This window comes from Mytilus galloprovincialis, chromosome 5 (genome assembly GCF_965363235.1).
Source record: "Mytilus galloprovincialis chromosome 5, xbMytGall1.hap1.1, whole genome shotgun sequence".
Taxonomy (NCBI): Eukaryota; Metazoa; Mollusca; class Bivalvia; order Mytilida; family Mytilidae; genus Mytilus; species Mytilus galloprovincialis.
In genome coordinates this window covers 33,692,480-33,820,232 of record NC_134842.1, presented here as the reverse complement: position 1 = coordinate 33,820,232, position 127,753 = coordinate 33,692,480, and the positions used below count along the sequence as shown (strand labels likewise).

The 127,753-nt window shown below is 31.5% G+C and overlaps 2 protein-coding genes and 1 long non-coding RNA gene across 4 annotated transcripts; 1 reads left to right on the top strand and 2 right to left on the bottom strand.

The window, feature by feature from the left end:
• Positions 1–9,194: 9,194 nt before the first annotated feature.
• Positions 9,195–97,078, bottom strand: LOC143075661 (Na(+)/citrate cotransporter-like). 2 transcript variants are annotated; one of them, XM_076251173.1, is made up of 15 exons: positions 96,738–97,078; positions 32,361–32,510; positions 31,719–31,834; positions 30,594–30,721; positions 29,738–29,764; positions 26,011–26,158; positions 25,226–25,375; positions 23,728–23,856; positions 20,542–20,634; positions 19,690–19,794; positions 19,086–19,207; positions 15,989–16,149; positions 13,983–14,144; positions 13,566–13,703; positions 9,195–13,097 (listed from the first exon to the last, which is right to left on the bottom strand). In XM_076251173.1, the coding sequence occupies exons 1-15, from the start codon at positions 96,846–96,848 to the stop codon at positions 12,897–12,899; spliced, it is 1,941 nt and encodes a 646-aa protein (XP_076107288.1). In that variant the 5' UTR covers positions 96,849–97,078; the 3' UTR covers positions 9,195–12,896. The 2 variants fall into 2 exon arrangements, with proteins under 2 accessions (XP_076107288.1, XP_076107289.1); XM_076251174.1 differs by lacking the exon at positions 29,738–29,764.
• Positions 97,079–109,337: 12,259 nt separating this feature from the next.
• Positions 109,338–110,496, bottom strand: LOC143075664 (uncharacterized). Its single transcript, XR_012978382.1, has 2 exons — positions 110,139–110,496; positions 109,338–109,901 (listed from the first exon to the last, which is right to left on the bottom strand). It is a non-coding gene; the product is annotated as an uncharacterized LOC143075664 (long non-coding RNA).
• Positions 110,497–111,120: 624 nt separating this feature from the next.
• LOC143075663 (uncharacterized) lies at positions 111,121–120,904 on the top strand. The gene is made up of 11 exons (XM_076251181.1): positions 111,121–111,277; positions 112,021–112,036; positions 112,834–112,869; positions 113,144–113,218; positions 113,942–113,962; positions 114,651–114,686; positions 115,061–115,093; positions 115,663–115,727; positions 117,086–117,139; positions 118,918–118,977; positions 120,040–120,904. The coding sequence occupies exons 1-11, from the start codon at positions 111,245–111,247 to the stop codon at positions 120,136–120,138; spliced, it is 528 nt and encodes a 175-aa protein (XP_076107296.1). The 5' UTR covers positions 111,121–111,244; the 3' UTR covers positions 120,139–120,904.
• The last annotated feature ends 6,849 nt before the right edge of the window (positions 120,905–127,753 follow it).

The following is a 127,753-nucleotide window of genomic DNA, read 5'->3' as shown; positions in this document are numbered from 1 at the left end:
ATTCTTTCTCTGCGCTTTCTTGTAAAACTTTATTACAAATAATCAATGTCACTCATATGGAATTTTTACTGTAAGAAAGAGATTCCCTGTATATTTTCTATAAAAAGTTAATTCTATACAGTATATTGTTATTCTTTGTTAAAAAAGAGGGGCAACAGATACCAGAGAGACATTCAAACTCATAGATAAAAAAATAAACTGACAACGTCATGTCTAAAAAAGAAAAGCCAAACTGAAAAACAGAAAAAAAAACCAACAATAGAACACAAGATACAACATAGAAAACTAAAGACTAAGCAACACGAACCCCACCAAAAACTTAGGATGATCTAAGGTGCTCCGGAAGGGTAAGAAGGTCCTACCCACATGTGGCACCCGTCGTGTTGCTCATGTTATCACTTACTCTATAAATAGTTCAATTCGGTAGGTCACAATTGTGGCAAGGAACCGGGATTGTAGTTACGACATTAGAATTCAATGTTAATTAATCATATTATCTACGAATGTTTACCGTTTACAAAGCGTATCCCTAACAATTACTGTTAACCGGCGTATTCTCGAATAATACTGATGTTTACAAATCTTACAAAACGTATCACTAGATTTTGTTTATCCTGTAACAGATGAATGTCTTTGCAATATTTGGACACGAATTCATGTATATTTCTGTGAAAGTGGATATTATATTGATTACTGTTTTTTTATCCGTCTGTGTGGATGGAATAGAATGTTCCCGTGCTGGTGTAGTATGCCAGCATATGTTTAGAGTTTTTTTTTTTGCTATTGTTTATTCTAGATGTCTCACTGTGATTTACTTTTTGTATGTATGTTTTATTGTCTCATTGGCAAACAAAACCACGTCTCGTTATGTTTACCCTTATTCAGTATTTTAAAGTCATAGCGTTTACCAAAGCTGATAGGATTCACTCTGATTTATTGCAAATGTACCAGTACGTCCCCTATCACACTCTCATTTAGTCCTTGGGATACCATATTTCAGTGGTCAGTGATTCATTATATACAAACAAATTCTTAATATATATAGTCTGGGATCGATTTTTTAAAAATTTCTGATAATGTTTGCCTCGACACATTGGATGGTTAAATTGGGTTCATATATTTGTGGTTAAAGTTATTCTACATGTATTTTTTTATTACCAGTCCGATGCATCATCATAATGATATGACTTGATCATTACAATAAGTAAATTAATAAATCAATCTTATTAGGTAAATCAAACCAAGACATTTCAAATAACATCTTAACCAAATCTTAGGTAGGAAGCCTTTCACGAAAATCCTGTCACGTCAAAAGAGAGAAATAATTATGAAATAGCCCGTTTTTTTTATATTTTCCATCGAGAAACCTCTATACCAATACAATCTTCACACAGATAGAAGACTAATGGGAAGGAACTCTAGCTTATGTACAGTTTTCAATGATGAATCTCGCATTCTTGACATCAATACAAAACAGATCTCAAGGGAGGAATTAAGTTAAAGGAGATAAAAAAAATAAATAAATCAAATGACACCGACAAATTCTGACAACAAAGTATTTTGTTTTTACACCTTGTTAGTCTATCATGAGTTGTCATTTTTCTGATTTTGGTATACATATCTAACAATTCAGCCAGAGGTCAATACTGTACTGATTTTGTCTTGAGATTAAAACATTTGTCTTTTTATGGTCAGTTGAATACGTTTGTACTAGTTCTTGTCTAGTTATAATTAATATGTTATACGACTTTAAACTGCTAAATATCAATTAACAATTTTTATTTGTTGCTATTCTTAAACGTTCAGTAATTTATTAATATATTTATTTTTAAGTGCAAATATTAAACCTCAATATCGCAACAAAAGAGATAACAACAACAATTTCAAAGTTCGAACTGAAATACCCCTAATACAAATGTAACATGACTAATTGTGTAAGAAAAGATCTGGGATTATCTGAAATAAATCTAATAGTGTCACGGCTATTTGAATCTAATTTGAAATATATAGAAATATTGGTTGACTTTGTCTGGGTCATACATCTCTAGGCTAAGGCTTTCCGCCTTTTTATTATGAAAATCATGCATTTAAAATACTTAAGAAATCGTTAAATTAATAATAAATTTGAGTTACAACCAATTGAATCATATTTATTGAAGTTTTTATTCTGACAAGATCTAGGTGGTTCATATCCTGAAGCCCGTTCAATGACTAGAATAATCTCAAGTACGCGTACCCTGTGTACAATGTACTTTTTATTCCTGTAAAAGGACCAGTTAAACTGCACCCTGTGTATAATGACGTTACGCACGGTATTGGTGCCACTCGGCGTTACACGACGTTCCTAATAAAACGACGATTTTGACGTTGTTCCACGGAAAGTTTCAAACGTTGACCTTATATTCTACTCATGTGAAAATGCCGCTTAAAGTTAAGAGATGTCCGAAGTTGCTTCTTTATATAGTTTTATTTTTTCAAGCCGGTGCAAATGCAAAATTCCATTGAATTAAAACAAAATTTGATGTCTTGTAAAATGAAAAGAAGATGTGGTATGATTGCCAATAAGACAACTCTCCACAAGAGATCAAAATGACACAGAAACTAACAACTATAGGTCACTGTATGGCCTTCAACAATCAGTTTCTTCTATTTCTTAAAATTAAGCAATGCTCTCTCTGCCAGAAGACGTCTCCTATCTTTGCTACTGAAATTGTAAATATTTCGTTTCTTGTTTCTGTCTCTTTTCCCCAATTACACGTTTGCATATATTTGTTGTAATTTGGTAATTTCGCTCCCTCAATTAATATTCAAATGCTTCTTGATTTGTCTTTGATTATGTGAAAGATGTAGGTAGTATATCGCAAGCTATTTTTCTTTTCATAATCTTATTTTATCAACACTTTAATCCTGAGACTATTATACTAAGTTAACGTTTATATAAAATTCCAAGAATTTGGTTTTATTTAATTTTTCTTAAACAGCGACTTATAATTACATTATAATTCATATTATTTATTTTAACGTATAAGTAAGTCAACAATCTTAACATCAATCCCGATTTTATGAAAAATGTTAACTATATCATTATTTCAAAAATCTCTAACAAAAAAAATTTACAAAATGTGCATCATGTTTGAAAAAGAAATACGTGCTCTTATGTTGCCGTTGCCAACTTTCAATGATTTAAAGTTGGCCGGGGTCTAAATTAATTTTTTTTTAAATAAACTGTTTTCATTGATTAAATTTAAAAAAAAAAGGATTGTTTTACCAGGCAAATAATTAAGAAAATTCATGTTATGTAGGAATTTACACATTTTGCACATAAATCAGGCCGTTAGTTTTCTCGTTTGAATTGTTTTACATTTGTCATTTCGGGGATTTTCATAGCTGAAGGGTTTTGCTCATTGTTGTTTGCATATAGAAATTATTAATTGGTCTTACACGGCCGCATCTTCTACCTAATTGTGAAAATGAGAACCGAGATTCTCTATTGTTTTGTTTTTGCTTTCGGAAACATATTTAGCAAGCTATCCTTTCATCTGATATTTTTTCACAAACTCAAGCTTCAAAAAAGGATCGTCAATCAATACTTTTTTTTTAATATTTAAAATTATATAATTTGGCAAAGTATGGAAAACTTTTACACAGACCAATACCTACATCACAGATTATCAGCAGGTCGAAATCCGATTTTGAATAATACAATTTTTTTTTTACTAGATGTGATTTTTTAAGTAACTGCTATACGTGCATGTTTACATAGCTGAGTGTTTTCTCAAGCGAACAACTATGGACCGTCAGGAATGCATTTCATGCATTTTTTATACTCAACAATATTTTTGGTTCGGCGCTTCCATTTTCAACATATAACTGAGTATCGGTTTACACAAAATCTTCTTTGACATTCATCTGATTATTTTTATGTTTTCGGTTTCAATCTTTTTGGTTTCGTTTTTACATTGTTTTAAAAGTATAATAAAAGAACTGAAGTACTGAACGTCGGATGACCGCAAGTTCTTGTGGATGGTCACAATCACTTGTCTCAGAAAAAAAATCACATTTCTATACCGGAAAACGGAGGCTTATGTACAGAGATATATTTTTTCTGAGACAAGTTCGTGCGTGGATGATGAATAAATGACAAGGAATTCAACTTCACTGCTTTAATATCTATTATATTGTGGCGATACAAATACGTATACTCTGGTTTGTTATCAAATATTCTATTCTACGATTCTAATAAAAGTGCAGTACAGGTGCATGGTGGACACTTTTCTATAACAATTCGATTTTTCCAATAGATTGGATTTGAGTAGACATTCATATTTACACAAAAAAGCTTTCTTGTGATATTCTTCCGCATGCGTTAACACAATTTTTCTGTACGTGTGCATTTTTTAATGCATATAAATATTTGTAACGACATAATATTTTCGTATTATAAATTTCTGTTCTTATGAGTATTCATTGAAGAAGTGAATTTATAACAAGCGATAAGAAATGTTATTTTGCACTCGATGATATCCGCGTATTTATACGATCGGTTACCAGTCAAAAACGAAAGTCAAATCTCTATGGCAACAATACATCGGAGTGCCCTCACGGTCATCGCTATGTAAAAATTAAAATTCAAGCTATGTTTTGTGGCGTTCTGCGAAGATAAAAAAAAGATCTACTTTACACCGCAGATAGGTTGATTGGTTGATTTTTTTTCTAGAATGAGTTGGGAGTGTCTGTAAATTAATACCTTGGAGCTAGCTGCTACATGTTTGTGTGCCATCCATCATATATGTCGGACAACTACTCTCTCACTCTCTCACTTTCGTTCTTTCTCAAATTATGGTAAAAGAAAAGTTTCAATTTCAATATACTAGTTTCATCACATGCCTATGTACCAGGCAATTCTGTTGGAGATTCGAGAAAATAATCTTCATTCTGCCACACTACTCCTAAGCGTAATAACCGTATTTTTCAAATACATATTGCTAGGTAGATGACCAGTCTATGGAAGAAGCGATTCGATAAAAACTTTTCTTATATCAACGAGCGATATTGTCTTATATCAACGAGTTGCATTGTGGGAAATTTCAGACGAATGTTATCATTTGTACGAAGAAAGGCAGATTTCTCGGTATAAAGTAATGACTCGTTTCTTAAAACAGGGTGACATTTAACACAATATACGTCTGGTGTGTAATTTCCATGAATTATTTTATGTAATAACAAGCAAAATGTATTTAAACGAGAAAATTGAATTGTTGAATAAATGAAACAAAAATGCATGATATATCATTTGTAGATGTACACACTATATAAATATCATGAACAAAACAGACATAATAGGTAAAATTGTCAAAATATGGGTACAACAGTCTAATATTAATACTAATCGGTACTAATATTGATATAACAAAAACACCGATATGATATTTTAAAAGTATCGCATTGATATTTTAAAAGTATCGCATTGATATTTTAAAAGTATCGCATTGTTAATTTATGTATATAAGAAAAACACAGCACTTCAAATTTGACACGGACATAAACTTTAGCTTCTAACTAAATTCTGAATGTATATTTAGACTCAATTGTTGTTTATATTTGAACAATAAGTTTTAAAGTAAGTATTTTCTTATTTTTTCGTTGCCGAAAACAACATTTTCCGCATGGAATGTCTGCATATTTACAATTGATATTAGACAATATCGCTATGTGATATAAGAAAAGTTTTTATCGATACGCTTCTTCCATAGACTGATGACTAGGAATTGTTCTACTCACAGTAGATAAAAAATTATCGTTAGCTATACTGAAATGTTTATGACATACAAGTATTTCTCTGAGTCGATAAGACAAAAAAAAATGATTGCACGTTTTACTGAAATGTTCACGACTATGGTGTACTTTTTCTCATAAAATTTTTGTGAGAATTTTTATTCATGTGTATAGCTTCGAATTACAGATTATATCTGGCTTAGGAGGATAATTAAGAAGATTTCACTTTTGATTGCATTTTCTTTTTCAATGTATCTTGCTTTTATAAAGTGGGAGTGTGGTCATTAGTAAGTTATCTCTTTGTTATAGCTCCGGTTCCTTGTCTTTATGAAGTATCCGAGTTAAATATTTCGACATCTTATATCCTTGAAACAATGCAGATCTATATTGTAATGCATATTAAACGAGAACTTTATTCTATATAGATCATACCATATCATGAAATTATGTTATGCCAAATATGCAAGAAGATTCGTATACAGTTTAACGTTATTATAACTCGAACGTCAAATTACGGTTACGGGGACATTTCATTGGACATCTTAGATCGTTTCGGATTTTCTAACTGCAACTCAAACAAAAGTACATATCATATCATTTTAAAGGAAATTAAATGTATTTTCCATTCATATCAGTAAACAGGTGTTAAAAATTGAGATATAGTAGAATTTCGTTTGATAAAAAGCCTCTGAATTATTCTTTGTGTTATTTTGTCCATCGGGACATTTTATTGGACACGGGAAAAATAACGATGTGTTTAAAATAAGACCGCAGTTACTTAATGATGACTTCAGATAGCTTCTTCTGGACATGTATAATTTTTCTGATATTATTAAAATCCATTTTCGTCCGTAATATCTTATGAAAGTGAAGACAGAAAAAAAATTTACGGGTTGAGCAGCTAATTGGGACATTTTTTCTCTTTTTTATTTAAACTCTTTTGACGACCTTCCTTCTCTTAAAGTTAAAAACGTCTGTTACTTCATTTTAGGTTAAATGTATACAAAACAATTGCCAAATTTTTAACCATTCTACTTACTAATGAATCCGCACTGGGATTTTAAAGACTCACATAAAACAAAATTGTAACAGCGGGACACCCTTGAAATGACGTTAAAGGCATCGAAATGAGCAAAGTTTTTCATTAAAAAATAGACAAAGCACAAAATCATCTATGTTATTGATTTCTGTGGTTTATTTCCTTTCGAATGATATGCATAACATGGATATTTATTGTATAGGATAAGAGCTTGAATTTGAATAACCCGCCTTCTAACCCATATTTCCAATGTGACACCAATATCGTGCGCAACGTCCTTGTACTTTCTGTTTCTGTGACAGGACCACGTGCGAATGGAATTATTGAATAGCAACATTTTTACTAGTGATTTTGCATACATTGATATGAACAATGCAAGTACAATTATAACAAACGTTCAGTTCATTTTGATAACAAGTTTTATTATAATAATCTGACTACTTGTTTAATTATGACGTCCAATTTCACTTTTACTGTGTGGTCTTTGCAATTACCAAATAAGGGCTTTTAGGGACAAATTTGACACCCGTTATAGCTTGTTTCAGACCTCTCACATTTGTTTTTGTTTGGAAGTGCAAGTATCCGGCCACGTTCACTCTGTGTTTTTGTATTTGTAACCATCTGATGAGTTAAAAGCCTTTTCAACTGATTTTTATAGTTCAATCTTATGTTGTTCAGGTTATGATAATGTTTGGATTCCGCTAACAAGTATAACACCGCCTCATTCTGTATGTATGTCCCTGTCCCAAGTCAGGAGCCTGTAATTTAGTGATTGTCGTTTGTTGCTGTGTTACATACTTGTTTTTCGTTGATTTTTTGTACATAAATTTTAAAATAGTTAGTTTTCTTGTTTGAATTGTTTTACATTTATCTTTTCGGGACCTTTTAAAAGATTGACTATTTTGTACCATATGTATAAAAATGCTAAACATACTATTTTGTATGGGTTCGTGTTGGTTTTTCTTTAGTTTTCTATGTTGTGTCATGTGCACTACTGTTTTTCTGTTTGTCTTTTTAATTTTTAGCCATGACGTTGTCAGTTTATTTTCGATTAATGAGTTTGACTGTCCCTCTGGTATCTTTTGTCCGTCTTTTGTACCGCACGGGGAAAAATGCTGTATCATTTTGTACATGTACCATATTTTAAAAAATAGAACTCTACCATATCATACTTGTTACATAGAGAATAATACATGGCAAAATCCGTATCATATGTCGTATCATCCCGAGACACCAATATCAGCCCAAATATTCAGTTTAAAAATGGGAGTATTAGTATCGAATTCATCTTAATATGACAATTTTCTCTAACAGGCAATTTCACAAAGTATGCACAAACCTTGACACATTTGCCTCAGATTTTTAATATAGGGTCGAACTTTTTTGTTTTGTCGAAAATGACAACTTTTGTTAAATTCGTTTTATTCTTCAGAACGAAGATAGAAAGCTGATATAAAGGTGTTTTATATGTACAACATTTCGTTTTATTCGTTTATAGAAAATCTTATACCAACAAAACAATCATGGCTTCGACTACATTTTATATTTATCGCCGAATAAATATTAACTTTCTGACATTGGGCACATAATCTGATTATACAACTTAAAAGGTGGCACATAATACTACCGGGAGATGACTCTGTAAAAATCAGTTGAACGTTTTAATCACGTTATATTGTTAAGTGAAATGTTAAGCTTCTCAATGATTAAAATTAGTGTTTGTCAAACTTCTCTATCTTTCCAATGAAATTTTCTGATAAAATGTGCGGTTCAATTTTTTTGAAATTTTTATATTTTTGTCAAAGGGTCAAAGTCAATATTTTAGTTTAAACATATTTATTTATAGTGGACTGGGAAATAAGTTTTGCAACTTATATTAATCACATTCCACTTTGCAGGTGCGAGTGCTGCCTAGAAGCGGCATTAGCCTACTCCGTTTCGAAATCTACAAGGGTGTCTTTAACGTGTAAGAGATATGGGTCTTTCTTAACACGGGTCAGCTATTTATCGTCCCCTTCCGAAGGAAGTTATCATCGTTTCCCCAAGACCATACTCGCAAATGGTGTCAAGGGAGAGCCGAAAATACAGTTCCTGAAATATTCATCCCGGAACGGGAACCGTACCAGGAACCTTCGTGTTAGTAGTCCGATGCACTAACATCTACATTTTTGTACACCACAGCTCTCAATATTTTGTTAAGATTATATGAAAATTAAACGAACCAAATTTAATTAAGTCCATGTGTTTGCTACCACCTGAATGGGCACTTGTAACCTGTTTGCACTCATGAAATTTGTCATCAATTAGGTTGAAAACATAATTTAAAGCATCTTAATGTATCAAGTCCAGGCAGTTGTGATGTGAAGCAAAAACAGCAGACTTCAAAAATTATAATTTATTTAGGCTGTAACAACATGGAAAAATTATTTTGTACAAGAAGCGAATAACCATAATAAATTTTTAAATTCAAAAATTTCTACACCAGACATATATATTATATTCTACAGTACAAAACAAGCTTAAACAAAAGTGGAATGCAGAACTTTATAAATATATAGTCGAGCCTACAAATGAAAATATAAAAAGGAAACATGCAATGTCAATAAAGATGAATGAAACATACTTTGAAATGTCCCGGATTTAGACGTTTATCAAGCATAACATGAATGATGCAATTACAATCTTCTGTAAGATTTCCTTAAAAAAATCTATATTATGAAAAGTTAAAACAAAGTAATCCGGAACCATAATTATTTATGAACAGCTGTGGTCTACTGTTATCTTTCTCGATGTTCCATTGATCACGTGATCGCTACAAAGACCAGGATGTAAGAATAAAAGCATCGTAAAACTTTGCAGCACAAATAACTTATATATTTTGATTTAAAATGAACACACACTCCTATTTTATAGGAACACTTAAAGCAATGAAACGATACTAGTTCCCTCCGACCCAATAAAACACCTTCCAAACACATCAAGATGTCTGATACTGATTTTCCAGTGCAATATGCAGCATAGTATCAGAGACTATGATACGATATAGCATAGTTTATTATCATTGTTTCGTATTAAAGTAATTATAAAAACTAGTTTACCAGAGAAAGGTGTCATAGACTAGGAACTATTTAAAAATTGATATAAGTGTAAAGCCAGCTTTTTTATTATGATTCTTTGTGTCATTGATGTGTCGTCCGGGTGACATTTAGCCCATACCTCTTTTTATTCATTATAAATGTATGATAATTATGCTGTTCCTTAATTGACATTTAACTATCTATTAGAAGTCTAGGTACGTGGGAGGTTATATCATGGTTTTTTCAACCATCATGTGACCAATTTGGTAGGGATACATAGTAGAATATCTGCTTCATTATATAAAACAGAGGCAATTTTATGGCATCTCTACATGTTAAACTAACAGGTGATCACAAATCAGTAAACATCTAAAAACAAATATATTACATATCATTTGTTCGTTCTAACAAATACATATATAATATTAGGTCAATGTCAGAAAAATGTAAACTTTTTTGTATGAGGCCGAGAAACTGGGGAAGGGCGAGGTTCTAACGAGCCCTTCCTCAGTTTTGCGACGAATACATAAAAGTTTATATTTTTCTGACATTGACCTAATATTGTTTTTATACTGCAACTTAAATTAATACATTGATAGCTATTTAAATTGTAAAACTAATTTCAAACTTATTTTCATCCTTTAAGGAACCCTTGATTGTGGAAAAAGTGTTCCATGATGAAATTGACATTGCACAAAATATAGCTGTGTTACTATATTTAGGAAATAAACACAACTAGTTGCAGTATAAAACTATCAATTAAAAGCAAACAACACAAAATCCAAAACATCGGCGTAAAACATTATGATTATTGTTTCAAACTAAAAAAAGTCATACATGTATGTTACATTAACTGATCTTCATTAATCTATGGTAGTTTCAATAAAGTTTCAGAAACATCACTACTGCACACCAGACAGACATTATAGTTAAATGCAAAGCCAAAAAGCTACCTAACCCAGATTAATTAACCTACAACATTATGCATTGTTTATGCTAAGATAGAAGATCGCATGTATGAAACTCAGAAGTGGTGGATCCAGAACTGACTGACCTACGTGGGGCCCGCTCCACACTTGTTTCAGTGATTCCCTATATAATCAAACAAATTTTCCCCACGAAAGGGGGCCCGGGACCACCGCCCCCTGGATCCGCCTATGGAAAGTAAAGATATCGGAGTACGACAGTGATCGTAGTGGTCTGCTTGGAAAGTTGAAATCATTTGCACATTATTAAAGCAAACAACACTTTTATATTTTGATATATCCACGTGATTATATTTAATTTGTTCTTACCAAACTATCGATGGAAGTTAAGCTAGCAAACACTTATTAATCGTACCAAAATGTAAATATTTTGAAGCTAAAAATATTGTAAAAATTACCAAAACATATTTATACAACATGATGTCGTTGCAGTGATTTTTCTTCGACTGCCATGAGGTCGATCAACCAATAAGTCAAATCGCCGTTTTAGAATCTGACAGACTATGGGTAATCTCATTGTTCGTACAACAAAATAAAAACATCGACATTTTATTGGTTAAATTTCCATTGTTTAGGACGTTTTAACCAATCATGACATTTAAGCGCACAATTTTGAAAATATTATAAAGAATGCATTATATTGTGAAACGGCAAATTGAAATCGTTTAAAAACAATTTTTGATCTTAAACAATTCTAAGTAAATATTGTTTTCCGTTTAAAATCAATACTGAAAATGTAATACAAAATTTCAAACGTATCAGCAGATGCAATGCGTTGTTTAATTTTTCAGTGAGGTATGTTTTAAATGTTGGCCTTACATTATAATTGACCGATACATTTACATATATCAAATTCAACATTTCAGTCATATATTAGCATTAACTTTTGACATTCAATGGCAAAATGTAATAACAATAACCAAAAACAAAACAAAAGTCTTAGAAGAAGACAGAGAAAAAAGAAACATTAAAAATTAGAAAATATTGTTTTATAATCTTAAATAAAAATGGCTGTATTTATTTTTTACGTATCCTCAAACTAAAAGTCGACATGTATATTTTGAATGACACAGCCATGTCAATGTTGAATGGTTACTAATATCATTCGAGATAATATTAATTATTATTACTTCAAAACGCGAAGACCGTTTCGTAGGAGAGAATTGTGGGTACAATTTCAGACCAACAGTATGAAATGTATCAAAATAAACATTACTCATTATCCGCCCAAAATTACATTGGTCATGAAATGTTTTCACAGCTAGCATACTAGTACAACAAACCCAAAACACTTCATATTTTACAAATGAAAACGAATTGCACTTGGATGACACATGTTTGTATAAATCTAATATGTTTGTTATATATAAATGAGACTTTTTCTATTTGGTCTATATAATAATGTTACACCAACAACCATAGTCCTATACATTAAATGTTGATATGTTCATTTGTATGTATACATGTACCAATTCACCAGATATCACAGTCACCTCTTCATACAATATATATCACATATATATCAAACATAACATTTTTAACCGGTTACAGTCTTTGTATACCCTATATATATATATATATATATATATATATATATATATATATATATATATATATATATATATACTTGTAACATATATATTATAAACCATCGCATGTATACACTATTAAACAAATATATAGTCTGTATGTGCAAGCACCATATGCACGTATATAAGCTTACGCACATACGTACATGTATACACATCATACACGTGTAAACACCATTACACCGTAACAGTTTCTTTTTATACCATATTACATTGTAACATTTAAATTATGATATTAATCATAGCATTTGTTACCGATAAACCGTAAACGATCATTTTTGTTCCATATATATTCAAAAACGATATCAACAATATCATGTTTCCGCCAATGAACTATAAAACTAGTTATATACAGCAATCAGTAGCAAGATCAATGCATCAATATTTCTATATCACATTCTATATATAAAACACAAGCATACTAATAGTATCATGGTGTAATCGTATAGCCAGCATTAAGTGTATTGTTGACTAATAACAATGTTCCATTCTTTAACAGTGTCCCATTGACAATTGGTGTGCGTAAAGCTTCAGGAAAAACCGAAAGCCCTAAGAATGGACTTATGTATGCATTGAAGCATAGGTTCATGATTAAAACAGTCACAATATTCACAACAGCACCTCCAAATACCTGAAAATATAAGAAGATGCATTAATCAATCAGATTTGGTACACAAAGAAATATTGAAACGACTTAAGTTTTTATTCAAGATAGAGCTAAGCTTTCATGAATGTGTATTCCTGCGCTGTTATGCCATAACCTGATATTTTATGAAAACAAACAGCAGTCACCGCTCATCTTTATGATATTCAGAATTTCCAAACTATAGGAATAATAATCTGTTTTAAAAACAGAAAGACTAAATGAAAATGTTCTGCAAGGTTTTTAATAAATGCATATGTGCTTTAATATCCATGTCAATGTGTTATTTGTGCAAACCATGTGCTTGTCCATATCTGTTGCGTGTGAAATCGTGATCAGGGTCCACGATACAGAGAGTGTTGTGCTTTTCAATATCAAGTATAACATTTACTCCCAAACATTAGTTTCAGTAAAGAATGCGTATCTTTTGCTAGCTACCAAATTTCGTATACATACCATATCTTTTATAGTCAAATATCCAGTTGAAAATACTATGGCATTTGGTGGTGTTCCAACCGGAAGTAAAAACGCAAAGGAAGCACTCAGAGTTATGGGAATCATAAAAAATAGTGGATGAACTCCTAATTGAATGGCCTGAATAAAAATAGAAGTATACATGTAAATATAAAAAAAAATATGAAATGATAAAAATACAGTCATAGATTGTGAAACCAAGATAAGGTTTAAAACATTATAAAAATAAAATAAACAAAATATGCCATCTCTTCTTTTTAAACAGTTTAACTGGTCAAGTTTTTCTGCAAGGAGAACATACCTCATATAGGTGAAGTTTATATCTAAAAATTATTATCTTTTACTAGTGAACGGAAAGCATTTCTAAATTATTGTTCTGATCTACACATCATAACTTACTAAGTGGAACACAATAGGAACAAAAATGGTTGTAGTTGCTGCATTACTGGTGATATTAGTGATGGCGGCCACTATAAATGTCAGCATGAGTACACTGACCCATGGAGGTATACCTGCTAAGAACGACAGAGATTCAGCTATGGTATTTGACAACCCTGATGCCTGTGAAAAGAAAAATAATGTATTGATGTTAAAATAGAAAGAGACGAGGAGTATGGGACCCAATACGAAATTCAAAATGTAATACGTGTTTCCAAAAACAAATCTCAACTTAATTTTATTAATTGTACTATATATATTGATGGATTGATTGATTGATTTGTGTATCTTTCACGTTTTATCTATTTCGTGGAGATCGATTTTTTAGTGGAGGAATCCAGAGTGTTTTGAGAGAAGCACTGACATTCGATAGGAAGACAGACTATCCTATAAAAAAGAAGATGTGGTATGATTGCCAATGAGACAACTGTCCACAAGAGACCAAAATGACACAGACATTAACAACTATAGGTCACCGTATGGCCTTCAACAATGAGCAAAGCCCATACCGCATAGTCAGCTATAAAAGGCCCCGATAAGACAATGTAAAACAATTCAAACGAGAAAACTAAAGGCCTTTTTTATATAAAAAAAAAAAAATGAACGAAAAACAAATATGTAACACATAAACAAACGACAACCACCAATTACAGGCTCCTGACTTGGGACAGACACATACTTAAAAAATGTGGCGGGGTTAAACATGTTAGCGGGATCCCAACCCTCCCCCTAACCTGGGACAGTGGTATAACAGTACAACATAAGAACGAACTATAAGTTGAAAAAGGCTTAACTCATCAGATGTACACCCCGACAACAAAAAGACACTAGGAACAGATCTGAGAGTACTCGCAGTTATCTGACAGCTAGTTCAAATCCACTAACAACTAATAAAAAAAAATCCTAGTCAATTAATATTACATTTGAACGTGACAGGTTCAAACTCACATCTTCAGTGTTGTCAGACTAATGATACAGGGTTTCGACTACTAGGCTACCGAGACTCCCTTTTGCATTGTGCATAGCTCGCTTCTTAATGTCAAAATAACTCGAAAAAAACATCCTCTGTACCGGATAGGTTTTGTTTAGTTTATTTAAAACCTGTTGATATATTGTGCATTGTCCTTTACTTTCGAATCCTTAGAAGGAATATTTATTTTAATTTTTTTACGGGTGATGTGAGACTGTAAGACCATTTATATGTTGCCCAATTCGAAAATGTATGAATATTATGAACCTCAAGTCGTTCTATGTTACAAGTGAGAATTTAAACCGATAACAGACATTACCGAAAGTATTGGAAACCAAAGTAGACCTCATCAACAAGAACAAACAAAATATAATGATCATTAAGACGAAATGATACAGATGCAATTGCAGAATTAGTTATACATAAATTGTGATTGAGCAAAAATCTCAACAACATTAGACACACCTCACAGAAATTAAACCATTCCAGTATTGTTTTTCTTTATCATTATTCATTTACACTATCATTTCGAGTTAATCAGATATATTTTGTTGATGATTCTGTATTTTTGGGAGATAACATCAGCTACAGGTCATAAACTTAACAAATCATATTTACTACCAGAAGAAATTCTAGACAAATAATTGAAAGGTTTTCAACCAAGATCTTCATTTTGTTGTTTTCTTTCATAACCAGGTACTGTCTTTTTGTCTACTACACTTTTATAGAGTCATGTATGAACATTTCCAAATATGGTGGTAGTTCCAGCCGATACTTATATTTTGGGATTGCAAGAGGTCAGCATGCTAATGACGTCTTTTGAGATGATCGATATGTTAAACATAGACGAACGATCTAAAATATCGCAAGTGTAATTACATTCTGTGACTAAACCTAAAGTTTTTGTCACATATTGTTAAATGCTACCACAATCCTTTCTTGCATTGCCGTGTATTTTTGTTTTATATACATTGAATTAACCCATTGATGTACATACCTTACATGCATCGGCTAATGCAAATCCACCTCCCATGAGCAGTATAACACCCCATGCCAGTTTCTCATTGACTACTCCCCAATTCAGTAAAGGTACGTACTCATCCTTTTTAGCTTTATCTAACTGAACTACAACTTCATCGTTACCAATTACTTCGTCATCTGTAATTCATAATTTGAATTGTAAGAAAACCTTATATGACGTAAGGTAAGACGTACTTTACAATGTAGATTTGTGTTATGTTGTTATATAAATACGAAAATAGTAGTAAAATACACAAATAAAAGGTTGTTGTTTTGAACAAAATTATTAATCTTGACATAGCCATTAATATTAACTTTAAACAGCGTTACAACTTCTATGTTAATGATTGTTATGAATATGTCAGGACAGTCAACTTTTTTCCTCCCTTAAAGTGTATTTAAATAATACATATTTCAAACATATCATATTAAGAAATTAAAAGTTGTGACCCGCAGCCTTGTGCTAAATATCCATTATAATTCATGTATATATATTCTGAACCAGCCATGCAACATTTGTGGATGATTATCTACCTAAAGACTCAAACATTGTGACTTTTATAAATATGATACAGCAGAAATTAATCTATGTTTCTCTAATGGTTTTTCACTACTTTAAGATTTCCAAGCAAATTGTAAATAAAAAATGATAAAATAACTAGTTAAACGAGCGTTCTCGACAAATGATTGGTAAAACAAATAATTATGACGTCACCTATTCTTGGTTTCGACTGAGTTTTCTATTGTTATGTCATGGAAAAAAAGCAATCATGTCTGAAAACGTCACACTTGAAGAGCACCACGTTCTGCAAGTCTTTGACTAAGGGATGAACATCACTAGAGAAACAGATTCCTCCATTTTAACTCGTGAATTACGATATTTCTCCACTCTCAACAATTAAATTTTAATCATTTGAAAAGCTCAACAAGCCTCGCGCTTTAAATATTTTAATCTAACTGTTTCGATATTTTTATACACGATAAAAAAAATTTAAGCTATTGAAAGTCCCTTAACAGATCTCCATAAGCTAAACAAGCTTTAAACATTTTTAGAGGTACTGGACGGTTTCAATTGTTACAGCATCGTGCGGCTCTCACCGTTAATGTTCTTATTATAACGGACAAATGGTGATTTAGTAAATGAGAATCAAAACTTTAAAAACATGTTTGTTTGCAGAGTGCTTTCTGCGTTGAAACATTAGAAACATGCAAACCCAAATAATATATATAACCAAACACATAATCTTGATTACAATTGCACTTAGTAAGTAACAGATGATGATCCCAAATTTTAATGAAGAATGCAATGATATCTACCAGGTTTATAAACATTGTCATTGAACAAACATCACACATTTTGATATTGCATCCTTATTATACTTAGTCAAATTTCATATGCTTTATTACGGATTCATTTATTTTCTGGGGTAAAATTTTCGTGGATTTAGGAAAACTTGTATTTTCGTGGATATTTCAAGTTGTGGTTTTTACAATCTCTCAATTCAAAGCCTATAGAAAATGTGTTATTCCTGAAAATTTGTGGTTCACCTGTGAACACGAAATCCACAAAAAATGGTATCCCACGAATAATAATGAATCCACAGTAGTAGACATTATATTGACGAAAACGACGAATTATTCGAAGTATAATTATACATTTTATACAAAAATTAAGAACAAATTATGCAATAAATAAATATGATCATGTTTTGTTCAAACAACGATAACCATCAGTATGTTCTACAGTTCCCCAACTTAGTAGATGCATAGTTATATGTTATCTTAATATCATTTAGTTTACAGTGCTCTCCCCTTGTATGCATTTAAACAGTCATAATGTTATTAACTTTTTTAATTGAAGAATAAATTATTTTACCATGTAATTTACCATTTGGTGTACACACAGAGAGATAAACTGTATTTTTTTGTGATATATATACTTTTTATAATCAAGAAAAAGGTATCACTGGATCCGTTACAGAGAAAGCACTGCAAACAAGTACAATTGCTTTAAGAAAATTACTTTAAATATATAATGCCTTTATGTAACGTGATAAAGTACCTATGGTTCTGCGGCCACAGCTACAACCTGAGAGGTATAATAATATTTTGTGGACACTTGTTATGTAAAACTATCCTAATAATTTCAATAGCCTTCATCTTGGTCGTTACATGTCCTCTCTCTAACAGAATAGAAGCACTACCGCTTGGTCTATTACAAATCTTACAACCCATGTGTGTATTAATCTTAATCAATCTTTTCAATAAAAATTGCCATAAAACGTACCATTATTCAACAAAACCATGAACCGTATTCTTCCATACCATAACGGATTGCATTAGTCAGTAATAGATATGAAAACGAACTTTTAATAGTATATTATATATTTTAGATAATTTTCTGAAAACATATATCTTCAAAAGGAACAATATTGTTCTAGAATATTATTTAACTAAACATTACAAAGAAATCCCACCCATATGCTATCATGAATGATTTAGGACTGCATACACGTTTGTATACAGTATAGATTTTCTCTTCAGTTTTATTACGTTAAATCCTGATACAAAATATGTATTTATTTACAACTTAAAAACCTAACAAAACATCTGAGTATTTTCGAAATAAGCATTGTGTATAAGTTTCATAACATTTGGTTGAAGTAGAGAAGAAAAACGAAAAATTCAACCATTTTATCCATAGTAAAGAGCAAAACTCTAGAAGAAGATGAAAGTGACGCCAATCAAACTCAAAATTTTTCTGTGTTTTTTTATATTAAGCATTTTGTATGAGATTAAAAACATTTGATAGTTAATGGAATTTTATTTCGGGAAGTACGGACTTACGGACAAAGTTACCAATAAATGCCCCGTGCGCTAGGGTGGGGGCATAAAAAATTTGAACAAAAGTAGAACTAAATCAGTTCCTAACGAAACTTTAAATTGAAAATCAGTTGTTGAAACTTCTTACGCGTAATATTTTCTAGTATAATGAATTTGAATGTGGATTTGTAATGTTTTAATATTAATTGACATTATATCTTTAGTTTATCCTTATACTATCACTGACTTACCTTGTGATTCTGCAGCTTTCGTACAATTCAGCTGTTGTTTTTTCAGGAATCCTGGAGGTTGTGACGGAAGAATAAAAAGTAGTACAGCCATCAGAATAGCAGGAACCGAATCAGTGATATACCTTTAAAAGCAGTATAGTCAATGTTATTCAAGTTTAAACAAGTCTAGAAATAATAGTCTCGTTTAAATCATACTTTTGTAGAGTTGTTTTCCATTCGTTTAATGTGTTTGAGCTTTTAATTTTGTCATTTGATAAGGGACTTTCTGTTTTGAAATTTCCTAGAATTTTGGTTTTTTTCTTTATTTCCTTTTTCAAAAATCATAGTGAATCATATGTTTAGTTAATCCTTCCTCATAAAAAATGTCACTAAAAAGTTCTGACTATATTTTTGTAAAGAAAGAAATAATTGAAATGTACTGTTTTCTATAAAAGTAAAGATAAAGATGTTCAATGATCTCCGTCATATTTGTTCATAACTATTCAAAACTAGGCAATTCTGTCTTTGTTTTTGTTTTTGTTGTATTATGCCTGTTTCTCATCAATGTATTTGCGGTTGTCTTTTTTTTTTTCTTTTTTTTTATCATAAAATAAAATTTAATTACTTTTTGGGGAATAATGCTCCCCATCCAGGGACGAACTGTGGGTTTCTTGTTATCCAAAGAACTGCCAAAAGAACAAAATCACCAAGTACCAACTTTTCTGCAAATCTAAAAAAGGAAAAAATAATTAGATTAAGGTGACACTAAGCCGACTAAGGTACAGGTACTTTTTCTGAATAGATTTTCCCTACTGATGGTGGTTTTGTTCCTAGGAATATAAGAAGCACAATGGTCAGGACTTTTGAGTTGACATTTGATAAAATTGAGATATTAATTTTCTGTTAGACATTTGTATTTAATAAATGTTAAATTTGTCGAAAACTAAGACTTTCTATCTACATTGGCCTAGACGAGTTTGCTAAAATTTTGCGGATGTTTGTGATTAATATAAAAGAGAATCAAAATATGGAGAAAACTACCCGAAGAAAGGGCAGAAAACAACCGAAGTCTAAAAATGGCTTTCATAACAGCGGGAAATGCCGCTCCTGAGGGTAGGATTCAGTTGGCCCCTCACCGAATATTTACTAGTTTAGTGAAAATGGATAAGTACGAAATACTGGATCATTTATTTAAACAAAATGCAGATCTTGAAAATATATTGCATAAACGAGAATATTTGTTTTTCCATTGAAAAAAGTTTGAATTATTCTAAAAACTACAAAATCAATTGCAACCAATACAAGAAAATAAAGAAAGAAATTAACAATTATAAGTTTTATATCATAGAAATTGATATCTAAAGCTTCTTTGCATATTATAAAGAATTGTGCATTTGTATTTCTCGTATTCAATCATCGTTAAATTGTTTGTGTGCAGCTATTGTGATAACAGACGAGTAAGTAGAAACCAACATACGTCATGCTTCCTAAACTTAGGTACTCCGTGTGCAGAAATTTCTTTACGTTGTCGTATGATCCTTCCTCTCCCCTCGCCACACAGGGAAAACATCTACAACATCAGCGAAATAGTATATTCATATATCATATTATACCTAAATACAGAGTCAACTCTCGCGATTTAAGAGAGAGATCATCATCTTATACCGTAATACCCCAGTCCCACTAGGCCTCGATCGCACTACGATCTGTGAAAAAAATGCAAATTTTGATGATCGTGGTACGATCGTGTAGGTCGCAGTAAGGTCGTACCACGGTCGTGGTGAGGTCTTCAAGATCGTGAAGAGCGTGGCCAACTTTGAACATGTTCAAAACAATCGTGGTGCGGTCGTGACGAACGAAATTAGGTCGTAGTAGAAGCGTAGTGAGAGCGCACTAAGATCGTAGTAAGATCGCAAAGGTCGCTGTACAATCGTAGCGAGAGCGTAGCAAAAGCGTGATTCTATTCGGAGAGGTTGCGCTACGATCTCACAGCGACGTTATCACGACCTTACTACGACCATCACGTTCTCACCGCGACCCAACTACGCTTCCACTACGACTTTACCACGCTGTTCACGACCATAGTACGATTCTAGCATGCCCTTGCCGTCCTCATCACGCTCTTCTCACGACCTTACTACGTTCACACTACGACCATCATTTTTATTGTCATTTTCACATAAAATATATAAAAAAACTCCCTAGATTTTGTTTGTCTGAATGTATTTATCCATTTGCCCTAACGGCTCAACCATGCTTCTCGTTTTTATATAGATTAGACCGTTGGTTTTTCCGGTTTAAATGGTTTAACATTAGTATTTTTTGGGTCCTTTATAGCGTGCTGTTCGGTGTGAGCCAAGGCTCCGTATTGAAGGCCGTACCTTGGCCTATAATGGTTTACTTTTATAGATTTTTACGTTGATGGAGAGTTGTCTCATTGGCACTCATACCACATCTTCCTATATATATTGACACATCTGTGTCATCTCTGCTATCGTTCACTAAAATATCGTCATTTGAGCTTTATGGACCAGCAATAGGTTGTAATTTATGTTTGATTGGTCGTTCCGACATCTCTTGATGACAAGTATTATACTACTTATGTGTATAGTATCAGTTTAATTGAAGTCTGGAGCTGGCATGTCAGTTAACTGTTAGTAGTCTGTTGTTATTTATGTATTATTTTCATTTTGTTTATTTTCTTTAGTCACATCTTCTGACATCAGACTCGGACTTCTCTTGAACTGAATTTTAATGTGTGTATTGTTATGCGTTTACTTTTCTTCATTGGCTAGTGGTATAGTGGGAGGGTTGAGATCTCACAAACATGTTTAACCCCACTATTTTTGCGCCTGTCCCAAGTCAGGAGCCTCTGGCCTTTGTTAGTCTTGTACCATTTTTAATTTTAGTTTCTTGTGTACTATTTGGAGTTTAGTTTGGCGTTTATACTTTGCTCCCTCTGCCTCTTCATCAATCCCTACCACCACGCCCACGTGTTCTAGTAGATTTTGGTGGCATGACTGTATTGTTTCCGAGAAATCTCCGTTTTAATCAGAATTAGAAGGAATGGAACTATATTGATATGAAAAACGATATTGACGGTATTGCTGAGAACGTAGTAAGATCGCGGTATGAACGTAGTATAATCGTTGTAAGAACGTGCTATAATCGCAGTAAGATCGTGTTGCAATCGGATAACTCGTGGTATGGTCGTAGTGAGAACGTGAAGAGCGTAGAAAGATCTTTATAAGCGTAGTGAGGTCGCAGAATAAGCGCGGTGAGAACGTGGTTTAATCGTAGCGGGATCGTTGTAGAAATATAGATTCCTACACTGCAACAAGTGTATTACGATATTTCTCCACTCGAGACAGTTAAATTTTATTATTTAAAGCGCGAGGCTTGCCGAGCACTTTAAATAACTAAAATTTAACTGTCGAGAGTGGAGAAATATCGTAATACTCGAGTTATAGTGTCGGAATCTCTTTCTCTAATGATTTTTATCCTTCTTTTTCAAAGATTTTCAGAAACTTGTGTTCTTTATACTCGACGTCATCAGGCATTGCCGTCTATTTTGATGGCGTCACAATAGGAAAATTCAGAAGAAAACAAAACATTTAGACGTCATAATTAAATTTCGACTAATCATTTGCCGAGAACAGATTTTTCACTAGTGAGGAGAAATATTTTTCTCACACCGGTCAGGAAATGTGAAAATAGCACAAAAATTAGAGAAGCGTAATTAGGACGTAGTAGCATCGTGAAAGCAACGAAAATTAACATTTTCATGCCGCTCATACCGCGACCTCACCACGATCTAAATTTATTTTAGATCGCGGTGAGCGTGGTGCGATCGTGGTCTAGTGGGACTGGGGCATAACGGAAATATTGTAATTTTTCAATTCCTTGCTTCTAAGAACAATAGTTATCATTTGATTTGCATAGTTGTCATAGAATGCCACCAGTTTCTAAGCAATTTGACCATGTGCCATCAGGCCACCGTTGGAGGATTACGAATATCTGCTCAAAATTCAGAAACAAGTGGAGCGAACATCTTTAAATACTTTGATAACTAGTGTGTCTACCGGAGTTGTCGCACATTTACCATTTAATAATTTTACATAATATCGATCTTAATCATGTTAATGTACCAAGCGAAATGTATGAAGAGTCTTATTACAAATTAGAGGTTTAGCTATAATGTAACGATATAACAAAAAATAATTTCACAGTCTTCTACGTTAGCAGAACTTGCTTTGGAGTGCTTAGAAAATAAACCTAATAATATATGCATATTTTTCTGTAATCCATGAAAAGCGTATACATAGACTTTATAGATCTAAGAAGGTATTTTGAACATATTAATTAAATTTGTAGTATTTTATTCATGAAATACTTTGTCATATATCTATGGTGATTATTTTTCACATTAAAGTACCTTGGTTGCAATAATTGTTGGAAATCCATGTGATATACATTATCTAATAACCATGGAAAATACCGGTAATTTAGAAGATAAATAAAATAAAATCCATTACGATGCAATGATAAAAGCTGTAAATATAATTTATCAAACTCATATATCAAATCATTTACGAACACAGCTGTAAGATGTAATAGCGTTGACTATTTCATATAACAATTAAAATTATATTCATGCACCTACTTTTTGCCATCAAAGTAGAACTGCATCCAGCCCCATAGGAAGATAAAACAGACAATAGATAATGGTAGTCCAATCACCAGCCAATTGGCAAAGGTAATCCCGGAGTCCATGTCATAGATCTTAAATTCACTAAAATATAAAATAAAATGGAATTTTCAAAAAATAGTTACATGATAAAACCTAATTTATATTTTTGGTACTTTTTTCAACAAATAATTTTCTCATCTCTAGTAATCCAGTGGTGTGTCAAACTTAGATATGCTACACAAATGAAGACGAACAAGATTCACAATTGATATAATGGATATACAAAAATAATATGCGCATTCGAAACTATACATAATTTCTAACTATGTATGATTTGTTTCTTTTTCTGAAAAATATATAAAAGAAGAATACTTATTAGTAAGAAATCATGCACAATAATAAAAAGTAAGATACATATCGAAAAAATCAACCCCAAGATCGACAACTGACAATTTTAGCAATTGCGTTAGTATACTACGTAAACAATTCATGCAAGTAGTATGAAAACGCGTATACCTCAGTAACATTGTCATAGATATCATAAATGGGGCAATTACTACAATGTAACAAATTCTAAACACATGATTTCCCCAAATGGTAAGAATGTGTCCCCAGTACACGGATGCCCTATCCTCACCATCATATTCCATGTTCAATGCACCGTGAAAATGGGGGAAAATCTCTAATTTGGCATTAAAATAAGAAAGATCATATCATAGAGAACATGTGTACTAAGTTTCAAGTTGATTGGAATTCAACTTCATCAAAAACTACCACAACCATAAACTTTAAACTGAAGCGGGACAGACGGACGAACAGTCGAAAGCACGAACAGACGAACGAACGAACAGACGGACGGACGCACAGACCATAAAAAATAATGCCCATAAATGGGGCATAGAAAACGGGTCTGAATTGCTGGAAAGTTTATTGTTATGTGTTTTTTAACATATAAGTTTGTCTATTTCTCTTGGTCATGCATTTTTCATTCGTTTTTCTTCTTGACTTTCTTGACAAAGTTTTGCAGCTTAAAATTCAATATTGACCAAGAAATTCCTATTGGTAAAGATGTGGTAATCTTATTGAATGTTATATAGATGATTTCATGAGTTGAGAGACTTTTATTGAATATTTGGTCATATATCAACACATATATGTTACACTTGTCGTGGCTACAGTCACGTCCTCTTTTTCCCGATTGTTGTCCAATGCAAAATATCACCGAATTCTTACACTTTCAATGAGTAAATTAACTTCCACATGTGTAAACAGGACAACTGCCAGAACACATGCGTTCACTTCCTGATTTTGGTTTCGTTCATACTGTTTTTGTCCCCGTTATTTGTAATCTTTTTTTTATTTCTTCTTGTACTCATTGTGTTGTTCATTTTAGTAGACATAATTTTCCATCGCCTTTTCCCTATCCCCTTATATTGCGACATTTGTAAATTCAAAGTACACAGTAACTTACTCTTCAGCTATTCCTTTAAATACAATATTTGGTGGAGTCCCTGTTAACGTTGCCACACCACCAATATTAGCAGAAAATGCAACACACAGGGAAAATGTTTTAGCTAATTGAATAAACTCTTTGTCTTCTGACCTGATTGGTCCAACTTCTCTAAAAGTTAAATAAAAATTATAATTAATCACAACTTAATATCACAATCTAACGTTCATTATCAACTTGGGCTGCGTTCTCACGGCCAATGTGAAATTATTTTTTGTATCTATATCTATGTAATTGAAAGTTTTTTTACTGAAATTTATATATTAGTGAACCGATTCTAGTTTGAAGTCCTCCATCTGTGTCAGTAAATAGGAAACGATCTAGATATGAAACAGGCCTTCCAGTGTTGGGGGTATCTTTAATCTCACTGGGGTATACATAAGACACAAAAACTTACTGGAGATAATTGAGTAAGGGTTCGTCATCAATATATCTAAGAGTGAAATTACAGAACCTTGCATGATGTTTTTTTTTTCTTTCTTTTTGTCTTTAAGAAAGTTTTGTATGAATTCTGCTTAAACCTAATATGAGTACAAACATAAGTCGTCCATTAGGGATGCACGATTAAAACCAATGTGATTACCGACTGCCTGTTCAAATATCTATCCACTAATTAATATAAACCTTATACATCTAAAATTTTGAGATTATCATCCTCGGTCTTTTTGTAAACTAAGATTTTTCCATCCCTATTCTTTATCTTGACCTGAGTTTCAATTGAAACATGTATAGATATGTCAACATACTCCTCTATTTCTATTGGTTCCTTCTTCATTAGTTTTTGCATTTCTATCGTATTGGTATCACCATTTGCACCTTTATCCTGAATGGCATCATCTTCATTTTTCCCATTAGTAAAAGATGTTTCTACCATATTTTTTTCAGCACTCAATCCTTTTAAAACAAAAGCAAAACAATTAGAATAGTATTTATAGCATTTGATTTATTTATTGTACTTTTTAAATATCTAATATTCATACACATGTTGTTTTGTTTACTTTATGGTTCCATGTATGATCATCATGGTTCATCTTATAACTGGGGAATATATCAAATTTACATAAAAAAATATAACTTTTTACGACACTTCACAGTAAGAGTGGCACAGATTAAGCCCAAACGGGAAAAAAAGTATTGTCTGTATTAACAGAATTGCATCCTTATAATGACAATTGATAACTAGAGGCTCTTAAGAGCCTGTGTCGCTCACCTTGGTCTATGTGCATTTTAAACAAAGGACACAGATGGATTCATGACAAAATTGTGTTTTGGTGATGGTGATGTGTTTGTAGATCTTACTTTACTGAATATTCTTGCTTCTTACAATTATCTCATTATCTCAATTTATAATGAACTTGTCCCATTAGTTACAGAGGAAAATATTTTGTTAAAATTTACAAAAATTTACAAAATTTACAAAATTATTAAAAATTGACTATATAGGACAATTACTCCTTAAGGGGTCAACTGACCTTTTTCGGTCATGTTGACTTATTTGTGGATCTTACTTTGCTGAACATTATTGCTGTTTACAGTTTATCTCTATCTATAATAATATTCAAGATAATACCCAAAAAAACAGCAAAATTTCCTTAAAAATTTCCAATTCAGGGGCAGCAACCCAACAACCAGATGTCGGATTCATCTGACAATTTCAGGGCAGATATATCTTGACTTGCAAAACAATTTAACCCCGTGTCTGAATTGCTCTTAATGCTTTGGTTTCAGAGTTATAAGCCAAAATCTACATTTTACCCCTATGTTCTATTTTTAGCCATGGCAACCATCGTGGTTGGTTGGCAGGGTCACTGCACACATTTTATAAACTATATACCTCAATTATGATTATGGCTAAGTATGGTTAAATTTGGACCAGTAGTTTTAGAGGAGAAGATTTTTGTAAAAGATAAGAAAAAATTGCGAAAAATTGGTAAAAAATGATTATAAAGGGCAATAACTCCTTATGAGGTCAACTGACCATTTTAGCCATATAAACTTATTTGTAGATCTTACTTTGCTGAACATTATTGCTGTTTACAGTTTATCTCTATCTATAATAATATTCAAGATAATAGCCAAAAAACAGTATAATTTCCTTAAAATTGCCAATTCAGGGGCAGCAACCCAACAACCGGATGTCCGATTCATCTGAACATTTCAGGGCAGATAGATCTTTACCTAATAAACAATTTTACTCCAGTCAGATTTGCTCTAAATGCTTTGGTTTCAAAGTTATAAGCCAAAATCTACATTTTACCCCTATGTTCTATTTTTACCCATGGCGGCCATCTTGGTTGGTTGGCCGGGTCACGCCACACATGTTTTAAACTAGATACCCCAATGAGGATTGTGGCCAAGTTTGGTTTAATTTGGCTCAGTAGTTTCAGAGGAGAAGATTTTTGTAAAAGCTAACGACGGACGACGAGGACGACGGACGACGACGACGACGGACGCCGGACGCAAAGTGTTGAGAAAAGCTCACTTGGCCCTTCGGGCCAGGTGAGCTAATAACGTACTTCATGGAAACATATACTAACATCTAGCAAAATGATAATTATAATTAACCAAAAAAGATGGTGCTAGGAGATTATAAATGTTTTACTGATAATAAATAATCAGACACATTAATGTTCAGTATACCTGATGGGACTAATGTGAACATTCATTGTTTTTTGTTGTAGAACCAAGTCTTATAGTAACAGAATAATCTCATGCATTTTTATAACTCATACACAAGCAATTTAGTTATAGAATATCTTTAGAATCTCTCTCCAAGATCAGTTCAAACGAACCAAACGAATTCGAACACATAGGAGTACGCTTTTTAAAGACATGTTTTGCTTACAGACGTTTTTCATATGATTTTGGAAAGTCATGCTACATGTATGTACTAGTATTAGCTCTATTAATTAAGACAAATTAAATTAGAAATTTACAGTAGAAAGTTGTAGATGTCCAAAAATTCAGAGAGACAGAGCTAGACGAATATATAAACAGTGTGACTTTGAAGATAATTGGAGATGAATTTTAGTATTTTATGTCCTGTACAAGTATGGTGTAGAAGGCAAATGCATATTGATGGAAATTATATTGCTTATCCAAATACAGTCAGTAGCATCCGCGCGAACAGTTTTAGATAGCAACACCATATTTGTGTGATTGCTAACTTACCTTCCAATGCGCGAAAGATTTTGAAATTATGAACATTATAATCCACGAAAACATTCACGTTTACAAAACGTAATACAATATTGAATACACAACCACACTATGACCATGCTTACTCTTCTACATATAGTATACTTGTATAATTACATCTATAATACTAAAATAACGAGGTCCAATTTGTCAGCCGTCATGGGGGGTAAAAACGAAAAATCAAAGAAATTGCCTTTAAATATAGCTTATATTGCACAATGGTGTTGATTAAAAAATACACCACTCCAGACCCTTTTGTTTTCCACATAATTAATTTTGCCATTAATTAACAAGTTCAGAGCCGAATCCGATACCGATACCAATAGTATATTTACCTGTTACCTATTGCCTTATCTGTACATTCCGCATCTGACCGGCGCACCACTGAACGGTGTATTTAGGATTTTGCTATATACACGGGTCATAATCACAGGGTTGACACTACTTAATTCAATCATTGTCACATTATTCCCTATTGTAGTATTTTAATCAGTATGAATTTAAAAGATGACAATACGAATACTAAAAATCTGGACTTAAAAAAAGGCATATAGGTACAGTTTTCAATTTGTCAGCCAGCATTACGTATAACAGTGAATCTAAGATTTCAACTTTATTTATAACTAATATAGGACAATGCTGTTGATTAAAACATACTCCATTCCAGGCCCTTTTATTTCCCAAATAAATAATATTACCAATAATTGATCAGTTCCAGGTAGACGTGTTCAAAGAGAAAGATTTTGAAAGCAGAGAAAACTGTTCATTTTATAATCGGCATGACTTTATCAGATAAAATACCAATATTACAATAAGGCTTACGCACAGTTATATACTTGAATTCAATCACGGACCCGCGATATCACGGGTGTGTTCTAGTACATTATTATATCAAATGACTTGTTAACACTGAATAATTGGTAAGTAACAGACTTACAAAACACTTGATTGTCTGATTTTCCGATTATATTATGTAAGTGCAATGAGTCAGTTAGAGCAAGCAAACGATCACATATGTATGTTAACATATGTTTTGTTTCATTCATGCTACTATTGGCATATCTCATTCTAGAATATATGAAAAAGAAAACATTAACTGAGTGCCTAAAAGTGATATAAAAATTGATCGAGTTTAAGCATTCTGCTCAAAATACTGAATATAAAGGTACTCTGGCAATCCACATGATAAATTGGTACCAGAAGCTGTCCAATCTATTTTCAATTTGTAAACGCTGCATACAAATAGAGTTCATGCATTTAACTGCCTAGACTTACTGAAAGAGTTTTTTTTCGTATTTGGCCCTGTATGAAATGATACTAAATACATTATACAAATACTACAAGATTGATGCCTCTCAGAGAGCTTTGAATATTTGATAACCATACTCGTTAATCGAAATATACATGAACATGTTTAATTCAATAACTACTGGACTACGTATATTATATCAAGTCACTTTTAGAATCTACGCACGTTTTTAACGGTGTTCTTTTTGCTATATTTTGAATTACTATGTTGTGTTTTGTATACTATTGATGGTCTTTTTAGTCTTTTTGATTTGTAATGGAGACAGTGTGTTTTCAATTTATGAGTTAAAATATACTTTTTACATATCTCGCTATACTTTTGAAAAACGTAGAGTTACCGAGTAATGAACCTGTAAAAACGGTATATATGTGAAAAAGTTTTACGACATGTGCAATGATGGCAAATCTTGTATGATTAAGCTAATCAGTGTTAATGTAATCTATGATAGCCTCATCAGAACATGATTCTGCATTACACGTTATGTATATAACTTATTGATATTAATATTTTTGTTGTAAGACTTTTCTAACTTCTACCTGCTTAGGAGTATCAGGATAATTTATGAAATAAGATCTTGGGCTTGGTCAATCAGTCAGTCCTGAAGGACGCACACTCTTATGAGGCATCAACATTATTATATCATATCAATAATCAATTATGCGTGGGGTTTTCTTAGGAACAAAGAGTTTAGGTGTTTCTTCCATATTCTTATTTATATTTTACTATATCTCAAATGTATTGGTTGAGATTTAATGTAAACTATTTTCAATTGTTTAAATGTAATTTAAATAATATTAAAATATGTGACAATAGCCAAATTACCAATTTCTCTTGCTTCTTTGATCTGTTTCAATATCGCATTTAATATTGGCACCATCATAGCTGTTGTAGCAGTGTTACTCATCCACATAGATAGAAACCAGCATGGAAACATTATTCCCAACATCAACCTACGTTTAAACAGTATTAGATATATATAAAAACAGTAAATCTTCAGTTTTTAATTTCCATCTATAGGAAATGCACACAAAACTCTTTACTTAAAAGTAAAATAACAAAAATACCGAAATCCAAGGCGTGTCATATACAATAAAATGGATGGTATCATGATGCTTGTGCAATATAAAGTGTTCTAAATAAACATTACTTCGCCGCCGGATTAAAAGCATTTGTTGCAGGAATGACAGAAACAAGTGACTTCTAATATAAAGCATGTGCTACCTGATGAGCTACAGAAGATAATTCATTTCACAGGTGAAATGTTCATATTTGATTTCATTGTCAACTCATTTTTCGGTAATCAACATTACAAATTTGTGAAAAATTCATATGCTCTTTTTTGGGGTGATGAAATGCAAAAAAATATTAATGAAGGTTTGTCAGTGCCATTGTTCACATACCCAAATCCATCTTTCTACCAATTATCCATGTTATATTAATCTGCTTGTATGTATTATCACGTTAATAAATCATATGGTATATAATGTATATTTGAATATTCGTAAGTAGTTTAAACAATTGTTCGATATCATTTGACGTAATGGATATGCACTTAATCACCTTGCTTATCAAAAAGCTAAGAATAAATTGCGCTGAATATATACAGCTTAAATGTAAAAACATTTTGAAACCTGCCCTTGCACACAACTTTTGTATTTTGTTTTATGTTATTTGAAAAGGAAGTATAACATGTAGAATAATGTATTTCTTTTTTTTAATTTATATTCAATAAAGTTTACATACATGTATCAGTACACTTCCTGGTGTTTTAATATTTTTTGGGGTTTTAAAAACAATTATGTTTGTCTTCTAACAACAATAGTCCCAAGTTAGACACAATCTGATAAATTAGAATGTTTAAAACTTTTTACTAGGTAGTATAGAGCACTGCCATATGTTTCATTACCAGTTTTGAGGAATGTTATATGATACAACATCGGTACCTACCATCTAGGCTGAGGGCCCACAAGTGTTAATGCTCGTAGTGCTATACGTCGATGTAAATCCCATCTCTCTACAGCCACAGCGACTACTAAACTCCCCAAAAATAACATCAAGGTATCCTGCATAGTTAAATAAATGCATTAAAGAATCTGAAAGTCTTAATAATATTAAACATTGCAAACAGATAACATACAGTTATATAAATATTTATTATGTTTTGTAGTTTTAATTGCTTTTTTGATAAACGATATCTGGTATCGATTGATCTGGCATCTGGAACAAGCACAGATGCACTTTAAAGCAACAACAAAAACTGGTTCTTACATAATATTCAATAAATATTTCCATTTACCTTGTACAGATATGATTTCTCTTTCATATTAGTCTATAGTGATTGTTTTGAAGTATTTGTAAAGGGTTAAATGTTTTAACGAAGTTATTTTATTCTTTTTGCTCAAAAAATTGTTTTCTCTCAGATTTAAAATTAATCAATTGATGTTTATAGTTCGTTTCTTGGTATTTACTTGGAATAAATAAACACACAAAAAACAGTACAAAGATTTCATCTCCTAATAAATCATGGATGTTTTGAATCAAAACACATTCTTGCTGTAAAAACTATATTTTGTGCTATTTAAAATTTACCTTGAAATAGCTTTGACAAATTTTCTGCACCGGCATAACTCCAAGCATAGGAAACAAGACCACTGGCAGTAACGAGGTAGCAGCCAGTGGCATTACTTCTAACACCCAGTATGTTCCAATCACAAGTACCCCGTATGCACATCTTGCAGGCTGAAATTAAAAACACAACTTGAATAGGACTAAGAATCAGAAGATTGAAATAATAAACAAAATATTAACTTTAAAATAGACCTTTGCAATGGCCCATGCAGGCAAGGTACCTGTAAAGAAATATATATTATACATCGCGATTTAGTAGATTCATGGCATACCGCCATCTTGGATTGTACAATCCCAGTACAAATTCGGTCTGGTTATTTGCCAAACTCTGCAAATTTGGAGACAGATTTGCAATTTAATGGTAAGACTGTTTATTTTGATTAAGAAAATTGGTGATTTATTGTATTATTCAAAATATTTAAACAAATATCATTTTTTGGGGGGTTAGAATCATTTTTTCAAATGAGCCATTTAAGGGGAGATAACTCTTTCGGTAAACATTTATACTGGACTAATAGAGATTTTTTTTATTTTCACTTGTAGCAAGAAAACAAGTTCGGTGACATCATTTTTTCTTTTTCTTTTCTTAAAACATATAAAATAAACGTTTTCTCAGAATTTATTTCTAAATTCTATCTAATAGAATTTTTTTTTATGCACACAAATGTGTTTTGTCATGAACAATCTAACCAAATTTAGGCAATTTCAACGACTCATAGCTTGAAAAATAGCACGGGGACCCATACTTTTTATTATATTTTTGAAAAAAGCTTACTAAAATTTTCATTTAGGCAAATTATAGGAAAATTCTGTCTCAAAAAGTATATACTTATGATCTACCTTAATGTCATGTTTCTTAATTTTGGGAAACAAAAAACCAAAATAAGAAAAAAGCAAACGAGAGTAAGAGTGAGAGGGGTGTGAGAGCTCGCCTACGAATACAACTTTGAGCGAACTGATCTATAGGTAAACTCTGAAGAGTTATCGTATAGGAAAACGATAACGTTAACAAAAGCAAACTTGTTGTATAGCTAATGAAACAATAAAGATTTAAAAGCAAAATTATGGACCCTTTAATTGTAAAAGATAAAGTGATTGTAGAAATACCATTATATAGTTTTGTCACTGTGCATACATGGCATAGGCATAATTCTATATAAGAAAATGCATGTACCAAGTCTGGACTATGACATTTGTTATCCATTCGTTTGATGTGTTTGAGCTTTTGATTTTGCCATTTGATTAGGGACTTTCCTTTGTGAATTTTCCTCTGAGTTCAGAATTTTGTGATTTTACTTTTCCCTTAAATACTTTTAATTCACCTCAGCGTCTTTATTAAGACAATTTGAAACAAATATGTTTCTATGCATGACTGAGGAATCCTGGATTCTTAAAGCTGAAACTCATGGTAGTTATATGGCCTTTTTAACTTTTTAGATGCGATAGTTTTTTTTTAATTGCATTCCGGATATCTATGATGATTTTAAATCCTTATATCTTTTGTTTCTTTTTAATAAAATTAAATCTTCAATCTACAGCTGACATCTTTTGCAGTTTTTGTGAAAAACAAAATATTTCATGACTTCAGCAAATTTCATTTGACATTAAATTGAGTTTTTGACTTTCGATATCTAGTGACCAAAATATTTGTCTAATAATCCCTTTCTTTCAAAGAACATAAATGTTTTTTTCAAAAATCAAGATTGTTATCTCTTGGAACAAATACTTGTACTTGTGCTTGCAAACAGGTTCACTGTTGACAGACATATTAAAACCTAATACGTTTTTATAACAATATTCCTAATTGCATTTTGAAATTAAATGTCTGTTTAGCTATAAGGTTGTAAAGCTTCATTTTTTTATATCAACTTTTATATGTCATTGAATTCCTGATTTATGTATTGATGTTAATATAAAGACCAATGCAGTTTTAATGCATTCATGTTATGCAAACATATTTCATTGGTCTAATTTTATCTTTGTTTACGCGCTCGAACTAAAAATGATTACAATGTAAAATTATATATTGTTCTTTCATTATGTTTTTCTTTGGATCAAACTAATTGATTTATACCACTAAATAATATGTAAAAGAAGTAATGATCTCATCTGCTTCATTAAACAACTTTTGAACAAAACTATTCTTTTGGCTATATAATTTTTACGAAGTTTACATAATGGTATAAAATATATGCATTTCATTTTTGTTCAGACGTAAGGTAATACATCAAATGTAATAAAGACTAAATGATTGAAAACTGTAAGATTTTAAGTTTAAACCCCTTTTGAATTTGATTTATTTTGTATATAAAAGGTATATTTTAGTCTGCAACCAAAAACAATGCATGAATTTTTAATCGAGGGATGTGTCTCGCTCATGCTTTGCCTTTATCAAATGTACGGGTTTGACTATACGTTTGGTCATATTTACAGGTATTCAAAGTTTGTAATACGTTTTAAAATTTTCAAATATTTGGGTGTGTAAAATTGATCACAAAAGAGCTTTAAATAACAATATTCGCATCTGATGCAGTAAAATTTAAACTTTTTTTTAATTTCACCAATTATTTAAGCACTTTTGAAAAATCGCTTGGTTTTTTTTTTTTTTTTAATTATTAAGTCTGAAAAATACAAAGGAGACAATAACGATCTCACGAGAATATAAATCTCCTTTATCAATTTTCGAAACATGGTTAATTTGTTATGATTTAATTATCTATATTATACAGAAATCTAGAAATCTCAGCAAATAAACCTTGTCAAATCGATACAAACAAGCTAAAAGTGTAGCAGAAATTTAAGCAGTTTTCATTTATGCCAAATGCGACATGTCAAGTTGGAATCATTTGATTAATAGCATATCGGTGAAGGTATAAAGCTGAGTAAACACATAAGTTTATGGCAATATTTTAGAGTACAAAGCAATGAAAAGTTATGTAAGACGGTCAAATACAGTTTATTATTGTTTCGTAATACAGAATCATCTTCAAATAATTACGCCACCCAAACAAATGGTGGAGATAACCATTGGGTATAAGTTTCATACCATCTGGTTGAGGCAAACTAGAGAACAGAAAAAACATTCAGCATTTTTGCAATGATAAAGGAGCATAACTTATGAACGATAAGAGTGGCACCTCCCAAAGTCAAACTTGATATGGTGTTATGGTAATAAGCTTTGTGTATAAGATTTATAACATTTGGTCAAGAGACACTACAGTTAGAGAACCGTATTTCGAGACGTACATGTACGTACAGACGCAGAGACGTCCTGACAGACACAAGTTAAACCTAAACTTAAACTCCGATTTTGCGGGGGCACTAAACTCGCATGGTGAATTTCCACTATTTAAAACTAAACAACATTTGTCGTCATTTAAAAGAAATTTAGATTTTTAGTATATCTAATCTTAAGAATCTTGTCTTATTTTGGATTTCACCATAATGTATAATAACATCCTTGCTTCAAAATTGACAATAGAACCATGTAATGAAAAACAGCAATTATTATTAGATGTTGTAACTACGTAATACAATAATCTGATACAATTACCTGCGATGATACGTAAGCTGTACATTGTCTTGGAAGACAAGGGATGTAATTTCCGCTTCAATTATGAAAGGGAATTCCTCGAGTAACAATAATATCGTTACGAGAAAAGTCAGTATGCAACTATAAACATCTGATTATCATCAAATTCTAAATGTCAAATTTAGGATGGTGAGCAATAATCAAATAATGTTTGCATAATGTTAGAGCAGCTTCGTAAAAGGTCTTAAATAAAGTTAAGGGAAAATCTATCTTGAATGAAATCAAAATCATCTTAGCGTTATTGCACTTTGGCAACATATATTTTACATTTGTCTTATAAAATTGTCCAATTAACGATGTTATTGCTATGGTGAGTTTTTTCACATGGTATTGTCATTATATTCCAAAATTCAATAAAGTTTTTGAAATAAGCTGACTGCAAAATGATATCACAGTGAAATACCTGTTCCATGTAAGAAGCCTGTAATTCAGTGGTTGTCTTAGTTCATGACTTTCATATATCGTCTTCGTGAATGGTTTTTTTTATAAGTCAGGCCGTGAGTTTTCTATATTAAATTGTCAGAGCCTTTTAAATCCGACTATACTGTATTGAGCTGTCTCATTGTTGAATGTCGTTTGTTTTGTTATATTTGCTTACATCCACCTCATTTCAAATTAAGAAGAAAGTTGTTATATTGGCAATCATATCACATCTATTTATTTTTAAAATAAAAATCTTGATACACATGTAATATGTAAAAGTCTGAATCGCCCGAGTTTGAAAACAATTTTGAATGATAATGAAGGATATTCTATCATTACGAAATATCCTAATATACAAATAACAAAAAAAATAATCAGACAGACTTTCTACGTAAAAGACCAACGCAACATATTGTCAACAAACTGACCAACATTTTGACTAAAAATGAATAAAAGAAAATATAGGTAACATAATACAAAAATGCGCATGAGATTTAAAGTGTGTTGTTTTATTATTTTTTTGCTCTTACTATCATTTTGTTGCTTGCAAACTACGCAAAATTCTTCAATATTTCGGAAAACTATCTACGAGATATCAAAAATAGTCATCTACATTCGTTTAGAAATATAAGTTAAAGTTCAAAGAAAACGACCATTATATCAAAATCTACTGTACAAAAGGTGTTCCTCAATTCATATAGGTGTTTGCTATCGTCAGTTCAAAATTCATCTAAGTTACCAGCTGACTTTAAACTATGAACGCTAGACGGACTTTTTTTTAATTGGCTCGCCAATTGTTCCATAATCAAATCAGTAAGGAGACATATCAATTACAACGTTGAAGTTGTTGCCGATTCAGGCTAAATATGTCTGGGACTTTGGATTTGAAATTAGAGATCCTAGTTTTCCGAATGACATCACTTAAATAAATGACAGGTTCAATTATATTTGATTGTTAACTACTTAGGTTACGAAAGTTCTAACATCTAGAAAAATGTCCACCAATAGTACTATATACTGAGCAGTTGTTTTTCAAAAATGTAAGATGATATCAAATATAGTGAAACATACGGGTTTTTTTTTCAACATAAGACTTATTATTGTTTCTCAAATTAAAACAGTTGATAAGTCTAATACATTAAGAATTTTTGGAGCAGTAATAATCAAACAATCAAAATCTTTGTTTCAAATCTGGTTAAGACTGTGATTTTTTATAAGGATCTGTAATATATAACCTGCCTTATCTTACTAGATTTAAAAACCTAATTGTTTTTAAAATATGGAAAACATTAACGGACATATCCCAGTATTTACTGCGATGCAAAACAGTAAAATATCAACTACATGTATACCAAAGAAAATTCAAAATGGAAAGGCCGTTACCAAATTCATTGCTTCCATGTCTTAATATTTCTGCAACTGTCGAACCGTGCATTGATGGACTTATCTATTGTACGGATTTACACTGTGGTGATATCACGCATTGACTTTTCCTAAATAAATAATCGACGCTCATAAGTTATCGCACATGAATGTCAATTGATGTCTTATCGATTTTCAGTATGATCGTCAATGACACAAATATCAAAAAACCAAATGACGTGAATGTAATTGACATTGAGTCTCTGTACGGTCTTAAACATTGAGCTTCATGTTTAAAGCGATTTTAACTTACATCATATATTAAAAAAATGATTTTTTAATCTCAATCTTTTATCTGATTTGAAAGTATGCTTACAGTTAAACTTTTATATTTAAGATGACCATATTGTTCCAAATGTATGTGTTTAAAGATGAACAAAGTCGCAAAACAGGCCTTAGTATACGTTGTGTTAAAAATGTACAAAGTCAAAAAAAAAATTAAAAAAATTAAAAAAAAAAAAAAAAAAAAAAAAGAAACATTTAAAATATTATTAAGAGGATAAACAATGTCAGTACCTAGAATTTTATAATAATAAGTATTATTATTAAGATAACCATGTTATATTTGTAAAATTGATACTGAATATCTTGGTATCCTCAGGTGTGTATTTCTATTTAGAAAAAATACAGAACTCTGGTTCGTAATATGTCTGCTTAGACACTGTTATATGATTTCCATAGGAAAAATATACAATTTCATATGTAATAAGGTAGATTAAAGTAGATACATTCCAATTAGGAATTTACTGCACGACAGACAAGGAATAGAAATAGACAACAGCACATCAACATTGTCAAAATGGATGTACGCAAAATTCAATAAAGATTTTTTTTTAATTTAATATGCAGATATATCAGAATATCTCTGTTGCTTCCTATGTTATGTAAGACAGTGTTAAATGTTCATTAAATCAAACGCAGCTTTTATATTTCTCAATCAAGTTTAATGAACTGCAAAAAAACGCAAACTGTTTGAGGTCCTGTTTACCAGGTTTGTAATTACACGAGCAAAACGACGGGTGCATCTGAGATCACCCCCAGTTTTTGGTGGGGTTCGTATTGCTTAGTCTTCAGTTTTCTATGTTGTGTTTTTTCTATCATTATTTGTCTGTATGTCTTTTTTTTAGCCTGCCATGTTCAGTTTTTTTTTTCGAATTATGAGTTTGACTGTCCCTCTGGTATCCTTCGCCCCTTTTTTCAATATATTGTTTTTTTCTCATTCATATAATTTAACAATTAAAACTAGGAAATCATACGGTACAAAGTAACATTGCCGTTAAACAATGCATAACTTCTACTAGACGCTTTACACAAAAAAAGTTGTAAATATGTGACTTATATTTCAACCAATTTATTTGCATCTATATGGAAATATTCGTCTTCAATTGTTTTTTTTTTGTGGTGTCTCATTGGCGTACAAGTGTACTACAAATCTGTGTTTATTAATGTGCAGTAGACATTAAGCAATTACTGTTATGCAATCAATCTAGCTATAACATCTTTTGTCGGAATTTAGCTTTCAACTCTCCTTGTACGTTAGACATATAAAAAAACTGTATACTAGTATGACATAAAATGGCATAGACATACAACCCAAGATAACAATATGCACTAACATCCATCAACTATTTAACTTTTGAAAACAGGCATCTTTTTACAGGATAATTAAAACTAACGTCACATTGCACATACTCATACATAAAGTTTGCCTTTGTTTTTTGTAAGAGCTAATAAAGTGTACAACGTCTACGTAAATAAACGTATAAAACTAATTAGATAAGCAGTTACATAATGTTAATATAATTACATAAATGATGTTGTAATAAGTCATACTATTATATCAATTTGTATTATTATGTAAGTAACAAATTTGTGTCTCGCTGATATTACGAGTGTGTACCTAACATATTAAGAACGATAAACAATGAAGAAAAGTTTAACATATATGTTTAAGTAAAAAATAAGGAGATGTTGTATGAATGCAAATTAAACAAGTATCCACATGATGTTCATATGATTTAGATATAAGCAATTACTTGCCATCTTACGGCCTTAAGAATGAGCAATGAAAGGTTTGATATGACAAATTTGAAACACTTCAAACGAGAAATATAAAAGCCTAGACATACGTAGACTAGTGGAGTAATTCATTTTAGACTCTTACTAATTGAAGTGATCATTACGACGTTACCGTATCAATCATACAAAGTCATTATTAAGCTCTCTGTACAACAAGAGGTACTTAATAAGATGATTTTCCTCTCTTTATTTAACAGTGAGAAAAAAGCAATTCCTTTAATAGCAATAATCAAGACGGCGATTTAGATTACTATGTACGTACTATATGGACTCGTTCTTAAATGCCAGAAAAAGAAAAGTGCATAGTATTTGCTAAACCTATTACGTAAATATTATTTAATTGTTTAAAATTTGAGAGCGAGTGATAAAGATCTTGTTAATATTTTAACGAAGTGATATTGCCGACGCGTAGATCTTTACAAAGGCTTTTCAAGATTCATTTCAGTATAGGTATATACGTTGCTTTATTATCCACTCGGTATTCTAACCAACCTTAGAAAAGATTTTACCGCATAAAATACATTTTTCTAGCAATATCTGCTCCTTCTAATCATGGGAATCGTGGAAGTCGGTTGAAAGTTTTATTCTATTTTTTTCTCATTCTGTAAACTGATATCTTCTTCCCATCATTGGAAATATATATTCAACCTGATTTGTCAAGGGACGATAGAATTACTATAAACAAATTATTTTAAAAAATAAATGTGTTATGATATTGCGTATATCATAGTCAGTTTGTTTAAAGAGGCATTCATATTTAACAATAACATTAATTTGATACTGTTATTATAAAGCTTTCCATTTACAAACTATCACAATTATATCACTCCAACTTTGTTTAAATGAAATAATTTATTTTTCAGTGTGTTTATAGATATGTTGTAGACATATATGTTGGTAAAGAAGTTCACTTTCATATTTAAATGTGTGTGTATGTACGTCTATGTAATATGTTGACGATTCACACATGTCTGTATCCTAGACAAAATTTCACTGGAATCATCATTTCATTCTAGAACCCAGAAAGAGGGTCTGGTTTGGTTTTATAGAGTAGGGAATAATGGTCAAAAATACAGAATATCCACCCCTTACAAAACAAAAATAATACTGCATGGAGAATAATCGTGCAGATCATCAAGACTAGATATTAATGTAAGGTCATAAAATCTAAATCTAGAGAATAGAGAGTTATTGGCAACGAAATAAAGAAAACAGAAAAACGACCCTAAAATAAAAAAAATACGGAAATGAACAAAACCCATACAGATGGTGTTGAAAGAGTATGAGAATTCTGAATGGAATATAAGTAACATCAATACAAGCAATTACAATCCAAGAAACCTGTACACAACGTAGCAGACTAATGGTGTCCTTTGACATGCGTGTTCTTAAAGAATATTAAGAGTGTACATTAAATCAAATTCAATCAATCAAATATCAAACGATCAAAGAAAAACCAAACGTTAGATAGCAGCATTGTAAAATAGTCTAACTCTTAATTCATGTTGAAATCCAATTCAAACAGATGATTTTCATTAAATCTTAAATGTCAAAATTACAATTAGCGAACGTGTGATGAATGTTGATCGTCATGCCGTCAAGTTATGTAACATTTGAGAAATCAGACTGGAAGAATATATCCAATTTGAAAATATTGATGCCATTACGCAGACGTATCGTTTCTGATTGAAACATGCCATCGAATACAAGACATTTGAATGTCAAATCTGCACAATCAGTTTAAATACTTTGACAAAAAAAGTTTTATATTTTTTTTAAATATATGAATTGGCATGAGTGTCTTTCAAGTTTGAATGATAATGTTGAAATGATCTTATATATAATTTTACGATTTAGCAAATGATTGTTGGCTGTCAATTGCTTTACGTGCATTAGCAAATGTTTCAAGCATACATGTATACAAGACGGGACCAAATTAACGAAGATGTCAATAAAATTGAGAATCAAATGAAAAATTTGTCGAAGAGACAACAACTCGACTAAAATGCAGAACACAGTTCAGAGCCACCAATGGGTTTTCGATAGGTCTTCAATAGATAATTTCTGTAAAATGAGAACCTTATGTAGGCAGATCAGAATGACAGAAAAAAAACACTGTCAAATTACGATTTATCAAAAAAAAAATAGATGTTTGCCTTGCAACAGACCAACAAACTAATCCATCAAACAGTTTTTAATGGTTTTTATACGTGCATACGATATGGCACTCAACCGATAGAGAACAGATAGTATATATACTGTTTTGTTGCAACATTATTCGACGTTATTTATTTGGAATCAAAATAAAATATCAAATGTCGAAGCCACAAAAATCAAGTATTCATTGGTAATACGCCGCAATATCAACACAAAAAGTATGAAACTCCTTAAGGAATACAAATGCAACGTATACTCAGATTAACATATATCGCACATTACCGTGAAAGATATCTAATTTACATGATGTAATATAAAACAAGGAAGTCAACCTAAATAAATAGATTTTGCACCAACGCACAATGAAATAATTCAGTTTACATAGCAACTCGTCTCCGCGTTTATCTAAATCTACTGAAGATCCGGGAATAAATTTAATTCAGTTAGTGGGCTATTGTTTCTGTTATTTCGTATACATAGGATACGATATGCTTATATTACTGTTATAACAAATAAATGAATATATAAAAAGCTACAATTTTATTTAGAGTTGGCATAGTTTAAATAACAACGACACACGGAGCTTTTAACTGACATCCAAGGCATAATAAACAAACATGTAATAGATTTCATAAATATGTGTGTAGTACTTAATTTCAGTATGCAGAATTATCTAAGAATAATATAAGCAAAACACTTTGTAAAACAGTTCACTGTGCCGCAAATAAGAATTAGCTTTTGATTCCTTTACTTCCAAAATTGAAATTGTCACTTTTTAAATTTTTTCATTAAAATAATATGAAAATCAATACAGGAAACAAAATTAAAGATAAAGAAATCGCTATATTTCGAAATATATGTAATAAAAACAATACTTTATAAGATGGTAAAATAGATACATATTTCATTTAGTGATCTAATCCAAAAACAAAAATCAGTGAATTACATAAGGTATCACAAACCAAATTGTAATATAGGAGACATATTTTGATATATTTAGTGATTAAACATGCCAAATTTAATTGAATGCCCTATACGCACATGTCAAAAACGTATTTGTATTCATTTGTGCTGAAATCCGAAAATCCGAAGTGCTGAGAGGTGCCACAAAACCATTAGAAAAAACAAAACAGCTTATAACAGATTTCTTTTTAACATGCTATTTATTTAGAGACTTTGAATTAACTGCAACTTATCAAATGGGTACTTGACGATGACAAGAAATACATATTGATGATTTCGACAAATTATAGATGGTGTCATAAGCATGCAGATAAAAGAAAGCACTTCAAGAAATTATGGTAAAATTCATATCACAGTAATAGGGAAAATATGAAAAAGTCGCAAATCTAATAACGAAATAGGTGTAATTGGCTTTGCTTTAATTTATTGGAATACCAATCTAGAACAGACGAATATTGCAAGATTGCGAGTTCGTTTGAAAAGTGTTATTTAAAATTTAACTAAATGATTTGTTATCAAATGAACAAATTAACCAAATGTATGTTAAGATGATTAAAAGTTTTATTTAAATTTGTAAGACAGAATACCTTGACAGGGCCGATAGATTTGGATTTAAAAAATAATCAACTTTATTACTTCTGAAACAAAAAGGAAAAAAGGCACTCTCTCTGGTAATTGTTTATTTAATCACTCTTTGGAAGATGCTTGCGTTGTTCGACTGTTACCATATTATCACCATTGAGACCGTTGGCAAATAGTATAACTACCCTTGAAGAAACTTGTCCAAAAAGTTAATACAATTATCACGTTGAAGGTCTATTATTGTTATAAAAATTTACTCCTGATGTGTATACTAGAAGTCCTCAAATAATTATGGATTCCTGATGACTTTATGTACACCATACCACTCATCAGTGGTTGCTAAGTCAAAACAGTTAAAAGGTCTAACCAATTAAGACTTTGAGAAGCAATATTAAGCAAAATTTCAAAACCCTTGTTTTAAATCTCGCTAGAGTCTCTTTTGTAACAGACAAAAGCAAAAAACAAACCATACGCAAAACAACTGAATCGTGTTTGCAACAGCTATACAATATTGATTATGATGGAGCCATCTGCTACAGACAACAGCTACTTACCAATATCAAACGGTTGTTGAAACCTGAGGTTGAAACATGGGAAAATGAACAGATAAACCTCAGTATTTTAAAAAATATAATGCCTAGCAATGGGTATAATAGAACTTTTCTCACAACTATTTCTTCGAAATTTATAATAAAAACTGATGAACTTTGAAATGTTGTATGAGTTTTTCTATGCATTTTTGTTTATATCGGTTGTACTTCAACTTATAGTGATATAGATTTGACAATAAAAGGTTAGTTCACATGAAATGTCAATTGACATACTATGAAAAAAGATTTAGTATGATCGCCAATCAGACAACTATCTAGTAGAGACCAAATGACATAGATTTAATTACCTATGGGTCAGCGTAATGCTTTAAACAATGAGCTACATCATTAAAGCAATGATATCTGCTTTGAAAATAAAGCTCATTGTACAAGATTTACATTTTATATATATTGGAGTCTATCAAGGTTTACGATACGATCATTTAAATTTGAACAATGGTCAAGTTCTTACATTAATCAAATTTAAATGATCGTCAAATACAATTCAAACAAAGTAGATTAAAGTCATGCAGGAATAGCATATATTACAATTAGGATGTTCATGTAAGACATAAACGGATACAAAGTAGACAACAGTCCATCAATATTGTCAAAATCAGTCCATACAGAATTAAATAACAAGTACTTTTCATATAATATTCAGACTAATAACAATTATTTCTATTGTTACATTCATTCATTAATTACATCCAAGTAATTTTGTCTCTTCTTATTACATAAATTGAACTGTTAGTTTTCTCGTTTAAATAGTTTTACATTTGTTATTTGATGTAAAACGCCCCTAGAATAGGTCCAGTAACCTTAAAGCTTAGATTTTATTACCAATACTCTCGATTCATCATTATTCGTTGGATACAAATTTTCGTGGGTCTCGTGGGTACAGGTGAATCACGAATTCCAATGATCAACGAACATCATATTTTCAATAGGCTTTGTTTACTACAGATATTCAAAAACCACGAAATCAAATATTCACGAACATGCAAGTGTTCAGCAATCCACGAAAATGGATACCTTCGAAAATAAATGAAGACACAGTACAAAAACATACGAAACATATAACCGTGAAACATTTGATGGAGTAAGCTTTTATCCCTTTTTAGGGACATTTTAAATTTTTGAATGTAATATAGCATTGAAATATCAAAGTTTTCATTTTTAAGGTGGTACCCAACACTTGCACTAAAATTAATTTGGCTCGTTTAATTTTCATAAAATTTTGTCAAAGTACTTACTTTGACCCTTTAACAAAAATATAAAAATTTTAAAAATTTTGAACCAACTGTTTTGTCAGAAAAAATACACTGGTTATATAGCAGTTTGACAAACACCAATTTTGATCATTGAGAAGCTTAATATTCCTTTTACAACACAGCGTAATTAAAACGTTTAGCTTACTTTACAGAGTTATCTCCCTGTAGTGTTAGGTACCACCTTAAAACAATTTCCAAAAGGAAATGCAAATACATATTTAGGTGGTGTAATGCTTCGCAACCGAAGCATATGTTAGGGTACTTCAGTTTGTTTTATGTATTGTATATAAAACTTCAACTGCTATGTCATATGGTTTAAATACGTGACATTATTTCGGACCATACGTTTTGATGTGTTAGGAAATTGGAAGCAAGTTTCTTTTTAAAGAAATAAAACCTTGCAAAAATAAGACCATTGTTCACAAACATGTATTGGCATCTACATGCAGAAATCTTTGAAGGTTTTCTATCTTGTTGAATTGCTTTTATTTATATGCAGAATAATTTTGCTCTGAAAGGGAGACTATCAATCTACCGTCATCTTATTTTGTCGGGATTTGGCTTACCAATAAGTTAGGCATATCAATATATTACTAAACCAGACATACGCTGTTGGAGTTGGATTTGATTTCCTTTTGATGATAATCATTCAACAAAAGTAATCTTTTACAAGGTATACCTAAATCCGTCAACAATATTAATCCATGTAAACAATCTTCTCATTTACATACAGAAAAACAAATATAAGTTATACCTATATTTTTTGTAAGAGCTAATTACATGTTTAACAACAAACTGTATAAAACTAATTATATAAGCAATTAGATAATGTATAATAGAATGATGTTGTATTGCGTGAGATACCTGTGTTAATTGTTTTTATTATGCAAGTTTCTAATTAGTGCTTCGTCTTGTGTGCACTGAACAAACTAAGAACATTTAAGATGTATCAAAGTAAATAATAAGCCATGGTAAATAGGTTAGGGCTGTTACTTGTACTTATATAGGGTGAAGAAAGGGAACATTCAGAATTTAACCAAATTTGCTTTATTTCACAGATTTTAAAGAAATTAACTCAAATAAGAAGTTTTATAAATATTTAATGAAGATTGATAGAATCCTGGGCCTTAAATATGATGACTCAGCGTAAATTCACAGTTTACATTATGCATAGTTTACTTAAAGTCCTGGATACAAAATTAAATCATAATATTTGCATATTTGTAAGTTAAATTGTTAAGAAGTGCTTATATTTACTCTTCGCAGTCATTGAAACTCATAGATCCTTCCTGAATATTATTTATGGGGTATTTGTGTCCTTTCGATAACCCAAAAGTAAGCCGCAACACCTAAATCTGCTTTTTTGTCACCACGGCATAATAAATACAAGCTAGAAAAACAAAAATATCTCAAGAAAACTTACAATAGTGTGTTCTATCCTGAATATGTACTAAATATTCCAAATTGCTAGAAACAGCAGAATTATTTAGGAAATTTGAGGCCCCAGGGGCAAGAAACATAGAAAATTGCCTACCCCCTGGGTCATAAAACAAATAATTTAACTTGTAAATGCTATGATTTTATGATTTTAAAGTTCTTGATATAGAAAACAATAACTATGCTTGGAAGTTATGCAAAAATCAAATGTTAGCAGTCATCTCTACAACATTTTAAGTGAATTTATATCTCAGACTGGTATCTGCATACATACAACTATTGCAAATATGGCTTTGTTTGAACACTTCTAGTATATATAGTAGCTAAATTGTGTCAGATATATGGTTAAAGATGATACTGTTGTGACAAGAATTCTAAATTGACCATTTGAGGCAGAAAATGTGTTCTTTAATTGACAAATAGGCATACAGTAAGATGTGGACTGGAGATAGAGTCTGGATTGGATACTTTATATAATCTTGAATGTTGTAATGATTGACTGCTAAACATTACATTTATGATATTCTGATATGCTTTCAATATGTTATCAAAACAGTTTTTAACAGGTTCTAGGCATTTTTTATCAGAAAATATGCAAATAGGGTAAGCTGGCAATAATTAAAGTCTTGTTTTCAAATTCTTTAAAAAATTGAAACAGGGGAGGGGGTATAAAATGTATAGTAAAGAAAAACTTAGAGTATACACAGTGATTTCTTTAAGACTTTAATTCTGATAAATGAGTATTAATGTGAGAAAAACTGATTTTAGAGAGTTTTCTATTTGAATAAATGTCTGTATAGGTTGCACTTTGTAAATACAGCTGTTTCTCAAAACACGCCTCTTTTGGGGAGTAATTGAATATTCATAGAAAATTCATTTTGTTTACATACTGGTTCCCAGTTATGCTCTCTGTGTTCCATATCGCAGAGACAGAACTTGGGAATGTTACCAGTAAATAAACACGTGCATATTGTTTACATTGAAATCTGTGGTAACCTTTCATTCGAGGTAGGGGTAGTTAAGAAAATTAGTGTAATTTTAAACTCTGAGAAGTTCAGGGCATATAAACGTTGAAAATATGCCGCACAGCCCTATATTTTGACCTTTGAAAAAAATTGTGGTGCATATGAACTTTCAATTCTAGGATAAGATTTTTTTTCAAAACTTCATAGTAAAAGTGGTACAGTTTTAGCCGTACCATGGAAAAATGGGAAATTGCATTGTCAATATTTACAGAAATGCAACCTATAAAAATTCAACTGATCATTTAGATGGAAAAGCGTTAATCAAATATCGTCACTTTTATGCACTTTAATAGGAGGTACGATAGATGAGGCCTTATCTCTCAATATGTAGTGTTGAGATACAATCAATCCGTTCTGTCATTAAGCATGATATTATGATCATCATGTATTATATTGAAACATTCATGGATGTCATGAGTAAAGGAAAACGTGTAAGTTTCAAATTCTATTATCTTTATTTATATAAGAGTTATGAGTAAATAAAATTTCATTATTTTTCAAGTCAGAGCAATTATAATCAATGTTGTTAATACTTAAACAAAGAGATATTACCGACGCGGAGTTATATAGTACGTACCACTAACCAAGATTCATTTAAGTGTATGCAATAAGTTGGTATATTATCCTCAGGGTATTTATTCTCACAAAAAAAGTAAAATAACAACAATAAAAAAATGATGAATATTCAAAACGAAAAGTCCGTAATCAAATGGATAACAACTGTCTTAATTCTGACTTGGTACAGGCATTTTCTTATGTAAAATATGGTGGATTAAAACTAGTTTTATACCTAGCTAAACCACTCACTTGTATGACAGTGTGATACAATTCCATCATATTAATAACGATGTGTGAACAAAACAAACAGACATTAAATGTAAACATTTAAAAAAAAAGTGAAACAATAGTCATTATTCGATAAACGTTTAGCACGATTGTTGGTCATAGATCTTTTTGTATTGTTTTCCGTATACTGTTAACTGATATTTTCTTCCTTTATTGGAAAAACATATTCAACCAGATTTGTCAAGGGACGATAGTATAACTGCAAACAAATCAACTTCATAAATGAGTGTGTTACAATATGTCTAGCAGGTATAACATATATATGACTTTATGAGATTTTTTTGGTAAAAATGAGAAAAAAATATCATGTTCATTTTAAAAGTCTAACATATTTGTAAATATCTGCATTTGCGTCTATCATTGACGGCTGATTCATGGAGGCATTAGTGTTTAACACATGCAATGTATGTCATTTTGCGAAAATAATTATACAACATTATTTAATAAAACAACAAATATGAATTAAGCCAACTCCTTTTTAATGAAGTAACGTATTTGTTTATACAACAATTGTAAAATAAAATAACTTTCAAGCTATCAAATATCAAAATCTGTGTCTAAAAAGTAAAATAACAAATTTTAAATAACTCTGAGGAATATTTAAGACGAAAAGTCCCTAATCAAATGACAAAATCAAAAGCCCAAACACATCAAACGACGGGATAATAACTGTCATATTCCTGACATGGTATAGACACTTTCTTATGTTGAAAATGGTGGATTAAATCTGGTTTTATAGCTAGCTAAACCTCTCATTTGTATGGCAGTCGAATCATATTCTATTAAATTGACAACGATGTGTGAGCAGAACAAACAGACATAATAGTTAAAAATATCAGAAATAGGGCAATGCAGTCAACATTGTGTTGTATTTTTAATCATTATAAAAACAATTATTTATGTGACAAAGAAGCACAAAAAGACATATAGACAAAGCAAATTAGCAGAAATAAAAAAGACAAGAATTCAACAATTTACAGTACCACAAGAACAACGTAATGACGGGAGGTATTATTACAGAGTCACGTCATATGTATCAAAGAAACACAACAAGTCAAATAGACAGAGCACCCTATCAACAATGAAAGACAAGAATACAAAAATTAACAAAGAACAATAACACAATGACGGACGGGATGTATAAACACAGAGTCACAAAGCACATTAAAAAAAACGTAATACAAGAATACAAAAATTATCAAAGAAAAGTAACACATTTGCGGGATAAATAAGCATCTTAAGAAACATGTTTTTGATTCAGGCAGGTCTAAATCTTATACAAAATATCAGATGGAACACTCATATTACTCCGGACCTTGAAAGAATATATGGATTGGAGTTGACAGAAAAGAGGATCAATATGGAAAAATAAATAAAATACGCCTTCGTATATTTTTTTTTTAAAGAGAAGCAAATAATCTTCCAAATAAAAAAAAAAAAATGGAAAATAGCTTAAAAATAAAGCAATAAGGAAATGAAAGACAACCAGAACCTCCAAAGTGATTACCCTGAAAGAGTATAAAAAACATGAACAGGTATGCTCGCTGAAGAATAAATGCAAGCAAATACAATCTGAGAACAGGGTAACGAATTTCTCAGGCCACAGATGCTTGTTGGCATGCATGTTCTCCAAAAAGAGTACACATTTAAATCAAATTATATAACATACAATCAATCAAATATCAAACGATCAAAGAAAAACCAAAGGTTAGATAGCAGCATTGTAAAGTAATCTAACACTTGATTCATGTTGAAATCCAATTCAAACAGATGATTTTCATTAAATCTTAAATGTCAAAATTACAATTAGCGAACGTGTGATGAATGATGATTATCGTGCCGTCAAGTTATGTAACATTTGAGGAATCAGACTGGAAGAATACATCCAATTTGAGAATTAATCTTTCTATGCAATTACGCAAATTTAGCGTTTCTGATTGAAACTTGCAATCAAATACGATAGTACACATTTTTGTTAAGGGGACAGCTGAAGAACGCCTCCGCGTGCGGGATTTTCTCGTTGTGTTGAAGACCCATTTGTTGCTTTCGGCTGTTTTCTGCTCTTTAGTCGTGTTATTGTCTCTTTCACACATTCTCAATTTTATCAATAGGTGTGCCTAACTTCAAGTAATTCATATTGACCAAGAGACTATCCTTACGAATTAAAATAGTAACAATTTGAAAATTTCGTGCTTCTCGAATGCATTTTAAAATTTACATCCACCGGGAACGCTCAAATCTAAAAATTTGGTTAAGTATCAGAGTAACATTTTGTCAACGCTAAATATGTTTTAATCGAAGATTTATGATATTCTCAAGAAATAACTGGCATCGATTTGATGTAATATAAAACCAGGAAGTTAAACAAAGTTTATAGATTTCATATTAATGTACAACGAAGTCATTCAGTTGACATATCATCATTCTGATCTTCGTATAATTAAATCTAATGGGGATCAGAAATAACGAAATTTGGTTATAGAGCTTTTGAAATTTAATTTGGTAGACATAGGATATACATTGTGATGTATGAGAAGCTTTTACTACCATCAATATAGCTTTGATTTATGAAAACAAATTAACATAAAACAATCATTGTAACTCATATATAAAGCAAATGTAATCTTACTATTACATGTCTTAGACTCCCTTTCAACAGGAAATGTTGCCATTTAAAAGCAGAGCGGAGTACACATGGTAACGCTGTTGAATTAAATCTTTTGTTAGTATTAAAATGAACATCTCGGTACTTTTTCAAAATCTTAAATATTAGACACAAAATTGATGTAAAAAATATTTTCCGACGCTTTTCCGTCTGTCATTATATGGGACCCTTTTGTGCAAATATTAGGGATTTTTTAATTTTTTTTAAATATAGTAAGTGATACAATATTCAATTCGATATAGAATTTATTCATGGACATCGAACTAGTCTTTTTGGTAGAAAATTGTACATTGTAGGTTAGGAAATCCCATGAATGATAATGAAAGATTTAACAAACAAAGTTAGATTAAATCCACCATACGCAAATGCATGTAAATAAACTATTTGCCATCGAATACGAAAATATAAAATGTTGAAGTGCAAGAAAAAAAAAAACATCAGGAAAAAAACACAAAGAACGCCCAACGTAACTAAATATTTGTTTACCTTATTGAACGACCTTGCAATGAATGCACCTTATCGCCTTATCAGAGGGTACATGACGATGATACGAAATGCATGTTGATGATGTTTGCAAATTATAAGTTATATCATAAACATGCAGATGAAAGAGTGTACTTCAACTTATTTGCAATGATACAATTTATATCATAGTAAAAGTGGGAAACAATTCAAAAGTCGCGTAACGAAATAGGTGCAATCGGTATTTCCATTTACTTTAATGTACTTTTAGGAAAACTAATCAATAGCAGACGAATATTTATTATAAGTGCAAGCTTGGTGCCAGAAGACAGTCTCGTCTGAGAGTTGCCGTTTTAAAATATTATTAGCTGTCCTATTTTTTCATCATTAGAAGGCTCGAGTTTGACTTTATTTTTCTTTTGTGGCGTTGATCATTCGTGTGATGCACAGTCCGTAATTCTATTATACTGTGTTTGTGTAATGTCCTAAATTAATGTCGACATGTCCTATAATAAAGGAATTACAGTACAGTACAGTAGTTAAAGAATTGCCACCGTCAATTGGCGATTTGACGGTCGCAAATGCAGTTTTACTGGCGGCGCGTAGGGCGACAGTAAAACGGAAAGTTGCGACCGTCAAATCAAAATTGACGGTCACTTAATATTCACTAGAACTACACATATTACAGTAGTACATACATACTGAAATGTCCAAATATGAACAGAGAAAAAAAACCATATCAGTTTGTTGCTGCATACTGATTGTTGCATGACCGATATATCTATGTTATTTAGTCTTTTTGTTGCTGAACATTTGTTTTTCTTTTATTCATATATACACTGTAAATATACCTGACGCCTGACGCGTCCGGACGCGTTCAAAATTTGTACACCGAATGTTCAATATTTTAACGTCATAGACAATAGACAATAGACAATATTTTATTCGCACAAACACATTTACATTAAATGGATATGGCATACAAAATTAAAACAATAAACTGACAATAGTTAAATTGATTATAACTATATTAGAATGACAGTGGTATTCACAGCGAAGAAGAAAAAGGCTATAAATATGTTAATGCTTAGAGACGTGTTCAAAGTTTTAACGTTTGTGTTAAAACTACTAACATGTGTGTTCAGACACAGTGAACACCAGTGTTCAAATTCTGATCTAAAAAAAAAAGACAGTCGTTTGTCCGATTTTCTATCCTTCTAATTGGCTAATTCAAAAAGAAATTCTTTAAAATATATGAATGTATAAGCAGGATGATGATCTTGTGAATTTTTTACTAATATTTTAGTAATTGGGAAATATTAAACTTTCAAGCTGGCATATACATGATATATGTATAGTTTATGAACTTATTTTATTATTATTACTAGTTTTACTTATAAGTGACAAAATAATGCATATCAATGAGGCCTGTTATGATAATATCGTAATAAAAATATGTCGATGTTTATCTTATTTCATGGTCCGTTCAGTTTATTTACATTACATGTTCAATCAGTGTTCAAATCGCTCGAAATTTTGAACACCTCGCGTTAAAAAAAATATACCAGGGTACCAAATACCGGAAACAGATATCGGCTGGTGATTTAGGCGGTTTAACGAAGAATGCATACTCATAAGGAAGAGAACTGGAGAAGGGACTTCTATCCCACATGAACATGAATGAAGTGAGTAACAAGTTAGGATAATCTCCATAGGTAGTTCGATGGCTTCATTGTTATTTTCTCATGTCAGATATATATTTTTCAAATATTCATAACTGTTATATCCAAATATTCAACAAAATAAAAGACGAATTAAAGAACAGGATTTAGATAAAACGTTCATAACAAATGATTTCCTAAACTGATGAATAACCAGTCTGTGATCGTCTGTCTGTTATACAGAATAAATGATGATTGTTGCCAAGTTATCCACGTATATTAGCTGAAGATCTAGATCGCTGAACACTAAGTGTTAAGAACTCTAACATCAAGTGTTCAAAAATGAAACACAAAGGCATTAAAAACGGAACACCACACATTCAATTGATGAACACTAAGTGTTTAGAACTCTAACATGAAGTGTTCAAAAATAAAACACAAAGGCACTAAAAACTGAACACCACATATTCAAATGATGAACACTAAGTGTTAAATAACTCTAACATCAAGTGTTCAAAAATGAAACACAAAGGCATTAAAAACTGAACACCTCACATTCAATTGATGAACACTAAGTGTTAAATAAATCTAACATCAAGTGTTCAAAAGTGAAACACAAAGGCATTAAAAACTGAACACCACACATTCAATTGATGAACACTAGTGTAAACATTTGGAACACCATTTCAGTTGACTTAGAAAATGCATTCGTTTTTTTTTATTTGCAGGAATCGTTAGATTGAAATGTTTGAATTAGGAACCGGTAGCCAATAATCAAACGAAGGTCATTTCTGCATGCTATAAAGTGTTGAAAAAAAGAGATATCAAAAAAGGTATGACAATATATGTATATTAATAGCTTATGTGGGTGTATCATTTCTATATCTATATACCTTAGGTCAAGAAATCGACTTTTGTAATTTATAATGTCAAAACTTGCATTTCAGTGCCATAGAATATCAATTTGTACTCTAGTATATATCGAAATTAAAGCATAACAATCATTGCATAATTTGATGTTTTATAAAAAAACTCTCTTCTATTAATTTTAAATTTTATTTTCCAGGATATATAGGCTCATAGACATTACTTGTTGTGGAGGACTTTGACATTTGGAAGTTGATAACAACACATAAAATGCCACTTAGTTGATAGCTTTAAGTGAAGATGCACTGAAAAGTGGAGCGTACATTGTATGTGATCGTACAAGAACTCTTGGAATTTGCAAACTTTTAAACTTTCATTGTGACAAATATCTATATCATAAACTATCTACTTATCACATTGACATGCTTTTTTGGTTAGGATACACATGATGTAGCAACTATCTTTTCATGTAGGGGTAAATACTTATTTGTGATATGAAGTCAATTTAAAAACATTATGTATGTGATTTCACTGAATGTTACTTGTAATATCATAAGGTATTCTTGTGTACTTTTCTTACATGTCTTACATATATGCTCATTTGATTATATAAAGAATTACTTGTTAAAATATGTTTTATTGTTATATTTTGCCTGATTCAATATAGTTTTTATAACAGTTTAATTAAGTTTAGTATTTATGGAACATTATGTACGCTTGAAAATAGAACATGTTCTACATTTGAACACCATCACTTTGAACACCTATGTCAACTGTTCTGAATGTTAACATCTGGTGTTCTGGATCTTAACATTTCTGGTTTTGAACATGTTCAGTGTGTTCAAAAAGTGTTACATGGCTGTTGAACGCGTCGACGTATTAAGATTTTGAACATTCGGACACGTTAAATCGTTGAACACTAATGTTAAGGTCTCTAACATCAAGTGTTCAAAAATGAAACACAAAGGCATTAAAAACTGAACACCACACATTCAATTGATGAACACTAGTGTAAACATTTGGAACACCATTACACGTTCAAAAAGTGTTACAAAAAAGCGTTCAAGCAGTGTTCTATTTATTAACACTTAGATTTACAGTGTACATACGAGGAAACCAGTTGAAATTGTATGATATTCAAGGAAAGGGACCAAGTTGATCGAAAGAGTTAATATATATTGCAATGCTATGCTCACATATCATGAGGTCCAGAGTAAATAACAGATTTATAGGAAGTTTAGAGCTATCAATGTACTTGCGAATTATATTTCTCTACTTCTTTTATGCTGAAATCTTCAAAATGTAACGTTGACGTGGAAAAAGATTTGACATCTGACCAAAAACCAAATTGTATTGCTTACGTAAATGTTTTGTGTGAGCCAAGGCTTCGTGTTGAAACCATGTTTTGACCTATAAAGGTTTACTTTTACAAATTGTGACTTTGATGGAGAGTTGTCTCATACCACATATTCTTATACATAGTTGAAGGCTGATTGTTGTAGTAATAGATCATAACGGTTGCATACTTGCATGTAACGCATTTTTGTCAAAGTATTGTATTAGTCTATATAATTTAATTGCTTACGTAAATACATAGGTAAAGGGCATTATGGAATAAAATTTGATCATACTCAAAGTAAACTCTTTTGTCTGAAAAACACTGTCAAACATTCAAACAACTATTTACACTCATCTGTGTCCACACTTTTATGCTTACGAAATAAATGTATGTTCGTACATCCTGATCATACGTCATACGTCATTCAAAGCTGAATTCAGAATTACTTATGGTATCTTGTTTTAATTTCTCAAGACTCCGTAAATAGTTTAAATTTATTTTGTATGTATTACAGAGTAAAGGGTTATAATAAATTCTAAACAATAACAAAAGCCATTATTATATGGCCTCTAGTGTAACGTTACGTAATGCTGATACCTAATTTGCATAGATAAGTACAACTTTCAATTTATCAATGTATCTTGTACATTTGAAAGAAATGTATAATTCTCTTGTGCAAAATCAGACTTAAAGATTTATTTTCTTAACAAATTGGACGCAGCGATCAGACGATTGTATGGGATAGACGTAAACAATAGGCAAACATGTGATCATTCATGTACATTCAATTTGCTGCATATTCAGCAATTATGAAATTCAATAAATAAATGAGAGAACAAAATACCCTGTACTTCAAGTAAATAAACACAAAAGGCTAGCAGGTAACGCGGAAACATTTTTTTTACTGACGGGACTTAAATTGTCATATTCTTATTAAAATATTACGACAACTACACAAAATAGTATGGAACGTCAATTGAATTGGACCATTCCAGTTAATTTCTGACAGGTGGGGATGGATGGTGAGATTTTGTTTTATACCTATCAGAAAAAAACATCACGAAAAATTACCTATCAGATCAAAAAATTAAGACCTATCAGATGTAGAGTTTCTGTTCATATTGAGTGGATGGGCTTTTATTGGGAAAAATGACCTATCAGAATTTTTTACTGCAAGGATTGTACCCATCAGAAATTTAAATACAATACTAGATAATGCATGATACGAAACTGTCTACATTCCAAAGCACCTTTTAGATCTGACAAAGGCATTTTTGTAACCCTTAAGATTTTATAATTATTAATTATTTACTTCAGATTTTTTTTGCGTATAAGTGTACGTGTCAGATGAAAAAAAAACCAAAACTTCACCCCTAAGATGTATAAATTTTACACCCCTCAGAAAGGATCATCCATCCCCCTTTAGCAGATATTAACTGGAATGGCCCATTGCACTTGTCCTATGTAAACATGTGCATGCACCTTTTTCTTAAAATATTAAACTTGTTAAGCAGTAACATTGTTTAAATACGTAAAATCTTTCTACAGACAAGGGATCAAGAACAGTTCAATGTTACACGGCGAAGATAATATAATGCATTTTAATTCCACTTATATATACCGTACTTTTTTCCAAATTTACATTCAGAGATTTACACCTCTACCTTATGTCTTTGTATCTTCAATTAGTCAACTTTTGGTTATCTTTGTAACGTAAATCGACAAGCATACCAGAGTGTCGCGGCAAACTGAATGCGCATGACCTATAGATTTTTGTTATTTTTGTCCTTATTTAAATTAATGTAGCATTCTCTAAATACTTATGTCATGCATAGATACGAGATAAACCAGTTGCAAACTCCAAGGTAACGAACGAGTAAGCATATATACTGCTACGTCATATTAAATCTATATACTGCTACGTCATAGTCAATATCTTTACTGCTACGTCATAGTCAATATCTTTACTGCTACGTCATAGTCAATATCTTTACTGCTACGTCATAGTCAATATCTATACTGCTACTTCATAGTCCATCTATACTGCAATGTCATTATCAATATCTATTAATTATTCTATTTTTTAGAAGAAAAAGGTCAACTAAATTTGAAGAAGTTTTGTCTAACAGAATAAACCCTAGCATTATGCTACATTGTATAACAAAATTGTATGCTATAATATAAATATGTAAATCATGATATTTGACACTTTTACTTATTGTTAAGCTCACGCACTGTTGTCAATATAATGGAATTCTATGGAGCTGTCATACGGTTGAGGGGCTTAGATAGCTTTATATACCTATTTGGAGTAACTTCTTTCAAAGAATCCATCATTCATTTTCTACATAGAGAAATATCTGTTCTAAATCAGGAATGTGACAGTTGATTTCTATTCGTTTGATGTGTTTGAGCTTTCGATATTTTGATATTTGATATAAGACTTTTCGTTTGAATTTTCTCTTGAATTAGATTTTTTAGGTATTGTTTTTCTTTTTGGAATGTTAATTGCATAAAATAAATGCAGTAGTCAGGGGAAGTAAGGAATAACTGTCAAATGTACTCCCGAGCCTTCTTCGTGTATTTCTGAATTTAAAACTTATTCATATCCTAGAGACGTCGTAAATAGTTTTAATTTATTTTCCGGTTGTTATAGTATAAATTGATGGTCATTAAATCTAAACGACACGCAAACATTACCATGTAGCCTCGACTTTAATGTTATGTAATGATGATACCTAATTTAAGTAAATGGCTGTAAAGTGCAATTTATTAATTCATCTTGTGCATCTAAAAGGTATGTATTTTCCTTGTGCAACATAACACAAAAAAGATATTTGAGACAAAATTAGCAGTTATTAAACAATTGTCTTCTGAATAATAAAACATTGTCAAAGAAGGACAGTCTATGATGTAACCACTAGAAATTTAATAAAAAGAAAGCATATTGATCATTTGTTCAATTTCCGAAATATTAAGTGATTACAAAAAAAAACCAAAATAATATTGTCCCTGTCCTTCCTGTACATTTACTTTTTGAACGGTGGGGGTTATTGGAACAGTAACATTGTTATGTAACCAGTTCTTTTAGACAAACAGTTCTTGACAGTGTACAGTGTCTCAGTGTTACATAGAAAACACAATATCACAATTCGCTTGACACAGCATGCTTTCTTCAAATTTCAAATTTAGAGATTTACATCTTAAGTTGATGTCTTTGAAAACGTAACAGTTACTAATTTACCGAAACGATTTTCATGTCGGAAGGACAATTCTATATGGCTCCAGAATAACAGAGAGAGGCAAAAGATATCATAAGAACATTCAAGTAGAAAACAAACTGACAAAGGATAGACAATTACATGTAAACAATAGTACACAAAAATCATCAAGGGAAACTACATACTGAGTAGCACGAACCCCAACAAAAACTGGATGTGATATCAGATGCTCCATAAGTAAGCGGATCCTGTTCCATATGTGGCACCTTTCGAGTAACAAGTTACTGTTTGACACGTAGTTTAATCCATATGGAGATATGAACTAAATAAACTTTTCTTTATGTCTTTGATATTTGAATATGTTTAACAATAATAAAATTAACGGTACCAATTTTCTTGCACCAGATGCGCATTTCGACAATACATGTCTCTTCAGTGATGCTCGTGGCCAAAATATTTGAAATCCAAAGCTTATATAAAAGATGAAGAGCTATAATCCAAAAGGTCCAAAAAGTATAGCCAAATCCGTGAAAGGAATCAGAGCTTTGCATGAGGGAGATACATTCCTTAATTTATAATAATTTCTATCATTTTGTAACAGTAAATTTTAATAACACAAAAAATCCGTATTTTCATGCCAGTACCGAAGTACTGGCTACTGGGGTGGTGATACCCTCGGGGACTAATAGTCCACCAGCAGAGGCATCGACCCAGTGGTAGTAATAAAATTAACGGTACCAATTTTCTTGCACCAGATGCGCATTTCGACAATACATGTCTCTTCAGTGATGCTCGTGGCCAAAATATTTGAAAACCAAAGCTTATATAAAAGATGAAGAGCTATAATCCAAAAGGTCCAAAAAGTATAGCCAAATCCGTGAAAGGAATCAGAGCTTTGCATGAGGGAGATACATTCCTTAATTTATAATAATTTCTATCATTTTGTAACAGTAAATTTTAATAACACAAAAAATCCGTATTTTCATGCCAGTACCGAAGTACTGGCTACTGGGGTGGTGATACCCTCGGGGACTAATAGTCCACCAGCAGAGGCATCGACAACTTACGTAATTGAACGTTAAATGAATTAACAAAGAAACACATACGACATTAAATAAAACATCGTTGCCATATTTTTGGATGCTTAGATCCATTGGCAATAAAACAAACTGGATAATGCATCAATAACGAGGAAAACATGAATGTACTTTTGTCGAAAACAGTTAAAAAAGGAAGAACAGTACAGTTTTTCTAGTCATGTCGTGTTATTTTTGTTTGACTATTTATTTCTGATGTAAATTATTCTTCCCATAATAATGGGTCAGTGAAATGTAAAACTGTTTAAAGTGTTTAAATGGTACAAAGAAACTGTTTACAAAACATTGAAGTGTATTAAACACTAAGGGGTTTTTATCCAATGAAAAGATTACCTTAGCTGTATTGGACAAAGCCTATCAATATTTTCGGTCCTCAAGGCTCTTCAGCTTCGTACTTTATTTGGCTTTTAAAAATTTTGATACGAGTATCACTGATGAGTCTTTTGTAGACGAAACGCACGTCATGCGAACAAAATAACAAGCCTGTATATTTGATGATTTGTTCAAATGTGTATAGGAATATAAATTAATCATTGGAACTCTGAAAACTGACATCATCAATATGCTTGGATTTATGATTGACAATACATGTATTACTGTAAGAGGCATTCCTTTAGAAATCAACTTTTTTTTATTCCAACGAGACTGAATTCATGTCCTGTATAAAGTTAGGAATATGACAGTTGGTATCCATTTGTTTGATGTGTTTGAGCTTTTGATTTTGCCATTTGATTAGGGACTTTCCGTTTTTCAATTTTCCTCGGAGTTAAGTATTTTTGTGATTTTCCTTTTTCTTTTAATGATTTCTTAGATATAGTTCCTGCTTATTAATGAAGCTATTAAATCAAGGATCAAAATATAAAAAAAAAAACAGTTACGTAACTAATCTTTCAACGAACAGATATTTTCTATATTGATATAAAATGTTCAAAGAGACGGGAAATTCGCTGCTGCGATTGTGTTGATATTTTCTAATATAAACTGGCTTAAAATCAAAACCCCTTATTTAATCAAAAGCAGTTGTTATTTCTTCCGCAACTACATAAGATATTTAAATGTCAAATATCTTGGTTGGCTGTCACTAGCTTGGTACACACTATTACATAATTACTAAACAGTTGAGCAGGTACAAAATGTAACAAGGTGTTAACAGTCATACATTTATCTTATAACGTGAAATGTTAACCAGTACGTTTACTAACTAAAAAGAAAATACTAGAATGAAAATAAGAAGATGCGACATGACTGCGAATGGGATAATTTTCATGTACACAAATGTAAGTGATCGTACGACATTCAACAATGAGCAAAATCCATCCCTTTTGTCAGGTATTGACGGCCACAACACAACGACATGTGTCTTATGACAAATCAATGAATGAAAAACAAATATGACAGACATGACCATCTATTAGTTGTTTGTATTAGCTAATGCATGTGACCAAACAATTTGCGTCGAATGCAATTTATAGTTTTGAACAATGCTGATACAAAAACTTTGTTATTTTACCACAGACATGCCATAATAATTGTGATCGATTTATCACAAAGGTCCATTCTGTAACTGTAGATTTTTTTCTTCCACTTTATCTTAGTAAAACGACGCAATGCCCGAATATTCAGTTTTTTATCAAGATGTGCTAAAAAAAATAACTTAATGACCGGGGAACGGGATTTTATCTGAAAAACGAAGGTAAAAACACAACATGTCACGGTGTATCAATTGAAAGGTTAAGGTACAATACGTTTACATTTCTCCAGTATGTCAGGCTGAGATGTCAGGTAAAATACAACTTTCGATACTGGCTAAGAGAAGAAAGTTAAAAGTGTTGAACAATTATAAAGTGCTCAGCTCTTAATGTCTAGAACCATATTGGTAAAATATATAATTAAATACGTTTATAAAATCATGCATATGACAGCTAAGCGATCAGCACCCTTAGTGTTATGAAACATATCCTATATCCACGATACAACTTGTGACAGAATCAGCAAATAAGTTCTCACGAGAAAGAGCGAGAACTTGCCACTTCCTCTAATTTCTCATATTAATCCGAATGGTTTTAAAATGTCAAAGAGAACACCCTTGACTCCTATGATTCTTAATCAATGCAGTCTTTTCGATTTTCCTTACTTTCATTGTCAATTTATTTTACGCCATACTGATTAAATAAAGCATGTGAGAAAACTGACATGAATGAATGAATCTTTATTGCAGAAGCATAGACATGCTATGGCAAAATTAACAACATATATTTCATAATATAAAAAATAGATTTTGGCACGAATAGGTCGGGTTGACATTTCTGTCATCGGAGATAATGTTGAGATAAATGGGATTAAACTGACCGTCAAAAATGTATAGAGAAGCACATCTCGAGAACATTATAATTAATAAGTCATACTTACCAAAATTACTCTATATTAATAAACCCTATGTAAGTGAAATTTCACAATGATAACGATAAATAATTTTGATGATGGCGATGAAGCTGGTTAAATTGGCGCTAAAAATATTCTTACTCCTATTGCTTTACGTAATAAAATTTGTATAGAATTAAATTTGATTAAAGTTCAGCATAAAAAATGTGAATATGCAGAAGCATGACAATATATTACTGATAAAGTGTGTATATATTTCTGTAAACGAAGTTGCCTCACGCCCTGTACATACTTCACTAAGGATTACATTTGAGCGCAAGGAGATCTCTATCTGTAAATCTGTTTATTAACCCCTTTGAACCCAGGGTCGAAGTTCAAGATGTTAACATATTAACGGAAATTTTTAGCGTTGCTTTTACCATTGAGGCCATTTATTTTTATTGCGGGGTTTCACATATATATTTAAATCGGAATTATAGAAAAAATGGAATGTTGTTAGCAGAAACAAAACAGAAAATAATGAACATTTGATTATTTTCAGCAATACATAAATTGGATTGAGGGGATATGTATTCACGTTATTTGTAAAACTCTCCTTATTCCTGTGAAGCGTGTGCTTTACATCGAGGCTTGCTATGCTTTACATCGACACCACAGTACTTCAACCAATCAGGGAATGTTTATTTGGGGCATTCGACCTATTTTAACTCAGATTTTGGCACATTTTAATCGAAATTATAGAAAAATGGAATATTGTTAGTACATATAAAATAGAAAAGATGAATACTTTTAGCTAAAGAAAATTTGGATGGGGGTTCTGTGTATTCACATTATTTGTACAACTCTCCTTACTGATGCCATATTTTGGAATTTCCGTGACCTAAATGGTTCGCGAAAATTAATATTTTTATATATAGTATAGTAAACATGAATAGACAGCAGAGAACAATAGTATAATACAATGACATGACATATAAAGTTATGAGACTATATTTGATCGAATATTCCATGCAGCTTTTACATAATTACATAATTTAATCGTAAGAGACTTACTAGAAGCTTGTAGTATATTTAATAGTTACATTCAACTAATGCTCTTCAATTTGTACTTGTTTGATTATATACCTATTTTGATATATGAGCGTCACTTATGAGTCTTGTGTAGACTAAACGCGCGTCTTGCGATTTAAATTATAATCCTTGTACCTTTGACAACTAATTAAAGAAGTCGAGAACTTACTTGGACGTTGATTACCAATCAAATTATTTGCCTCTAAGATGTGGATATTTGAAAAAATAATAGTGATAGTCATTCGTTGTTTAGACCAATCTTCTAAGGGGTGATACATTGAGACAAAATTTTCCCAAAAGATAGTTTTCCAATTGATATGGGACAAATTGATTATGTTACCAAGTGAAATAAAAAAAAACATACACAACCGACTTCTGAATAGATCTGGTTCTCATTGACATTCAATTCAGATTCAAATGGACGACTGTGTTGAACAAAGTAACCAGTGAAGGACCATTTAAAAAAAATCCATTCCGCCCTCGTTAAAAGCTTTGCACAGTCTCAGTGAATATGTTATTAGCATAGAGATAAAAACTCAAACTAAAACAACAAAATCAGTTGTCTCAAAAAGCAATAGAAATTCTATACATGTCTTCAACATATAAAAATTCAATTTGTTTTTGTAAGTACATTTTTTTTCTTCGCCACAGTAATTGTGCAACTAGAGATGAAAATAAGAAGACGCGACAACGTTCATGTGATATCAAGAAAACAAAATGACTTACATGTATGTAGAACATCAACTCATGACACAAATCACTACATGCAATTCACTATAAAGGAACAGCTCAAAACTCTGATTCAAGCTCAACAATGATATTTTTTTTTTTTTTTTGGGGGGGGGGGGGGGGGGGTATTTAAAACCAATGGGATATTGTGTGAGCCGTGTTCGTAAATTACACATAGTTGAGAAAGGTGGCCGACCGAGTAGTTTTGTTTTTCAATGTTTCCAAAAGCAAACATTTTTTTGTTTCACTTCTTTTTTGAAACAGTGTTCCCCGGATTCAAACAATGTATTTCTGAAGAACCCAACAACATACACAGTGATATGGTCATTGCCCTAGCTTGAACCAGGTCCCCTAAGTCAATAAGCCAGTTTTCCCCAATTATCTATTTGTATGTTTGCCACACATTCATATGCATATATTGAAACGTTAATTGATAGCTACTGATGGTTAAACCTTTCAAGAAGATGAGTTCACGAATACTATAACTATGTTAAGAGATAATAATGTCCAATGATAAGTATAACGACTAGAAACCTGACAAATCAATAGATAATGGTTATAATATCACAAATTATAAGATTATAAATCAACTGGAAAATTATCGGAGATGGTTTTATAGCAATTGCAACACTAATGGAGTTCTTTGATTTATGCTTCCGATATGTATTCTTGATGTTTTGCGTACGCAGGGTGATAACTTTTGTCAATGCAACAGACTTATTTGGATAATGAGACCGTATATTATAGGTATGTTACCGAAACCCGTAACATCTACTACAAGTATTTCACATCTGTTAAATTAATCGGTTTAAAAAAGATATTAGTACTCATTTTCTGCTTGCGAATGATAGTAGAAGTGCATTATGTTTTCCAATCTGTGCATCCGTCCGCCCGTCCGTCCGTCCCGTATTGGTTAAATAATTAGTAAATTTACAATGGATTGTCATTTTTTCAACCATTTGTAGTTGTTCTTTTCGGGCACTCCAGCGTCCTCAACACATGAAACTGTCCATAAGTGATGAAAGTGGCATTTAACTCCAACCAATCCATAAATTTACAAGTAGGTAGGGTTTTCATTAATTCACATTTTTTTGTTTTGTTTTATTTCTTTCGAATCCTCAATAAATCAAGGCCAAACATGTTACAAAACGTAACACGTCCCGTTAGTGTAAATGTATCGGGTTTATTTCTACATATCTTATAAATGATATTAAATGCCTAACTATTTCTCGGGTTATATGGGGACAGAAATATTAACAATGTTATGTAACTGAATATATAGATCGCATATGAAACCATGTAGTTTAAGTTATCACAACAACAAGTACATGGTATTAAGTGCAAATTTATAAATGGGTCATACACGTGAAGTTTAGCAGATTATTTCCAAGAACTTTTGATTTCTATTAAATCTACTTTGAAGCAAGATATAATCCGGTTCATTATATATCTAACAATGATACTTGGTTCTTGAACGATATATATATCCTCACTTTGAGATCGCGTTTATATACTCAAATATGTGGCAAATAAAGGCAACAGTAGTATACCGCTATTCAAAACTCATAAATCCATGGACAAAAAACAAAATCGGGGTAACAAACTAAACCTGAGGGAAACGCATTAAATGTCAAGGTCTAAATCAAAAAGATATTACGCTATTCAAGACGAAACTATGGGATTTTCTGCAGGCTACCGTCATCTGTATTTAAGTGCATATCCTATGACTTTTTATCAATAAAATATTTCGTTATCAAATTTTGAATAGGTTTCGTCAATAGTCAATTTATAAAAATAAAATAGCATTGAGATATACAACTGTGACATCAGGATATACTTACAATCTGTTACATAACTTACTCTGTACAAACTTGATCTGTAAACATTCGTTTGATATTTCAGTCTGATTTATTTATTGTACTTGCTTTGAACTATCGCGTTCAGTAAGTGCATTGGTACACGGTATCTTTGGTTATTCTATTATGTTTTTTGGTCTTTGTTCCTCGTGTATATCTGATTAGTCAAGCACTTTGCAATTGATTACAGTTTGTTCTATAAGGTATATTGTTACACCACTGATCCAAGTAGGGGAGAGGATTGAGCGCTCACGAAGACTCTTAACATCACCACATTTTCTATGAGCCTGAGAATCTGTTGTGTCTGTCCTGTCATATTTGTTTTTTCGCCTATTGTTTTAGCGTTAAACAGATCGTTTTGTCTATTGATTTATTAACAGTCTGTCACATAAGGGACTTTTATATTTTATATTTTTATATTTACATATGTAAATGCTGTTTGATTCTATGTAAAAAAAAAAATTGGCGCTGATTTACCATTGTCTATTGCATAACTCTTACATTGTTATTATCAAACATCTTGTAATTAAAAATAGCAGTGTTTTATTTTGTTTTGATGCCAAAGTTTTATATCTGTAAACAATTGACATTTATCCTTTGTTACGTAAGGTATTTGCAATGAAAAAGCTGTAATACAAAAACATTTTTATGAGGAGGTACAGTTTTTCCCAATTAACTTGTTTAATCTCTAAGATTTTTTGAGAAAGCTGTATCTCATGTTTAAATAATTTATATAACAAACACTCTGTTAAACATATGTTGCGGAAGCAAATGCCAATTAGCTTTAATTAATTTAAAATATAACTTTCATTGCTTGAATCTAGATCTCGTTTTACATTTACACTACTTAAGAAGAGACCGATTTCATTTAGCCGCAACATATGACTGTGCAAGGGCTGAATAGTCAGTCAAGGTAGTTAAAAACTTCCATATGTATAGCCGCAACTCCTCTGAAACCATACGAAGTTGGAAATATTTGTGGTATGACGTATAAATGTGGTGTTTAGTACTCCCTAAAGTCTTTGAAACAGTTTTTTTCTTTCCACAGAAAACGCCAATTTTTGAAAAAATATTTAAATTTGGAGACCGTTATCGATCTGTGTCTTATATGCTTTTACGCATGATCAATAGACGTACAAAAATGTATTGCCCGCAAAATTTTTAAAAACTTATAGTGAACATAAAATTAAGGAGATGTGGTATGATTGCAAATGACAAATATCGACCAAAGTTCAATTATGTGGAAGGAAGTAATTATAGGCATTCAACAATGAGAAAAACCCATACTGTTTAGTCGGCTATAAAATAAAAAATATGTGTGATGATATTTTGCCAATTATGATATACTGAAGCTTGAAGTCTTTCATTTGGTGTGCATTCGCAAGTCCAAGATCCAAAAAAAATCCAAACCCAGCTTCTTGCATCGATACGATAGTAAAGGATTTACAAGTTATACGACTCTTATATTTTAAATCGTGGTCTACTATTTCGACAATTGGATGTTGTAATTTTACCATTTTTTATATTTGTTTTTCTCTTCAGGCTTTATTTATTAACACTGTGATTTTTTTATATAAAATTTTTGCGACGCATAAACCAATTGCATACATCCCGCATACGTTTTCATATAACTACATGTGAAAATACTACTATTTTATTTAAAATTTTTAATAGTTAATATTTCCGGTACACCGAGGTCAAAACTAAAGGTTAAGCAATACATGATTTTATCTAACGACATTGCATAAGAGATAACCGACATAATAGTGGTGACTATTCTTACTAACAAGAGTTCAACCAAATTGTTTAACTTCTGACCAGATATTATAACGAAAGACCATTGACTGATATATCTAAATATTGGTTCATAAAGACGGGGTGGTAATATTTTTATTCTGAGTCCCAAAATTTAAGGTATGGGGAAAATCTGGATTCAGAATATTATGTTTTCTCTTCTGCTTCACAAGATTTTTTTCATCAAATTGATGATCAGAATATTTTTATACAATATAGAAAAAACCATACCTCCTTTTTGAGGTTAAATGGTCGTTCGACAAACAAAGGGTGGGGGTACATAAATTAAAAAAAAAAGTGTTTTGCCATGCATGCCAAATATTTGGCAAACAATCTTAATGCACGTGTTAAATTTGATATTATATTACCGATCAAAATAAACTGCTTGTATGAACTATATATGTTGGTGGACAATTACATTGAAGTAATAGTTATTTAGGTCTTTTGTATTTTATTTATTTTTCATAGTTTAATAAGCCTTATATATTACTGCTTCTTAATCTGATAATTTTTCATATTAAGTTAATCATGTTAATGGATATCGTGAAAAGTAACCTTGCTATGAACTTCTTCATACTAAATAATTTTAAAGGAATATTAATAACATTTCTTTTTTCATCCTTCAAATGAAATATTAGAGATGTTATCTTACAAATGTAAAATTTGTTTGGCTGTCGTTTTTACACGTATAGTAAACATGGTAAAGTGATTTGTTATTTACCGTAAAATGTTCTTTTCAGTTTAAAAGATACTTGTTTACTAAATAGTGTATAACTTTGTGAAATAGGATTTAAATAGTTATTTGTGGTGAAGGTCATTAACTTATATTGCGCACATTCGTATTTGTTTGATGTGAGAATTAATTGATCACAGACTTTGATAAAGATTTCAACAATTCCGTAAAACTACATTTGTCCTTGAATATATTGTGTTTGGTACAAACGTATCAGTTTCAAATGAAGCACACAATTGGTGTTACAAGTACTATTTAAATTGCAATCAATATTCATCCAAGCATACAAACATTAACACACGTCCTGTTTTAATATCAATAAATACGTAACATATTCCATCATGTCAAAACGCCCGTCCTAAATTGTGAGGTACGCGCATTTCTTTATATAGAGATTAATACATGGCCTTTTCCATATCGGCCCGGGTATCATCCCGAGACCCCCATATCAGCCCGAGACGAAGTCGAGGTGCTGATATGGGTCGAGGGATGATACCCGGGCCGATATGGAAAATGCCATGTATTAATCTGTTTATCATATACTTCCGACAATTGTTTTATGTATGGCAAATTAACAAATAAAATAACTAAAACAGTCCAAAAGTTAAATTATGAATCCAACAAATACACTATAATTGCCCAACAATAACATCACTTCCATATTTATTTTATGTTACTATTTCCTATAGAGGCATTTTGAAACATTGAAAATTTGGAAGAGTTTTATGATCACTATCACTCCATGTTTGCTGTACTATAAAATGATTCATAATTGTCAATGACTTCGTCTCGGGTTGATCTGGGGGGTCTCGGGATGATACCCGGGCCGATATGGAAAAGGCCATGTATTAATCTCTATTTATCTTTTTTTATTTTTTTTACCTTGTTTTAGTTTGTAATGTGAACAGTCGACTGAAGACTGTTGGGCGAACGTCAATAAAACAGCAACCCAATATACAAAACGATATTAAAAAGTCACACATGTTAACAGACGGTCACAAGCAAATTCCGTCGGTTTTCCACTGATTTGGAATGTTGTATTAATCTAATGGTAGATTTATTGAAATACGTTAAGTTTATTTCCTTTTCGTGTCAATATTCCGATACAATCAGGAGCAAAACAGAATCAGCTATGAGTGGACAGAAAAAAAAAACTCAGGGAGAAGAAGATCTAATTTATTTTTGCCACTTAATGCATGTTTTTGGGCGTTGCTAATGCGTACACAGGTATGAGAAACAGAAAAGAAAGCAAAGAACAAAAAAGGAAAGACACAATACAGATGTATTTTAAATAAAAAATCAAAGCTTACTAGATCAATTGTTACTAATATAACACGAGGTTAAACGTCGAACACCAAAACATTGCATACTACTTGTAGTTAGCATTGTTTAATGACAGACAATATTAATGTTCAAACATACAGACTAATGTTTCATCACAGCATGAGATAGCAAACAGTTAGACTAAGTATAAAAATGTGAATGACGGTATAAAACAATCATGATTTCCTTCTATGCCCCTGTCTGTCTTTACGTCCAACCGTCCGTATGTCCCAAAATTAGTGTCAACTATCTAGCTTTAGATTTTCTCAACCAAAATCGTGAAACGTTTACACAATGCGTGTTACCACAAAACACAGTTCAAGTTTGAATTTGATTGGCGTCACTTTTACTGTTCTAGAGTTCAGTGCATCTTTACAAATGGAAAAAAAATATTTCCGTTCTCAAACTTAGGATTGCCGCAATCGTATGTTATAAAACCTGTCCACAATGCTTATTGAATTGTACCAAAAACACTGATCAAGTTAGTTTTTTAACCTATATTTTATAAACTTTCTGAGTCAGTTGTCTTAAATATCGGTAGTCAACTCATCTTGATATCCTAATTTTGTTTAATTCTTACATTATAGTTATGGAAACCTTTTAAATTCAACTTAAAACAAACCAAGAAAATAGCTACATAACTATCGATTAAATCAATTACATTATATCAATAGATATAAGAAGATGTGATCCGAGTGCCAATGTGAAAACTCTCCATCCATGTTACTATTTGTAAAAATAAACCATTATAGATCAAAGTACGGCCCTCAACATGGATCTTTGGCTCACACCGGATAACAATCTATATTAAAGGGCCTCAAAAATGACTACCGTAAAACCATTCTAACAGGAACAAACGGTCTATAGGTATAGGAAGATGTGGTATGAGTGCCAATGAGACAACTCTCCATCTAAATAACAATTTATAAAAGTAAACTATTATAGGTCAAGGTACGGCCTTCAACGCGGAGCCTTGGCTCACACCGAACAACAAGCTACAAAGGGCCCAAAGTTACAAGTGTAAAACAATTCAAACGGGAAAACCAACGATCTCATCGGTATAAAAAGCGATAAAATAGAAACTCTTATAAAACACATCTTCAAACGACAACCAATAAACCTCAGTTCCTGACTAAGGACAGGTTCGATTTATTAGCTTCTTATAGATTTAGTATAATAGTTTGTAGAATTGTGAATAGTAAACAGGTAATATTGATTTATCAAATAGTTTGTCTGTAGAGTAAAAGTGCGGATGTCTTGAATGCCTAGTAGATACAATTGTCCCAGAACAACGATCAGAAACTCATTTTTGCCTAATTACATTGGGAATAACAGTACAATAAAACAATAGAGGAGAACAAAATCTACATTATAGTTGCATTATGAGGTAATCAAGGAAGTCATAATCTCAAAGATTGTGCCAGATTTATCTCAAATTACATTCCACAGACTAAACGTTTATTTTCCTTTTGCATAACATAAAACACATAATTCAACGAGAATAACATCCAATATGTGAATAAAACATAATTAAACCAATACAACGTCCAATATGCACACAAGATGATCGGATTCACTTGTAATCATTATGGCAACATCAATTATTGTCCTGATCTCATATTACATTCATTCATGTCGTGTATTACTGCCGTTTGTCAACTTGAAACTGTCATCAATGTAAATGTCTTTAAATACACGTTAATAACGGGTATCAAATAACGACTAATCACCACTGAATATCATACACAATGCAAAAGGGAATTGTGCAGTATATGTCAATGGATATTATTGTATTTTGAAGATGCATGTTATCCTTCCAAAACCCAACTTAAAACATTTTATTTATCAAAGGAAGTTAAAAATACAACCTTTTTTGTTTAACCGAAATAAAAGAAATTTAGGTCCTGAAACACTTTTAATTTTACATTTTTAATGTATACCGTCTTTCGATATACTAATTATTACAATCCTTTGAGTATGCTTTGCAAGAAAAGAAGCGAGTTCGTCGGATCTTTGTGCGTTTTTTAAAATCATTTGTCAGCTTCTTACTTTCAGATGTTATAAGTTAAAGATCCAATCCCATGTCATAATTTAACAATCCAAGTTAATTCATAAGAATGTGTGGTACAATTGTATATAAAAAAAACGTTGTTTGAATTGTTTAACATTTGTGATTTCGGAGCCTATTAAAGCTTACTATGCGGTATGGGTTTTGCTTATTGTTGAAGGCCGTATGATGACCTATACAATGTAGTTGTACATTTCTGTGTCATTTGGTCTCTTGTGGAGAGTTGTATCTTTGGCAATCATACCCTATCTTCTTATTTTTATCATTTAAAGAAGAAAAGATAAGAATCGTCACCGGGAAACCTGAAGCAGCAAGATTGATCTGATACTAAATGTATTTACTCCAGAGAGTTCATGATAAAGGAATATATCTGAACATCTAAATTATATTTAGATATAATAGTCAAAATAAAACTGATCGTTAATGATTTGTTTATACGATCTCGTCATTCTTTTCACTAATTTATTTTTTAATATTTTTAAACTTTGTTCCAATCATCTATTCAATTTGAAAATATGTGCCATGAAAAATAACGTAACAAACTTTAATATAGCATGTTTATAATTTGAGTTAAAGATGTCATTGACAATATAACAAACAAAAATTTGTCGGAAACTTATTGGTCAGGAAATATATGAAGGAAAAGGAAGTGTGTAGGTGAAAGTTATACTTGTAATTAAGAAAAAAAAATAAGACAATAATATAGAAAAATATAAAATCAGTTCATGTTGAGGTAACCTTTCGGTTGAAAAAATCTGATAAGAACGCCGTAAACGACTCCTATTACAGCTGCTTTTTAAATTACAACATTTATAAAGGAAATGTTCTCCGTTACCTTTACAAAAAATACCATTCACTTTCTTTACTAATTGAAACAGGGAATCCAATGATAGACGTCGATGAAGCAGTAGTATACCGTTTTACAGACTTTCTCTAGGGATAATACAATCAATGTTTCAACTATTAGTCTTTGTTAAAAAAAATAAGAAAATATATCTTTGTTTCAAATAAAAGAAGTACTTTGCATGAGTAAAGTTTTATCCTGTCCAGTACTACAATGAAAATTTAAATATAAAACATTCCATTGCGTATAAGATAATAACTAGCACCGGAAGTACACCAAAAATGTTCACTATTTTTTCTGTTTACAAGTTTTAGTAACCATGTCATCAAAAATTTCCAAAACATTTATTAGAAACACCATGGTGCTTTGAAAAAAACCTAGATATATGTTTCTCGATTACTATTTTTCTGCAATGAAATGCAGGAATAATTTCCGACAACTCTCAAATTCAAAGATGGTTTCTACCCTTTTTCGTATGAAACCGGATGTGAATCTTAATCTGGACGAATACTGTTTTGTTGAAGGGACAACATTTTCTTTTGGTGCTAGAAAGCACTAAGGCCTCGGTCCGATATGAGAGTCTCTTTGTGATACCAGGGACAATAATACCCTGAAATAATCTTGAAATGATATAGAAACTTGTGTCTTATTTTTCTTTCAGTTAATTTTGCTGTGGTCGCAAATAGAATATGTTGAAACTAATTTCTTTAATTAGCATTCAAACGTGTACACCTACAAGTAAACATATTTTTGGAAGTTTATTATACGAACAATCTCAAAGTTATTGTTATATAAAAATAAGCAGATATGGTATAATTAGACAACACTGCGCAAGCAGAGAGCAAATGGCATACATGTTAAGTTAACAATTTAAGGTCACCGTACGGCCATCGACAATGAGCAAAACTAATACTGCATAGTCAGCTTAAACAGGCCCCAAAATGGCAAATGTAAACGACAAAACTAAAGGCCAAATCTAGTCCATCATTTCAAAAGTGTTTCATCTCATTTTAAGATGTATTCACGGATAAAAACAAATCTTAATCATCTTCTAACCAAGGACTTCAAATATACATGCTAAATCGACCTTATAATGCATTAGTACAAGGTTGCCGATAATATGTTTCTCGCTGAGATATATAGTATAACACAAGTACACACACGTGATATCGCGGGTCCGTGACTGAATTAAAGTATATAACTATGCCTAAGCCTTATTTTAGTAATTGGTATTGTCATCTGATAAAGTCATGTCGATTATAAGATACACAGTTTTCTCTGCTTTCAACCCGTCGACCTGGAACTTATCAATTATTGGAAATATTTATTATTTGGAAAACAAAAGGTCCAGGCTATCCAGGAATGGGGTATTTTTTAATCAACAGCATTGTCCTATATTGGTTATCTTAGAAAGTCTTGCTGATTGCTGAATAAAGCTACAATAGGGAACATTTTGACAATGATTGAATTTAGTAGCGTCAGCCCTTTGATTATGACCCGTGTATATAGCAAAATCCTAAATACACCGTTTGGTGGTGCGCCTGTCAAATGCGGAACGTACAGATAAGGTGAACAGGTGAATATACTATTGGTATCGGTATCGGATTAGACCCGGAACTTGTTAATTATTGGCAATATTAATTATGTGGAAAACAAAAGGGTCTGGAGTGGTGTAATTTTTAATCTACACCATTGTCCTATATTAGTTATATATAGAGTTGAATTGTTTGATTTATCGTTTTTACCCGATGACGGCTGACAAATTGGACCTCGTAATTTTAGTATTATAGATAATGTGAAATGGTCTTGTCTGGTCCATCAGTAAAATGTGTTTCATCTGACTTTGAAATGTATTCATGGGCGAAAAACAAATCTAAATCATGTACATTGTACTAACCAAGGACTTCAACACTACTTGCAATTTATAAATCTATAAAAAGCTAATGACATACATACTGCATTAAAGGTTACTTAAAGTTATTTTCTTTGATAATGATAGTTAGGTGAATAAACTTTTTTAAAATTGAGAAAATTGATGCTGTTTTAACAGGCAGAAAAATAACAAACAAAACAAACTATTAAAATAATGAAAATAAGTGAAATGAAATGATTAATAAAAAATGCATGTATAAAAAAGCTGAAACAAAATCAGTGACAGAAAATTACAAAATACACTCATAACAGTTGAACATTATTGAGCTAGTACTGTAACAATTAAGTTCCTGCAAAGATTAAACTATTTGAAACAAAAAATAAAGGTTATGATTTGCTATAATTGCATTCAATCTTTTATAAATATGGATTGCCATATGTCATATTTTTAAAAGATATTTAGTATTGTGATGTTTGTTTTAGGACAAAGAGGCGAAAGATAAACTAGGGGCCCGGAATCAACAATATTTATCCGTAGATAGACAGACACAATTACGGTAAAAAAAAAACGTAAAACGACAGCAAAGTTCTACAAAACACTAAGACTACATTTGGGATTTCTCTTGTTTAAAAATAATCATCCTTTATTTGAGTGATAATGAACCAAGGTTCTTGCCTTATATGACCCCGTTCAGTTAATGTAGTATGGTTTTCAATCCATTAACATGATTAATAAATAGTTATCAAACGTAATGTGTTTCTATCCCAGCTATTAAAGTTCTGATTTTATCACTTTTAACTACTAAAAAGACTAAAGTTTAAAAGCATTGGAAACATCTTAACAGGTTTAGTAGAATTTTTATTCCCGCCCCTTTGCTTTAAATGTTTTTTTAGACCTGTATTCGTTATTTTCGAATTTCCAGAATTGATAATTTAGTCAATCATCGTACACAAGCTTAAATTTTATTAATTTAACCTTCGGAAAGTAAATGAAAAGAAAATATTCTATGAAACGTTTTATCCTTATTTGTTGTTCGTGGCTTATCATAAATGTCGATGGTGACATTTTATTTAGAACATTATAAAATGCATCGGAACTAACCACTTGCTTACCGAATGCATTATATGTATGATATGCATAGATAGATGCAGTTTGTGTGAAAGAAGAAGGAAAAGACAGCTTCCTACCACACAAAATTTCGTCCTAGGGGGATCAACAATCATGGTCTCTTTGGCAATCACACCACATGATTCTATGTATTTAGTACACTATTGCATGTTGGGACCCTTTATAGGTTGCTGTTCAATGTGGGTCGATGCATTGTGTTGGAGTCCGTACTTCAGGCCCGTAGCCAGGAATTTCCAAGGGGGGGTTCGTTGGACTCATGAACTCGACTTTAACAGTCACAATTTGAACAAAACGTTGACTTTAACAGTGCTTATTTGATTTCAAGGGGGGGGGGGGGGTTCGTCCGAACCCCCCGAACCCCCCCCTGGCTACGGGTATGTACTTTGTCCTATAATTGTAAAATTTGTTTATACATTGTGACTTGGATGGAGAGCTGTCTCATTGGCACTCGTACAGCATCTTCTTATTTATATGAAACTATAATCCAACAAAAAACAACCACCTAGAAATCCCTCTACAACATCGACGTGGGAAAAGTATCCCGACTAACCGAAAATAAATATATTGTAATGGTTGGGAGCTATGAACCTCAATTTGAACATCCTTATATTTAACACTTTGATCCTTCATTCATTAATTTTGTTACATCGTTCATGTGAATAAATTTAATTGAAAAAAAATTCATTTGTTTTAAATGTCGGCCATATTGCATAACATGAAGGATGCATTTGAACTTGATGTTCTCATCACTATCACTACACGAAAAGGCAGATTTACAACAATTTGGACAGTCATGTAAATGTTTGACAAATGTAACTACTTTTCTGCAAGATATATTTGCGGACCTGCTAATGTATATGTAAATGAATTATTGCTTTGACATTATTTAGGAGGTCGTCAAAGATATGCTAAAGATAATTATTTTATTTCCATAGCTTTAGACATTCTCCAAAGATATGTAAAGAAATGCCATAGATTTGCATGCACTTTCCAAGATAGGAGATATATGCAAAGTTTAAAATTTGCATAACTGATTTACAGAGGTGTGGGCAGTTTTGAGAGACCGCGGTTTAAAAAACATTTACGACCAATGTAAATGCTGACAAATGTTTGTGTTATATTTGCAAACGTTTGTCGATATCGTTCATGTATGTTAAGAAATGTATTTTATTTACTAATACTTTACAGTATTATAGCTATTTTGATAAATATTGATATTTGCAACATATCTTTACAGACGTACGCAAAGTTTTGAGAGACCGCGGTTTATAAAACATTTACAACCAATGTAAATGCTGTCAAATGTTTGTGTAATATTTGCAAACGTTTGTCGATATCGTTCACGTATGTAAAGAAATGTATTTTATTTACTAATACTTTCCAGTATTGTAGTTATTTTGATAAATATTGATATTTGCAACACATCTTTACAGACGTATGCAAAGTTTTGAGAGACCACGGTTTATAAAACATTTACAACCAATGTAAATGCTGTCAAATGTTTGTGTAATATTTGCCAACGTTTGTCGATATCGTTCATGTATGTAAAGAAATGTATTTTATTTACTAATACTTTCCAGTATTATAGTTATTTTGATAAATATTGATATTTGCAACATATCTTTACAGACGTATGCAAAGTTTTGAGAGACCGCGGTTTATAAAACATTTACAACCAATGTAAATGCTGTCAAATGTTTGTGTAATATTTGCAAACGTTTGTTGATATCGTTCATATATGTATAAAGAAATGTATTTTATCAACTCCCAAAAAATTAGAAAGTGTCTTATATATTATAAGAAATTTTACGTATTGATGGTTTCAGAGACCGTGAAAATATTTGAATTGATTATTATAAGTAGATATTGTTCTTCCCGAATCCAAACCAGAACTTTTTGAAGTTATGATATTAAAAATGACAGGTTGCTTTTTAAATGTCGGACCGATGATATTTTTTTCTATTTGAATGGTTAAAAAAATCTTCAAAGCTTTTATCCAAAACCAAGGAAACTATTTAAAACTTGAGTGAGGATTTTTTAAGATCTTGCTGGTATAAAAAAAAACCACAAATGCTGTAAAATGTATTAATCTTTCCTTACAGCAGGGTTTACAATTCGATATGCTTGTTTGTATCAGAACGGAAACTTTAACTTATACGACGAATTGTAATAGTAAATTGATACTTTTTTATAATTTAAAGACACATAATGAATGGGTTGATGGATTGATTTGTGTAAACGTCCAACTGCAAATGCTACACGAATCTTAGGTGTAGAGAGAACTGCACTAATATAAAAACACTGCACTAAATTGTAAGCAGCATTACTTTATTACTTTTTGTACTTCAAAAATGAAAAAAAGACGACGTAATTCAATGACATTATAATTATTAGAATAAACTCTAAACCAGAATAAATAATGATCAAATCGATAAAAGCGGTACGTTTTCTCAACCCTAGGTTTAGAAGAGCAGCGAGTTCAATAGTTCAATTGCGTCATTGTTACTATTTTTAGCACATACCCTTGTGGTTCACATGGAACCCGGGTAACTCGAGATCGATCTCGAGTCCCATCCGAACTCGCCCCAAGGTAAAGTACCAATATTGGTGTGGAAAAAGTTAGTTTAGTTTCTGCTTATTTGTGATCTTTTCTCATTTTAATCAAGAGAATAATTGAATTTTTTTTCTTCAATATAACTTAAGCCAAGGCGTGTGTTTTCAATGTTTTGCATGATCGTATAATTTGAAAATACACGAGTATGCACATACATGTACAAGTATTTTATCAGAATGGTTATGATAACAATTGAAAATGCCTAATAATACAATAAAGAAAGAGCATTAATCAAGTATCCCTCAATAGGTGGTAAATATGTCACTTGTATGTAAATGAATGGATTTTCCAGACTGTGAAATGGTTCATCTTTTAGCACTACAGGGTTCTTTAAAAGGAAAACCGTATGTGTTAATTACCAAATTTGATCTAATAACGCTAATTGGGTATAATAAAATCCAGACGTTCTGAAGAGATTAATAATATAAACATGTACAAATCATGCCAATTATACGCAAGCCAAGAATATGGCAGATAAAGACATAGGGATTATTTTTTTTATAATTAAACATGCAGTTTGTATTCATGAAAATGTGTTAATACTTTGAAAAAGGCAAATAATTTAAAAGTTTACGTGCTAAAAAATTAAAGAAGAAATTAGAACAGTAGCATAATTTGTAACTGAATTATGTTGAGGATAAACACCATTTCATATTTAAAAGTAGAATGTACACGTTTACAAGCTTATTATATAGAAATATGTTTAAATTACAAAAAAAAGTATTTTAAAACAATTATCTTTTGTATATAAAAACAAGCATTCTCGTTTCTCCGCTTCTCATATATAGCAGATTTAATAAATTCGATGCAAAGCAAATAATTAAACCTTTAAATTGAATTTTATCTCTGTATTTCGTGTTTCAACAAGAACAAACATGACCAACATTAATGGAAAAAATACATCAATTTCCATAAACTTCCTTCTATTATATTAATCTGATTATACAGTTATATATGAAAATATTTATTCAATTCAGAATAGATATAGAAAATCTTTGTCCTTTTTGTTTTCCAATCTTGACTTTATCCTATTTAAAGATATAATGATCTCAAGAAATATTCCCATGCAGTACATGTATTTGTTCCAATCGAAGGCTCCAAATTTTTAAAACATTTTCTTATCAAGATTGACATTTAATATTTCAAACTTATATAATGTTGTTGCTGAATGATGTAAATGTTAATCGCCAATATCGAAATCCACCTCCATTTTGTCATAAGTAACAACATATTAAAATTTGAAAACCTTTGGATGAAAGGTTCGTAGATTACCGAACGGAAACGATTGGATCAGCCCGCCCGCTCGTCAGCAGTACAACAATAAATCAATAACGGGACTGGGGTGTTCCGGTTTTTTTTTTTTTTTGCCGATCAATGCATTTGAATGGGAGCATATAGTTGGACCCCCCCCCCTTTTTTACTCTGGGTTGGGACCCCCCTTTTTTTAAATGGCTGGATCCGAGTAACTACGCACAAACCCACACGTTTACATCAAACAGAGTATCCTGTATTTTGTATTGTATCAGGGTGTTGATTTTCTTTTTAATTATCACAACTAACAGAATGTTTAACCTTTCTTGACTGCTGCACAAAATGTGTTTGTCAGACACAACAACTCAAATTGCACTGTATCGTCCTGTAAATGCATGAAATATTTGCCACCGGACTTTGAGCAACCATCTATCAATCAATTCAAATTGTACCTCAACATCAATGTTTACCAAATTACGTTATTCCGTAATATTATTAATTCGTATATTTTATCAAATTTGATTCGCATGTTAAACTATATTTTCCAAGGTAGAGAGAAAACGGCGGATAGCAAAAAGCATATTGACCGGCAAAAAGCATATTGCACGGTTATTTTTAGAATATCTAAAAACCGATATACTTTGTGACGTCATGTAATGAATTTCAGGATATTGTTTAACCTTTTGAAACAAATGATATCTGTGATCGATTATTTGACGAAAAAAAATCTTCAAATACATAAGATGTCAAAAAAAAGTAAATGAAATAACAACTAATATGTTGTTATTGTCAAGGAGACAATGTAATATCTATAAAGATCCAACAAACCTAAATGACGATTTTGATACAAACATGGTCGGAAATTAATAATATAACAAATATAGCCTTTGTATGAGGTCAATACAGTATATATTGACCCAAAGAAGTATATCGACCTCGGACTTCGTCCTCAGTCAATATACTTCTTTCTAGGTCAATATATTCTTGTATCGACCTCATACCAAGGCTATATTTGTATAAAGTCACACGTTTTCTGCCAAATTCTAAGCGTATCGGTCAACTTTGAAGCAATGTATATAAAAAAAACCAAGGACGATGACATGTGTGTTTCTATATATATATATATATATATGAATAAGGGGATGTGGTTTGATCGCCAACTCTCCACAAGAGACCAAATGACAATGAAATTTACATCAATAGGTCACTGACCTGCCTTCATCAATGAGCAAAGCCCGTATCGCATAAAGTCAGCTATAAAAGGCCCCGAAATGACATAATATTTATGTAAAACAATTCAAACGAGAAAACTTACGAACTAATTTATGTCCGAAATAATGAACGAAAAACAAATATGTTACATAACAACAAACTGAATTACAGGCTACTTGACTCGGGACAGGAACATACACAATGTGGCGAGGTTAAAACTCGTTTAAAGGAGCCAATCCTCCCTTAACCTTGGGCATAAACTGGATCCCTGTTGTGTTCACTTATCTCATCAGATGAATACAAATTGAATACATCTCAGAAAAACAGAGTGGACATGGAAGGGTACTTATACATCCGAACAACCAAAAGACTTTAAGTACAGATCTTAGACTATTCGCAGTTACTGACAATTAGTTGAAAGCTAATAACAACTAATACAAAAAGCATGCATCTTAGATGCATGGATTCAGTATACAATCCTGGATATTATTAGTCTTTCTCCGTATAAAAGAACAAAGCCATCTATTGAAAAATATAAAAAAAAACTCTTGGTATGGATCAATTAATATTTGAAGGGAAAAAATGTCAGGCATAGAAAAGCATCTTCCGGAAAAATATTCAACATTTAAACTACACTGTGGTCAGATTGTTAAGGGATACTATACTGCATTGTGAAAAAAACATGGTAAACTACGAACTTATGTAAATTATTTGTCAATAATGCGACATTTTGAGCAAAGGAAATGTATAACTAGATTAAGAATATCTGCTCACAAATTGCAAATTGAATCTGGTAGATACCAGGGTACTCTTCGACAAAACCGAATTTGTCTCAGATGCACATCAGGTGAGGTTGAGGGTGAAGTTCATTTTTATTTAAATGTGACACGCATTTATTAAAAAGAGAGGAATTGATGCAAAATATATTAAAATCATGTCCAAACTTTCAAAATTTAAATATTAATCACAAATTAATTTGGATAATGAATAATGAGGATCCCAATGTACTATTTGCATTTTATAAATATATAGAAGATACTATTAAGAATTGAAGGACAACATAATCTACAATAACTAATTTCAATATAACTCTTTAATATGAATTTGGATACCCTGTTAAGCCTGCACAGATCATAAGAAGAATTTCAAATTCTCTGGCACCGTTCCTTGATGATCCTTGCTGGCTGGACCCAGAATCTATAATTCTAAAAATAATTTTTAAAATATTTTTAAAATAATTTAGGAGTTTGACTCATCTGCATTAAGTACAAGTAGGGACTTCCCTTTAAGCACCGACTCTTGGAGCTTTCTGCAGATAAGTCATACTAAATATCCTTTATTAAATAATATAGGGTTATTGCATGAATATTGGGGAATATTGTCCCGAGTAGAATTTTATATTGCACGAGCTTGAGAGTGCAATATATGTTCTACGAGGGACAATATTCCCCAATATTCATGCAATAACCCTTTTATTGTATAGCAATATAATATTTGACAGTAAAAATTGGCTTAAACTAAGATTTAAACGTTGATGACGTCATGAATTTTGAAAATTTATTGAACTAGTGCAATATTAGAATTTATTGCACGCTAACTTTTGGTTACGTTCTGTGGGAAATATTATATTGCTATACAATAACACTTGTTATTTGCAGTATACCTCATGGTCAAATGTGCGAGTGCTTAAATTGGTTTTTTTTTTTTTATATATTTACTCCCCACAAACTACTAATGCCTCTTGTTGGTCTTTTCAAAGTGAAAATGCACTTACCGGGTGCACTTGAGTCACTGATGTCAACAAAGTATTCATTGAATAATAATACATTGCTACTTTTATTTTATTATTTTGTTAACACTTGTTATATATCTTGTATTGTCTGTGTATTGCATATGTTATTGTTTATAATAATATTGTCTGTATGCTATATACCCTCCCTTATTTGGTTAATAAAATATTCTATTCTATTCTATCCTATTCTATTCTATATTATAAGTATATAATTGACCAACGTGGAGCTTATTTTCGCAATTCCATAGATTGCTTTATATGCATGTAGTCTACAACACTAGACAAAATATCTGTTTCATTCCGATGTAACTCGATTCAAAGTAAAAGCCAGTGTATGTAAAAAAAAAATAGAAATCGGGAGATATGCCATTCAGTATCGTGTTATCTTGATATTAGTACACAGCTGTGGAATACAAAGAAAAATTGACCACTTGCAGGGGAACACGAGACTGCATTGAAAATGAAAAAAATAAATAGAAAAGAAAAAGATAGGCTAACAAGTTAAGAATAAAGAATAGTGGGCTTCTAGAATATAAAGAATAGAGAATAACGTGCAAAATTTGTATAGAATAAAGAAAACATGCATAGCATAAATAATATTAAAAATTAAAGAACACCCACCTCCCTCCTTTTCTAGACCCTCTTTTATCCTATGACTCTTAATAGAAAGAAGCGCCGTAATTCATAGGAACAAATAGATTTGGAATATATTATTTTCTCTCATTAATTTAAATTACATGACAAAAGAGACACGATTTACAATAAAAGTTACGTTCATATTAAGTTTGATTATCATTATTTACAATAAACAAGATTTATATTTGGATAGTTCATTTTATGACTTTCATTTAACAACAATTAAGTTCTAGGCTTAGTTTTTTTTTACTTTTTCGTTCATGGTATTCATCTGCTGGCGTTGTTGCATGTCTCCTCTCTACTCTGCCGTCTTGGGTAGCATTTTTTATTGCTGTACTTTTGTCTTTGTGTTGTTAACATTCAAACTTATTTTTTTTTGTGTAAATGGTTAATGAAACTTGGTTGATAAAAACGAAGTATTCAGTCTGTCATAAAATAGTTTTGGCACAATCTTAGTGCTAAGATTATTCTTATCCGCTAAGAGTGTATCTAGTAGCAATCTTAGAAGGATTGACAGCCCTTAAACTCATGTTGTGCTTGCAACCCTTAGAATACTCTTTATCCTTCTCGGAACGCTCGGTAAATTTTTATTTGATCTACTTGAATCGTCTTTGAATTCTCATAGCATATGATGTGTGTCAACATTCTTTTTTTTACTGAAAAATCGTAATAGTGGTCAGGGGCATCCCAATATTTATCTTAGTTGATGAAAATAGCAACTGCATTTTCTTTTCGAGCGCACAACTGTTGTCCTAACAAACTAGACCATAGGTTCACCAAACTTAAATAGTTCTTCAGCCCCCCCCCCCCCCCCCCCCCACCCCTCAAAGAAAAAACAAAAAACAAAAAACACACACACAAAAAAATACAATAAAAAAACACTATTGCTAGTACAAATGTATCTGGACAATGACATGCGATCCCCAATGCTAGTTAACACGGGTGCAGTACTAGTCCATAACTTATGTGCATTGATTATAAGTATAGATACAATCGTGAAATGAGTGTGTGTCTCTTGCCAAAAGCTACGGAAGCGTATTAGCGCCACACATTTTTTTTTTATTTTTCTTCCTATGTTTGCGTTATAACGCAAACCTTTGTGATATAACGCAAACCTTTGCCTTTAACGCAAACCTTTGCAATATAACGCAAACCTTTGCGCTATAACATAAACCTTTGCGTTATAACGCAAACCTTTTGCGTTTAACGCAAACCTTTGCGTTATAACGCAAATATCTTTATTTCAATTATTCATTAAGTTTTGTATATATGTCCGTCTGTCATTCATTTCGGATGTGATTTACTAGTAGATCAAAAAAGAAACATACATACAAGGCCAAATCATTATAATAAATATGCATAGGAATAATGGAATAATTGAAGTGCAATTATACATAAATTAAGACTGATTTGTGCATCAGAAAAGTATATAATTTAACAAGAAAATAGATATAGTTTAGTATATAGTCATATTAAAATTGAAAGATCAAAAATAATGTCATACAATTGTGAAACCTCCAAGTCAAATAGACAAAATGATCTTTCTGCTTTAAAATGAATTATTAATAAGGAAACATTATTTTTAAATCTCAGAATATGATCAAGATTCTTTGATAGAAAGTCATTGAATTTTCATTTCAATATAATGAAGTATTTTTAAGATGCTTGGGTAGCAATTTGAAAAGAGAGAACATAATTTTATTAATAAAACATCTTCATTCTATACATTAATTGCCAAAGGTTAGCTTGTTTGAATGTAACCTACTTTACACAGTTCTCAAACGGAGCTTACTTTGGAAGCTTTGGTTATAGCTAAATTAGCAGGGTTGATTTTTTTCTTAGGTATAACCTCAATTTACTCAATTTTCTTTGTAATATAACTTGGATATCTTTTTTGGGGACCTTTATAGTTTGTTGTTTAGTGTGAGCCAATGCTCCGTGTTGAAGACCGTAATTCGGCCTATGATGGTTTACTTTTACGAATAGTGACTTAGATGGAGAGTTTTCTCATTGGCACTCATACCACATCTTCTTATATTATTCTGCTCATTATTAGTCATTGAATTGATTTAATTATTCCAGCAGTTTACTTTGCAATTACTACAAAGGTGATAAATTTTATTATATACAGCCTCCTCCATTAATAACTACTGTTTCCTTTGAATCTTAAATAAGAAATAAGATAAAACAAATGTTTGAGTTATAACGCAAAGGTTTGCGTTATAACGCAAAGGTTTGCGTTATAACGCAAAAGGTTTGCGTTATAACGCAGGTTTGCGTTATATCGAAAAGGTTTGCGTTATAACGTAACGCAAAGGTTTGCGTTATAACGCAAACATAGGAAGAAAAATAAAAAAAAAATGTGTGGCGCTAATACGCTTCCGTAAAAGCAGTTCACTTTAACATTTCTTTTTACATTTGAACACACTATATTTTGGTAGCATTCCTTACAATGACTTTTAATTTATGATAGATTCTGCCAGATTTGCAACTTGCATAATTAACTAATTAAAATTTATAGTAATTAAATTCTAAAGGTCACGTTTGGTACCCAAAGAACTAAAACTTTTATAGATAAACCTCTAAATTGAAGTTCAACCTGCATAGGTATTACAACATCGTGAACGGAGGATTTGTATGTAAAAAAAAGATGTTGTATGATAGCCAATGGGATGAATACTTTTATCCGCCAGGTACCAAAGCATGCATGATACAAGTTAAAGATTGTAAAATCAGAAATGTGCCCTGATATATTCATAGACACAGAGGCTTGTCACTTTTTTTGTTTTATCTTTTTATTGGAAAATATTCTTTAATATATCAACTTATTTAGCGTTTTAAACATTTATCAATGCGATTTAACTATAACGATAGTTTATGTATTTTGCCCCTCTTTCCTTTTTTCCCGCCTGTATGGAAAGCAAGTACAATGATATATGTTTCCGACTCCACTGTTAAAGGACAAATGACACATGTAGTTATGTTAAGACTTTGCGTAAAAGATGTCCAAGAAAGAAGTGCAAGATATTGCTTTGTTCAAACACGAATCATATAGATTTCCGCTAAAACTATAAGTCTAGACTTCGTCTTGTTGTACAGGGTACAATTGCCTTATATCTTTTACAGATATGTTTTCCATGGTTTTTTTGTAAGATAGGTTTTTGTACCTTCTGTTTGAGTAAGTTACATGTACTTGTATTGTGACTGTCATTTGTTTTTTGTGTTGTGTGTATAGTTTGTGTTGTGTAAACCTGTAGGTTTTTGAGATGCTGATCCAAGCCTAAAAGATGTTTTATATACTTTTCTTTTGTTTGAAATTTGCCAGAGAGAGATTCAAAAGATTGAAGAGTAATTGTAATATGTATTTGTCGTTTACAAATCTTCTTGAATTATGTTAAAACAAAATGACTTTGTGACATCGATTCTTGTTTCAATATTATTTCAATTAAAAAGTGTGCAAAGTATGTTAAATGTAATTATTGCAGAAAAAATAAAAAATTTAAAAAATTAAAACTTATTTGATCATGACAGAAAAAATACGATTCCTGTCAAAGTACATATGGAAGCTGTGACATTTTAGGATGAAATAGGCGATAAATGAGATATCGAATGACTGATAGTTCGATAACTTATTTTAGTTTTGCGTATTTAAAAACAACACAATCAAATGACAACGGGAGCATTGTTTTAAGACAATGTATGATGGTATTAATCATAAAGAAATGATAATTGTTTGTGCCTTATATTGATGGATATTGATACTAGCGGTGGTCTTCTATTGATCTTTTCGGACCAGATCTTTCTGTGAAAGGTGATAATTGTCACATTTAACTGCTGATAAACCCCGTTGATCGGAGGAAGGGCGACATCTCGTCGATGGAATAATATTATCTATCAATTTTGTTTGATTTCATTGGTAAATTGTGTGTCAATTATGACACGTGACTCACTGGTTCTTTGTTTGTAGTGTTTAACTTTCATTCTCACACACAAGAAAGTTTTTGCAGAGAGAGCTTCATAAAGCACACGGAGTTCAACATCTCGTGACTGGACTTAACGGATAAGGAAAACAAATATTACAAAACTGAAATATTCGTCAATAGATTTAACGTTTAAGTATGTGTGCAAACTAGCCGATTCTTAAAAAAACATTCTCTCAAGATGTGTTTTGTGTCAAATATTATGTGACAACTATTCTACCGATGAAGGAATATCTATATTTCAGAAACTTGGACTTTTTATAAAAACTTGATAAATCGATCGATAACCTTCCGAATGGTACCGATTTAAATTTAAAATGAGGCCGCATATCTAATATTGTTCAGGCTTAATTTGTATATATATATATGTATTATAACTATCAGTAACCAGAGACATAATATATATACAATGTATATATATAGTACAACTCGTCTTAAACATCAACCCAACAATGTTAGATCTGTAAATTTGCTTTCGCAATTTCAGACGTACTTATATATATATAGTATATATGTCTCTGCAGTAACATATATAATACATATTGTAGTATATGTCTCTTTAAATAAAATTATATGTTTTATAAACAGAGTGAATTATGACTCGTGCAATTCCATAAGTTTCAAAGCGATACTCGAAGGAAACGATCGTTTTATGCGAATGAACCATCATAACTTACCGAGAAACAAGATTTTGATGGATAAAGTAATTTACGCAGTACACCAAACAGAGCTCGAGAAATTATTAAAATACATGTATAATAAATGATATTACCAATATGCCAAAACCAATCCCAAAGCAGCTATATTTGTCATATCATAGCTTGACCACTAATGCTATGGAAATATTTGTAAATATAATCTGCACCTTTCAAATATAGTAGCAAATTAAAAGCAAATATATCTATTTACCATACATTTCTAGCTGTCTGAAATATCTTTCTTTATCATTTCTTTGCATATGTATTCAAAGTTACATATGCCCAATATATTTACACATACATTTCTAGCTGTCTGAAATATCTTTCTTTATCATTTCTTTGCATATGTATTCAAAGTTACATATGCCCAATATATTTACACATACATTTCTAGCTGTCTGAAATATCTTTCTTTATCATTTCTTTGCATATGTATTTAAAGTTACATATGCCCAATATATTTACACATGTCATTGATATTATCATTTGACTACATTTCTCAGTTAAACAAATTGTCTGCAAATCTATGTATTTACCATACATTTCGGAATATGTTCAAAGGCTTTTGATAAGTTCTGATTTGACATACATTTCAGCCGACAATAAAGACTAACAAAATTATTCCTTTACAATACATTTGACTGGTCTGTGTAGATTAAAGGAAATGATGCTTTACATCCCTCTATAAAGTTCTCGTTTTGAATTGGTTTACATACCAGGAAAATGTAGATACACCTTACACTTTATAACCCATATAAAATCATTTGAATGATGATGCTTTGCTACCTAGACAAAGAAACACATTTGCGGATAAATTTACATCATAGAAAAATACATGACAAAGATTTCCATTTGCAGAGGTATACAAATACATAAGTTTGCAAATGTTTTGCGACGGTCATAAATATATATAAATTCTTAACTGCAAAATGGTTTGATTAGGTGTTAAGATATTTTATAAACCGCGGTCTCTCATAACCGCCCATAGGAGGGTATGGCACTAGAAATATTAATATTTACAACATGTAAAGACAAGATAAACTAAATGCAGCGGTTTGTAAATATATGTAAATGTCGGTCTCTGAATACATTTACATAACATTTGCATACCTCTATAAATCCGGGATTTCGTGTAGTGTATATTGTTACATAAGTACCGGACATCATGTAAGAGCCACACATGTATTACGTGCACTTTGCACGTTCACATTATTAGTCTTTACAATGAGTCATATCTTATTATAAAGTGAGACTATTCACATTTTACAAACAAATAATTTCAACCATGAATCATCGTTAAACATAAATCCACAATTTAAATCTCGAGCAACCTTATTGATTTGAAAAGGTGGAAAATTGAGATTTCAAAAAACTAGTTTAAACACCTGCCACATTTTCATATTACTTTTTAAAGTCACTAGTAAAACAGTTCTCGTGTATCAAAATGTTTCCCGTTATTGTGTTTAATTTAGTTACAGTTTCGACAGACTCGAGAGATGATTTAGTTTCAAATATCGTATAGACACAATGAGTCATGTCTTTTGAGGAAGCCTGTATGTTGCCCTCTAGATAACTGTTTGATACATTTGTCTTCGGGTTACTGTCCAATATTTGTATAGACCGTTAGACTGTTAAACGTAACTTTTTTGTTAATTCTCAGAATTTATGAACTTCTAAAACTTCAAATGTGTCCGTATTCAATTTTTTTTTATTTTTTTTTATTTCTATATAAGGCCACACCAAATTAATTAGTAGTTCTTTGGAAAACCCGCACCTAAATTGCCGAAATTAAAATAAAAAAATAAAAATAAATTTCCCGCACCTCACCTGCCAAAACCAAAAAATAAAAATAAAAATAAAATTCCCGCACGTCGAAAATAAATCCGCATTTTCGACGAACTCGATTCCGGTATTAAAAAAAAATCTTTATCAATTAAGCGTTTGAAAATATGCAGTGTTTGTCATTTGTCAAGCATATTTTTGATTCTGATCAAAAAAGTTGCAAAGATGGAAAACGTGCTGATTGTTTCTGTGGTGAAACATTCAGACAAAAATAACAACAAGGCATACATATTAAAAAATACGGCAACACAAACAAAATGTCGGACATTCAGGGAACTATATCAAGAAGCCATTGAACGATGTAGCGATGCACAAAGTGAGATTATTAATATTAAAACCATACAAATAAGTAAGTCGAACAGTTTCGATGATTCTAGTATCGAAATATCTGACGAAAATATGGTATGGTCAATATGTAATGACCTAAACTTTAAATATGTGCAGTTCACAATTGATGATGGATCTACTGCTACTAAAGATGCATCAAATTCAAAACCAAGTGGAATTAATGCATTTTCGGTACTCATGAGCTCACAAAATGAGTTACATGTACACATGCCTGATAAACCTGTCCCCTTGTCTGGGAAACAGCTCACTGGGCCACAAAGACTTTACTCTGATATCATTGATTGGGCCTCAGACATTGATCTGATATTTAATTGTAAAGTAGCACTAGCTAGAACCCCCAGTTTCCACTGTGCTTGGATTGACTGGTTAGTGATCCATATGCATAAACACAAAACACACACCATGCAGTTATGTTACAAGAAGCTAGCTAGCATACTACAGAGGGTGTCTAAGGACCAGACGGTGCATATACTACAGATGAAAGCAGTGCATATTAAAAGCAGATATCCATATAAAGTTCATGCATAAAAAAATATGTTCAAAAGTGTATATTTGTGCAGTGTTAATTATACAAACAACAAAACAAAATGAAAAAGAATGCAGAAAGTTGAAATACATATAAAAAGGGAGATAATTTAATTATATCAAATTATGTCCCCTTTCAATTAAGTGAGTTGAAAATTCAGTTGCTTCTTTTAGGTAAAAGATATAAAAATTGAGAGAAAAAAAATATCGCTCGCTCCATATTTCTTCAAAATTTGAGGCGAAGAATTTAAAAATATAAATTTAAATTTCGCTCGCTCGCCCCATTTTTTTGGGGTAAAATCTCAAAGAACTATTAATTAATTTGGTGTGGCCTAAAAAAAAATATTTATGCAAAATCCTATTAGATATTAAGCGTAACATACATGTAGGTACACACAGTTTGTTCAAGGTCCTTAACCCATTGACGGAAATGTGCACAAACAAAAACATTCATTGTAAACTTATTAATAAATGGGTATTTACAATTTTCTATTGTTTGAGACCTCATAAACATTTAATTCCTTATTCAAAAATCCAATTGAATATTATCTACGTTTAGTTTTATAGTTTGTTATGTAATCTCTTAGTAAAACAACCCGTGACAAGTCAACGGTCTCATTTGATTAAACTTATAAAAAAAGTATCCTATGTATATAATAAATATCATTTGTGTATCAAGAAATAACGGGTTGAAACATGTTGTTCTCTGCTGGGAGAACCCTGAGGGAGAACCACGTAGAGGTTTCTCGAGAGGTTTTTGTTTTATATGTAATATAATAGTATCATCACAGTTTGGAATTCGATATGTAATTTTTTTTTAAATGTAAGATAGAGAAACTGACAAAACGTTTGTCCAAAGTACTTGCCGTATCGTTTATCTAAGTTACAAAAATAAAATAACTTTGACAATTTAAAATAGAATTGGGTTTTTCATTTAGTGATGTTGTAAATTATAATCTGATAGTTTATGATGTATATAAGACCGATCTAACAGTATATGTGAATATATATGGTTGCAAACACATATTTTGTAATTTCAGCTGATTCATAATAAAATGAGACACTTATGTTTTTAAATCTATTTTCAATTGTATTCAATAGCTATTATTGTGACAGATATTTCTGTCAGCAGAGTGTATCCATAGAAAGAGTTGTGCAATTGTTTATAACTATTCCAATTTCTAGTATGTTACGCGGGGACATCGATTTCCACAAGGTACGCTCCAGTCAAACAATGGGACGACAGTAGTACAAAAAGTTTGCGACCAATAAAAAAAAACCAGAACAAACAAACAGTCCGAGAAAAGACAATTTTAGCTTTGGTTCTATTACTTTCTTTAGAAACTGAAAATTTAAACAAAATGTATTACAAGGTTATTTTTTAAATTTGTTAGTAATTATTCATCTTCGCTAGCTATGGGTAACGATGCAGTAACAATTGGCTAGCGTAGATGATAATTATTGTAAGTCGTAATGATATATTTGCAACAATTGGTAGATGCAATATTTATAAACTGATAAGGAACACTTTTAAAGAATTATTGAAGGAAATTGCATTTGTATATATAGAGATGTCATCTATAAACTTTAAACCTTAGTAGTTCGTATACCTCATATATGTTAGTTTTAAATTATATACGAATTGATATTTCGACTAACAGGCTACATAAAATTGAAATTATTTTGAATGACAGAAGAATTTGTTTCTGAAAAACAAGTTACCTAAAGTTACATGTTCGTGTGTTGTTTCTTCCGAAAAAAACACCAAACAACTCTGATTTATTGCATGCATGTAAGTTATTATTAGTGTAAAGTGTCCCATCCGTTCTCAATGTGCAAACGTTGTGGCATATCTATTGGGTGTACATTAATTTTGAAGCTTTTCTCTATACATCATGACATGATTGAATTGATCTATGATTAACTATTATTGACAGATGAAGATAGATTTGAAGGTAATACGGATGCACAGTGTACGATAAACATAGATTTTGTTCCATCTTTATTTAATCTTTTCCTTTCGATACTTTTTTTATACATCAATCAATGTACTATGTATATCAAAAGTAAAAAATGGAATCCACGACACGAATGAAAACTGAAATGAGTATAACATTCGAAGACTGTTGAATTTTAATTATGCCTTGGACTTTTGTGTAAGATTTAATTCTCTAAAATGACATTTTTTGAATTGACGAGTACGAACAATTTTCACATCTTGCACAATTAATCAATAACTCATATAATTGATAACCTATTTGCATTTTTTGTACTTCTATGCCTAATTTCATAATACTTCCTTATTTAACTGCACAATACAACCTTTACATCTAAAATCTTTCACAATATAAAAAACGTTAGGTATTGTAAATATACCCTATTTTTCATTACAGGTCTCCTTAACCAATTATACATATATTTGTACTTTTCGTACCAATTCCTGATATGGGACCTAACTTGTAACCTTAAGCTTTCTCTCGTCATCTAAAAATAAGACGTATTACATTTTGTACTTATTAATCTTGTTAACTCAAGTGACTATTTATCGAAGTTACAAATGATAAAGATTAAAATGTGGTTGGTATATGCAGTAGATAACATATTTTGTAAATTAAAACACTTTCCTCTACAAAGTGAGTTTATGCTATCATAATATGATATCATGTGATATACACGTTTTGTTGTACGTTTTCTCAATATTACGGGTTCATTGGTTGGTATATGCAGTAGATGTCAGATTTTATACATAAAACACACTTTCCTTCACAAAGTGATTAAATGCTATCATAATATGATATCATATGCATAAAACGTTTTTAACAATGTTCATAGTATTACAGGTTCATTGATTGATATACATGGTATATTATATGTTATTCAGGTCTCAGACAGGGTATATACTGTGACATTCCCGGCTTAGAGTTTATATCCCCTGAGCCGAAGGCGAAGGGGATATAAGCCCTGAGCCGGGAATGTCACAGTATATACCCTTTCTGAGACCTGAATTACACATATATTACGGATTACCCCTGACTTAATGTTATTTTCCAGTGCAGGTATTTGTTGACAACACTGTCATATATATATTGAAAAACCCAACCTGATATGTTCGGCATACGTGAAGGATTTTCTAATTTGCTGTGAACATAATTTTATCGTGTATGTAATATTTTATAATAACACTTTTAACATTAAATTTAAGTATTAAAAGTGTAAAATGCGTGATTTTGTATCAAAAATGTATTATTGACTGAAGCACGTCATTATTTTCCCTCTGTGAGCCTCTGACAGTCTGATAGCTTTTGACTACGTCACATAGTAACCGGTGTTATGATGACGTTTTTGAGGTTCCAATTGGGGATAAAAACGTCGTATATACCCCGGCAGTTTCCTGAATATATACTGACATCTCTGTGTTGTTATCCAATCACAAACCTCGACACATTTGTAATCCGTAATATATAAACATATATATTTTTACGTATCAAATATACATCAGCATACTGACTTATTTATCAGACTGAAGTGTCGACAATTTCAATGCATCCATAACGATTTATCAATGACGATTCTTTTAATTTAGTCTTTTGTGAATTCAGTATTGATATGTCATGTATGTACTGATTGCAATAGATGATTTCCTGCATGTGACGATGACAACAATCAATAAGCAATAATAAGGAGTCTGACCGAAGCAAAGCCTTGAATCGCCATCACAATCAATAAACTATTTGTGTGTAAAGTATTTTTATACATTCAACTGCTTATTCTTATCACTGTGATATTCCTTTAATTTACACTTTCAATAATGAATTATTCTTAGAACACGGGTGATAAAGCCACTCCCATGTAAAGAACTTCGGGAAAGCACATGTTTATAGTCTTATAGTTCAATACATTAAAAACAAGTACGATGTTTTAATAATGTTTACAAGATATTATCTCAGTAAGGTTTAAAAATTTTCCTCAGAAAATATACCTCTGATTTATTGCACGCAACTCCAACGTGGCAAGTCCTCAACACAATTCAGAAGTTACTGTTACTGTAATGTATTCCTTTCTTTCTTAGTTCCGTTCTCTATTTTCAAACGTATTGGCACATCTAATGGGTGTATTTTAATATAATTTAATTTTGGATGTAACACGTCTTCTGATTGGCTGACGTTATTTTTTTATCAGCCCATATACATAATTTAGTCATGTGACCGTGACGTCATCAACGTTTTTTCATGGTTTTCTACGGTTTAAAATGAAATTTAGAATTAAATTATAAGAAAAGACTGTAATATATTTTCTGTCTATTCGAAATAACATAAAAAATGTAGACCGAGATTTAAAATTATCCAGAAGTTCTTTAGAATTTTTAAGAATCCACATATGGTTTATACCACTACGCGAGTAAAACAATTGTAAATAGACTTGGAGGTAATACGGAAGCACAGTGAACGATAAACTTAGATTTTGTTCTATCTTTATCTGATCTTTTCCTTTCGATACTTTTTTTTAAACATTAATCAATGGTCTATTTATATCAAACTAAAAAAATGATGGAATCCACGACATACATGAAAACTGGAATATCCATAAACTGTTTAATTTTAATGATGCCGTCGACTATTATGTATGAGTTAATTCACAAAATGAGTACGAAAGTTTTTCATTTCTTAAACAATCAATCACTCTTATAACAAAGATATCGGATATGCCGTTTACCTCTATGCTTAATAGAAAAATAATCCTTTTTTAAACTACACTATACATCTTTATATTTGAAATAATTTAAAAAAAAACCATAGTCTTAAATTACCAAAAAACCATGCCTTACATTACAGCAGAAAAATCTTTTTTAATCGTATTTTTGTAAACTGGAGTAGTTTTACGATCATGTAGCATCCAAAGTTTCCTCTTTTGTCTATTTTTAACCAGAAGATAATCAAACACCCTACTTTCCGTTTCAGGTCTCTTTAACCAATTTTACTTATACATGTATGTGTACTTTTCGTACCATTTCTTAACATGGGACCTGACATGTCACCTTAACCTTTTTCTCGTCATCTAAAAATAAGACGTATTACATTCTGTACTTATTAATCTTTTTAACTCAAGTGACTATTTATCGAAGTTACAAATGATAAAGATTAAAATGTGGTTAGTATATGTAGTAGATAACATATTTTGTAAATTAAAACACTTTCCTCTACAAAGTGAGTTTATGCTATCATAATATGATATCATATACATAAAACTTTTTTAACAATGTTTACAATATTACGTGTTCATTGATTGATATACATGGTATATATAAACATATAGATTTTTACGTATAAAATATACATCAGCATACTGACTTATTTATCAGACTGAAGTGTCTACAATTTCAATGCATCCATAACGATTTATCAATGACGATTCTTTTAATTTAGTCTTTTGTGAATTCAGTATTGATATGTCATGTATGTACTGATTGCAATAGATAGTCATTTTAAAAATTTCCTGCATGTGACGATGAGAACAATCAATAAGCAATAATAAGGAGTCTGACCGAAGCAAAGCCTTGAATCGCCATAACATTGCAATCAATAATCGATTTATGTGTAAAGTATTTTTATACATTCAACTGCTAATTTTATCACTGATATTCCTTTTATTTACACTTTCAAAAATGAATTATTCTTAGATCAGAGATGATAAAGCCACTCCTTGTATAGTACGTCGGGGAAAGCACATGTTTACAGTCTTAAAGTTCAATACATTAAAAACAAGGACGATGTTTTTATAATGTTTACGAGATATAATGTCAAGTTTTAAATTCGTTTGAACAATACGTGCAATTTTACCTGCTATGTATTGCGAAGTAAAATATATATGCTATATATAAAACTCAATAGTTATTTAAAGAAAATAAATAAAGATAAAAGATCGAACTAACGTACTTACTTTTGTATCAATGGTTGTTACAATAGGAAGAAGAATTAATGGTACTAAAAACACAATAAGGAAATTTTTCCATTTTGTAATCCCTCTACAAATCTGTTTTGGCATCCCCATTTTAATACAGGTAAAGTGAAAATAAGTTTCCTGCACATGCGGTTTAAGTAGTCAATACTCGGTTAAGGTCACATGAAATAACACAAATCTTAAGCATGAATTTTCTAAAAATAATAAATATGATGTGTGTATCACGTCTGTGTACAGGGAAAATTTCAAAGTACTGTACATTATTGATCGAATTATTTTCTTCTGCAATCAGCTTGGATGTTTCAGCAGACACATAATTATAGGTATATTTAAATGTATTGGTGCAAGGCTATGACAGACTTTATTATAATGTGTCGACTTCATCATGTTCATGTGTTTATAAAAAGCTGTATACATAATCTTATTTTAAATTGACATTTCATTAGTCCGGAAACTAGCTAAGTGGGAAAATATTTTTAATGTCCTACTGAAAACATATGATGAAAAATAATACTAGTAAACAGTATATTTTTTTTAAAATATAAGCAGTAAAATAACAAAAATACCAAATTCCGGGAAATATTTTAAATGGAAAGTCCATAAGCAAATGTCAAAATCAAAAGCTCTTGGACATCAAACGAATGGATAACAACTGTCATATTCCTGTCTTGGTACAGCCATTTTATTATGTAGAAGAAAATGTTGGATTACACCTTAGGCCTTATATGTCGTATTCAATACAAAAAGATCTGTTTTGTATTACAAATGGTCTTTGCTGTTATTTAGAACTGCTTGAAATATGATCATCCGGCCGAGGTTTGCATATTTTAATCAGAAAACCTATATGTTCTTTTTATACAATGTATATCGTATTTAAGTCATTGTCCCAAGTAATATAGAAAGACGACGTAGTCGTCCATACGCAACAATTGTCCATTCATATTTTTGATTGGTGCAAAGGCTGATAATCTCTTTTTCCACAATAAAAATATTGATTAACACATAAGAACAATTTCGCATACTTTTGACGTGTAATAGACCGTTAAATTTGAAGATTTTGTACACGGCACTGTTTGGCATTGGTATGTAATAACGACTGTATCTTAAAAAAACAATTCCTGTAATAACATAAATAAATAATCGATCAGATCGAAGTGTTTAACACAAGAAAAAAATATGCTAATTATATGTTTAACAAGCAAAACAAACATTGCTACACTATGTACATGTACAACTTTGACTTCACTATGACAGCGCATTTGTTTCTTCCTTAACGCGGGATCTAGGTGGCCAAGTAGTCTATGTAGTATTACTAATATTGTCAGTAGCCAATCAACACTGAGGTTGTGAGTTCGAACCAAGCGAGTGCAGGTGCTCTCTACTCCAATCTTAATTGTCTAGGATAGTCCGTTTTCCCATCGAAGGTCGGTGGTTTTCTCCGGGCACTACGACTTCCTCCACCTATAAAAACTGGCCGCCACGAAATAGCCCATAAGTGGCGCTAAAAAGTGGCGTTAAAGCACCAACAATCAATCAATCTTTCCTTAACGATCTAAATGATTTAAAAAAAAAATACGTGCATAATCGTTTAATTCAAATGTTCCTTACACTAAGTGCAACATAGACAAACACCTACATACATTGAAACGAACTATTTGAAAACAATTGCCATATTCCTGATTTGGTACAGGACATTTTAAGAAAAAATGGTGAGTTGAAGTCGTTTTTCTGTATGATTATTATTATTGCCAAGTTTTTAATTTTCTGTTTTATTATTTTATAATGTACCATCTTTTTAATAAGGATTTATTGAATAGTGTTCATTTTGTGTTTTGTTTCCGTAGCTGAAATATCAACAATCAAAGCATAGTGATACCCACATTTTGTTTTTATAATATCTGTATTTTTTTCTAAAAACATATGACAGTTGTTTTCCGTACGTTCTGTAGGTTGATATGGTCAAACGTTTAATTTTTTTTTAGATTCATGGACTTCTCCCGTTTTGAATTTACCTTGGTATGTTTGTAAATATTTGTTCGCATACACCAATTACATATTTTCAAGTTCGTTACAAGATCATGCGGTGTTTGCGAACAGTTGATAGCATTATCAAGTTTGTATTATTCGACGTTCGAAGCCTATTTTTAGCAATAAATGACACGAAACCATTTATATCTATGAAACCTGTATTTATGTATTGGAAAATAATAATTCGGACACAATTTCGAAGTGTTCTGTCATAAATTAGCTCAATGGTTTTCAAGTTTGAATCGTTTTTATATCATATATCAATTTATATCATTCAAATTATATGGTATTGGTTTAATCATTGTTGGAGCCTGTTCAATAAATTCAAGCTACATACACCCACGTCATTTTGGACTCTGGTTGATTGTTGTCTGAAAGGCAACACCACATTTTTTTTGTTATTATTATTTATTATTTGGCGAGTAGTACTCCCATGGTTTTAAGAGCCAATTGAAACATCAGTGGCAAAAACTCTATTCTAGTCAGGGTTACACGGGTCGTTGCTTATAGCTCAACCCACAACACATTAATAAGAAGGATTATGAGAACAGATGACCATTAGCAACATGAAAACACTGGCTAGTAATCAATCAAAGTAATACAGACAACTTTTGTAGCATTTAATGGACATTTTTTTAATAACATGTATAATGGACCTTCGTTCTAAAATATTAATCAGAACATAAAAAAAACTATACAAAGGTTTCAATTTGTAAAGACAACTGTTTAATAAATCAAGTCTCTTTTGGGAGAAGTTTGATATTCATAAATATTTTGTTTTGTTTATCTACAAATTCCCAAGTGAAACCTATGTAGAGTATATTGTAGCGAATGGTTTGCCAAAATGTGTTAAATGAAAATGCTTTAATCGAAATTCACTTATCGTTTTTTCGTAATTTGTTAGTGCAACATGCACAATATAATCTAATGATTGCTTGAAAGTACATATGCACTCTCATATCAGTATCAATGAGTTTTACATTATCAGCACGATTGTTGATTATTTCAATAAAATAAGAAGTTTATCTGATGTGGAATGCATTATTTGAGTAGTATTCAATGTCATCATTATAACATTTTTTTATGATCAATGAACTCTTCTATAGCTTCAGGTATGTCACAAGAGAGAACATTAACATTGATTGGTGTATTGGCTTCATAACTGAGAACATATTAGTCCTACTAATAGAAAAAGGTCAGATATGAACAGAAAATGTGTTTTGCAACATTGAGACTCTAGTTGGTACAGCCAAAGCTATATAATTACGCACCTAAAACAAACAGTAAAACGAAAACGAGGCGCATCATCTAAACATTTGTTTGTCAATCATCTAACAGCAGGAAAGCAACTGAAAGTGTTCGGCTTGGTAACTGGAATGAACAATACTCAAGTAAGAAAAATTTGAAAAGATACCAATTGCCAGAAAATCGAATGACCTACCACATTCTCTTCTTAACGAACTAAAGAACAAAGTCAAATTAGATATCAACCCGTCTGAAATTGTTGCAATGCATAGAATACCAGGGAAAGAAGGGAGTCAAAGACCAATTCTCATAAAATTTCTTAGAAATGGATACCAAAATTACACTTCTGCGTAAAAAGAAGAGTATAAACGAAACACTCAAAGTTAGAATTGGTGATGATATTACAAAACTCAACCAGGGTCTCCTAAATAGACTGTACCAACATGACAATATTATAAGCTCGTGGTATTTTAATGGTCATGTATATGGATCAGACGAGGAAGGAACTAGACATCGGTTCGAAATATTTGACGACACAGCCAAAAAACTGAGAAAAATCACTTTGAACATAACATGATTTCAATATTTGTTTTAAATATGTATATTTATATAATTCTTATATGATTTGCATATCTCTATATAGTTAACTGTGATTGGTCAATTCCACTTTCTATTCTCGGTTTACAATTCGATAGACTGGGTTGCCGGAACTACTTTTGTAACTAATGTAAACAATATGGCGGCTCAAAATCGGCGAACGGCAATCGTTTAAACATAACCGGGCTTAAATTAATTTATATTTTATAGTTGTAGTAAAAATTTAATAAAACAGAGTTCATAATTACAGCTTTAAACCATTTATTTAATTGTTAAAAAATACGGAAATCACATGACCTTCCATTCATCTGAAAAAATCGTCTGCTAAAATCTGTACTGTAAACTTGATGCGGATTTTGACATATCTACGTTGCCAGATCTGCCAATAACTTTCGAATTGCAACTGCCAGAAGAAATGAATGCCGAAGTTGTTGAACTATTTGAAATAATGCACCAAGAAGTTGAAGGTTTTGATGAAATGCTACTTCATGCTGTTACAAGCATCAACAATGATCAAACCCTACCAGTACCTAGCACGACTTCTGCTGAAACAGTTGATTTCCCAACAACATAATCAAGAACCTGCACCAATACAGGACTCAGAAAATACATCAAGAAGATTTAAAAATCTAGACAAAGACACCTTGCTTCAAATAGAGCAAAATCAATACAGTGCCTCAACCAAAAAGAATACAAAATGGGGAGTTGGAGTCTTTAATGGTAAGACTTGATAAATCAAAATCCGTGGTAGAATTTTCTGTTGTTTTTCCACCAAACCTACCCAGGCAATGATCCGTTTTGACAGTCAATATAAATCAAAACTTGACCATTTCCCAGAAAGGAGTGGATTCAACTCAATCTCGACTTGAATTACCACGAGATAAAATAAACATTAAATATGAATTAACACAACATGATATAATATTAACCTTATACATTTCAATGTTTATTACCTGACGACAGAAAAAAATACTTTAAAAAGACAACTTTCTAATTTGTGCTCTTTACCCATCAATTCCTAGTTATATCACGGACACAATACTTGTATTATTACCTTACAGTAAGAACCGATTCTTTTCAATGTCATTGTTTACGCCAATTGACCATGGGTAAAAAAAATAAAAACTTGAGATTCCAGGTGTACTCAATGTTTTATATGACTTAATTAATGAAATGCAACCGAACAAAGATATATTTTAGAAAATATGAATGAAAGGAGATGCCCCATCTATTCTATACAAATAGGTTAATTAGACAGCAACCAAACAACAAAAGTAACCTAAAAAAATATCTTCTCGTGTGAATATTATATATCGTAGATAAAAATAAACATATGCAGATGAACTTTTTTGTAATAAAACTATATTTGTACATTATTACTTTTCAGCTTGGTGATCTGAAAGACTGGCAAGCACTTTGGACTTTCAGACAGTGTCTGTAGATAGTCTTAATAGCAGTTTGAGGCAATTTTATGCTGAGGCTCAACCTCAAAATATATCCAAAAGGGCTCTAAAAATGCCAGAAGAGCACGCACAGGAATCATCAACGCTCATGTGATTAACTCATAAACTGAATAAAAGTCTTCGGACTTTTATTCAGTTTGTGAGTTAATCACCCGAGTTTACACATCAATAACCTCTAGAAAAAATGTGTTTAATGCTATAATAATTCCGGTTCATTTATCATTATTTTTTGTTTACAACACAAATGTGAACCTTGGGTTGACAATCTGTCTCTTTTTATTTCATACTTATTTTCCGGAAAATATACGTTTCCTACGTATTTGGTTTAATTTTTAAATACTCATATTTCCGGTTTGCTTGCAGATTTGTAAACATATTTTTTTTATTATTTATATCCATAGGTAACTAGTTTTTACACATGAGATTTACACAAAAACAATTGACAAATGGTTGCAATAGTAAAGGGTGTCACTTGCATATATTTTCATAACTATAGTAATATGAGGCAGGCATTACCTGTGAATGGGGACGAAGTCTGTATGAAACGGAAATACCGTAACGTTTCCGATTTTGGTTCTGTTGTTAGGGATTTTACTTGTGACGTTATTTAAGATATGACGTCATGTTCAATGTTAACAAAGAAACGCAATGCATCAGGTAACGTCAACTCGTATCAAAGACAAAGAATTATTAAAAAAATGAAATATTGATATTGTGTTCCTTGAGTTCCTATATTTTACTAGACTACACGTAGACATTCCTGTTACAATCGATTTGTTATTGTTTGGTAATGACAACTTAGATACAAAAGACAATTTTGTAATATTTTCTGCTGTACATAAATATATAAAAGAAACTCAACGTTTCTCACTCTGATAACAACCTTGCTGGTTATTGTTTTATTTACTAGTTTACAGTACAGACGATGCATTGTTCGAATGATCGATTTGTTGTTCATAACGGTTAACATAATGTTTCGCCTCAATGGATTTCAATTATTGAAGTTAATACAAAAACGATACTTACATTAAATCTATGTTCTTGTCATCCCTTTATCCGCATTTTTAACGTCAGAATTTAATGTCCGTATCACAATTATATATATTCACAATATTGCATGTTACTTTTACAACTTATACAGGTAAATATTATAGAAAGTCATTGAAAAACACACTAGTAGCAGTAGGTGTTTTCCCTTTAGACCGATCGTTTGGGTGTGTTTGATTATTCAAAATAAGAACGTTTGATATCCATTGAGCTATTTCTATTATTTTTTGTGTATAAATATTATAATAACAATAGTTCTGATTTATTTAATTATTTTTCATGCCTTCATGCTTATTAGAAAAATACAAATTTATGTAATGTGCTATATAAATATAATGTATATTCATGTATATTATGGAGAAGACAGAACTAAGTTGGAAAACTTGCGTCTAATCCATTTGTTTTGAACAATAAAATATGTTTAAACTAAACTAGACTACTCAAAGTCTCACGACAACGAGACCGGAAGAAGGAAGTAGATTTCTGCGTTCTGCGCAAATGCGGGAATTGAAAAAAGCGACAAAAAAAGTTTGAACGATTTGGGGTTCATTAGTACAATGAAAATTTCCCGATTTTTTTTTTTTTTATTTTTCTACTATAATAGGGGACTTCGTCCCCATATTACCAGAATCTAAAACATAGAGAATATAAATATGTTTCTCACTTCTACACTCGTAAATTGAAACTTAAGTCGAGTTTACAAATTTCTGTCTAGTATATTCTATAGATTAGTTTAGTCAATATCACTGCGCATTATTCAATTTTTGTCTGAAATTCAAGCTATGTATTATCCTACTTTGACTTATTTATTTTGCTTTTGTTTTGTTTTGTTTTCTACATTTCACAGTTTCACAATTTACAATTACTGCCCACATCTTTGTAACTCTAAAACAAAGATTATTGCATGAACACAGACCTTGCTCATTTTTTTTCAATAATTTATTTATTTACATCTAATATTAAACGATTTAGTTGCTTCACAGTACATGTAAACTTTCTTGGCATTGTACCGATTGTCCTGTTACAACTTGTCACTTATTCTTTCAGTCAATCGATCTGTGCAGTTAATATTCCAGTTTTAGTCAGTTTGCATGGGTAGTTCATTCATTTTTCATATTTATTATGTCTTTTTGTATTTAGTTATGTGAATAACAATGTTGTTTATTCTTCTTTTATTAAGATTCAACGTTGTTCTCCTTTATTTTATTTTTTATTGTTCAGTTATGGTTCTTTTTGTGATTTTTTCTCATTATCAATTAATGTAACATCTTTTCAATATGCATTTATTAAGTAAAAGTGTTCATCCTGTGATTTCAGTATCTAAAATTACAAAAGTGAAACATTGTTACATCTCATTCATCAATTACATATTTCCAAGTTGTTCAAACGTCCTTGAAGTATTTACCAACATTTGATACTATTATCACTTAATTTTATATGGAATCCGTATAATTCTGCGCTTGTCGCCTATTTTTAGCTATCAATTTCCTAAAGCCATTAACTTCTATGAAAATCATATCTATATTTTAAAAAATAATTATACGGAAAATAGTGTTCAATGCTTAGTCATAAATCATCCCGCTGGTTTTTTGTTTGAAAATTTTCTCAATTTGTTCTTTTATCTTTACCTTTTATAGCATACTGAGTATACGGTATGGGATTTTTTCATTTCTGAAGGACTTCCGTTAAATTTAGTTGCCTATATTCATGTCATCTACCAACTAGTAGATAAATGTCTTTGTGTCAATAAATTTAAAGAACATCTTCTATTTACCATTTTGCAATTGATACCCTCATGGTTATGAAAGCTAAATAATGATCCGATGGCAGATCGTACTGTCACATTTATTTACTCTGCAAAACCAACCTTCTTATAGCTATAAGAATAGTCCACTTGTAGCAAAATAGAACGAAATAATGCAAAGTTATTGGTTGTAAATAAAACAAATGTTAACTTTGCATTTGGTGAACCTTTAATGACTTCAATGCATCATAAAATTGAGACTGGAAATGGGGAATGTGTCAAAGACACAACAACCCGACCATAGTGGAGACAACAGCAGAAGGTCACCAAAATGTCTTCAATGCTGTGAGAAACTCCCGCACCCGAATTATGCACTCTCTTGGCAAAAATTTCGCAGAACAAAACTATACAAAGCTTTAATGTGTCCAAACAGTATGGTTAAGCTGTTATTGGCTTTTAACTAGTATTTTGTAGCTGCAAGTAGTCCAAGATCATTTTGGGATGTATATTTACAGTAACACGTACTGTCTTTTTTTTTGTTTAAAGTCGTACGGTTGTCTATGAGAGCTTACATCCATTTCATTTGAACTTTGGTGGATAGTTGTCTCATTTGGAATCGTACAGTATCTCCTAACCTTTATTTAAAATTTCGGATCGCTAAACCATAGAGTAAAAGGAAAACATTAGAATAAACTGTAAACGTTATGCGAAACCGTATCCATCAGATTGACACGAAGAAAATTAACCTTTACAAGAGCACAAACATACAAGGTGAGGATATACATTGAAAGAGTATTTTCGCAGATGATGGTTGATTATATTCAAAGATCTTACAACTGTTTTAGTCTTGCCAAGCAACACACATATGTAAACACCTCTAGAAACCAATAGCAAATAATGATACATATATATTTAAATGTTAAATGTATAGGCAAGAATAACGAATCGAGAACAAATTAATAAATATGTCAAGTGTTTCAGATGATTATGTTTGTGTGTGTTAACATACAGTGCCAAGTATCATTTGCATATTTTAAGATGTGATATGTATTATCTTATTTGTACTTGATCGTCACATTTAGAATATAAATATTCCCCCAACTGTCCGATGTTATTAGTATTAACATGTGAATTGGTGTATACGTTAAACATAGAAAACACAGAGCATACTAGCATACAGCAGAAGGACGGTCAACTTCTCAAAACTGCAACATCGTTCCCGCAAATGTAACTACTTAAATTCCAGCCCGTTACCTCAGGAGGTATGTTTCCAATGAAAATCAAATTTTCTTTTGCAATTAAGTTATATAAATTTTCAACAGATTCAAATGTTGAAAAAATGATGACTATTATATTTCTTGTGGTGTTATCATCTGCAACGGTACGGGTGTTGCCTCTTCACCTCCAAAACATAAAACAACTTCCCATTTATGTATTTCATAGGAAAACCATTACCCATTGAAACATTTTCCAAACTGCTGGTACATGTATCAGACAATCAACCTATGATATCTTTAGAAATAAACCAAAAACTATCGTCCGTCATATTCTCAAAACAACAAAAAAAAACGGTTTTACAGACATCTTAGCAAATTATTAATGATCCATTGATATATACAAGTAAAATAAAAAAAATACTGAACTCCGAGGAAAATTCAAAACGGAAAGTTCCTGGTCAAATGGCAAAATAAAACATGTTAAAGGATAAAACACATCAAACGAATAGACAACAACTGTAACATTCCTGTCTTGGTATAGGCGTTTTCAAATGTAGAAAATGGTGGATTAAACCTGGTTTTATAGCGCTAAATCTCTCACTTTTATGACAGTCGCATCAAAATCCGTTACTTTTACAACGATGCGTGAACAAATCAGACATAATCGGTAAAATATGCATATAGATGTTTACCGATTGCTATATTACACCCGTGAATTGTACATGTACCTCATTGATGTAATTGACATTCCAAAAAGTGGCAAAAAATGCCAGCATCTCTGTGTATACATTTAATACTATTTATTTATATAGAAAGAGATCCCCAACAATACAAATTAACAACTTAAATAGGATCATTTCACATGTTTATTTTATTTGGATGGAGAGTTGTCTCATTGGCGCTCACACCACATCTTCCTATATATATCTAATGCAGGGTTTGTTACTCGTGCTGTGTGGATGCAGTAGAATGTGTCCCTGTGCTTGTAGTGTATTCCCTTATATTTTCAGTTATTGGTTGTTTGCCTGTGGGAGAGCTTTCACATGTTTATTTTATTTGGATGGAGAGTTGTCTTATTGGCACTCACACCACATCTTCCTATATCTATATATACAGCTTTATAGCTTATAGAAACGAAAGGAAATACTTGTTGGGCCTGAGTTTTTTATGTAGCGCCCAGACTTTTAACATTCCGTCTATCTATATCACATATTTACATAACTTTGTGTTGTAAGTTCGATAACTCAAGAAAATAACTTTCAAATAAGGATGTAGATATTGGCATGATTTTAAAAATAGTGTTTACAATTTCTTCACATACATTTATTAGTATTGAATATCAGTCACTGAGGATGTAGTTTGGTATCAACCTGAGTTTTCCTTATAAAAATACGCATATGTACAAAGTCAGGGATATTAAAGTTGCTATCAATTCGTTGGATGTGTTTGAGCTTATGATTTTGCCGTTTAATTACGGACTTTCCGTTTTAAATTTTCCTTGGAGTTCGGTATATTTGTTATTCTAACATGACGTCCTTCAAACGCTTTGAGTACACACCCGTGGTAAAATATGAATATATTGGTTGGGCTGTTCTAATTGTACTCCCACGTCATATGATTGTTTATGGATGGAGTACACGACGTCATAGAATGATAACGTAATAGTTTAAGCATTTTTCGGGAAAATACACGCTTCTGATACCGAAAATCATCACCAGAATGAAACGTAAACAAACAATACTAAAATGTGGTATAAGCCCTTTTTTATATACATAGAAGATATATAAGTAAATTATCATTAAAATTCATCCAAATCTATCTAAATATATTATTGTAAATAGTTTGAGCATGTCACTAAATCTGTTTGCTCCGTTCTTTACCGCCAATCTTAAAGTGGGTTAATTTATGGGAACGGCAAATATTTGCCTCCATCTAGTGAGCTTTGGACCAAAGCAATTGCTATATTTGTCTTATCAGAATCGAAATAATTCATGGGGGCTTGAATATATCTAAATTTTACCACGGGTTGTCCCTTTATGCCGATATTTTACCCCTCGCTATCGCTCAGGGTAAAATATTTGTCATAAAGGGCCAACCCGTGGTAAAATAACGATATATTCAAGCCCCCATGAATTATTTCTTAATTTTACTTTTAATGAAACAGGTAAGAAAAAAAATATGGTCAAATCCATAACGCGGAATCAGCTGAGATCAGAAATATTGAATTAAGCATATTTTTTTATTATGCTTAAATCATCTCTTTTTATGGACTTTGCCTTTTTGAATTTGCCTTGGCGCTCAGTATTTTGTTATTCGGTTTTGTACCGTTGTCTAGTGTTTCTATTGATAGTTTTGGATATGTCTTCAGAAGATATATTGAATCTTGTTCAGAGTTTTCATATTTTATCATTCAACAGTTATTGAGAAGTCTCGGATGTGTTTGGAGCTACAGATAGTAGTTCACAATGTGTAGCTCAATAAGATGGAAATGTATATTCTCCATCAACAAGAACGGAGAAATATTAAATTTATAATTCCGAGCTTTGGATTTATAGTCTATATGCATCGACCCCATTAGAACCATAACAATGTAAATCGTCTAGTACACTGGATGAGCTGTAAAAGCACATTGCCTTGAACGATTTAAATTATATATATATGTTTGACTTTTTTATTGTATAAATTTCAAGATTTAGTAAAAGTTTAATCTAAGAAGACTTTAAGATGATTCATTTAACATCAGAATCTGACTGACGAAGGATATCTGTTATCCGAAATATTTCTAAATAATTACATTTATAGTTACCTTTTTTTGTATTTGGAGTTTTTTAGGCGTTTATATAATTTATTTATTGTGTACATGTATCGTTACTCGTAACGATCCAGCGCCCTCGTGGGGAAAATCGTTGACTACTATTCAGACGTTTTATATATATATATATATATATATATATATAGAAGTGTATAACAACAGATACAGGTGATACCTATTTTCTAGATTTAGTTATTCTATGTAATAAACATGTACCTGTACCTGTTGCTTCTATTATTTGTTGTTTGGTCTAAGACACTTTTTCCCTGCTGCCTCCATTCTTGTTGGGCAAATCAACATATCTATATCTCAGATTATTTCTTAAAGGTTATCAGTATTGAATTAGTGCACTGACTCCTCGTTCCATAATTTGTAGTAACGTTGGCTTTATGCTCGAGTTTTTCTAACTGGAAATAAGATTCAGTAACCATTATGCTCCTTTTTTTGATACGTTTATAAAGATACAAATCATTTGGAAAGTAATGAGATTTTCTAAATAAATAAACAAAGCCAAAAACTACAAATGTAAAAAAAAGTATATGCTGCAAATGGACAGAAGATATCATGAATATGGTTTCTTTGTTTGAAGTTTTGTTTTCAAGAATCTTATAAAAGTTTCTTTCCAGTGAAAGATAGTAAATTGGCTTCGTTGATCGTACGTAGTCAACAAGATGTTCAGAAACATTTCATCATTCTGTTGAGACCGTTCAAAACGAAATACCATGTGCTTGTTCTATCCATGCAGACTGCTAATCATCATTAAATATATGATCGTCAATGTAACCATCATGATCATCCTGCAGTTCAAAGGAATGCTTTTCCTCTGCTCGAAATGATCAAACTGTCAAGTTACAAGTTCAACATGAAGTTAATTGAGTGGTGTACAAGCCAGTGACGGCTTAAATTGTAAGGTAATGAACGTTATTTCTTCATACATAATTAAAAAGGCACAGACATACTGGACATATTCCAATCTTGGTAGGGTTTCTACTATTTCAGCATACATACATATAAAAAAGAAGATGTGGTATGATTGCCAATGAGACAACTATCCACAAAAAACCAAAATAACACAGACATTAACAACTATAGGTCACCATACGGCCTTCAACAATGAACAAAGCTCATACCGCATAGTGAGCTATAAAAGGCCCCGATAAGACAATGTAAAACAATTCAAACAAGAAAACTAACGGCCTTATTTAATTTTACATGTATGCTTCATACGGTAATGTGTAAACCCAATAAATAATTCAAGCTCTTTGTTCTATTCGGTTTCGGTAAATCATTTACCGTTTTAATATTTTCTGGATTCATGGAGATACCACCTGTTCCTACAATTTTCCCTATAGCTTTGGCTACTCTCTAGAACATCCCTGTTTTGGTCGAATATGTAATCGTATGTGTACATCCCGCAGACCCATTGTTCCTTTTTTCAAATTTGGTTTACTGAAGGTGGGTTATGTTCAAATGAGGATCTTTCTATACGCTCAGTCAATAGTTGAAGTCGAGACCGGCGTACAGTTTGATGTTATAGACTAAGAAAAAAAGTTGTTATTTGAATTCACATGCACCAGGTTTATTTAAAAGATCTCGATATTTCTATGACAAATACAAACATATTTTGCAACTGTGGTTAAACATAATTACGCATATAATTACGTTATACACCCTAATGAATGAGTATTTAAGAAGATAATTGAAATGACAAATAAAAACAAACAGGCAGTGTAGCTAAACAACTACGTATTATTACGTAATTAGCCTTATGAATGAGTAGTTCAGAAGATAATTGAAATATCGTCATCTGTCAAACAGTAAAACAGTACATAAGCATTTTAAGTGGTCACTTCCCTCATTAAGTTATTGAAATTCGTAACCTCTTAGTTCATACACACTTGACATATATTTTTATGTTGTTAAAAGTTTAAGTACCAGAAAATTCTATACCAACGATGATGAATTTCATGTCAATTGTTTTAAACATGTAATTATTTATAAATGATAATATTATATAAACGAAATACGCGTTTTAAAAATTACAATATAAAACTAACAAAAAATTAAGAGATAAATAATCAATGCACATATTTGTTACACAATGTCCCCTTTTCGTGCCTTTCTGACAAATCTCTGTGACACTTACTTATTTCAACCCATTTCAGGAAGGAAGTAGATTTTGAAGTCATTGTACAAGTATTTATTTGCATAACATCCAGAACATAGTAGAACATACATTGTACTAATTCAAAATAGTATAAATAACAGGTTCAACTCTCCTTAACTCTGTCATCTTATCTTTGGCATTGTTTTGTCAGTGAGCAATATAGAAGATGTTATTTGGATCTATTATCTCTCTCTTATTTGTAAGTATAATTATTTAGTTTTGGTTTTGTATGTAAGATGAAAAAATTCGTTGTTTCTGATCAGTTTCTCATATGACTATAGTTAACCAACATCGGTTGTTATCAGCTACTTTCGTGTAGAACAGAGCGCATTTTAAAACTGCTTTGCAAATTATGTGCCGTCTTTCAATTTTCGGTTCAAGCTAGTGGACATTCTGTTGGTAGCTGGAATGCACGGAGTTTTATTTTTAGAACATTTGTCGAAATACGGAAAATGAGAGGCTTGTACGCACGTAAACTTGGATTAACACCACCAAACATTGTGTACGTACCCGAGCCAGTTGGGATGTCTTATCAACCTTGTTATTGTCTTCGTTTAAACGTTTATTTGCATGGGGCTTCTGTGGTCGAGTTATCTTATATTGTAGAAGATAATCTGCAGTAAATATAACCTGTTAACTCGGAGGCTGCAAGTTCGAGCTTTGTTCGTGGCAAGGTGTATATATCCTATCAGTTTGTATTTCTTTGTTATATTCTAGTATTGTTTTTACCTTTATTTTTAATCTAATACAGTCATCGTAAATTGGTACAATAAATATTACAAAATACATCTAAATTATTTTAATGTCATTGATGTACATGTATATACAAGGATACAACATATGCTTAGTACCATCGCGTAGGTTTCAAAGTCCTACTGATGAAATTACAAAAGACTAGAAGTTAATCAACTGTAACACTGCATTTTTTTATTATCTTTACAGCTGGTTAATGGAATAAGTAAGTATTGGTTTCCAGTATATATGATTTAGTTCCAAGACAAGTTGTTATACATATGTAAAAAAAAAAAAAAGAAGATGTGGTATGATTGCTAATGAGACATTTCTCCACAAGAGACCAAAATGACACAGAAATTATAGGTCACCGTACGGTCTTCAACAATGAGCAAAACCCATACCGCATAGTCAGCTATTAAAGGCCCCGAATTGACAAATTGATGTAAAACAATTCAAACGAGAAAAATAACGGCCTAATTTATGCAACAAAAAAAATATGTATACTAGTTACACTCATTTTAAAGCAAGTTATAGTAAAGTTTTGGCGTACCATTAGTTCACAGCTTTTCTAGATTCAAGCATAGAAGAACATAATATTAATCGTATTCGTGTAAAGTTAAAACAATTACTACAAAACAAAGCAATATTATAAAAAAAAAAAAAAAAAAAAAAAAACCAATAAAAACAATGCATTCGAGTAAATTGAAACATGTAATCATGTGCATATATTTTTTTTTATCATCGAAGTTAAAATTTTGGAAAGAAACTGAAACGTATGCTTTTGAAGACAAAGTCATAGAAATTACTAGTATTATATTTGACAAACTGCACAAAGCAATGGTGTCTGAAAATCAAATCTAACTATTTATATTAACATACTTACTGCTGTAAATAACCTACTATTAAATTTTAACAAAACTAGTCACTGCTACCAGTATGCTACAAGCTACAAAATTAATGTATGTATTTTGATTATAAAAATCAATTCTATCTTTAATAGCGTTGTTTTGTATTTAACAGGTTGTAATGGCGCTGGTCCACCAGGAAGCGCTCCACGTAAGTAGATGGTTAAATTCTGATTTCGACGCTTATTGATTAAATACTAAGTTAACACGAAAAGCTTTCCTACTTTTCAAACGTTTTAATCAAAGGAACTAATTTTGTCTTTATTCTTTTCGTAATATTTGTTCGTGTGAACAGTTTTTAAAAAAATAATAATTTCTTGGAATTTGGAATGACATCTTTGTCATTAGTTGTAGGTATCATTTAACAAACTAATAAGAGTTGTACCACACTTTGTCAGATTATATTATTACCATTTAAAATTTAGATTTACAGCCACATGGAGGTGCTCCTGGAAGTATTGGGACCCCTGGTTCTCAACTGATTTTCCCGCCAAACCCAGGTAAATATTTACTTTCTGTTACAATACATATGCATGTAGTATGTATTTCATGTTTTTTTTTTTTAATCCTCCACATTCTTTATCTGCCATTCCAAGTCTGGAGCCTATACTTCAGTAGTTGTCGTTTGTTCATGTCTGTCATAATTATTTTTTGATTTTTTTTTAAGTATTAATTAAGCCGTTGGTTTTCTTCAATGAATGCATCATATTGTTCATGTCGCGGCCATTTATATAGCCGAATATACAGGATGGGTTTTTCTCATTGTAAAAGGCCGTACGTTTGCCTAGAACTGCTTAATATAAATACATCCTCTTCATTTTTACTTTAGTGAATAGTTGTCTGATTTACAACCATACCACATCTCCTAATTCTTATATTTCAAATGCTTTACAAGTATGAAAAAAAAGATATCATACGATGTAAATGAACTCATCATAAAAGAGGGACGAAAAATACCAGAGGGAGAGTCAAAATCGTAGATAAAAAATATAAATCATGATTGAAATTTAGTATTTACGTCAGACAAGTAAGTTTGTCTACAAAAGACTCATTAGTGACGCTCGAATAAAAACAATTAAAAGGTCAAATAAAGAACAAAATTGAAGAGCATAGAGAACCAAAAGTTCATAAAAGTTAAAAAGTCTATCATCTTTAATGTTTAAGAAATTGGTGGATTGAATGAGAAATAAAATCAATAACAATATTTGTTTCGTCTATTTCAGATTTTGGTCAACTCGTGCAAGGTATGTAACTTTCAAAATAATGTGTACATATTTGAATCCCATTTTTGGCCAGAAGTATAAACAATGAAAAATAGTCATTTAAGAATTTTAAATTTAGATAAAGAAAACATTGAAGAAAATACATGTAGATGGTGTAATGCATTTCTCTTGATTGTTCTTTGCCTTTCTTGAATATTTCCAACCGTAGATGGTTACATGATTGAGTTATCTCTCATTGAATGTTAAATTGAGAATGTAAATGGGAAACGTGTCAAAGCGACAACAACCCGACCATAGAACAGACAACAACAGAAGATCACCAACAGGTATTCAATGCAGCGAGAAATTCCCGCACCCGGAGTTTGATTCTGGCAGTTTTGCATTTTAATTCAAATATTTTATCAATTTTTTGAAATCATCTTATTCCAGGTGATTTATATGCATTACTTGTTTAACTTTAAGCACATTAACACTAATTCCAATAGACTTAAGATTATTGAACGTACGCAAAGTTGGTCGATGAAAGTAAAAAGGGGGTATATATTCGTGTAAAAATGAAAAAAAAAAACGATTTGTAATCTTATAAAGTACTGTCAAAGTACCTGTATTGTTTGCTCACCTGCATCCCATTGTATTTATTCAACATACAGGCTGTTTTTTTTTAATGTTTTTCTTCTTGTCAATAAAGTTTAATTTGTTTTCGTTCTAGTTGATAACATAGAAGAGGCAAATGCAAAGCATATATGTGAGTATGGATATATTTATCGTTACAAACGCACACCGTAAAAATTCTGACATTGCAGTCTTCAATGTCAAAAGGTCATGCATTTACAACTTATTATCCCTTTGGTTTCTAGAAACCAAAAAAAGGTGAAAACTAGTTATCAATAACTTTGTATGCATATGTAATAAAATTTTAATATATCTGTTAAAGAAGTTATCTTTTTCTGCGTTTTTAGGTCGGGTGTATATAAAAAAAAAGATTATAGTCAAATGATTAATACTTACAATCTATATCTGTTATGATGTAATTCGTCGAAATGAAATAAAATGGCATCCACAAATCTAGTTCACAATGTAGACGATTCAAATTTTACCGATGTTATTTTTTTTTTTCAGTTTCCGACCCCAGAGGACCCTTGGGATTAGTCAGTAAGTTTCTAAACAATTTATTATAAGCATATCTTCATCATGTAAACACAAAGAGACACGATGTTTAAACATCGACAGCAACCAAGCAACAGAACAACACAATCTAAGATAATCAAATTGTCTAATAACTGATATCTAAATCCAGTCTGTATTTTCAACCTTAATTTAAATTAGAATTACCATCTAGTTTTCTTTCAAATTTACTGATGATTAATTACAGGCAATAACAAATCTTAACAATCATATTTTTATACATAAAAGGGAATACATGTATTGTAAAAGCAACTGCTGTTATGGCGACTGAGCTTTGTGTTCTTTGACAAATGTTGTTGTCAATGAGTTCACCTACCAATGATAGGGTAAAATTGATATAATTCTGCTGTGGAATTCACATTTAATTTCAAAAACACACAAAACTCTTGAAAATAGAAAACACAACAAGGCCTCACAGACAAATTAACAATCCTAAAGCATGACTCGGAAATATAAACATTTGCCCAGTAAACATAAAAATGTTGCCAATCAATCCCAAAAATGAATTATTACAAAACAATAATATCGTATTACAGATGAGCGTGGAGAGTATATTCCCCTCCAGGGAGGATCAGCTGAAATACGATCAAAGAACACACAAGTATGTAAAACAAAATTAGATATGCAATTAACCATTAAGATTCCTTTTGTAAGGAGGTCCGTTACTCCAAATCCAAAATGAACAAAGTTTTCAATTTTTGAAACTTTAAGTGGTTTATTTTGTAAAAACCCTTACAAAGTTTCTTAATTAAGTACTGATTGGGTTGCAAATTTATCGGGATCTTTGGTACATAGTTCTCCATTGTTGTTTTTTATAACATATTCCCTGAAAATTTTTGTCCATTCATCAGGAAATGTTTCAGAAAAAAAGTATCAAGTTCCGTACAAATATTAGTTATTTGTTTCCAATCACTAGAGGCTAAATGTATCTTTGACTTATTTAAGATATAATTGATGCAAGCTATACTTTATTGTAGTTTTAATATGGGTAGGTATTATATTCGTGATTATTTTTGCCCTAGCGATAGTGAGGGCTAAAATAACACGAATATAATGCCTACCCATGTTAAAACTACAATAAAGTATAGCTTGCATCAATTATTACGATTCTGAATAGGACAATATTAAGGTAATTTCTATGTCCGATAAGTATAAGTGTAAAAGCGTTTGTGTAGGCTCTTCCATGAACCTCCCTTTTTTGTTTTTAAAGAAGCAAACGGCTGTCACTGTGATTTTTCAGAGAGAGGAGTTTGAACAGCCAGCATGAACGTTTGTCGTATCTAGGTCAAATATGTCAATTTTGGAATGCAACACATTACAGTCATAATAAATGAATAAGAAACATCATGTGCACCATTTAAGAGTTTGAAAGTGTTTTAAAGTTAAGGAAATATATTAAGTGCATGATAATTTGATCAAATTCATTATTCTGAAAAAGTCAATATACACATGTGCAAACAAATTTTATTGGATCTAGAGCATGGGTTTGTTCACAAAGAAAAAGAAGCACGTCATATTAGAATTTCAAATTTTATCCTCTAAAACATTAAACCGAAATGTTTTGAATCATTTGGGGATTGGGGATTGGACTATCCTTATAGACGATCTCCGTGCTGATTAATGTTCATCAGGATTACTGGTAAGGAAAGCATGGATTCAGATCACTTGAAACCCTTCAGATAATCACATGTTTGTCTTTTTTTTTTGTATCTCGAACTACAATGCAAATTGTCAGTATAACCAAACGAACGGATCTCTTCTACAAAATGTTCACTTTTGGTCGCATAAATCAAATTGCTGCTACAATCAGTCTTTGATTCAGATTGGCTAGTTTAAAAAAAACTTACACTCCGGAACTATACTACAAATTTATTATACCAATTAGGCATATATAAATCAATAGTAAAAGTGTAAGATAAAAAAACCATTTAATTGATGAATGTTTTAATTTTGTTGCAGTTGCCACGTGATCACGTAGAAGAAACGGATTGGCATAAAGTTGAAGTAGAGACTGTAAGTAACTTAATATTTGGCAGATTAAATCACACAGCTGCTGACATTATAAAAATGTTAGTTGCATTTAATAGGAAATAATTTAATTTTGGATGTAACGCGTCTTCTGATTGGCTGACGTTATTTTGTTATGAGCCCATAGACAAAATTTAGTCATGTGACCGTGACGTCATCAACGTTTTTTCATGGTTTTCTACGGTTTAAAATGGAATTTAGAATTAAATTATAAGAAATGACTGTAAAAATTTTTCTGTCTATTCGAAATAACATAAAAAATGTGGTGCACACTGTTAAATAACCCGCTACGCGCGTTATTCAGTGTGCACCAAATTTTTTATGTTATTTCTTCATAGACAGAAAAAAATATTACAGTCATTCCTTAAATGTTCTCTTTATCCCAGCAAGCTTAACATAGTACCATATTTTGAATTCTGGACAAAACATGAAATAAATTGATATATCTGTATGGCAAGTCGTATTTTTTTTTCATTCCAAAAATGTGTGGTTTGTGCGTCGGTGAAAGTTACACATAGGAAAATGCTTTTAAACATTGTAATAACACTGAACATTTTTTGTATGTTTACAGTCAGGATTCTACTTCGTCAAAATTATCTCCCCATTACGCCAGTTCATTTTTACAATCGTATAAATGGAAGCCATTGTAGGGATGACGCGCTGTCAATTTTGCTCTTGAAAACCGATAAATTTGTCCGCATAGCACCATTACGATCCTTATATGTAAGTTGTATTTTAAAAGACAAATGTATCTACTAGCTAATGAGCATCAGTTAATGATCGTATCTGCATTGATTCAACTTAAAACTATTGTCTAATCGGTTGTCAGGTGGAATTTTTGAAAATTCATAAACATTTAAAAAAATTATAATTAAATATTTCGTGGAAGGGCAGACTAGATTTTTTTAGTGGTTGAAGACTATAAACCTTTAGTTATCACACACAATTTTTTTTTTTTTCGAAGATATGCATTTTCATCATCCAACTTGAAAGACTGTCGTCAAGTACTTTTAGTAAAAAAAAAATAGCTATTTGAACACACCTACTCTGTTTTTATGATTCATAAGATAGGTATTTCACTTGACCCATATATTTCATCTTTTAGTACTGTGATTTTTGTATGTAATAAGGTCAACCTGTAGGTTTGATATATAAAAATGATAGAATCTGAAGCGAGATGATGTATCAAATATTCTTGCTTTGTACGTTTTCTAGACAAAATATTCAACTCAAACACGCCCTAACATAAAAAGGTGCACTCGATTTTCTCTTTTCGATACAATTGTTACCCATTTTTTTAGAATTTTTTCTTGAGTCACATAATGGAAGGGCAGACACGAAAATTACTGAACTATTAGATTGATATGTTCTCCGTCCGTGGTAATTTTTTCAAAAAAATCGGAGGTTATGTATTTACTGTATCCAACTTGATAGATACCCATGTCGTCGACTTGATATTTAATTGTTCTGCTTAATTATGTAATAGATAAATTGAAACCTTATGCAAATGGTGTTTTTATAATAGAACACTTCGTAATTGAGAAGAAAATTGTCATTTGATTTGTTTCTATTAACTTTTATTTTTTTTTTTTTTTTTGTTACTATAGTAAACATTACAGTAAGCATTTATCGCCTTCTCTAACAAAGAGCTTCGATTCTTTTGTTCTATTTCAACCGGGTTTCCGCCTGTAAACTTTGTTATTTTAAGAAGCCTTATATATATATATAATGTACGCTCCTATTTGTTTTCCGACTTCTTTTAGGGTGAAGATCAAACTAAAGCCCCAGACAATTCGCAAAACCGAGCTGGCATTCTATATAATGTGAGTATTATATTTCAGATATACATGATGTTTTGAAATTTATTTGATTATTAAAGATACGGATACGTCATATACATACTAATACCATCTTTAAAAAAAGATAAAAAAAACTTTTACTTGTGCATAATATATGCTTCTGAATAATTTTATCAGTTTGATTTTACGGAGATGTATGATAGACGTCATTAACCTAAAGACACAAATATCCCAAGTCAGGAGCCTCTGGCCTTTTTTAGTCTTGTATTATTTTAACTTTTAGTTTCTTGTGTACAATTTGGAGTTTGGTATGGTGTTCATTATCACTGAACCAGTATATATTTGTTTAGGGGTCAGCTGAGGAACGCCTCCGGGTGCGAGAGTTTCTCGTTGCATTGAAGACCTGTTGGTGACCTTCTGCTGTTGTCTGCTCTGTGCGGGTCGGGTTGTTGTCTCTTTGGCACATTCCCCATTTCCATTCTCAATTTTAATAAAAAAAAAATAAAAAAAGCACCAGGCAGCTGTCTTCGATAATAGACAGGTGTTCCTACAATATATGCAGCTCTAAATCATCCAAAATATGAATAAAATTTATCAAAGATACCAGAAGTATATAGTTGTGTACCCAAGATGCGCGTTCCATCAGTGGCGCTCAAATCAGAACAGTCGAAAGGCCAAATCAAAAATGACATTGAAGGGAATGAAAAATCGAAAATTCAGAAGAAAAGTGCCAAAATACGGCTTAGGCAATCTATTCCCGTATAGGTTAGAAAAAAAATAAGTTAAAACTTGTGAATTTATTTAACAAAAATATCAGTTATCTGTCATTAACATCAGGAAGACTCGACACGAAAAGTGATTAAAGCAAATCATATACAAATCTAAAAGGATACAAATCAAAAGTGTCTATATTTAAGACCCTTATTTTGTGTGAGGTTTACTTTGAATGTGTAGCTGGAGTCCATTTGTAATATAAAATAAATTACTATATATTCTGCAAACACAATGTATTTTTTTTTTTAAATAAATAATTCTTATACTATTTAATAAATTTGAATATTTTGCTTTCTTTCATATACCATACAGATGTTTAAGGGACGACACCAGCCGGGACCAAATACTCATCAACCACGTCCACAGGGCGAAGAACATCAATCTGAACCACAAGGACCTCCAAGAGTGTAATAGCGCTATACAAAACACTACTATATCTTAACTTTATGTTACATAGCTTAGTATAATGTTCATTATAAACTGTTCGAGATATCACACAAAAGAAAACCTAATGGTACATGTATACATTGTTTGCTTTGAAATGATATCTTTTTTTATGTATGTTTTTTAAATACCTAATTAGATATAAACTGGTTGATTTTGAGCTAACCTATGCTTATTTGTTTTTTTAGAAACTTTTTTTTGTTGATTTTTTAATTGCATTTGGTGACAATTATACAATTTTTTTTCTATTAACAGACAATTTTCTATTTTTATTTTGACTTAAAAAGAGTTAAGAGTTTTGAAAAGTTCTAACGGCCAAAGTAACAGACAAAAAGTAATACTTTTATTAACATATATATTGATCCAATTGTATTTTGGTTGTTTGCATCTTTGGTTGATATATTCCACCAACTTCGCATTTTATGTATATATGAGGCTCAAATACTAGAATATACACATTTCATAACTAAAAAAGGTACTTATTGCCTTACGATCCGACAAGACTTCGACATTGGAGAGCTAATTGGTTTAAGGTGGCAACAAATATTTAAAGAAGGAGAACTTCCGTGCATCCTCATTTTCAAATACGTTTTTTTTACTGTGTCATAATTAATATTCTTACTTACTTACTGCTGGTATATGTAGGGCAGCAACAAAGTCATATGCCATGAACTGTTAATTTGTTTTACAATAAAGTTGTTAGCCACAAAGTTGTAGTGACTATTTTCTTGTATTTCTTGTTTCTTGTTTTCTTTTAAGTTTGTTTGTTTAAATCAATCCACATGATGATTAGCCATTGTTTTGGCTGTACTAATAAACTGATTGTATACCTTCATAAAAATAGGAAGATGTGGTACCATTGCCATTGGGACAACTTTTCACCAGTGACACAATGCCATAAAAAGTAACAATTGAAGGTCACAGTACGGGCTCCAACAACGCACAAAACCCATTCTTCATAGCATGAAAAATGTAAAATAATTCAAACGAGAAAACTAACAGCCTGAATTATGTAAGATTAACAAAATACAAATATTATATACAGCATCTGAATTACAAGCTCCCTACTTCGGAAATGACATACAGTATATGGTAGGAATAAACATGTTTACTGGAGCTCAACCCTATCCCAATCCTGGGACAAAAACGTAATAGTACAATCTATGAACAAATTATCAAACTCAGTTAAAAAGGCATGTCTCATTATATCAACACAAAATACGCAGAGAAAGAAAGGCAAGCAATGCCATCGTTACATCGAAGAATATGAAAAAGAAGGTGTTTCTGTTTGCTTGTATAATTTTCTGTTCTTCTGTGTACAATGGAAATTTTTTCTGAGTGATGTAAATTAAGGTAAAATAAGATAGATATTTTTGTTAATATTTAGTCTGCACTATAACTTACATTACACCCTGCCACATTCTTAATTTGCCCTCCGTATTAAGGAACCTATAGTTCTGTGGTTGTCGTTTGTTCATGTTTGTAGTATGTGTTTGTAGTAAATTCTTTTGTTATAAATTATACCGTTATTTTTTGTATTCTGGGGCCTCTGATAGCCAACTTTACGGTATGGGATTTTCTCAAATACAACAGATTCACTCAGGAGGGTTGAGATCTCACAAACATGTTTAACCTCGCCGCATGTTTGCGCCTGTCCCAAGTCAGGGCCTCTGGCCTCTGTTAGTCTTGTATTATTTTAACTTTAGTTTCTTGTGTACAATTTGGAGTTTAGTATGGGGTTCATTATCACTGAACCAGTATATATTTGTATAGGGGCCAGCTGAAGGACGCCTCCGGGTGCGAGAATTTCTCGTTGCATTGAAGACCTGTTGGTGACCTTCTGCTGTTGTCTGCTCTATGGTCAGGTTGTTGTCTCTTTGGCACATTCCCCATTTCCATTCTCAATTTTATTTCACATTGTACACTGAATAACATAAAAAGTTCCAAGGAAAAAAGAACACATTCTTTTTCATAGTTTTAAACGACAAAGTTTGTGCACGAATATTATTTGATCAATTGGCTTCAATGGCAGAATCATAGGGATAGGGAGGGGGCAAAGATTATGCCCACTCTTTGATTAGAAAAGAAAGAAACACCATTGTCTCTCAAGGGCTTATCAAGCTCTTTGATACCTTGTACACCTCAAAAGTTTATATCATAGGTACCCAGATTTGTGATGATCGACCTTAAAGACTTATGGCTGTAAAACGTGGTTATTCTTCTAGCCATCTTCTGAGGGACAGTTTATCTTTCTTTCTACGGCTTTGACCGTTGTTGTTGTCATTTCAAAGACCATAAGGAATTCATATCAGTCTTGACAGCAACCGATGTTGTTATATCCAAGCCTTATACTTCCCAGACAATCTACTCTTGTCTACCTTCATAAGTCATTCTGCAACCCTTGTTTCTGCTGTCTTCACGCAGTTGTCGTCTTTATGGTGTCATCAACCCATTTATGAAGGCACTTAATACGGTTATCTACGATTGTTGATATTTCGTCCCATTTGGGCCTAAACTGGAACTTTGTTGTAGACTACCCCTTCTCGGGATCATTGATATTGACTTTTTTAGCTTAAGTTTCGTCCTGGCTCACGAGACTAGCTCTTCCTCTACAAAATTTATCCATCTTGGTTGAATATGGGATGACGTTGTTACTGTTTTCTTCTTAATTCATTTCTAATACTGTCTGTCAGACAAGCTTTGGTTAACTGATATAATTGCTTTTATCTCCTACCGCCTGTTAAGGCTTTGAGCTCCTTCATTAGCGTTTTAATTTTCTGTTCTCTCTTGTGTGGCGTCGGCTTGACTTCTTTTCTTTTCTTTTCTCACCTTAACTACAAATTTCTTCCCACAATGTAATAAACTAGAATAGTCAGACGTATTTCTTTCCTCCACTTAACACATTGTTGAAGTGATGTTTCCAGAATTACTCCTGAATCATCGTTTAGATCTCTGCATTAGGCCCCAGTGGTACCTTTCTTTTCGATGTGATGTCTCTTTTGCTGTGGATGTACTCAACACAATTCAAGCTTTGGCCGCTGTTGTAGGATGATACTGATGCTGAAAGATTCCTTGCACTTTGGTTTGTGTCCTGGCTAGGTTTATCAGACGTCTCTCCAAATATATGTGTGCGACTGCATCAAGACCGTGACTGATGAATTAATAAGCCTTTTTTGTTCTTGTAGATCTTTCTACAATGGTATTTATCATCTACTTTCTCTCCTGTCAAAGTCCTTTGCACCATTAGTGTCGTTGTCTGTTTACAATTCTTGGTCGTTGTCGTTTAATATATCTGGTAACACCTCTCAATCTCTCCCCATCGAAAGAGTCTAAGGATGTACTTCATAATTCTGTGTCTTAGCTGTCGCTGAGTTTTCCTCATAGAAACCACACTGAGGGTAGCTGATCCTGAGTGCCCTTGCCAGTATGTCCCCGACTGTCAGATGTCTTGCAAGCGTATCTGGTCTTTCCTAGTCTTCATCAGCCTTTCGACATGGTCACTGGTTTCTCAAAAGAAATGGTGTGTTTGACAGATGATGGCATTCTGCTTTTCTGCTGTCATATGTCATTTAGCTGTTAATCTTCCTTCATCTCTGAATCTCTGTTGCTCCCTGCCAGTACTTTGATTTCTTCAGATGGTTCCAACCTTCACCAAATGTTTCGACCCTATACCATTACATCCTCTCCATATCAGCATAGATGGTTATAAAAAATGTGACAACACATGACAAAAAAAAAACTATATAAAAAATAACATTTATTTAAGCACTGAATTCTTCTTTATATTGACCGACCTGCTTTAATCCACAACTTTCTATCCAATGAAATGTCATTATCAAGTCAGGAATATGACACTTGATTTCAATTCGTTTGATGTGTTGGAGTTTTTAATTTTACCATTTGTAAAGGGACTGTTTACTTTTAGCACACTTTAGGTAGCACTCCACAATTAGAAAAAAAAAACATTAAAATTGAAACAAAAAATGTTTTATCATCTTCTATTCCTGGCTTTCTGATACATTTACCTAACTGTTTGTGTTATGATTGTGCACATGTATGTAATCGGTATCTTCTATAGATTTGATTTCTATAAGTTAAAATGGTAAAATATAATTCCTTTTTTATGTATCCATGGCAACATTCTGCATTTATTTACCATAAAATATTGCAAACCCCTAAAATTTGGTTCAAACTAGAATTCCAATGCCTGTGAGTGATACCTTTTCAGAAACTGTTGATAGTAATGTCCAAAATGATCATATAAAAAATGGATGTCTTTAACCTCATTTTTTCGTAAAATTGAATCGCAAAGTTGGAAAAAATCATCACAATAATTGCCGGACCAATATTTTGTATGGATACAAAAATACGGACTGTCATACAGAAAACAGCCCATATAACAAACAGTACATAATCTTGTTGTTCCTATAAACCGACTATGAAGGCTATTTTAATCTTCAGCTATCCCAAAAAATAATTTTATTCTACACTGGCTATCCTATTTGAAAACTTCACATGGGCCAAAATGCGAAACTACACACCTAACTGTGGAGTGCTACCTTACAATACCTAATATACGGGAATGTGTAATTTATCAGACTATTATTCAGCCAATATAATTGTTTGTTAACTTTATACTCAAAATGTCTTAAATAGATCATTAACCAATCCATTGCAAATCTTCGTGTTTCCAATTCTCGGAGAACACGTTTTTTAATGACGTACAACGCATTTTATTCACAGAATGCCGAGAAAAGTTCTACAAAAACAGACGACGCACGTGTTTAAATTCAATATATATATATATATATAGTTGCTTTCAGATTTCTAAAGTTATGGAACTTTATTCTTTAAAAGCGACGTTCGTATCATGCGCTCATAGCGCAGCTCTATATTTTCTAACGTTGCCAAGACTAAATAAAAAGTCAAATGCTGAGGCCTGTGAGCATTTTTACTTAAATTAAAGAATGTCTATATGCCATTTTTTTCTTTGTGGAAATAATTATTTGTTTCTAAAGTTATTAAGGGTATAAAACAATATTGACTACTTTACCACAAGTTTTGGCTTTTTGACTAGTACATCTGTTTGTTTTTCTCATTGTTTCTTGTCATTATAATGCAATTTTATGCGACGTTCTTAGTAGTGAGAAGTTTAATTAGGTAGAAAGCCAGGTTAAGTCCACCATAGACGAGGAAAGGCATGGACAAAGTCAGAACTATGACAGTTGTTTCGATTCGTTTAATGAGTTAGAGCTTTAGATTTTTCCTGTTGACAAAGGACTTTCCGTTTTGAATTTCCCTTGGAGTTCAGTATGTTTACTTGTTTACCTTTATAAATATCGTATAGGTTGAGTATTTTACACAACATAAGCGGTTAAATTGCTATGTTGCTGAGAAAGAAAGAAAAAGAAACCTGTCTCATATGTAATTGGTTGTGGTACTGAGATATAGGTAAACAATATGGACTAGTAGATATAATAACCCACAAGACAAAAAAGTAATAATTTTACTATATTTGTGGTGTAACATTAAGTTTGACAACAATGAACATAACTTTTGGACAATATGTCGTATGGTAAATGAAATGTTAACAGAAGTTAACATTGACTAACTCAAGTATTCAAGTGGAATTTATACATGTATCCTGAGGTCTAATGATACATTTAACCTTGTAAGAAACACGGAACCTAAAATTTGCTAGTAAAGGTATCATGTGGACAATTAAATACCCTTGTACTATAACTGGAACACAGACGATATATAAATAAAAGAAATATCTGCTAGTTCTCCGCCCTTGTGAAAAGGCGGGAATTTATTCACCACCAGAATGCATACTCGTCAAGTCCGAACATATATGACGATCACCTGCACGTGTGACAATTTTTGAAACTTTCTATACTTTTTGAACTTTTGAAACATTCTAAAATTGGATTGACGTAGTGCATTAATCCAACACAAAGGAGTATAAAAACGTATGTGGGACAAAATCCCTAATGCGCCTCCAAACGAGGAACTAAAAAGTCACGTGTAAAGAAAATATCTCTGTGTAGTGATATTGGACATGTTTCTATTTTTTGCAAATGACTGAACTTAACCATTTGTGGTGATTAGGAAAGTAGAGGAACATAGAATAAATGTGTAAAAACTATAGAGCTATTAAATGTGTTTAAAGTATTAAATTTTCAAAGAACTTATTGTGTTAAAAGGGGATATTTTACCACAAGGAGCCGCATCACAAAAGGATGTTCGGGGTATGCTTATATACGGAAAAAGTAATCTCACTTCGTAACCCGAAAATTTAACCACATATGTGAAAATGTCACAGCTTCGAAACGAACTATCATACATATCCAAGTTTACGATACGGACTGAGTTGAGGAAAAAACGTTACCATTACCGCCTATGTAAAAACAATTAAAGATCTTGACCCATGTGACATTAATTACTGATTTTTTTTTTTTTTTTTTTTGTGTGGACAGTCAAGATATTTCAAGGTGGGCAAAAAAAAGTATAAATGGCTTGTCACTGGGTCGCACATGAATTGTTCGGATTGAAGGATTTGAAGAACAATGATAGTGATTAAACAAATACCTTTGGATACATGAATGGGGAATTGAAAAAGAACAGGTTTTTCATAATGGGGTACGTTTATCAGTTGGGTTATGTTCTTAGATCTTCATGGAATAGCAATATTTACAACTGTAAATATATCAAAAACATAAATCATGATAAGCCAAACAGAGGGGCGAAGGTTCTGGTTTTAATTCCACTAACTATGTTCTTTGTATACAAAATGGTGTCAACTCCAATGTTTAGAACAGATGATACTTCTTTCAGAGAGGTTTGCCCCTCGGCATCATTAATTGAGGACAAAGCCAATTAAAGACCAACACTACGATTCTATAGATAAACATGTACCATGAGCTAGATACAATGACAACTAAGTAGTGGCACCATACTATTATACAATTAAATTAAAACGTTGCCGACAGAACTTTCTAATAATATTGACTAGAAACCACAGAGTGATTTAAACTGTATACATAAAGAAAGATGAAAACGGGATGAACAATAAATGTAATATCAAAATTTCGTTCTCGTTACTAAGGAAGGAAAATTTAACACAAGTTTGGCTAAAAGATTATCTTGTTAAATAAAAGACAAACTGGTTATTCATATATTTGTGGTGTTACAATTATTTTGACAATCATATAAATAACCTTTGGACAATTAGCTGTATTGAATAAAACCAATTACAGAAGTGAAGATGGTAGTATAGGTTTTACTAATTGTGAAAGGTCGTATAGTGACCTTAAGTTGTAAATTTGTCATTTGTTTTATGATAGGTGTCTCATTGGCAATCATACCAGACCTTCTTATTTTAGTATTTATAAACTTTAGTGAATACGATTCTAGTTTAAGTGATACATGTATCCTTAGGGCAAATAATAAAGTTGTTCAAAACACAGACCCTAAAGCATGATATAGAAAATGTATCCTGTGAACATTGGATATCCTTGTACATTATCAGGAACACAGACGATATAAATATTGGATTGGAAAATGAAACGAAAAAATCCGC

Excerpts from the sequence above, each read along its gene's own strand:
- LOC143075661 (XM_076251173.1), bottom strand. The coding sequence starts at position 96,848 with ATGGGGATGCCAAAACAGATTTGTAGAGGGATTACAAAATGGAAAAAT. Across the intron at positions 25,376-26,010 it reads GAACCAATAGAAATAGAGGA|AGAAGTTGGACCAATCAGGT; the intron begins GTATGTTGACAT and ends TTTAACTTTTAG. Across the intron at positions 19,208-19,689 it reads GGAGCATTATTCCCCAAAAA|GTATATCACTGATTCGGTTC; the intron begins GTAATTAAATTT and ends CTGCTTTTAAAG.
- LOC143075663 (XM_076251181.1), top strand. The coding sequence starts at position 111,245 with ATGTTATTTGGATCTATTATCTCTCTCTTATTT. Across the intron at positions 114,687-115,060 it reads GGCAAATGCAAAGCATATAT|TTTCCGACCCCAGAGGACCC; the intron begins GTGAGTATGGAT and ends TTTTTTTTTCAG. Across the intron at positions 115,728-117,085 it reads TACGATCAAAGAACACACAA|TTGCCACGTGATCACGTAGA; the intron begins GTATGTAAAACA and ends ATTTTGTTGCAG.